At 32.9% G+C, this 120,565-nt stretch overlaps 21 protein-coding genes and 1 pseudogene across 26 annotated transcripts; 11 read left to right on the forward strand and 11 right to left on the reverse strand.

Moving 5' to 3' along the window:
• Window positions 1–6,838: 6,838 nt before the first annotated feature.
• Window positions 6,839–9,626, forward strand: LOC18008930 (probable leucine-rich repeat receptor-like protein kinase At1g68400). The gene is made up of 2 exons (XM_006391080.2): window positions 6,839–8,242; window positions 8,821–9,626. The coding sequence occupies exons 1-2, from the start codon at window positions 6,925–6,927 to the stop codon at window positions 9,492–9,494; spliced, it is 1,992 nt and encodes a 663-aa protein (XP_006391142.1). The 5' UTR covers window positions 6,839–6,924; the 3' UTR covers window positions 9,495–9,626.
• Window positions 9,627–10,305: 679 nt separating this feature from the next.
• Window positions 10,306–13,287, reverse strand: LOC18009194. Its single transcript, XM_006391081.2, has 2 exons — window positions 12,697–13,287; window positions 10,306–10,999 (listed from the first exon to the last, which is right to left on the reverse strand). Exons 1-2 carry the CDS (start codon window positions 13,285–13,287, stop codon window positions 10,343–10,345), a joined length of 1,248 nt encoding a protein of 415 aa, XP_006391143.1. The 3' UTR covers window positions 10,306–10,342.
• A 4,431-nt stretch (window positions 13,288–17,718) lies between these two features.
• On the forward strand, window positions 17,719–19,534 carry LOC18009012. The gene is made up of 2 exons (XM_006391082.2): window positions 17,719–18,454; window positions 18,746–19,534. The coding sequence occupies exons 1-2, from the start codon at window positions 17,897–17,899 to the stop codon at window positions 19,388–19,390; spliced, it is 1,203 nt and encodes a 400-aa protein (XP_006391144.1). The 5' UTR covers window positions 17,719–17,896; the 3' UTR covers window positions 19,391–19,534.
• Window positions 19,535–26,120: 6,586 nt separating this feature from the next.
• LOC18009188 (chaperone protein dnaJ 15) lies at window positions 26,121–29,292 on the forward strand. Its single transcript, XM_006391083.2, has 11 exons — window positions 26,121–26,571; window positions 26,767–26,890; window positions 27,126–27,208; window positions 27,292–27,403; window positions 27,487–27,591; window positions 27,708–27,758; window positions 27,942–28,031; window positions 28,125–28,233; window positions 28,320–28,468; window positions 28,551–28,604; window positions 28,745–29,292. The coding sequence occupies exons 1-11, from the start codon at window positions 26,444–26,446 to the stop codon at window positions 28,970–28,972; spliced, it is 1,233 nt and encodes a 410-aa protein (XP_006391145.1). The 5' UTR covers window positions 26,121–26,443; the 3' UTR covers window positions 28,973–29,292.
• A 59-nt stretch (window positions 29,293–29,351) lies between these two features.
• LOC18009187 (chaperone protein dnaJ 15) lies at window positions 29,352–32,783 on the forward strand. 2 transcript variants are annotated; one of them, XM_006391084.2, is made up of 11 exons: window positions 29,352–29,732; window positions 30,329–30,452; window positions 30,746–30,828; window positions 30,928–31,039; window positions 31,123–31,227; window positions 31,320–31,370; window positions 31,514–31,603; window positions 31,699–31,807; window positions 31,888–32,036; window positions 32,113–32,166; window positions 32,334–32,783. In XM_006391084.2, the coding sequence occupies exons 1-11, from the start codon at window positions 29,605–29,607 to the stop codon at window positions 32,559–32,561; spliced, it is 1,233 nt and encodes a 410-aa protein (XP_006391146.1). In that variant the 5' UTR covers window positions 29,352–29,604; the 3' UTR covers window positions 32,562–32,783. The 2 variants fall into 2 exon arrangements, with proteins under 2 accessions (XP_006391146.1, XP_024014682.1); XM_024158914.1 differs by having other exon boundaries at window positions 31,888–32,026.
• Window positions 32,784–41,184: 8,401 nt separating this feature from the next.
• Window positions 41,185–42,102, forward strand: LOC18009009 (zinc finger protein GIS3). The gene has a single exon (XM_006391085.2). It carries the CDS (start codon window positions 41,231–41,233, stop codon window positions 41,951–41,953), a length of 723 nt encoding a protein of 240 aa, XP_006391147.1. The 5' UTR covers window positions 41,185–41,230; the 3' UTR covers window positions 41,954–42,102.
• A 5,280-nt stretch (window positions 42,103–47,382) lies between these two features.
• Window positions 47,383–47,890, reverse strand: LOC18008998. Its single transcript, XM_006391086.2, has one exon. The coding sequence runs from the start codon at window positions 47,887–47,889 to the stop codon at window positions 47,383–47,385; it is 507 nt and encodes a 168-aa protein (XP_006391148.1). The 5' UTR covers window position 47,890.
• A 2,820-nt stretch (window positions 47,891–50,710) lies between these two features.
• LOC18009175 lies at window positions 50,711–52,257 on the forward strand. The gene is made up of 3 exons (XM_024150806.1): window positions 50,711–51,646; window positions 51,754–51,831; window positions 51,916–52,257. The coding sequence occupies exons 1-3, from the start codon at window positions 50,867–50,869 to the stop codon at window positions 51,919–51,921; spliced, it is 864 nt and encodes a 287-aa protein (XP_024006574.1). The 5' UTR covers window positions 50,711–50,866; the 3' UTR covers window positions 51,922–52,257.
• A 2,189-nt stretch (window positions 52,258–54,446) lies between these two features.
• LOC18009176 lies at window positions 54,447–55,537 on the reverse strand. Its single transcript, XM_006391088.2, has one exon. It carries the CDS (start codon window positions 55,332–55,334, stop codon window positions 54,543–54,545), a length of 792 nt encoding a protein of 263 aa, XP_006391150.1. The 5' UTR covers window positions 55,335–55,537; the 3' UTR covers window positions 54,447–54,542.
• A 10,012-nt stretch (window positions 55,538–65,549) lies between these two features.
• Window positions 65,550–66,645, reverse strand: LOC18009172 (transcription factor MYB62). The gene is made up of 3 exons (XM_006391089.2): window positions 66,495–66,645; window positions 66,262–66,391; window positions 65,550–66,148 (listed from the first exon to the last, which is right to left on the reverse strand). Exons 1-3 carry the CDS (start codon window positions 66,643–66,645, stop codon window positions 65,566–65,568), a joined length of 864 nt encoding a protein of 287 aa, XP_006391151.1. The 3' UTR covers window positions 65,550–65,565.
• Window positions 66,646–69,391: 2,746 nt separating this feature from the next.
• Window positions 69,392–71,268, reverse strand: LOC18009166 (protein AE7). 4 transcript variants are annotated; one of them, XR_002897660.1, is made up of 7 exons: window positions 71,181–71,268; window positions 70,876–71,006; window positions 70,561–70,666; window positions 70,366–70,465; window positions 70,022–70,067; window positions 69,645–69,799; window positions 69,392–69,546 (listed from the first exon to the last, which is right to left on the reverse strand). XR_002897660.1 is itself a non-coding variant. In XM_006391092.2 (7 exons), exons 2-6 carry the CDS (start codon window positions 70,997–70,999, stop codon window positions 69,699–69,701), a joined length of 477 nt encoding a protein of 158 aa, XP_006391154.1. In that variant the 5' UTR covers window positions 71,000–71,006; window positions 71,181–71,268; the 3' UTR covers window positions 69,392–69,546; window positions 69,682–69,698. The 4 variants fall into 4 exon arrangements, 3 of the variants coding, with proteins under 3 accessions (XP_006391154.1, XP_006391152.1, XP_024007341.1); XM_006391092.2 differs by having other exon boundaries at window positions 69,682–69,799; XM_006391090.2 differs by having other exon boundaries at window positions 69,392–69,799.
• A 149-nt stretch (window positions 71,269–71,417) lies between these two features.
• On the forward strand, window positions 71,418–72,516 carry LOC18009165 (universal stress protein A-like protein). Its single transcript, XM_006391094.2, has 4 exons — window positions 71,418–71,700; window positions 71,821–71,912; window positions 72,068–72,186; window positions 72,271–72,516. The coding sequence occupies exons 1-4, from the start codon at window positions 71,511–71,513 to the stop codon at window positions 72,347–72,349; spliced, it is 480 nt and encodes a 159-aa protein (XP_006391156.1). The 5' UTR covers window positions 71,418–71,510; the 3' UTR covers window positions 72,350–72,516.
• Window positions 72,517–72,583: 67 nt separating this feature from the next.
• Window positions 72,584–74,249, reverse strand: LOC18009075 (endonuclease 2). Its single transcript, XM_006391095.2, has 9 exons — window positions 74,076–74,249; window positions 73,818–73,989; window positions 73,614–73,724; window positions 73,472–73,527; window positions 73,310–73,393; window positions 73,117–73,209; window positions 72,968–73,032; window positions 72,794–72,867; window positions 72,584–72,717 (listed from the first exon to the last, which is right to left on the reverse strand). Exons 1-9 carry the CDS (start codon window positions 74,193–74,195, stop codon window positions 72,617–72,619), a joined length of 876 nt encoding a protein of 291 aa, XP_006391157.1. The 5' UTR covers window positions 74,196–74,249; the 3' UTR covers window positions 72,584–72,616.
• Window positions 74,250–74,781: 532 nt separating this feature from the next.
• LOC18007949 (acyl-acyl carrier protein thioesterase ATL3, chloroplastic) lies at window positions 74,782–76,240 on the forward strand. 2 transcript variants are annotated; one of them, XM_006391097.2, is made up of 5 exons: window positions 74,782–75,069; window positions 75,272–75,372; window positions 75,607–75,716; window positions 75,795–75,890; window positions 75,996–76,240. In XM_006391097.2, exons 1-5 carry the CDS (start codon window positions 74,894–74,896, stop codon window positions 76,116–76,118), a joined length of 606 nt encoding a protein of 201 aa, XP_006391159.1. In that variant the 5' UTR covers window positions 74,782–74,893; the 3' UTR covers window positions 76,119–76,240. The 2 variants fall into 2 exon arrangements, with proteins under 2 accessions (XP_006391159.1, XP_006391158.1); XM_006391096.2 differs by having other exon boundaries at window positions 75,999–76,240.
• Window positions 76,241–84,417: 8,177 nt separating this feature from the next.
• On the forward strand, window positions 84,418–85,065 carry LOC18009058 (transcription factor bHLH109). The gene is made up of 3 exons (XM_006391099.1): window positions 84,418–84,636; window positions 84,716–84,949; window positions 85,030–85,065. Exons 1-3 carry the CDS (start codon window positions 84,418–84,420, stop codon window positions 85,063–85,065), a joined length of 489 nt encoding a protein of 162 aa, XP_006391161.1.
• A 1,334-nt stretch (window positions 85,066–86,399) lies between these two features.
• Window positions 86,400–87,050, forward strand: LOC18008988 (putative F-box/kelch-repeat protein At3g24610). Its single transcript, XM_006391100.2, has one exon. The coding sequence runs from the start codon at window positions 86,400–86,402 to the stop codon at window positions 87,048–87,050; it is 651 nt and encodes a 216-aa protein (XP_006391162.2).
• A 2,101-nt stretch (window positions 87,051–89,151) lies between these two features.
• LOC18008727 (transcription factor bHLH109) lies at window positions 89,152–90,383 on the forward strand. The gene is made up of 5 exons (XM_006391103.2): window positions 89,152–89,406; window positions 89,495–89,560; window positions 89,644–89,709; window positions 89,962–90,126; window positions 90,198–90,383. The coding sequence occupies exons 1-5, from the start codon at window positions 89,152–89,154 to the stop codon at window positions 90,243–90,245; spliced, it is 600 nt and encodes a 199-aa protein (XP_006391165.1). The 3' UTR covers window positions 90,246–90,383.
• Window positions 90,384–90,516: 133 nt separating this feature from the next.
• On the reverse strand, window positions 90,517–91,065 carry LOC18009096. Its single transcript, XM_006391101.2, has one exon. It carries the CDS (start codon window positions 90,960–90,962, stop codon window positions 90,756–90,758), a length of 207 nt encoding a protein of 68 aa, XP_006391163.1. The 5' UTR covers window positions 90,963–91,065; the 3' UTR covers window positions 90,517–90,755.
• A 1,556-nt stretch (window positions 91,066–92,621) lies between these two features.
• On the reverse strand, window positions 92,622–94,105 carry LOC18008247 (reticulon-like protein B14). Its single transcript, XM_006391104.2, has 5 exons — window positions 93,966–94,105; window positions 93,691–93,877; window positions 93,485–93,614; window positions 93,317–93,386; window positions 92,622–92,944 (listed from the first exon to the last, which is right to left on the reverse strand). Exons 1-5 carry the CDS (start codon window positions 94,054–94,056, stop codon window positions 92,775–92,777), a joined length of 648 nt encoding a protein of 215 aa, XP_006391166.1. The 5' UTR covers window positions 94,057–94,105; the 3' UTR covers window positions 92,622–92,774.
• Window positions 94,106–94,514: 409 nt separating this feature from the next.
• LOC18008935 lies at window positions 94,515–96,166 on the reverse strand. The gene is made up of 3 exons (XM_006391105.2): window positions 95,908–96,166; window positions 95,616–95,824; window positions 94,515–94,957 (listed from the first exon to the last, which is right to left on the reverse strand). Exons 1-3 carry the CDS (start codon window positions 95,998–96,000, stop codon window positions 94,660–94,662), a joined length of 600 nt encoding a protein of 199 aa, XP_006391167.1. The 5' UTR covers window positions 96,001–96,166; the 3' UTR covers window positions 94,515–94,659.
• Window positions 96,167–101,827: 5,661 nt separating this feature from the next.
• Window positions 101,828–105,853, reverse strand: LOC18008934 (putative two-component response regulator-like APRR6). The gene is made up of 9 exons (XM_024150577.1): window positions 105,715–105,853; window positions 104,533–104,679; window positions 104,116–104,435; window positions 103,953–104,037; window positions 103,799–103,875; window positions 103,507–103,705; window positions 102,852–103,407; window positions 102,043–102,467; window positions 101,828–101,949 (listed from the first exon to the last, which is right to left on the reverse strand). Exons 1-9 carry the CDS (start codon window positions 105,851–105,853, stop codon window positions 101,828–101,830), a joined length of 2,070 nt encoding a protein of 689 aa, XP_024006345.1.
• A 5,072-nt stretch (window positions 105,854–110,925) lies between these two features.
• On the reverse strand, window positions 110,926–118,075 carry LOC18008711 (annotated as a pseudogene).
• Window positions 118,076–120,565: the final 2,490 nt, after the last annotated feature.

Genomic DNA, 120,565 nt, shown 5'->3' on the forward strand with positions numbered 1-120,565 from the left:
TGGATGGGTTGCTGAGGTCGCCCTTTTTCACGTCGGTTATTTCGGACTGGGAAATTGTTGCCTCAGTCGCGGTCTCCTCCAGCTCGGCCTCGGTGTGCACCACGGTTTCCTCGCGGCCGGACTCGGCTACTTCTGGATGAGTGATTATCCGCGTAGAATGGGTTTTCGATCTCCTGCTCGAAATTCTGGTCTCGGCGGATATGTATTGGCTCCTCGCAGTTTTGATCGTTGGCTTCCTCTTGCCTCAGCTAGACTTCAAGCCGATCCATCCTTTGGCTCATACGCTCCATGATTTCGGTAATCTGGTTAAGTTTGGTCTCCATTTCTCTGGGAGTATACCAGCGAACGTGATTTCCTTCTTTAAACGTGTAGAACTCGCACTCGTCCAACGAAAAGTCAGATGACATGCATGTACCTCGCAAAAAAAGAACAAACGCGTTAGTAAAAATCCTTACTAGTGTTTCCCTCTTTGATTCACTCACTCTCTTATTAATCTCACAAACCCACAAGAGATTTTCTTCCGGTTCTAAAGGAGTTAATCGAATCACGATGACTGCCTCTAGGTTCCTTTGGATTATCAAACGTTTGAAAGGAGAAGAATAAGGAAAGATAGGTAGAAAAGAATACGATTCACTTCTTCTTTTTTTTTTTAACTTTTGATCTTCTTTTTTATTTTTTTAAATAGACTTTTCGATTTCTCTTCTTTTTTTTTTTTTTTTTTTTAACGGAAATATCAGAAGAAAAGGGATGAGAAAAGGCGGAAGTTAAAGAGATAGATAGACACTACCGATCAAGCAAGTGAGCTCTGATACCACTTGATACGATCCTCCCAAGGATTTGCACTTGCTCGTTTGGTAGGGGTTGATAAAGTCGGCCAGATCGGTTTGATCGGAGAGATGCTAAGGGGTGAGGGTTGCCTCGAAGGTCCTTAGGCCCAACTCGCGAGAAACAGAAACTGATCAAGGGATGAAAACACCAAGTGTTGATCTCGCGGGTTAAGGATGAACAGGAGTGAGACTTGATCTCGAAAATCCTGTTGCCCCTAAACTACTTTGAACGAAATCGAAAACAAGATGTAAGGAAGGCTGCATCGAATCCTATGGATTGAATCCGATAAACCAGAAAGTAACCACCTAAGAAAGGATAAACTCAGAAATAACAAGAGAAAATCTCGATTTTTATTGATAAAAGGTGAATGATAAAATACAAGGAAGTTTGGCCTTTATATAGAGGCACATAGAAGTGCAAAAGACAAAGAAAAAATTAAATGAAAAACAATGAACGCATTGAATGACCACTCGGCTCCTTTGAATATCCTTTCGGCTTCTTTCGCGCGGGTGACCATTGATCTCCCATAACGACTAATTAACAAACTCGGATAAAGAAGATGTGGCCCCTTAACCTCATTAAAACCCCATCCGGTAAACCCAGTGGGACAAACCCGGATGCAAGGAAAAAGAGTGTCAAGGAGCTACACCGTCCGAGTAAGTCAAAAGCGTTACAGCTCGGTCGTTAAGTGTAGCAGCTCGGTACATAACCTCCAAATGACCATGGACAGCTTCTTAGCTCGGGACCGTGTAATAGGACCAGTGAGCTCGGCTAAATCCGTGCTTGGGTTGTCCACTTCGTTGGTCTTCCTGTCCTGAACTTCCACCTCGCTTAGCTCGACCACTTAGTCGTGATTTCCGGTTTGGACTTGCTCTCCGGTCTGACCCTCAGTTCGCACCTTGTCCATGCTCATATCAACTATGTTTCGCTGTCCATAATGCCTTTAATTATGATTGATATCGTATCCTTGATCGTTGATATGATACGATATGCTTTTAACCTTCATTGAGTTGCATGAAACAAAACATATATCACATAATTAGTTCTAATTAGAAGCAGTTAATAAACAAGCATGTTGAATTCTTACCTTCCCCACAAATATGGAAGATTCCATGCTGAAAATATAATATTGGACTTTGGTACAAAGATGTACTCGGGAAACAACAAGCAATCCCGAAGAAATCCCGAAGAAATCCTTCATTAGAATTCATTCAAGTCAACATATTACACGATTATTTCTTTTCGTCGAGTTTCCTTCATGCTTTGGAAAATACAAAAATATGATTTGAAAAGCTTGTGTTCATACTAAATCAAAACAGATATATGAATAGTTAGGAAAAAACAATCTTTTCTTTTCCATTCTTTAGAAAAAATATATTATTGTTTCTGTCAACAAAGCAGAGAGTTATACTATTATATTTCAGTCTCTCTCTCTCTTTATTTTTTTTTAGTGAAAATTCATCAGACTAACCTTTAAGGTTAATGAAATGACAAACTTAACTTAACATATTGAAGGGCTTACTAGACTAACCTTATAAAGTTGGTTTAAGTCCATTTTATCCAGATGTTGAATATTATTACGAAAATGCCATTACGAAAATGCCATTATGATTTAATTTCGAAAAAAAACTTTTTAAAAATCGAAATTTTTTTTGACGAAAAAAAACATTTTTTTAAAACGAAAAAAGCAAAAAAAAAAAAAACACAAAACCAAAAACTAAAAAAAAAAACCCTAATTCATCTTCTTCTCCCCCTCTTTCTCCTGCGCCGTTTTTTTTTTCCATGGAGCTGCTCTTCTTCATAACTTGGCAGCCTCCCTTTTTTCGCAGTTTTCTCTTCACAACTTTCCTTTTGTTTCACAGATCCACACAGATCTTGCCTCAATCGCCGTTCAGAAACTTGTTCAGGTTTGTTTTTTTTCTCATTTTCTTATTTTTTCTTCTTTCTTCTTCGTCTTCTACTTTCTGTTTGGCGGAGGAGGAGTTTTACTGTTGGTGTTAGAGATCTCGGAAATATTGGCACGACTCTTAAGCGGCGTTCTCGCCGCATCGCGCACAACCGCACTGGACAGGTGTTGTTTCGAAGAAATGGTGGTGTCCCGGAGGTTGACGGCGGCGTAAGTTTTTTCTGTAAAACCCGCAACCCTAATTTTTTGTTTCAGGTAAGTTTGGTAGATATATTTGGAAAACGATAAGTAGTTTGGTAGATTTATTGTATTTTTTTGTTGTAAAGTTCATAATATGTGATAATAGATTTTTTTGAAAAACGATATGTAGTTTGGTAGATTATTAGTTATTTGATGGTAAATATTTAGAAAACGAAATATGGTTTGGTAGATTTATTAGTTATTTGATGGTAAAATTATTTTAGAGTAAAAACGATGTCATTTGGTAGATTTATTAGTCATCTAATGATAGACTTATTTGTAAAACGATGTGGTTTGGTAGATTTACTAGTCATTTAATGGTAACTTATTTGAAAAATGATTTGTGTTTGGTAGATTTATTAGTTATTTATGGTAGATTTATTAGTCGTATATATTTGAATTTTATATACGAATGACAATATTTGTTTATTTTTTTCTGACAGATTATGGGCTTTGCCATGGTGAACAAATCTTTGATGGGATATCCAGCATCGATCCGACATGTTTTACTATGAATTGTAGATTTGCATTTGGTAGATTTGTTTTGAAATAATGGTAGATTTATTATTAAATTGATGGTATATCTGTATTTTGAATTTGTAAAAATGATAATTAGATTTTAAATGATAATATTGTTGTTTTCAAATTATATTTGTCGTAAAACATTGACCCAGACATTTTCATATTTTTACCACATTTGCTTGTAATGTTATTATTCAATTTAATTTATTTCTTTACTTTCACTATGATGTATATCATAACTGAATAAAATTTTAATCAAAACACATGACTAAAATCATTTGACATTGTGATGTTGTAAGAGTTTATGTAAATAGAGTTAAATGTAACAAATATTCAAAAATAAAAATAAAAAAAATCATATGTTAAGAGATGGTTATTACAGATATGACATATATGTTCAAAGTTAATATGAAAAGCAAAGTTATCTTAGAGAAAAAATATATCATAGAAAAAATATTCATGTTAGAAATTTTTGACCATTGATTATGGCATCTATATCGTAAATACCAATAATCATCTGTGATCGAATCACAGTTAACCGACATAATCTTAGCAAACTCATGCAAAAAAAAACGTCAATGGTAACAAAACCAACTCAAATATAACCATGGAACTCGGAGTATAAACAAAACCAACTCTACCATATGTACGAAACTTGTTTAACATACGACACTTCAAAACAAGTCTACCAAACGGTAGGTTTTTTCGTAGATAAAACAATTCTTTTAGGACAAAAAAGTAATTTCACTCCATAAAGTCAAATGTCTGCCAAACATTAACTACTAAGTCTACCTCAAGCATGAAAAATAACTCTACCATATAAACAAGTCTACCATAAGCATGTCATATGTCTACCAGATCAAGGTTATCTTTGTAAATACCAAACTTAATTAATCTACCACATTATTATTTTAAGAAGTCTACCATACGTTCGATAACTCTACCAGATTACATAAACTCTACCAAACATACAAACAAATCTACCAACATTTCGTAAGTCTACTTCATGTAATTATTAATCTACCACAAACCAGAATGAAATTTATTTTAAATTTAAGTCTACCACAAAACAAACATATCTACCACAAAACAAATAAATCTACCAAAAGTTTTTAAGTCTACCTCATGTAACATATAATCTACCACTCACTGGAATGAATTTTAACTGAATTAAATCTACCACAAGTCAAACATATCTACCACAAAAGCGAAAACTCTACCAACTATATGTAACTCTACCATAAAACAGATATATCTACCGCACGTATTAACAACTTTTTTCACATAAATCTACCATTAAAGAAAATAAGTCTACCAACGCAGAAAATAAATCTACTTCATTGTCAATAAATCTACCGAAAAAGTCAATTACGCGAGCAAGTCAACGCTTTTTTTAACAAGTCTACCAAAACTTTTGACAAGTCTACCATTCATAACAACAAATCTACCGAAACATAATAAATCTACCTCTCATCGTCAAAACTTTACCAAGATAAGTCTACCAACATTTAAAAACTCTACCAACTCTCGAATAAATCTACCATCGACCTAATAAATCTACCAACAAAATTTCTGCGTTGACCAAAATTTCATAAGTCTACCGTCATAGTTTGGTAGACTTACTAAATTTTGAGCGCCATAATCTGCCTACGTGGCATTAAAAAAATAATGGCATTTTCGTAATTAGGTTTTTTCAACAAAGGCGAAAAGGGTGTTTTAGATATGCTAGGTTAATTTTGTAAAAAAAATAAAAGTGCGTCTCGAACAAGTAATATAGATACTTTCTAAGGTTAGTGTAGTAATCCTTCCTTTTTTTTATTATATTTCATGAATGAGTTAAACGATTTTTTTTTCGCTCTGTTCGAGGTGTATTATTTCATCTCATAAACTTTTTCAGATTGAAATGGGCAATTGTGCTAGGGAAAAAAAAACTATTTCAAATTGAACCCAAATAGAAGATGCTTGATCTAACAAAACCGGCCGAAATGTTGTTGAATTCTCCCGTACCAGACCGATTAATGTTTTGTAATCACAAACTATATAAATGCATGCGTAATGTAAAGATGGTCGTAATGTGGAGCCAAGAAAGACACGAGATTGTTATGATCTGGGATTCCAATTCTTGTAGGACCTACGCTCAAGCCTATGCAGTTACGCTCCATTTTGTTCTGCTTTTGGCATATTTTCTTAGACCATCTCCAAATGTGGTCTTTTAAGGGATTCTCATGTTAATTTTAAATTAAAAGAAAAAGATTAAATGAGTTAATGGGAGAGAATCGGTTTTCTTGAGAGAACTTTAAGGACCTATGAGAGACCCTGACGTGGCAATATTTAATTGGTTGGAAAATTTGTTTTTATTTTTTATTTCTTTTCTTCTCATTTTATTTCTCTCTCCTGACTGAATTTCTTTTTTGAAAGACTCTGATTTAAAAACTTACCGAAGCTTAAAAACTAAAATTCTCTTTACAAATGTAGATATATGTGTAAGTAATACAAAAAATATTAAAAAATAAGATGATAACTCCATAGGTTTCTCACCATTGGAGATGGTCTTATTACCCAACCAGCTTATGTTTTTGGAAAAGGCCTAAACATTATATTCTATGTCGGATTGGTTTGAAATAATTATAAGAAAGTCATGAAATTATGGGACTTTGTATTTTCTTCATTATACAATTACTGAATTGAAAAATGAACACCACATTAGATTGGTCCGAATTTTAGTATTAGTTAATAATAGTAATAGAATTTGTAAGGTTGCGACATATATAAGACGGGGAACAGTTTTGCATGAAATAAGCAAAAGACATTGTCGAAGAAAAAGCTCAGCTTCTTCTGCTTTATTATGAAAAAAGCAAAAAAGTTCAGCTTCTGCAGCGATAAATCAACAAACAAAAGAGTCTCGAGCATCGTTGAAGGCCCCCACTTTTCGCTTAATTACAAAACTGTTCCTTCTTTGAAATTTAGACAAGAAAAATAAATTTAGAAAACCAGATGTTTTAGAATTTCTTTGACAAAGAATGTAATTATGAGCGTTAATCTTCTTCACATGGAAGAAGATCAATAGAGTTAACACGTGAGATCACAGGCACGCGTGTGGGCAGAAACAAAATCCCAAAAATTTATCATTATTACATTACCGTTACGGGGAAAATCAAAAACCGACGCTAGAATACCCTTTGACTATTTGAAACCTATTTTAAAGCTGGTCAAATTGAAACGATCGTACGGTCTACATGTAATATCAAAGAAGGGTACGTTAGTCAATTTAACACCTCTTAAGTTTTGCGTTACTTGCAGACAATAAAGCCACAAATCTTTGTCTTAATTACGGACCATACCACTTTCCTTCTTTGTCTTGGAATCCTCAACGCTTTGCTTCTCTATACTCTCTCTTTGCTTTCTCTGCGAATTTTGGAAGAGCGACAATGTCGAGACTTTCTCATTTGTGTCTCTCTCTACTCTTTCTTTCTCTCCTTCACTGTCATTTCGCTTCTTCTTCATCTTCCGTCACCGATTTAGAGTCTCTTCTCAATTTCAAATCCTCCGCTGATTCCACCGGGAAACTTAACTCGTGGAACTCAACCACCGACACTTGCAAATGGACCGGAGTCTCCTGCGTCGGAAACCGAGTCACGCGACTCGTCCTCGAGAATCTCCAACTCACCGGGTCAATCGAACAACTCGCCTCGCTCACTGAGCTCCGAGTTCTCAGCCTCAAGCGAAACCACCTCTCCGGCTCCGTCCCCGACCTCTCAAAGCTCACAGCTTTAAAACTACTCTTCTTATCGGAAAACCAATTCTCCGGTGAGTTTCCGGCGTCGGTTACTTCACTCTCTCGTCTCTACCGTCTTGATCTCTCCTTCAACAACTTCTCCGGCGAGATTCCTCCGAGTTTAACTCATTTAACCCATCTCCTCACTCTCCGGCTAGAAACAAACTCGTTTTCCGGCCAAATACCAAACATCAACCTCTCCGATCTCCAAGACTTTAACGTCTCCGGCAACAAACTCGAAGGCCAGATACCAAATTCCTTGTCCCAATTCCCAAAGTCCATTTTTTCTCAAAACCCATCTCTCTGTGGAGCTCCATTGCTGCTAAAATGCTCCATCGATCCAACGAAACCGGGTCAACCCGAAAGAGCAAGAGCTATTCCTTCCTCTCCAACATCGGTTCACTCCAATAACAACAACAAAAGCACGACGAGAATCAGCACCGTGGCACTCGTGGCAATCATCCTCGGAGACGTTTTAATACTAAGCTTGGTCTCTCTCCTTCTCTACTGCTGCTTTTGGAGACAATACGCGACGAGCAGGAAGAAAAACTCGAAGGTTCTTGAAGGAGAGAAGATTGTCTACTCGTCGAATCCGTACCCGCACAACCACCATCAGCAGCAGCAGCAACAACAAGGAGGCGGTGGTGAGAGGGGTAGAATGGTCTTTTTCGAAGGAACACGGCGGTTTGAGCTTGAAGATCTTCTCCGAGCATCGGCTGAGATGCTCGGGAAAGGAGGATTCGGGACGGCGTACAAGGCGGTTCTTGACGACGGCAATGAGGTCGCCGTGAAGCGGTTGAAAGACGCCGTGACGGTGGCTGGGAAGAAAGAGTTTGAGAATCAGATGGAGGTTTTGGGAAGGCTCCGTCACGCTAATCTCGTGAGCTTGAAAGCTTATTACTTTGCTAGAGAAGAGAAGCTTTTGGTCTATGAGTACATGCCTAATGGTAGCCTCTTCTGGCTTCTCCACGGTACGTCGTCGTTTTGACTCCTTCCCTTCCTCTAGTGTTTTCAATTGTTACTAATTCTGGAAACTTAATCACAATCAGATTAAGGATTTAGTCATTGAGGGAGGATATTATGTTACCAAAAGTTGGCATAGGTTTATGTTTCCATAGTAAGGAATCTTCTTGTGTGGGCCAAAACAGGTGATTCCCTAATTACTGGTGTTAGTGTAACGCGAAAAAGCATGAGAAAGATTAGGGTTAATTTTTGGACTTACTGAGAGATTATATTTAATTATAAACGGTTGACAAAATCACTTCCATATAGCATTTATTATTACTAGGAAATAGATAATGAGAATTTAACACTCTAGAGAGTGGATAGAGAGAGACACACCATTGGCAACAAGTTGGACAAAATAAAGTCCTGATCTGTCTCATTTAATCGCTTTTTCTTTTGTTTCTTTGCTTCGACCCACCTAACCATATACTTCATTCATTGTCTTTAGTCACTAATAAACCGACTAATTACACTTTTCGAGGTAAGTGGCAAATTCGTAATATCTTTGGTTATCTGATTTCGTTTTTGGACCCGTTTGGTGTAGGAAACCGTGGGCCGGGTCGGACTCCACTGGACTGGACCACGCGCCTAAAGATCGCAGCAGGGGCGGCGCGTGGAGTAGCTTTTATCCACAACTCATGTAAAACCCTGAAGCTCACACACGGCGACATCAAATCAAACAACGTCCTCCTCGACATCTCCGGCAACGCTCGTGTTTCCGATTTCGGACTATCTATCTTCTTGCCGTCGCAAATCACCGCTAAATCCAACGGCTACCGAGCGCCGGAGCTGATCGACGGCAGAAAATCCACACAAAAATCCGACGTTTACTCGTTCGGAGTGCTTCTCTTGGAGATACTCACCGGAAAATGTCCAAATCTTGTGGACACGTGTCACTCCGGCGAGGCGGTGGATTTGCCGAGGTGGGTCCAATCGGTGGTGAGAGAGGAGTGGACGGCGGAGGTGTTTGATTTGGAGCTGATGAGGTATAAGGATATAGAGGAGGAGATGGTGGGGCTGTTGCAGATTGCTATGGCTTGCACGGCGGCGACGGCGGATAATCGTCCGAAGATGAGTCATGTGGTGAAGATGATTGAGGATATACGTGGTGGTGGTGGCTCGGAGGCGTCACCGTGTAACGACGGGATCAATTCTGCGACGGCGGAGTCTTCGCCGTGTGTATCTGAGGACACGTGTGGTGGGATTACTAGTCGCTAGTTTAGTAGTATGATTCGTTTTTACTAGAATTTGTAAATCACGTCACTAAAATCTTACCTTTTGTCATTTTTTTCTGATATTTTACTGTCATAACACTTCCTAATGTTTTAAGCCTTTTGGTTTTCCTTTTTTTTTAAATTTGTTTTGTTGTATTGATATTTTCTGGTTAGACGTAATCTTAGAGTTATGTGAGAGTGTTTTGGATAGGAGTCAACACAAAATTCACATCCCTATACTGAAAGTGCCGTTTCATTTTCATATGGTCTCGATCGCGAATCAATGCTATAATTAATCTATTACTCCTATGTAGGATTAATATTATAATTTTGTGGAAAAAATACCGTCAATTAGACGAAAGTGGTGAGTGATTGATTACTTTAGAAAGTCTTAAAGTCCACTAGTGATGCCTTAAAGTCCGGTCCATTATTCTGATTTCTCGAACGATAGAAACTAGAAATGTCTTTTAGAGTATGGAAATGGAGTAAGTGCGCATGTTATCGCATAGTATATGTAACATTTGTCGGTTTCTAATCAGGTAGGCACTATAGAGTTACACGATAGTCAACCATAGAAACATAAAATACTTAATATATTCAGTCCTTAAAGCTTGTTTTCGTCGGCTGATATTGCGGAATAATAAACAGTTAAATGGAATTTGTAAGTAGATATATCACCCAAAATCTCTGCTCCACATACAATTACAATTATTCCATTTCATGGTGGAGAAATAAAATTTGAGGATCAACACACAAAAAAAAAAGAAAAGAAAAAAGATTTATATATGTGAAGAATAAAAAGAATTAAACATGACGGTTGAAAAAAAAAATATGTGAAGGAAGAATGAATGATCAGAAATATAAAACAGAAGGTGCAAGCCTAAGCAACCTGCCAAGAGCAGTGGGCAAGAACTTGCGAGCAAATAAATAACAATTATTCGTCTTCTCTGCATTGTAAAAACACTTCCTATTCTCATCACCACCACCTCTCAGCTTCTCCAAGAACTCTTTTGTCACCTCGTATCTAATAAACCGGTTCGGGTGAGGCCCACCTTTCGACCAATCGACCCACGTGAGAGTCCGGTTCGTGTTGCGGCTACCGAGACTCGGATTGATGTTGAGCAGCGTAGGGATGTAGTGCTCGTCTGCGTAGCAACCGTGGTGGCAATAACGGTAGAAGAGAGGCCAATAGGTTTTGTCCGATATGATCTCGAGAGCCAGTGCACGGTTTAGCTCGAACCATTGGGAGCCTTTGCGCCAGTGACGTAGCTGAACACGTGGCCTCATTTCAGGGCTGTATCGGCCACGTCCAACGCCGCCTGGTTGGTCGTAGGACTCGACGTGAGTTTGAGTTGAGTTAGTGAGGTAAGAGTAAACGGTGGTGAAGTTGAAGAGAGGGATGCATGATTCGGAGAGAAGTAGGAACCGTTCGTTTGATATGTCTAATAATGCATTTGCTAGTAATCTTTGTTCTGCTTCCACCATATTCACATATCCCCAATCCACTCTCTGCGTTATGAATAATTAATACAAAAAATGTTACAAGACCCATAAAAAAAATATTTAAACATAAAGTATGGAATTAGGCCTGGGCAAAAAACCCGGATCCGAATATCCGAACCGGAACCGAACCGAAATGGAGGTACCGAATCCGAACCGAAATTTTTAAAAATATCCGATAGATCTTAAACTTTTATACCTGAAGAATCGGAACCGAACTAGTACCGAACCGAGAACCGATTGGGTACCCGAATTATCCAAAGTATAATTATATATCCTTCTAAATATTAGTTTTTTTTGATATTTTTGATATTTGGTATATATTTCTGGTTTTACAGATATATTTTCTTTATTTTTGGGATTTTTGGGTATATTTTTAAGTTTTGATATATATATTTTTGAATTTTTGTTATTAAAAAAGTGTGAGTCGAATTAAAAATTTGTGGCAAAAGATCCGGATCCGATTATCCGAACCGGAACCGAACCGAAATAAAAATACCGAACCCAAACCGAAATTTATAAAAATATCCGATGAATCCTAACTTCCTCTACCCGAAATATTCGGAACCGATTGGTTCCGAACCGAATATCCGAATGCCCAGACCTATATGGAATTATCATAAGTTAGATACGGGTTTTTTTGAATAATTAATTCAACAAATGTTACGAGACCCACAAAAAAATATAAGATATATAAACATAATTATTCGAAACTTCCTAGTTAGATCAAGAATCGAACTATCATAGGTTTTATATGAATTTAATTTTCTCGGATACGAGTACCAGAAGTTTTTTTAAAAGTCATCCCTAAAATAAAATCAAATTCAAATGACCGCGTGTAATTATGGACCAAGAAAAAAGTGTCGCTACCAAATGAGTTAGTATAAAATTCAAAATTGTTAACTAACTTTGTAGACACATCCTTGTATTAACAAGTTCTAAAAGATGAACATTATTGCCCACCTTCAACAAAAGTCACATCACAAGTGAAGATTGATGAATCTAAATTTGAGAAACTGAAGGAAGTAATTAGTTGGGATTTGATTTTCATTTTAGACTCATGCGTTTGTGGCAACTAAGTTAATTAAGCACTAACAAGTAAGACACCTCCCTTTTTACGGGTACATGCGTTTGTGCCTCCGATTCTTGTTGGCAAAAACGTTATGTTCACTAATGAAGAAACCATGCAATAATTAACCAAAAAACAAAAATGAAAAGAGAAAAGAACCATGCAATTTATTGTATTATAATATGGTAGCATTAGCACCGACGGATAACAATTCACAAACAATTCCTTAATACAGGGTATAGTAATATAATTATATATCAAAAAGCAACCGTATTGTGCAAGATAATCTACATTCCATTCACAACTTCTTAGGAATTTTATTTTCTTTTATAGGAGTATGAGATTTTTGTGTAGTAATTACTCAATCACAGTCAGAATGTTTACACAAGAGTGCAGTTTCCGAGTAATAAGTATAATATATTAATTTAGCATTTATTTTTAGTTTGGAAATGAAAATTTGAAATTTATGATCATTTTGATAAATGTTTGAATGTTTATATTGACATTTTGATAATTGTTAGGAGTAATTCTTAGACCCTTTTTTTTTTTGTTTTTTCTCCAACGTAATTTAAACCAATCAAAAACGAAAAATCAGAAATGAAAGACCAATATTGGAATGTGTGTATAGGAAGCTGACCTTGCTTGGAATCTGCCGGCCATGGAAGACGGAGCCTTCGGGATCAGACTGGTTGTAAGAAGGATATGAATGAACGTATATAGAGAAAAGACCTTCATGCCCACGAAAGAATCTCTCCCATAAAGGAGCCAGAGGTAAATGACCCTTTGTCAAGAACATGAAAGCGACCTTTGGTGTTCGAGGGAAAGGGTAATTCGTGATCTTGGGAGCCATCGAAGCTCTCCAGAAAAGCTCTTCGTCTTCCATGTCGTGCATAATGTTCTCCGGTGGCCTCAGAAACCGTTTGAGCCCGTCGTGCTCGGGCTTAGAAGGAGGAGGAGGAGGGGGAGGAGGAGGAGGAGGAGAAGGAGGAGGAGGAGAAGGAGAGGAGACAAGAAAGAGCTGAGAGATGCTTTGTATACTGAGTGAAGATGTGGAAGAAAAGTCTTGTAGAGAGGAATGGAGAAGGATACCGATGATTATGCCACAGCAGAGAATAAGGGAATATGAAAGGAGATTGAGGAAACTGTGGTATTGGGCATTGAGAAGCTTTGCTACTAGAGATGGTGATGAAGAAGATAATGATGGGTTTTGGTCCTTTTGTTTCTTCATCTCGAGAGAGAGATAAAGAGAGAATTGTGTGTTGTTTGTTGTTTAAACTGGTTGGATCTACAAAGTTTGAATGGAGATGGAGAGACTTAAGTTCTTTGCTTTAAGGGGAAGAGATACGATACCGCTTTTACAAGTGGAGAATTCTATTTGTATTTTTTTTTTGTTGAGTCTCTTTTTTGTTTGTCAAAATAGAAATTTATTGGGTTGAGAAGATGGAATTTTCATACCGTCGAAGGAGAAAAAAGGTGTATATAGGGTGTAAAATCTGATACAAACTAATTAATTGGAAAAACGATTTTGGCAAATATTCATGGGTGATTTCATTCAATTTTCTTTAAACTATTAATTAAAAAAAATAACTGGCAAAAGATTGCGAGGAATAACCGATATTTATTGAAACAGATTTTTGACGTCATAATTGAAACAGAATCTTAATTAGTGAAAGTTTTCGAAATTTGTGAATATAAGAGACATGGCATATTTATTAATCTTACATTTAAATGGATATAACATGATCGTAAAATAAACAGAAAATATGGTCATGTGATTATCTCCTTTAAATGAAAAGCGAAAACTCATTTTTAATAGAAGAAAAAAAATAGAAACGCCAGTAAACAGAAAAATAGGATCATGTTTTTGAGGTTTTTTTTTTGTAACCGAGTTTTGACGTTGCACGAGGTTTTTTCTTACAATATCTAATGAATATAAATGCTAGGGGTTTTTTTGTTTTTTTTTAACAAAAAAAATGTAATTGCTAGGGGAAAAACGTCAAAAGAATTTTAAAGATACATTATAAATTGGTTGACGTTTATTGTTTTTTTTTGTTTTGACTTTTTCAGTAACTCTTCAGTATTTTTAGTGAAAAATGTCGTTACCTTTTAGAACCATAAATGTGTTGGACTAAAAAGGACTCAAACTGTTAAGTGGTAACTTTATTTCTGGCATAATGAGATAATTACTAAGACAAGAAACCTTCGTGGCAGAATTTCTGAGTAGTTTGAAGGTTTAGAGGTACCTCTAGGAACTAGGAAGTGATGACATCCTTGGTAGTCCGAACATCCTTGGTGGCCGTAAATTGTTCCGCTTTTATTCCATGCAAATTCCGAGTTTTTAGGTACTTGTATATTTTGGACTTTTTTAATCCACTTTGTATCCACTCTAATTTTCACCCAAATTGCGGTATAAACTGTTGTTATTAGCAATGGGATTATCGATGGCTGTTGTGTTTTTCATATTGTGAAGAAAAGTGAAGATAGTTAAAGCATGTCCATCAATGAATTTTAAAGAAGGGGTTCATCCGAATATAATAATATTTTTTTTTGTTTTGTTTTTTTATTTTTTTAAATTCAAAAATTATTTTTTTGGACCAATTAGAATGTTCAATGTGTGATGATACCGTCTCTTCAAGTTCGTCGGAAAAAACCTATGCCATGAACCTCTATATTTTTATTATTATTTTATTAGATTTCGTCTTAAAACTTATATCATCAACTCTTGAAGAATCCCTGATGAAAAGTTTATACTCTCACCACTATTTAATCTTAGAAGCATGAAATTACATATATTCATTTTTGTCCGTGGAGTTTGAGTCAGGAATGTTCAGTTTCAGCCACCATTAGTCTGTCTAATCTGACGGTTCTCAACTGACTTTATACTCAGTTTCATTTGTAGGAAAAGAAAAAAATTCTTGTGTCTCAAATTGGACGAAACTTCCAACAATAGTACTTCATGACTTGCCGTGATCGGTGCCACGAGTTGCACAATGATTGTTTCTTTACATCTTTCAAACAGTGTGCAACCAGCTTTACACGAATAAATTTGACCTATCAATTTCTCGGTACTCAAATTTTTATTCTAACATTTTCAAGAGATATTTTATAACTTCAAATATAAAATTTTATGTATTCCAAAAGATATTCTAAAACCTCAAATTTTGAAATATTGAACAGTGATACCTCAAACATAAGTATCACTGTTCAGTGTTCAATACTTCATATTTGAGGTTTTTTTTAATTTGCATTTAAGTCCTTTCAATTATATATTTTAAAATTAATCATAATAAACTTTATAATTATTATTTTAATTCTCCTAATTTTATGTTTCATTAATATTTCACATATAAATAAATATATATACATAAAATTTTTAAAAAATGTTTTATAATAGAAATAATAATAACAATCTAGCAAAAATAATACATAACATTTAAAAAAAATACATAAAATAATATTACATAAAGAAAATTTAATACAAACTAAAATAACATAAGAAAATAAATTACATAAACATATAAATATTATAAAAATAAAAATATTACAACAAAACTAATATTCAGGTAAATTAGATCATGAACCTCCAAAATCACCAAAATATTGTCCATACAAATTTGGTGTAACTGAAGGTGGTGGTTGTTGTTGTTATTCTTGAGTTCTTTTTGGATGGTTTACTTGCTCGGAATGAAGAAACTCACGAGTATTAGTATTAGTAATAGAGTCTAAATCTGTTAACAATATTTTATTTTCCTCCTACATTTTTTTAAGGCTAATTTTTTTGCTTGATTTTGCATTCGTAATTGAGCCATCTCATTATCTGTATCCCTAGTTAATGCACTTTCTTTTAAGAAATCAAGGATTTCTTCATTTGATGAAACTATAGTATTGACAGATGAATTATTACCTTCAACAATCTTCTTTTTAAGTTTTGATTTCTTTGATCCAATGAGATGTTGTGGAGAATTTGATCCACCATCATCGGCATTTAAATTGATTGAAAATGAAGACATTCCGGGAGATTGTGATGTTGGGGAGACAACAATATCACTCCCAGTATTAGGAGTGTCTGGAATACATATGTGATATTGTCTATAAACTTTGGAATATCCTTCATCAAAGTCCACACATGATCAAATTTAAAATATTTTTTTAGTTTTGGATCTTGTATCAATTAATATTGTTAATATTTTCTAATATGCGTTTTATAGTTATTTATCAAAGTATTATGATCTTAGTTAATTATTATTATTATTATTATTATTAGTGAGGACTAAAAAGTAAAGTACACTATTTTTAAGGTATCATTTGATGTATATTATTGGAGAACATCACCCTCAAACCTCAAATATAAGGTTTTCCATACCGTAAAAATACAGTATTTCTTGAAAATATTCTAAATCCCAATTGGCAATAGATAATAATGTAATATATATGAGTTAATTGGTTATTTCTAAGACCATTTCCAACCATATTTCAAAATTGAGTTTTGAGAAAAAAACATTTCTAATCCTACCTCATATATCACTCCAAAATGGAGTTACTTCAAATATGAAACAAAAAATAAAGTTACTCCATTTTTTTTATTCATAACTCTATTTTAGAGGAAAAAAGAGAATATAATTAGAGTAAAACACAACTCAATTTCAAATTACTCTAAAATAGAATAAAATATAGAATATATATTGGAGATGCCCTAACTGTTGCGATTGGAAACGAACCATTTTAGAAATTATCAATCAAAGAGATGGGTGGAAGAACCGATTGAAAAAATGGTTGGAAAGGTTGCCAACAGTCCGTTAAATTCGATATATAATTATATACTTTAAATGTCGGGTAAATGAAATTCACATTGTCGAAAAAGAAAAAAAGAAATCACATCCTTGTCAATTTTTTTTTTTCATTCTTGTAATAAACTCACTTCAATATTTAGAAGACATCCCAATTCAGGTTTTTTTTTTGGATTACTATTCAGGTTTAACTTGTACTGCCAAGATTGTTTATTATGAACTCATTTTTATTCATACAGTGAAGTTGTCGCAAGCGTGAAACAATTTAAGCTTGTACGTTTGAAGAATGTGTTGTTAACGATTACCAGAAATCAATAAACTTCGGGATATATTACTGAATCGATAAATGCCAATCATAAAATTTATGGCCAAAAAGAAGAAAGAAACCATGTAGATATTAAGATATATAATACGTAAAAGCAATATATTTAAATCACTATACAGTATTTCGATACGTGCGACAAGAAAAGAGAGGCTATATATCGAAACTACAGGTGAAACATTAAAATCACCATTAAATGTTAATATCCACTAATATCACGAAAGATGGTAGTGTATGAAAAATAGAAAACGTACTGAAAAAAATAATGAGGAATTACATAATTTAGTCAGTTCAAAGCAGATCTACAAGAGGGAGTTCACAAAGATTTGTTTGTTTGTTTGTTTGTTTTCTTTTTGGTTAAAGAGGATTATAAAAAGATTAATTAGTCTCTTTTTACCATCGCTATTCTAAAGTAAATTAATAATTTTGTAAATAATATATTTGTGAGCTGAGTATAAAGGATAGATGCAAGTGAAAGAGTTATATATAATGCTGCTTAGATAACTAATGATACTTGCTTGGATAATTCAAAAACTACCTCAAAATGTTATTACTCCATTGCGTGTGTACTTTGTGTGTACGTCTAAACTACTAACTATTCATCCACTAATATCACCATTTTTACTTGTTCTTTCTCCACTTCTTCATTAAGATGGGTGGCCATCCTCTTTGAACTCTAAACTTTAATGAAAAACAAAGGTCTTTGGCACATGTATCTCTAGTCGGAGATGCCTATCCAAAATGACAGAAACACATCATCGTTGTCATTATATATAGTAGTAAAGCTTCTCAATGTACCACTCCAACATTTTCTCAATCTCCTTTTGTATTTCCTCATTTTCTGTGTGGGCGCGATTGTTGGAATCATTGTTCATTCCTCTCTACAAGAAGTCTCTTCGCCTTACTCCTCGACAGTCCAAAGTGTCTCCCAACTCTTCCTTGTCACCTCCCCTCCTCCTGCTTCTCCTCCCCATTCTCCTTTGTCTCCAAACAACGAGCCTGGAATGTTTCTGAGGCCACCGAAGAGCATCATGCACAATATGGAAGATAAAGAGCTTTTTTGGAGAGCTTCAATGGTGCCCAAGATAAGAAATTACCCTTTCCCTCGAACGCCAAAGGTTGCTTTCATGTTCTTGACAAGGGGGCCTTTACCTTTAGCTCCTCTATGGGAAAGGTTCTTTCGAGGACATGAAGGTCTTTTCACGATCTACGTCCACACCAATCCGTTTTACAACGAATCCGTGCCCCAAGGTTCTGTGTTTCATGGCCGACGCATTCCAAGCAAGGTCAGCTTCCCACACCATGGATTATTATCTTTCGCTTATATGTCTTTTTACTTTTTCATTTTGGTGTGTCAAAACTTATAGCAAGTTTTGGTGAAATATCAAAATCCTTTAACCAATAAAACACCATAAGATATTGACCGTTTCTTCCAATATATATGTATAAGTTTATGTAATCAAATTAGTTAATATCAATGTATTATGTTTATGGTTGTGATGAATATATCAAATTAAAGAGAGAACCATAAGTGACAAGTGAGTCACAACTAACGTAATTATTATTTAGAAACGCAGAGAGTAAATTGGGGAAACGCAAACATGGTAGACGCAGAACGAAGGTTACTAGCAAACGCTCTATTAGATATCAACAACGAGCGTTTCCTTCTTCTCTCCGAGTCATGCATCCCTCTCTTCAACTTCACCACTCTCTACTCTGACCTCATCAACTCCACTCAAACCCACGTAGAGTCCTACGACCTACCCATCGGTCGCGTCCGCTACAACCATCGCATGTATCCTCACATCCACATGCACCACTGGCGCAAAGGCTCTCAGTGGTTCGAGCTAGACCGAGCCATGGCACTCGAGGCAGTCTCCGACACGTTCTACTGGCCCATCTTCAAGGCATACTCTCGATGCCCCGACGAGCACTACTTCCCGACGCTGCTGAACTTGATGCCGAGCCAGCTCGGGTCACGTAACTCGAACCGGACGCTGACGTGGACTGACTGGGGCAAGCGTAGGGCTCACCCGAGGACGTTTGGTGCGTTGGAGGTGAATGTTGGGTTCTTGGAGTGGCTTAGGAGGAGTGACAAAGAGTATTGTGAACACAATGGAGAGGTTAATAAGACGAGGCTTTGCTTTCTCTTTGCTCGCAAGTTTTCGCCGAATGCTTTGGATAAGTTGCTCCAGTTTGCATCTACCGTCATGCATTTCTGATCTCTCTCTCTCTCTTACATTTTTTATTCGTGGATATGTAAAGGTAGTAAGTTGTACTCTCAATTTGTTTTTACTTTTTATACGCTTTCTACCAAAGTTTTCTGTAAAACAAAAACCCTCCAACTATATACACTCTTTCTCATATGTACCCTCCAGGCTCAACTGCGAAAAAATACAAAAATATCATAAAAATCTCGAAATATAACCCTCCACGGCTCCACCATATATATATAAGAGCGTAACACTGCTTAGACCATGTCTTTCTCAAAAAAAAAAAAAACACTGCTTAGACCATGTTCAGCAGAGTATCTTAAGTGGGATTCTTAGCTTTTTCTAAAATAAAAATTAATTAATAACCTAAAATTCGATCTTTAATTAAGAACCGAAATCTTAAGTATTATGTGTCTATTTCTGATTGGATAAAGGTGTTAAGAAGAAAAAAAACTTGTTTTTCTACGCGATATCTTTCCTTTCTCTTTCTACGCTTCTCCTCGCTTTCTCCGTTGCCAACCTCCATCTTCGGGCTGCCGATTCAGTTCATTTTGCGGTACCTGAGAGTTTTTGTTTCTAGTTGGTTAGTCTTAGTTTTTCATAGATTTCTGAAATGAGTTTTTATTTTTAGTTGGTCATTAAATTTTTTTTTTTTTTTTGTCAACAGCCTAAATACCTAGAACGGTTCAGAAGTCCAAACCGGAGGTACCGAGTTAACATACATAACATCGTGTGGGTAGACTCGTGCACTTCGTGCTAGGTTGTCTGTCTTCATATTCTTTGCGCGCGGAATGTGTGAAATTGAAAAAAATGTAAAAGCCTCCTTACTCTTCACAACCTCCTCTAGATGTAAGTCAAAAGCTGGTCATTCTTCTGGTGTCGACACCATCTTCACCAATTCAGAATAGTCTGTTGCGAAAGCTACCTCCGTCTTCTGGTTTGCAATCATGCATAGCATAGCCCAGATAAGTGCTTCTAGTTCAGCATGTAGTGGTGATAAGCTTCGTCGTACATTCCTTGCTCCTAGTATTTTTTCCTCCATTCCATCTTTAAAATAGTACCATCCAAGGCCGGTCGCTTTGTCCGTGTCTTTCCAAGACCCATCTACATAGCACCACCCCCCCCCCCTCATAGCGAGAGGTGATAGAAGGGTTGTTTGCCATTTGCAGTTGGGGTATCGATTCGCTCTGTTGTGCTTCTTCCCAAAGTTTGGCTTCCGTTTCTGCAATCCGTAGTGTCATTTGCGGATCCTTATCGATATTTGAAAACCACTTTTCGTTTCTTGCTTTCCAAATGTACCATACTATCCATGGGAACTGTGTGTTTTGATTCTCCTTCGGGATTTTCCAAAAAAGATGATCAAAATTTGCAAAGACCGATGACATTGGAAAAACTCCTGTAGGAGAGGGTATCTGAGAGAGAGCCCATACTTGCAACGCTGGTGGGCATTCAAAAAGAGCATGATTTATTGTTTCTTCCTCTGCTCCACACCGAAAGCATTGCGTATCACATTGGAGTCCCCGATTATTTAAATTTGTAGCCATTGGCAAACATCCTGTTATAGCCTGCCAAATGAATGCCTTAGTTTAGGAGAGCATTTCAGCTTCCAGGCTTGTGCCTGTAACTTTGTAATGTCTGGTCCAACAAGCTTTCCATATTCGATCTGTGAATATTGGTTCTCCACTTGGTATCCTGATTTTACCGTATAGCGTCCTGTCCTTGTTAAAAACCAGCCGAGAGAATCCGGTCTATATGTATTGCTTATAGGCATACTCCGTATTATTTCTACATCTCGTTCATCAATAATTGCATTCAGTAAGTCCAGATTCCATGTATTTGTTGCTGGGTCAATCAAATGATTAACTTTTAGATCCGGGTAATAATTGTAACTCTTACATATGGCAGACCTCGGGCGAGAAGACGGAATCCAGGGGTCATTCCATATTAGAGCAGAGAAAACAAAAATTTCTTAATAAAATTTCTTAACATAAATTTTATAATTAAATGTTTACTAAGAATCCCATGTTAATATTCTTAAAGCTACAACATTTTGTTTGAGGTTTTTAAACAGGTTTTGGAAAAACCAATACTAGATTCGAATAGCTCTTATTGAAACATTTCCCATGGGATATCTAACACATTTAATTTGTTTGACCAATAATTCTAAATTAAAATAATTCAAGAATTTACAATTTAATGCTCGTAAGAATTTATAATATAATATTGTTAACTTTTTCGCGCCTTGCGCGGACTAATATAATTTTTATTTGATTGTTTGAAAATCTAATAGTAGTTTGGATTCATTTGTTTTTTTTTTTTTTGAGTACATTTGTTGTTAGATTTCCTTGCATTTTAATGTTGGAAAACATGATTGTGAAAACAGTATATAATAGAAGAGAATAAATAAAAACATAGCAGTATCCAAATAATTTAGTTTAAATAGTTTTTAGATATTTTGATCACTGTTCTATGTATTTTAGGCAAAATTTTTTGAAGTATCGCATGAACTTATTCTATTTTGATCAGTTTTTTATGTGTTTTAAACATCACAAATACCATCATTCCATTAGTTAGATATATATATATCCATTTTTTTTTCTTTAAAAAAAAACATTTTTATCATAGTTTTTTGTTTTTAAATTTTAGTTTTGTTTTTATTTTGAAACAACATTTCATTACTTTTTGAATAGATTCTATTTTTTTTTTTACATTTTTGTTAATTGTTTTTTAAATTTTGAAAACATAAAAATGGTAAACACTAAGATATATAGAAGATTCATTTTTTTTTTCTTTAAAAAAAACGTTTTGTTTATTTTTTTTCTAAATTTGAGTTTTATAAAATTTTAGAAACGGTTTAATTTGACAGTAAAATTAAGCATTAAACCATTATAATTTAGATCGGTTTGTTTTAAGTTATTTTTTATACATCATCAATTAAAAACCAATTAAAAAATAACACGTAATTGCAAAATGAGATTAAACGGTCTTTTGCGACCAAAACTCATTCTGGAGCTGACACGTAAGCGAAAGGCTGTGAAAGTAGAAGATTCCTTTTTTTCTTTTAAAAAAATTTTTGTTTATTTTTTTCTAAATTTTTGTTCTATAAAATTTTAGAAACGGTTTAATTTGACAGCAAAATTAAGCATTAAATTTATTATAATTTAGATCGGTTTGTTTTAAGTTACTTTTTACACATCATCAGTTAAAAACCAATTAAAAAATAACATGTAATTGCAAAAAGAGACTAAACAATCTTTTTGCGACCAAATCTCATTCTGGAGCTGATACGTAAGTAAAAGGCTGTGAAATTTACTGTGAACGCGTCAGATAAGCAAATCATTACACAAATAAGTATATAGATTGCTCGGGCTGCTTCCACGAAATATCAATGACCATAATAAGCTGAGAAAGTTGTTGTATCTATATAAGCAAACAAGATTATTTGATCTCTAGAAAAACTTTTCTATATAATTCGTGACTTTGTATAATAACAAGATCATTAAATCTTTAGATTTAGGATTTTAAAATTGATATTCCATGTAAATCTGATTTGTATATTATATTCTAAATCAAGACTCCCGTTTAGTTACTCAAAATTAATTTCATAATTCACAATTAAAAAAATCAAAATTAATCCATATTATCAACAAACAATCTCTCTAAATGAATAAGAATATCCAAAAAACAAACCTCAAATTTATATAACTTAAAAATGAATCTAATTTTAAATATTATGAATCTTATACAAATTTAGTAGTTTACATTTTTTATTATTTCTAATATCTATTTTTATTTTATTTTGTTAATTTTTATTTTTTAGACACATTTTTTGTTATTTTATCTATTTGAAAATAAACAACTAAAAATTTAAATATTATACTGACACATGTTACAACATTAATTAACAATAACATATATCAAATTAATTTATGAATTAGAATTATCTTACATATCATGTTAAATACACTCAACTTTATATAAAGACTAGCCTGTAAACTCTATTTTCTGAATAATTAATCTTCAATTATAGAGTAATACTGTTCATTTCACTATTTTTAGAATATTTCTTTTTAGTTAAAAATAAGAATTCTCAATTTTTTATATATATTTTTTTTCTTAAGAAATGAAATAACAAGCAATATTGTACTTAATTAAAAATATATTAACAATAACTAATTCTATAATCATTTATAATTATATAATAGAGTATTAGTTGTTTGTTTTTTAATAATATATAATAACAACAATGTATTAGTTGTTATAATAATATATAATAATAATAACGTATTAATTGTTTGTTTTTCAATTTCTGTGGTTAAATAAAATTTTATAATAAAATAATTAAAATTATTATTATATTAAACTATTGTTAAAAAAATAATTTAAAATTCTTAAAAGAAATGATTTTGTATGAAATTAATATTTATAAATATATATATATAATTTATTTGGAAATATAGATGTATTCATTAAAGTAAATTTCTTTTCTATTTTTCGAGTGAAATAGAGTAACAACCATTTTTACTCTATTTTTACTCTATTTTTACTATTTTTACTATTCACATTAAAGTATATATAGATGTACTCATTAAAGTAAATCTCTTTTCTATTTTTCAAGTGAAATATAGTTGTTATACTATTTTTACTCTCAAGGATCTTGTTGGATGTAGTTTCAATGGTCAACTCCCTGAATCAATTGGAGCTCTAGCTAGAACAATTTATTTATCTTATACTGTATCCTTGAGTCTCTCTAAACTCATTAGTGTTTCTTACATGCATATAGCGTCATGAATTTAAATCAATTTAGTGTAAAAATTCCAGTTTCCATAGGAGACGGTTATCGAAACTCTATTGGTTCCAAAAAAAACTTCCAGTTTCTAATGGAATTTCTTCAATTGGACTTACATGTTTCTTAAAACTAAGGACTTCAATATATAATCCCAAATCAATTTAATTAGTTTAATATAATCACTCTTTTTCAATACATACTAACTGATCTGGAACTCAACTTCAATCATTTTGCAAACACCAACATTTCGGGTGATAAGAATATATTTGATTATAGACTCCAAAATACTTTCAATAACATTTTTATTTCTACTCTCTTTTAATGAAAAGAATTTTTTCAAGAACATTCGTTATTGATTTATTTATAAATATTGTAGGTGACTGTCACTCGTTAATATGATGTTATTATATTGATATATTGTTACTGGTTAGAGGTCAAAGTCGTGAATTAGTCCCTTCATTATGCCAACAAAATCATATCTCTTTTTATCTCTCATTAGTCTCCATAAGATCGTTATCCTTAAAAAGGTCATATAGGTTATTGATTTTTTAAATATCAATTCCAATTGAACCATCACTTACAGAGAAACGATACAATGGCTATTTTCTTTTCGATACGTGATTTAAAGAAGCTAGTCAGTCAGATAATTTCACTTTGATACACATAAATGTAAATCTTACCTGAGATGTGACACCAAATACGCCAAAAGAGACTTTTAAAACGTCTAATCTAATAAAATTGTTGCCAATGAGAATTGAGAATTCTAACGATGGCATATCCTTAATCATGCTACTTTTCCCGATAACTACCATGGGCTCCCGTAGCCATCATCCTACTAATGTGGTGTCATTCTCAATGCAAGTCCCGCTTTTGCAGCATCATGTATGAGTTGGCAGGGTGATACGCCACTCTGAACCAATAATCATTGCTGCGTTATAATGCTCAACGTATTGTCCAGATATTTAGTATTGATAAGTTTACTACTCTCTTCGTCTACACAAGCCAATGCAATGTGAAAACTGTGTCACCATGGGCATCTTCTGCAGCGCCTGTGTTCCTTTAGATACAATTTATAGTAATTCGTCCTATATAGATACACTTTTACCAATTTAGGTCTACTCGAAATAACTTTCTTCTTTCGAGCAGAGAGAGTTATTCATTCTTTAGGTTTATATCTTTTAAATTAATTTTTTTAGTTATATATGTAGACCTAAATTGGTAACACTTTCTAAATTAAGACCTCTGTTTAAATTTTCAAAACTTGATATAAAAATGGTTGAAACATAAATTATGTTTTTTATTAACTAAAAAAAGCTGCTAACTTCGGTCAGAATCTAAAGTTTTTAATCCATCACCATGATAAAACAAAAATAGCGAAGAAATTTAATCGTATGCAGATTCAATAATCATACATGAGTTATCAATTTAGAATTAAAAAATGACTCTACAAGTATATAAAGTTTATAATACTAAAAACTAGAAAAAAAAATTTGTTATCATATGTTTGAAAACTTATGGTAAAGATTCATGTTTAATGTTTACACGTCTGAATTTGGTCATTGCATTCTTTATAAAAAAAAATAATAATTTGGTCATTGAATTATTATTCAATGTTGTATAATAATTCTAGTTTATTGATGATCTAGTCTAGTTTAATTTTGGAGTTTGTTAATTTTGATTTACAAAACGTAAATCCTATATAATTAAATGTGAATATTACTTTAATTATATGCATCATAATTATGGAAATATCAAATTTGGACTCTATATTTCCTAAATTATTTGCATTTTCTATATAAAATAAGATTTTTTTAATTCCTTCTTGAATTTTATTGTTTTGTTTAAAACTTTATAATATTGTTTTGTTTGTATTAGTATTTCTTTTCAAATACAATTCAGGTTGAGCATCGAACTAAAACAAAAAAATTACAGGACGGAAAAAATCGAACACCATATTTTTTTTTTTTTTGACTTCTCCTGGAAACCCTTGTTTCGCTTTCTTTCTTCTTCTCTTGTCCATCTTATTTGGTGAGCTTTAGATCCTCGTTTCTGGCTCTTCTGTTCATCGCTTCTCTCCGAAGTTATAAATTCCATAAAATTCGTGCCAATCCTCGGTCGAAGATACCTGAATTCGTATTGTTCTAGGTCCGCCGCTTGTTGGATCTGCAAATTCCCTTTGAATTTCCCTGAAATTTCTTCGAATTTGAGACGTTTTTGGTTGGAAGATTTGATCAGAGGAATTGAGAGAGAGAGGAAAATAAAAAGTTGAGAGGATGAGTTCGAAGAAGGTGGAAGGGTCGTCTTCTCCGGCGATTCGACGAGACCCTTACGAGGTGCTTTCAGTATCAAAAGATGCGAATGATCAGGAAATCAAATCAGCTTACAGAAAATTAGCTCTAAAGTAAGCTTATGCACAAACTTCGAATTATTGATTTTTCTCTTCTCAGAAAGATTTAAGCTTTTCTTGCCTTCAATCTCATGGCCTTGAATGGAATTACTTTTGATACCATATAATGCATTAGCCCTGTCAAGTGTCAACTGTTGGATGATGATTTACATTTTAATTGAGTTTTATCTGATTCAAAACAATGGATAGGTATCATCCGGACAAGAATGCCAACAATCCTGATGCTTCCGAACTTTTCAAGGAAGTTGCATATTCCTATAGCATTTTGTCTGACCCGGAAAAGAGAAGGCAATACGACAATGCAGGATTTGAGGTGATGCCTTGTTTCTTTGTTTACACTTAATGTAAACCCAAATGAGAGTGTCTGTTCTGTTCTTGTCCATTATAGAACTATGCCTGCTCATAAGTACTTCTTATTAAACTCATCCAAGAAGAGAACATGGATTATGTCTTCTATGGTTGTTTTTTTTCTTCTAGATGTGTAGTTTCCGTTTTCAAGTACTGTATCTATCTTGCAGCTTCACTAAGAGTTGTTGTATATGTATTAGGCCCTCGATGCTGATGGAATGGACATGGAAATCGACTTGTCAAACCTTGGAACTGTAAATACAATGTTTGCAGCATTATTCAGGTTAGTTATTCACCCTTTTTCCTGAATCTCTTAGTAAGCACTCTATTAACCTTTCGTTCTCCTTAAAAAATGTCAACATTCAGCAAACTAGGTGTGCCTATCAAAACTACTGTATCTGCCAACGTTCTTGAAGAGGCTATGAATGGAACGGTTACAGTTAGGCCCCTTCCTATTGGAACATCAGTTAGTGGGAAGGTGTGAACTCAGATTACACGAATTTCTTCTTACCTTATTTCCTCGTATCTTTGGAACTAAAGTTTTGTTGCATCTCATATCAGGTAGAGAAGCAATGCGCTCATTTTTTTGGAGTTACGATAAGTGAACAACAAGCTGAATCAGGTGTTGTTGTTAGAGTAACATCAACAGCACAAAGTAAATTTAAGGTATCCTGACAGTGTTTACTATACTCAGTGCATGCTTCTTGTCCTTCGCTTCTAACTTGTAAATGGTTTTCACGTAGTTAACGCTGTGACTAACTTCTAAACCTGTCTATCTGCAGTTACTTTATTTTGAGCAAGATCCAAGTGGCGGCTATGGATTGGCCTTACAGGTACACAAGAATATTGCTCTTAGTATTAATAGAATGTTGTTCTTAGTATTACACTATTGCTTAACTATCTTTTAGATGAGAAAAGATGCACCTGGGAAAATGTTCAGCTAGTTCTTTAAGGAAGGTTTCCGTTTTTCTCATGGTGCTTCCATAACAACATGAGGCTTTTATTTGTTCTTGCAGGAAGAGAGTGAGAAAACAGGCAAATTGACATCAGCTGGCATGTATTTCTTACATTTTCAAGTATACCGAATGGATTCGACAGTAAATGCGGTATGCAAGATCTGAACATTTTTCGTTCATAATTAGCTGACATCTTAGAATATGCAGAGGTATTAAAGCAATCCACATTGTGGTATTGTGCAGTTAGCTGCAGCCAAGGACCCAGAATCTGCTTTCTTCAAGCGATTGGAAGGTCTTCAACCTTGTGAGGTTTCGGAACTGAAAGCTGGCACTCATATATTTGCAGTTTATGGTATAAATTATTATTCTCTTTCTTTTTTGCGATAGCTAGAACTTTCTCTGAGACCTTAGTTTAACTGGTCTCTTGTTACTTTTTAGGTGATAACTTCTTTAAGACTGCATCCTACACGATTGAGGCACTCTGTGCCAAGACATATGAGGACACAACAGAGAAGTTGAAGGAGATTGAAGCTCAGATCTTAAGAAAGAGAAACGAGTTGCGGCAGTTTGAAACAGAGTACCGAAAAGTAATTCTTGATATTCTTGAGAGCTCTTGTCACTCTTTAGGGGAGACATCTAAGCTGATGACTTGCTATATTCTTTTGCAAGGCTTTGGCGCGCTTTCAAGAAGTAACCAACAGATATACCCAGGAGAAGCAAACTGTGCGTTGATGACTCTAATTCCTCTTCCTGCAAACTTATGCTTTGATTAGAACACAATGATTCTAAAGAAGAGATGATGTTTTGTGAACTTTCTGCATCATCTTAGTGTTTTAATTTGTGTATATTGGATGATGATGAAGGTGGATGAGCTGCTAAAGCAACGAGATACAATCCATTCATCTTTCTCTGCCGTGAAGACACCGAGCGGCAGCAACTTGAGCAATGGGAGTAGTAGTAAAGCTCAGGGAGAGGAATCAAAAGGCGATGGTGATAGTGCTGGAGAAGAAGGCGGATCAGAGAGTAGAGACAAATCGAAGAGGAAATGGTTCAACTTGAACCTAAAAGGATCTGATAAGAAGCTTGGTTAACCTGTCCAAAATGGCGGATTTGTTGTGGGTCATTGGTTTATTCGTTAGACAGAACCGACTTGGTGACTGTTCTGTCACTGGGAGGTTGTGGTCTATGTATGTTTCTGTAGGCATATATATATATATGTTCATGGGAATGGTTTGAAAGAGAGAGAGAGATGCAAAAGCTCAACTTGAGAGTGGTTTTGAAATGTATGCATATGCATCATTGATTCATTGTTTTGTTATATTAACAGAATTGTCATTGTTTCGAAAGTGAGTTGAAGGTGTATTTTTGTAGTTTTTCGTAGGTCAAGGGTCGGTTTGTGAAAACTTGAAAGTTTGAGCTTCCTTTGCAATTTCTCTAGAAAAAAAACAAAACAGAGGAAAATCGGACAATTTCCCGGAAGCCCTTGTTTCGTGTTCTTACACAATCTTCTTCCCTCTTGTTGGATGAGATCAGATCCTAGTTTCTAGTTTCATTTCTTCATCGTTTCTGAAATTAGAGCAATTCCTCGGTTGAAGATAATTGTCCTAGGTCCGGTGGTGTTTTTGATCTGCAAATTCCGTTTTGAACTTTCCTTGGAATTAAAGACAATCGGTGATTGAATTAAGTAGGCGGAGATTTGGTCGGAAAATAAAGATTTGGGAGGATGAGTTCGAAGAAGGTGGAAGGGTCGTCTTCTCCGGCGATTCGACGGGACCCGTACGAGGTGCTTTCAGTATCAAAAGATGCCAATGATCAGGAAATCAAATCCGCTTACAGAAAATTGGCTCTAAAGTAAGCTTCTACGCAGAATCGAATTATAATGATTGTTTTTGTTTATAAATCTGGAAGATAATCTGATTTCTCTTCGCAGAAGTATTTAAGCTTTTTTCGTGGCTACAATCTCATGGCCTTGAATGCCATCTCTCGTGAATTTTTAGGTTGCTATTTTGGCTATTTGTTTTTGAATTCCATGTTTTGATACTGTAGGCCTTGTGTTAAGTCTAGTGCTGGAACATTGTAATTATCCTCTGTGTGATTATTAGGAAGTGTTGAGAGATCAACAGCTATAGCTGAGTGGGTTTAGTTAGACTTAGAGAGATAACAGTTTAGGCAGAATGAGTTTGGGATTCTAGATTGGTCTAGGATCTTGATTTCGTAATTGGTAAAGAGTTAGAGAAGTTTACCCTGTCATGATCTTCGATATGATGTGCTAAGTATGTAAGAATCTACCTCGTGCGTTTTCATAGCTTGGTGAAAACTTATTCACGGCATCTTGTACTTGATCAGATTCTTCTTCTTTTCTTCTGTTCATCTGTTTTGTCCTAATGACTTTCTTTTGGATGGTGCTTTACGTGAGATTTCCTTTATTGGGTTTCAACAATGGATAGGTATCATCCAGATAAGAATGCCAACAATCCCGAAGCTTCTGATCTTTTCAAGGAAGTTGCATTTTCCTACAGCATTTTGTCTGACCCGGAAAAGAGAAGGCAATATGACAATGCGGGATTTGAGGTGATGCTTGTTTCTTGTTAGTAATTTTAAGAAAGATTAGGAAGAGTATTATCAAAAGCACACTCTCACTCCCTCGTTTCATACTTGATGTCCCCAAATTAGTGTGTCTATTCTATACTTTCGCTTTATAGAATAACGCCTTCTCTTCTCCTCTCTTAATGTGCTCTTCTACAGTCCTACTTTGTCAAAAAAAAAAATCCATTAATTGACCAATTCTTGTATAGTTATGGCTCTTTTTTCATGTTGTCCTACGCATTTTTGTGTCTATAATAAGAACTGTTTCATGATATTAGGCCATCGATGCTGATGGAATGGACATGGAAATTGACTTATCAAACCTTGGAACTGTAAATACCATGTTTGCAGCATTATTCAGGTTTGTTGTTTACCCTCTTTCCGTTTCTCTTTAGAAAGCAATCTGTTTCGAATCCAACTCTGTTAAACTTTTGTTCTCCTTAAAAATATCAAAATATAGCAAACTAGGTGTGCCTATCAAGACTACGGTATCGGCTAATGTTCTTGAAGAGGCTATGAATGGAACGGTTACAGTTAGGCCCCTTCCTATTGGAACATCAGTTAGTGGGAAGGTATGTCCTCGGATCCCATGACTTTCTGCTTACCTCACTTACTTGCGTCTTTGGAACTGAAGCTATTTAATATCTCATATCAGGTAGAGAAGCAATGCGCTCATTTTTTTGGAGTTACGATAAGTGAACAACAAGCTGAATCAGGTGTTGTTGTTAGAGTAACATCAACAGCACAAAGTAAATTCAAAGTATGCTCGCAGTGCCCATTGTTACTAAACTTCAGGGTTGTTTTTCATCTAATTAAAGCCAAGACTACTTTTTGATTCTTGTTTATCTGCAGTTACTTTATTTTGAGCAAGATTCAAGTGGCGGCTATGGATTGGCCTTACAGGTACAAGTGAATATATCTCATAGCATGACCCTGTTACTTAAGTGTCCTTAGATGAGAAAAAAGCACAGTGTTCTTTTAAACGGTTTCCATTTTTTCTCATGCTGATATCTTTAACAGCATCAGGCTTTTATATATTATTACAGGAAGAGAGTGAGAAAACAGGCAAGGTAACATCAGCTGGCATGTACTTCTTACATTTCCAAGTATACCGAATGGATTCAACAGTCAATGCGGTATGCAAGCTCTAAACATTTTTCGTTCATAAATTAGCTGACATCTTAGAATATGAAGAGGTATTAAAGCAATCCCCATTGTGGTTATTGTGCAGTTAGCTGCAGCCAAGGACCCTGAATCTGCCTTTTTCAAGAGATTGGAAGGTCTTCAACCTTGTGAGGTTTCGGAACTGAAAGCTGGCACTCATATATTTGCAGTTTATGGTATGCATAATAATTCTCTTTTTACAATAGCTTGAGCTTTTTGGAGACCTTAGTTTAACTAGTCTCTACTTACTTTTCAGGTGACAACTTCTTTAAGACTGCATCGTACACGATTGGGGCACTCTGTGCAAAGACCTATGAGGATACAACAGAGAAGTTGAAGGAGATTGAAGCTCAGATTTTAAGAAAGAGAAACGAGCTGCGGCAGTTCGAGACAGAGTACAGAAAAGTATTTTCCTACTGTTGAGATCAGTCAATATTTAGGGAGAAATGTAACCTGATGAGTTGCTATATTTTGTTTGCAGGCTTTGGCGCGTTTTCAAGAAGTTACCAACAGATACACACAGGAGAAGCAAACTGTATGTTGTTAGATCTCTTATGGTTTTATGACACTTTATTCTGCCTGTGATTAACCTTATCGATTCTACTATTATCTGGTTTGATCTTAAACAGCATCCTTGTCTCTTTAAACTCTTTGTCACCGATGCTAAAGTGTTTGATTTGTCTTCTTTGGATGCTGGTGAAGGTGGATGAACTGCTAAAGCAACGGGATTCAATCCATTCGTCCTTCTCTGTTGTGAAAACACCAAGCGGCAACAACTTGAGCAATGGGAGTAGTAGCAAAGCTCAGGGAGAGGAATCAAAAGGCGATGGTGAGAGTGCTGGAGAAGAAGGCGGATCAGAGAGTAGAGACAAATCCAAAAGGAAATGGTTCAACTTGAACATGAAAGGATCTGATAAAAAGCTTGGTTGAACCAAAAGGTGGATTTGTTTCTATATCGCCTACCTCTAAGTCTCATTCGATATTTTTTTCATTCGATTCAAGGGAACTAATCTGTGTGTCACAAGCAAATATGTTCATTAAGCTCTTTTGCTGTGGAGGCATTGTTGTGGTTATAGGAAAGCTTTTCAACTTGGGTGTTTCAGCTCATCTCTACTCTTTGGACCGCCATATATCGTAGAACAAGTTTTTGCTTTTGTTTTTGTAGTTTTCGTAGAACAAGTTAAAGATAGTTTTCATGATACTAAATTACAATTTCATACATTCGACAGATTTAAAATAAGTTTATTATTTGAATTTTTTTAGAATAATGTATTTGGTTTTTGTAGTAGTGATGGACAAATGGATTACGGAATGATTGTGAAATGTTTAATTCACTAGGAATTAACCCGCACATTGTGTAGGGTAATATTTTTTTAATTATCTTTAAATTTAATTTAATTTTTTGTTAAATTAAAATTAGTGGCAAAAATCATTAACAAAAAATATAAATAAATAAAATTGGTTGCAATTAGATAACAATACATATATAAATATCACACAACTGATACTTATTTGTATATATATCCATCAAATAGAACTTTGAACTAGTTTTATTATGCGGTTTAATTATTAGTAGTTTTTAAATGTAAAAGTGATAATGATATTAATATATAATACTTATATACATACCAACGTTGATTAGAATCTAAATATATATATATCCATAAAATAAGAATTTAACTGTAAATATTTTATTAGATCAAACTATCATTTTTAGTTAATAAATTCTATAATATGTGTTAATAATGATTTTATATAGGATTGTCAAAGTGGACAAACCCGTCTACTTAATTTATTTTGTAATTTCCTAAAATATTTTTTTGACTAATCCGTAAAAATACAATTTAAATTTTGAAAACATATTTCAGTTTTTTTTTAATAAAAATAATTGAATAATTTTTAAAAAATGATACTAATTAATTATGAAAATACAAATGAAAAATATTGCAAAAGTTTAAGTAGATTTTTTCATATATATTGACTGATTATTATTTAAAATAATTAAATATATTTTAAAACGCTAAATATACTTTTGATTTATATTCATATATATTCAAAACAAATCTGTGAGCTCTATATTTTATTATATCTTATAAAAGAATATTTAATTAAGTTTTTTTTTATTTATATAATATTTTATAAGTAAAAATTTATTTTTACAATATCTTATAAATAAAGGTTTATTTATGTAAAATATTCTGTAATATCTTACAAATAAAGATTTATTTATGTAAATGTTTACTCAAATAATAATATAGAGATTCAATAAAGAATATGGAGAAGTTAATATAATTTTAAGTCTAGTAGAGAGGAAACTCGGGGCATAAATGTTTTATATGATTCTCAGACTTTAGTCTTTATGCGTATGCATGAAGTTACTTACCTTTCTCTTAATGGAAATATTGTTTTTTAAGTGACTGTAATGTCAAATGACTAGATTTCAACTAACATCGATATGTAGAAAGGATGTCAAATTATATAAAAATCAAAGCAGATAATAAAAGATTATTGGGTTATGTTGATATTAATAAATAGGGTAGATATTAAAAGGCCGATCATTAATATTGATAAACCTTTTTTTGACTTTTGAAGCCATTGGATTAACAATATTGGATTTGATGATCAAGTTTTCTGTGGCGCAGCAGAGCTTTTTTACGAGTTTTGGAAAAAAACAGAAGCGATATAACAAAAATAACAATTCAAAAATAAGTGAAATAATAATGATAAAAAGTAAATAAACAGGCTTCTTATTCTTTGGCGGCTTTCAAAGTTCAAACCGTCTTGTTTTTCTTTGTTTTTTTTGGTGGTGATTTGTGTAAAAAAATCATACAAATTTTGTTAAACTTATACCAGTATATAAAATATAATTCCCCACCCAAAAAAAGTATATAAAATATAATTTAGACGTGTCACATGTGATATGCTTTAACGAGAAATAAAAATTTCTGATAGAAATATAATCATTTTCAGAATTCGTCTGACAAATATTTGATAATTCTTCATCTTACACAAAACCTACGAAATTCCTTTTTAAACAAAATTAGAAGCTTTCCATGGTTGCTTCCTCGATGTGAGGCAGAAAACGTGGCTGCTTATTTTAACAAAAAAAACAATTAAATATGTGGCTGCTTATAGCTGTTAATCACGGATCAATGGGCACCGTTTATTTAATGCAACTATTGATCATATTAATTATTTATATTTATTATTTAACTAAATGCCAAAGTGCGGCCAAAAAGATATGAAGGCTTTATCAGAGAACGTTGCACAAATGAGTAGTACAGTACATAAATGTTTTTTTCGACATCGATTCTAGATGTATATTCGCATACAACTTCCAAATACACATCTGTATTTTCTAAGATTTTAATAAATTTGTGTATGAGTATTTACATTGAATGTATGTATATTAATGTTGTTTAAAAGAGTTCTGCTTTTCAAGTCCGTGGAGAAGCTTCCTAGCTAGCTATTATTATAATTTTTCAACTTTTCTAGCGAATATTAAGTTGGCATTAAGAGTTTAGATGTATGTGTGCGATAGTCAGAGCCGTGCTTACCATGTAACAAAAAAAGCTTTTGCCTCAAGCCCCCAAAATATATAATTTTTTAGAGCTCTTATTTTCACAATAGGTGGTTTATCAGAGTGGTTGGCGTGTAATACGAAAAAAAAGAAAAATAGATTTTAGAAAATGATTAAGATTACATTGGGGAATAGGTTTAGGAAATTGATTAATATTTGTTTAGATTTTCTGCTTTTTGATATCTTAAAAGTCTTAAAGGTGAGTAAAAGTAATTTGGTAAAAAAGTTTATTGAGAAAGAAAGAAAAAAGATTATGTTTTAATTTCTTAGATTAATATTTTTTTTGAATATTTTTTTTGTTAAAATCTCTATTTTTTTGTTTACCTTAAACCCTTATAAACCTTCGCACGGCACTGCGACAGTGTGTGCATGTTAATATAACCACTTGACGTGTCCCACTTCGTGTAATTTGTAAGTTTGTAGCCTAAAGCCCCCCTGCTTTAAGAAAAGGTAAATTTAGTATTAATTAAAGATTTAAGTTGCTCGATTAAGTGTCACTTGGAACACATGATGGGGCTTTGTAAGGAATCATCACACCCCACCATCTTTGTTTGGCTTCAGAAAAATGCTAGCTTAGGAGATATCCCATTAGAGTAGTTTTTTGGATTTGAAAAATCAAATGTCTAATTTTGGTTTTTCTTCTTCCGTATTCTGAAATATAAAGTCTTTCTTTTGTGGAGTCTTCCTGATGTGTGGGTTAAAGACTAAATTAAACGCATTTGTGAACCAAAAGCTACATTATAGTTATATAATTATCCCTTTTGTTGGAGCGACTTTATTATAAAGGATTAGTTTATTATAAACCCCATTGGTTGAATTTCGTTGCTAATCAAAATTTGGTGGGCCATAATTTTGATCTTGAAAATCTTATAATGATAATATAAGCATCATTTCTGTTCAAATTGATGGACTTGATAAGGATACCTAAATGGTGCTAGACAAGAGCATCACTAGATAGACAGCTGGTAGTTCTATTTGTCAAATAATAGCACTTTTGCCGGGACATGTTGTATATAAATTGAAAGAAGGGATTAACTGAACTGTTGAACAACAAAAACAACGATTAACTGTATTATTCCCAAATTTGAGATAAATTGTAAAATTCAGGAGATTAAACATCACTATTATCAGATTGTCAAACTTTTTGGTTATTGGCTGTCAAAACTTTTGGTCTATAAACACCATTTCTTCATATTGGAAAATATGTTTAACCCATTATCAGCTTCGATTATGAAATCATTTTACCATTCCCTCTTTTGTCTGTTATAACCATAATGTTTTACTAATTTGAAAAGCATAGCCAAAGAAAATCAAACATACATTCCACCTGGATTACAGTTTCATCATTGGTGTGTTTTCACCAGCACGGCAGCACCTATATATATATATATATATATATGGGAAAGTGGGTGGGCAATAGGCACTTAAGGTTATCTCCACTAATGAAGGATTACACATGTGATTCTGAATCTATATTGTCTATTAGTTCAGGCAAATTATCATGAACCCAAAATATGATTTGTGATTTGGTCCAATTCATTACGAAAACTCGGGTATTTGATTCATTATATATATCATAGATAGAAAAAAGAATTTCGTCATATCACTACCAAATTTTTATAGGGAATCAGATTATGTTACGAATTATATCTCGATTCTGATCATTTGCCCAGAACTAATAGAATCACATGTGTAATCCTTCACTGAAAGATAACCTAAGTGCCTATGTCCACCCACTTTCTCACATGTCTAACCTTTCTCATAGCCTATTTTTTTCTTTCTTCTTCACTTGATTAGTTAGTTTCCACACCTTGCTCCGTCTATTAATCTGTCAGGGCCTAATAATAATTAAAAAAATAAACAAAAATCTCCTATAATCGTTAGATCCATCTTAATACATTACTGACCCTTGAACAGTCATCGAGATGTTTCATGGTTGAATTCAATAAATAAACATCTCGCTATGATCCGGTTAAAATAAAATTTTGGAACGCTCCTTTATTCCGATCGATCGTGTAACTATATTAACTTATCGAGTGTTACCAAAGGGACCGTTTATAGTCAATTATAACTACAATCTCCAATACGACAATCAACACATGGAGGCCACTAGCTAGAGAACCTTATGTAAGCTGCTAGTTTTCGTCCCAAAGACGACGTAGAGAGAGGGGAAAAAAAGGAAAAAAAGATTTGATGAAAACAAGAATGAGAACTCAACGACTATGTCAAGTGGTACATTAAGCTGGTCTGGTCCCCCCTCGCAAGAAAAAAACCTATGACTTATTTTTAAACTATTAGATTACATTTTAAAATTAATTTTAGGATAGGCCAATCCTTATTTTCCTAGTCATAGGATAGGCCAATCTTTGTATTTTTTAGTCATAGGATAGGCCAGTCTATATGCTTGTGTGTGTTTTTTAGTAAATGTGCATACACATTAATTATTTAAAGTCTTTGAGTTCCACCAGGAGACGAGGAAGGAACATAATACTCGATGCACAGCCCAAACATTGTTAACAAAAGTCAAAAACAAAGTTTCATTGGATCCGTAAAAGAAAAAAAGAAAAAAAAGCAGAAAGTGAATTGCATGTTGAAATCTTTTTGCTTTTATTTATTTCCAACAAGAAATATTTGTATAATGATTACAAGTAACCAAACAAGTAATAAAATAATCTACCCATACATAAGTTAATTGTATACATGACATGTATATCGCATAGGAGCGTCTGGTTAGGAATAAGCTCTCATCATTATCCAATATATATTAGAATTATATATGTTTTAATTTTCCCTATTTCATTTTAGAAAGTAGAAAAAAAAAATCCTTAGGTATAACTTACAAAATTAGGAGTATATATATTATTAATCGATCTATTACTAGATTTTAAACAAAATTTTACGTCGGCTATTTGTATCAAAGTGTTTCGATAACGTGAGCAAAGTCGAAGTTGGCCAATACTAGAATAAATGTTTTAGCAAACCCGATCGAGCGAACTCTATAGATTAAGATAGCTAGCCAAGTCGTTAACCCTTGTAAAAAAAAAAAGATAACAATCATGTTCTTCACTATCAGAGTGTATATAGTGACTGTATAGTAACACGTGTACATACGTATAGCTAAACTTGTATATAACACATATCTGTACAGAAAATTACAATTAATGAGAATACAGTTTATTTACTCGTCTTCTCTATTATTCACTAAACAGATATCTCTACTGGATTTCAAAAGGAAATCAAAGCAACTTCAACACACGTTTTAAATTAATATCATTATAAAATGTCATGTTACCATATGAATGCCTGGAAGAAATTCGACTAGGGATTTATTGTTAAGTGATTGTTGGTGCGAGAATAGATTAGAAGAAGATAGATACATATGGAAGCAACTAAGGAAATTAAGCGAATAATGCAGATAACTCGCGTGGAAAAAATAATTAAAAGGGCGACAAGATGGGACATTTCTCCAGCCCCTAACAAAGACTTTAGTTTATAAGGCTTTACACAATTATTACTTTTGTACAAAGAAAAGCCTTAATCAAATCTGAAAACCACCCAATTAGCTTTTCATTGAGTTAGTAAGATTCGCAGATCTCTGAGCTATGTATATGAGGTGTATTTATTAGAAAAGTATGTGGGTGTGTGTGTTTGACGTCAATTACGCAAACATACTCGTGAAACAAGGATTCGTCAGTTGGCACGTAATTTGTGGCGAACATGTTAACATCTGAGACTTTATTTTGGTCGTTCCTCTTTTCTTTTTTTGCCCTTAACAAACTCAACTTTTAATTGACCTAGTAGTGTTCACATTACTTATATCTGTCTTCAGATGCTTCTTTTCAAAAGCCATCTTACTTATTCAGCAATTAAACTCAACATTCGTTCAAATCTAGTTTCACAATTGTGATACATGTTTGACTCGGAATTATTGGTATAACAGTTGAATTTGTTTTAAATAACTTAACACAAAAAATGATGAGGTAATTAGTTTGAGAAAAAATCATGATATGATTAAAATAAAAGTCTCTAACGTGAGTTCTTTTATTTTATTTATATGATCGATAATATTAAAAATAAATATACAAAAATTAGTAAATTTTTGTAAACGTCGGTTCATAATTTATCCATTTTAACTGACAAGAAAATTAATTATGAAATTTGGTTGATGAGCACTGATTAATTTTTTTTAAAACATAAATAAAACAGAATTAAACTCAAAACTATATTAACTTAAGCTAAACTATGATTATTAACAAATTTTGCGTTATCATATTTTTTCCACAGTACTTGAATTAGAAAGTGTGGTGGCACATGTGAACATTTTTTTCTATATAGTCATAATTAAAGAGAGCGTTACTAGATGTAAGAAAATAGTTTTTGATAATATCCCATAAATCTCAAGTTATTTGACTTTGATTAACTTTGAGATCGTATCTGAATATAGATACGCACGATAATGCGACGGGGGGCACGTGGGCCACGCAGAAGTGAGATGAATGACGCTTTTGTTCCTTTTTTAATTTTCACATCTTGGCTTTAGATTCTCATGTTTCTTTCTCACACATTTCAAACTCTTCGCTTGAGAGTCAGATCAGATCACATCCCACATTATATGTAATTGCCTTTTTTTTTTTTCCAATATGCAAGATCAAGTTTATGATAATACTTGTTTGCATCTACCCCTTTTTGACATTACTGATTACTTTCCGTGTGTCGATAAATATTTTTTTTTGTTACACTATTAAAGCACTTTTATAACAAAATATTTTTCGATAAAATTGTATTTGGTGTGTAAATTTCTATCTCTCGCCAGGGAGGTCGTAGATAGAAGAGTACGGGGTCACATGTCCCCTACTTTTTTTATTAAATAAAATTTTAAAAACCTGATTTAGTATAATATTTAAATGAGTTTATAGAAAATTGTATCCAATTATAAAAAAATATGTATTTTTATTGAAAATGCCTCCAACAAAAAAAATTTCTGGATCCACCACTGATCTCTCATATAATTATAATTGAAATTTATCTTTCGAGTTTTCCGAACTAATTTAGCTGTCTCATGTGTAATCGGATTGTCTCTCTAGTTTTCAAACTAATTTAGCTGAAATCTATAGATTTTGTTTGTGAGTTTCTGAGCTAATTTAGTCAAAATCAGTGAGTTATGTATTTCACTGTAATAAATAATTTTCAGATAGCAAGATTAAAACAAAGTACCATTTGTCCCCAAATTTTGAATATTAGTTTTTATATATTTTCAAAAATATAGTTTACTCAGATTACCATAAAGAGAAAAAAAATTTGAAAACGAAATTTCACATTTAAAAATAAAAGACCGAAAACATTTTTCCGTAAGTTACCACCAGATCGTTTTACAGGATTTTTCAACTAAAGAAACACTTTGTGACCTTAATGATCGATCAAATAGAATATTTGTGTGTAGAAAATATTGTATAATTGGTGGTGGTTGTAAGTTTGAGAAAACCTGAAACAAAGTAAAAGACTTGATGGAAAAGAAAAACAAACAGAGATCTGTTAATTATAATCACACAAAAGAAAAAAAGTAGGTGGAAACATAAGATTTTACTCGAAGAGAACAAGTAAGAAAATTACACACACAGATGAAAAGTGTAGCCGAACTCGAAAATTTACAAAAACTGAAAATAAAATAAGGAGACAAATGAAATCAAAGTAGGTCCCATTATCCATGCCGTCTTGGTTCGTGTGTTCCTCAAACTCCCACTTTCACTGTTCTTTTTAACTTCTTTTTCTTTCCTCTCGGGATGTCCGAATAATAACTAAAGTTAAAAAAAAAACATATTCACAACTTTCACACACACACACACACACTTGCAGTCTTGTACAGTGTCTCCCATGTTACTGTACAAAGTCCAAATCTCATTTCCTTCCACACACCACAATTCTTGTCTATATATATATATATGCCCTTCACTCATCTAACCTTCTCTTATTATAAACCCTATTCTCTCCTCTCTCTCTCTCTCTCTCTAAAACATATTTAATGGAGGAGCTTGATTTTCACACAAAGACATCTACTTCTCGTCTAAAGCTATTTGGATTCAGCGTCGAAGGAGAAGAAGATTTCTCCGATCAATCTATCAAAACCAACCAATCATCCATATCGCCGGAGTCTGACGACTTTCCGGCGGGATCATCCGGAAGAAGTGACGGTGGTGGTGTAAGAAGCAGCAGAGGCGGTGGCGGAGGTGGAGAACGTAAGTACGAGTGTCAGTACTGTTGCAGGGAGTTTGGTAACTCGCAGGCTTTAGGCGGTCATCAAAACGCTCACAAGAAAGAGCGTCAGCAACTCAAACGCGCTCAGCTTCAAGCTTCACGAAACGCAGCAGCCGCTAATAATAGCTTTTCAACCGTTGGATCAGCGTCTCCGTTTTTACGGAATCCGATTGTCTCCGCCTTTGCTCCTCCGTCTCATCTCCTGTCATCCGCCGTCTCTCCGCCGTCGGGTGGTGGTGGTCCTTGGATGTATCTTCCACGTGTCTCTTCTTCTCAGCTCCACGTGTCACATGCGTGCGTGATTCAGGATGGTCCGGGTGGGTTCTCGTATGATTCTCCTGGATTCGGGATTAATGGGCCTCAGATGAGACATGTTCAAGCTCATGGGCCGAAACCATCTGTTAATGGGTTTTCAAGAGAAGTGGGACCCAGTTTCGATGATGGCTTAGGGTTGGATTTGCATCTGAGTCTTGCGCCAGCTGGTCGTTGACGTTGTTGTTTTTTATGTATGGCCCTTGCAAAGTATAGCAGGAGGTTTTAGCTCTTGTATATTGTTATCTTTCTACATTTTGATTAATTTTATTTATTTTTAGTGATGATTTTGAATTCCAGTAATTGTTTTGTATAGTAAAATATCTAGACTCCATTTCTATTTATACCTACAAAAAAGTACGTACGTCTCAAAATGATTAACCAATTCATGAATGCAAATTTCCAAAAATGTGATATATGTTGAAGTTCCCCTTGCTGGGACGATATGTAACCTTTGTTTGATTTGTAACACTGTTCTAAAATTAATGAAATTGACGAAAAAAAGCAATAAAACATTAGTTGTCAGGTATACTGTAATAGACATAGATTCTCTGATCTAACTTGAAAGTAAAAAAATAATTTACATTTATTTTAAATTAAACGTTATTATAGAACAAAATATGATTACCTACGGAATAAAAGAATTCTAGAAAAAAAATTCTTGAATGAAATATCAAAAGTACTTAACGAAATTCTAAGAACATAATTATTTTATTTTATTTTAATAGTAAAACTTATTTTATTTCATCCTACTAAATTTGCGGTATGGAAGATGGTTAAAAAAAGCAGAAGGTAATTTCATAGAATGTTTAACCAGTAAATAAAAACTTACAAAAGTATAAAGTTAAACTAATAATTCGACTATTCAGATCCATTAGATCTTAATCTATTTAAACCTTTTTATTTACCAATGTATATGCTGGCCACTAGAATTAAAGGGGGAGTATGAAAACTATATAACGAAAAAAAAAAAAAAACTTTTCAAGTTTGCTGCACAACTGAACTAAAACTTAGTCAAAAGAGCCACATTCAACCTTTTTGATGTGCGTTTGAAATTGATACGGCTCCAAAGTTTATTCTTCTTTGCACAATCTATTTTGTATTCGGTATTGATCCTATACAAGCATATATATCACTATCAATCATGTTATTATTATTGGTGTCTTTACTTTCAATTTTTTTTTAACTTCATGGTTCTCATTAAGTATTAAAAAAGGTTTCTTCATATTTAAAAAAATAGATTTTTTCAAAATATATCAAAATATTGCTAGGCATCTGTTTAACAACAATCAAAGTAAGAAGTTCTATATTTTCACAATCTATTTTGTATTCGGTATTGATCCTATACAAGCATATATATCACTATCAATCATGTTATTATTATTGGTGTCTTTACTTTCAATTTTTTTTAACTTCATGGTTCTCATTAAGTATTAAAAAAGGTTTCTTCATACTTTTTTAAAAAAATAGATTTTTTCAAAAATATTTCAAAATATTGCTAGGCCTCTGTTTAACAACAATCAAAGTAAGAAGTTATATATTTTCTAGAATATTGCAGATTCGGTGCAGGGTCTTCGTTAGTCGATTACCCATTAAACTAACACAATTTGGCTAGAATATTTAAGCTTTTTCATATCTGGGGATTGTAGGATCACTGAATCTTTTGTTCAATTATGAGCATAAAATGGGATATGATTCAGTTCCAACTTATCAAAGTCAATTCCTTTCTATTCCGAAGTTTTGTTCTCTTTGCGGAGCATACATGTACACACTAGAAACGGCTATAAAAGAGATGAAAACTTTGTGATTGTATATTATTTTTTGGTGAATAATATTCTAGATGAAAACCCTTTATGAATATTATATGCGAATCGAGTGTACATAGTACATACCATAAGTTATGTGTGTTGATATGTGCATGCATAAAACATAATCGAGCAGGAAGATACCGATTTTGTTATTGTGTGACTAGCTAGCTAGAGGTTGTTAAGTTTGTGCGACTTTAAGTAGTACCAAGCTCCCATAAGTCACATAAATTAAAGGCTATATGATATAAGCACGTATGTAATGGAGGAATCTTGCACTATGCTGACACCTAGAGAATAATAATAAAAAACCCTATATTGTTTCATATAATGTGGATGTGTATTACCAAAAGAAGAACACTTGTTTAATTACAAAATTGTCTTGGCGTAACATTTAGATTTTAGAAAATATTATAAGGCACAATAGGGAGAATCCCCGGGTACCGGGATTTGAAATCAAATTATTCTAATCTATAATATGGTATATATAAATATGTAGGCAGGTTGGCCAGCGCATTTTGTGTTTAAAACATGAAATGGAATCCTAGTCACCATGACCCAATAATATATGTGCATGACACAAAGTATCATTGTTTTTGGAATATTAATAATGCAATACGCACATATATAGTGTATTATATTTATATATATGTAGTATGTTATGGGTGATAGAATTTGGGGCAGCTGGGCAGTAAACTATAGTTGTAAAGTACTTTTGAACATTGATTGGTTAGAGACTTAGAGGATGTGATGATGGGATCTATTTGAAGTTTGGTACCAGAACATACCACGTGAGACACTATTCTCTACCAGTTGGGGAAATTGGCTCTTCCATAGTTGCTAAAGAGCTTCTCTGGCTATCACAAGACCATGTTGTATGGAATTTTAGTTGTTGTTGCGCGTAAAACACAATTTTTGGCCAAGTTTCTCATTTTCCTATAATAGAAAAGAAACAAACAACTCAGGCAAATTATTGGAAAAAAATGGCAAAAGCTTATTGTCAGCTTTCCAAAAGCCACTTGGTCCTCTCATATTGGACAGAGTCCACTAGCTCAATGTGTCTAGGTAATTTTCATGTGCAATAAATCCAAAACCCAAATAATTAAGTCTTTGGCAATGAATACTAACGTTTTATGAATCTATCGTATAATTATAGGGTACATGTATACATGTGCGTAGCTGTAAAGGTACACTTTTAGAGGAGGAAACTTTTTTTCAGAGTTCCAAAACGTGCTCTTTTGTTGCATCATGCATGTGTCCTCTTTAAGGAATCATCAAAGTCCCCATCACACCATCAATCATACAATGTATATACCCTAATCTAAAAGACACCCACTAAGTTATAAGTTATAACTCTCGAGAGTGCGTCTTAGTTTTGCTTTTGCTTTACCACTCTGACCACAAAACACTATACATTGCATAAACAATATCAAACCTCAACAGTCCCTACTGAACACAAAAATTAAAGCAAAGGAACAATGATTACAACTTTACTCTACACTTAGGCTGCAGTAGTCTAAACTTACCTAGCTAGTGACCAAAATCTCGAGTAACATGTGTAAAATATTAAGACATACACATATGTACGTAAGTATATCCTTTGGTATAGTCTTCATCAAACTTGGGTTCCGATATTATTGAAGTATTGCGTTTACTAAATAAAATGTTTGTTCGCATTAGAAACAAAACATAGCATCTGGTCATATATATTTGTTCCGTGTCAAAGTAAACATCCTCAATAGATATATGTGTGGAATTTATTCCATTTCGAAAGAGTTAAGAAATCCCTATCTTGTTGAAAGGTTCCATTTATTTGTCCTTAATTTCGTACACCCATTATTATTTTGCATAAGTTAAAGACCATATACCCACACAAACGGCCTGGCGCTCTCTTCCGATAATCCACTAACCAAAGATTTTTTTTTTCTAACCCGTGATACAAAAAAACCTTTTTTTTCTTTTGTTAAAAAACAACTTATTATTAGCATATGCATATACATAATATAGTTACTTAGCTATAATATCTCTGATTTTATTTAATTTTTTGCTTGTTTTGATGACCATTATGTGTAAAGTTATTATGTTAAGACATATATAAGGTTTAGTTTTTTTTTTGTGTGTCAACATCATATAATAAAAAAATACAACTGAAAGAGAAAAATTGTTTACCTGTTTGTTACCTTATGATTAGTTCAAAAATTTCATTGTACATTAATTGTATGTATGGATATAGATATATCATGGCAAAAATCATGAATATATTAACCCCAAACGTAAAAATAGGGTAATGTCAAAGTACTTGGAGGTTTTGGTAAATTAGGGACAAGCACTAAGAAACATGATAGGGCTTACGTGGAAAGTGATAGGACATGAGAAAGAAGAACAATCCCTAGGGTTTGGCTTTTGTTGACGTGAGATGTGGAAGGAGAAGAAAGATGCTGTGGGTGTTTGTCGAAGCCTAGTTGGTTCCCGGTAAGTCTATAACTTGTATGTCCGAAGAAAGTTCCTTTCTTTCTAAACCTTTTGTAATGTAGTTGCAATTATGATGTTGATGGAGGAATTCCATATAGGATAAGAATAAAGTACTAGATCTTGTCGGGATAATCTTTTTCACCTTTTATTCATGATTCTTGCTACTTAGGAAATTTGATTAACAGATGAGAAAGTTTCATTTACAATGTATTATATAGAAATTAACACAAATGAATCATGATATGATGTTTCCAATAAAACGCTTAACGTATTTTGTTTTTGGTAAACCAAGACATTCGGATCTATAGGCCCTTAATTAGTCATTCTAGACCCATAACAAGCAGGTCGATATTACTCTTTGAGTATTAACCCTCCATCCTAAATGAAGATAAAACCTAGGTCCCAAGGCACAAGCCGCACAACCAATATTTGTCGGTACTGAACTTCACCACTAAGATTTTAGTCACCTCCTAAACGTGAGATGACAATAATAATAACAATAGTACTGTATCCTGAATTACATGTATTTTTTAAATGAAAATAACTAAAACAACAAATTATTTCCCCGAAACTGAATTAAGTTGGTGACCTAGTTTAAAAACATTGATTGCTTGTATTTAGGCACAATCCAAGAAGAACTAGCTATGATGACTTTTTAACTCACATGGGGTGTATGTGTGTGCTCGTTTTAGTTCATTTCTTAAGTCGTTGGTCCACAAAAAGATATCATTTTGCAATTGAAGTGACCTGAGGACCCCAAAATAAAAACTACAAACAAAAGTGCACGTACGTCTTCGATACATACATTTTAATATACGATTTAATCATGTAGACACTCGAAGTGGAATAGCATACGAGGCTGCCCTACCAATTTCAGAACACAGTATACGAAGCAAAAATGTTTAATAGACATGTATAGCTCTTGTCGATCTCTCATTCGTTGCTTCATCACCTCTTCCTTTTTTTTTCCTCTATCGTTTGCATGTGGTAAAAATGGTTAACAGACATGTATAATATATATATATATATATATATATAGATGGGGACTCTATGCGAACATGCAACAATAGGAAGGCCCAATAAAATGGCTAAGAGTAAAATTGCCTATGCCCATAAACGAATTGTGAATGGAAAAAAACTCACTAGGGGGTCTCCGGCAAGCCCAATATTAAGTTCTTGAAAATCATTAAAAATACCCAAGTAGAGCCGAAAAATGAGTCTCCATCTCAATTATGATGTGGAGAAAACTATTCATACAAATGACGTAGAAAATGAAAATAATAAAAAACAGAAAATTACAAATTACAAAAGTAAATTATAACACACTCTATCAAGCAAATTGCCGCTCCTGCATCCTCATCTCATCGTAGAACTTTTCGATGAACCTCTCAGCCTTCAGGTCAATGGAATCATCTTCACTGAAGTAATCGATGGGCTGCAAAAGATCCCTTGATGGAGAAGCAACTCTAGGAACACAATGCAGAGGCTCGATCTCCATCTCCGTCTCCATCCAATTTTGTGTTCTTGTATCAACAGGACACTCATCATTGGACCGGCCGATGCACCGTGAAAGAAACAATAAACTGTAAACGTGTTTAAGACCTGATCTAGATATGCTAATTCGCTTCCTACGGTATCGAGTAAGGGATGTGCGTGAAGGCGAGAATTGATACTCTTGAAGAAACTTGTAGTTGTATTGTTGAAGGAGCTTGATCCTCTTGGCTGATCTTCTTTGTTTTCTGGGAAGCTTGAGTCTTGGGATGATTGGTCTTCTCAAGATCGAGACTTTCAGTATTTTCGAGACTCTCTGGAAAATGGGTCTTCTTCTTTGGAACATTTTGTTTTGAAGTTTAAAGGGTTTCTTAGAAGGGAGATTAATATGTTCAAGATTTTATAACAGATGAAAAGTTTGAGGTTTTAGATCAAGTAAGGAGCGCAAGCCAACCTGTCAAAAGTTATGGTCGGTTGTCCTTTTTACAACCTACTTTTTCAATTATATGTATGTATGTATGTATTAAGTAGCCGTTGGAGAGGAACATTTGCAATATAGTTTTATTATATTTTAAATAAATGGTACGTTAATAATACTTCAATGGTGAATTAATACTCACCTTTTCGTATGCTATAAGAAGTAATACCTTCTCTTTCTTTGTGCACATTCTCTCCTCTGATCCATATATATATATATATATATATATATATATAGTTATGTTGGCTATATTATATACTCAATTTGTTATATAGCTTTTTTTTACTCAAACATACTTGAGACTTAACAAAAAATCTCAAGTACAAATGTATAATCTCTCCTTCTCAAAATTGGATGCAACCAATTTGGAGTACTGCAATCAAAAATAGAATTACAAGCATTAATGGAGTTCTTTTTCTTGGTTAAAAGATCGGCACAACCATATTTGTTTCTTTAGACCGACAAATTTGACCTTTGGTTGAAGAAATTCTCATAGGTGTCTCAATAAAATTTGACAAGTGAATCCATTAGTGTTATTGAGATATTGTCCAATCGCATGAATCTTACCTTTGAATTACTCGAATAAGTATCTTTCTTCATCTCGTAACACACATCTTACTCCATATCCCTCAGCTTATTCAATCCCAAAACAAAAAAAATCAACAATACACTTTAAAATATACCTGGTGGAGGAAGAATGGAAGATTCCCATGGACACCATGAGCTCTCCGACCTTGATTTTGGCATACTTCTTCAGCTTTCGGTGATGTTCTTTCCATTCTGTTACAGCCTAACTTTATGCAGTTAAAATTACGTACAAAGCGAAAACCTACAGCCACATTCTTAGGCAATCATTTCCAAAGTCTCCTTGGTTACATTTTGGATTTTAAAACTGTATAATATTAAACTCCGTACATTTTAACTCTGTACATTCTAAAAGTGAATATAGCAATCAAGCTGGCAATCTAGCAACAGCCATTAAACTTGAAGTATAGTTTGTAAACATACAAGGAAAAAATCTTAAAAAACTTCATTTAAACATTTACGTCTTTTTAGCTATTCCGTTGACTAAATATTTTTCTAAAATAAGGTATCTGAGTGAGATTGAAATGAGGTCTTTAAGTGAAATTCCATTAAATAATTTTGTTCTTAATTACTTTTTCTAAAAATATTCCATTCAACTAAATAGATTTTAGAACTGCAAAATGATTTTTTTTTATTGAATCATGAGAGGTATGAAGATGACTGAACAAGTGGAATTTATGGTAGTGTGACATTGTGCACATGCAAACCAGTCACATACAAGACATTAGCAAATACGATTGAGAGATTTAGCTTGATAAAAAAATTATCACACTGTCCGCTTAAAATATAGGAGGCAAAGTCTACACCTATTTATTTTTAAGCTCGTTCTCAAAAAAACTTCATACTAGTGAAGTTGGACTTGACTTGTATATTATATCATTTTTGTCTAAACTTCCAATGTAGAATTTGGACTGATATCCCACACATAAATATACTCTAACATCTTTATCACTTCACAAGAATCCATATTCAAAAAGCACATATAAAACAATAACAAATATTGACAAGGCAGGAAAGAGATGAAAGGGAGAATGACTAATGGAGAGTACACAAGACAGAGATCTAAACCAACTTCTTTAGAATCGTTCACGAGGTAGACAACATTTTTGGAAATAAAGAAAGTGTTGTTCTTAACTTATAAGGAGATTTTCCTTGATGGTAATAAACTTGATAAAATTTCCTACTAATGTTTCATATTGTTGCATGTTTAAATACATAACTCAACCAATGATCTTCTCAAAAACTGTCAAAACATAAAGTTCCATACCTATTGAACAAAAGGTTTTCTTAGAAGACGATATATGTAATTTTACACTAATCTCTCCACGTAGATTTCTCCTTATTTAAATATTGATGAGTTCGAGATAAATAAAGAAGATTTGGAGAAAACATTTATTTTTAAAAGCTTGGTTATTATTTGTTAGTGTGATGTAGAACAGTTTTATACAATCACATCACACTAGACAAACAATAGATCATGACAATGGTCCTAAAAGTTCTTAAGCGGATCTAGATAGTCTTATGCAGTCAATACAATTCCTCTTTTTAAAATAATTTTAGTTATAAAAATTTATCATGCACTAGCTAATCCGAGGTTTCAATAAAATCTATATAGTTATGATAATGATCAAAATAATCCTATCTTTAGGCTCTAGTTGAGGCCAATAACAATATCAGTAACCCATCTTATCTAGCTAATCCTTAAAAACAGTGATATATCTATATGTCTATCCTTAAAACAAATGCGATGTATTAAAATTTCCTAACAAGCTAATAAAAAGGAAAGAGGACCGACCCCCTAAATAACTAACAGTTATTCAAGGATCCACGGTAAGGCCCAAAAAGAAAAAAGGAAAAACCTCGTCGCCTCTTGGAATGAGTTACGATTTCGTGAGATTGTACGGTCGGTTAAGATCTACGGCTACAATGAGAGGTCAAACAATCAGACGGTTGATAAGCAATCTCATCACTTATCTAGAAACGGTGCATTTTAGCAACTCGCTACTAATTCCCGGAAATACCCTTCAAACCACACCATAATTTCCAAAAGCCCTGAACTTCAAAACGGCCCCAAACACACTCTCTCGTATATATAACAAACTCTTTCTTCTCCGTTCTCTCTTTGCAGCATCCATAACAAAAATCGAAACCCGAGAAAGAGAGAGAGAGAGAAAGTAAAAAAATCGCCGATTAAATCCTCCGTTTTTGAGAAAATCTCTGCAAGTTTCAAACGATTCGAAAGAGGAGACTTCGCCGATCGATGGTATTGCCTGGTGAAGAAGAAGACTACATGGCGACGGAGCACGAGAGATCGAAGACTCGTCACAATTTCACGCTCCCGAAGTGGGGGATTCAGCGAGCCCTGAGGTGCGTGAAGGTCGAATCCGACGGCGAATCCGACGCCGCCGGTGATCGACGACCGTCACGACCACGACGCCGATCCTCGCCTTCCGAAATCGGCGGTGCGACTCCGGTCCGATTCGGCGGCGGTTTCGAAAATCGGAATCGATATTTGGAGACGGAGCCGTGGAGATTTCTGAAGTACGGCGTCGAGGAAGGATTCGAAGAGTACAGGGCGAGGCTCATGTCGCATCTTAGAACGACGACGGAATCGATTTTCAGGAAACAAGCTCCAGGCGATGAAGAGAAGACGAACGAGAGGGAGGAATTAGAACCGCCGGAGAAGGAGGAATTAGAACCGCCGGCGAAGGAGAGGGAGGTTTCTCCGCCGGAAGCGCCGGTAGTAGCGGTGGAGGTGAAGCCGTGGAATCTGAGGAAGAGAAGAGCAGCCTGCAAAGCTCCGATCACAGATACCGGAAATTCCGACGCAAATCAGTACAAAAACTACAAGGGATTAGAGATTCACGAGGATAAGCGAGTGAGTTCGTCGATTTCGGGAAACAAATCGGAGACGAAGCCCAGGAGATTACTCTCGACGCTATCGAAGAAAGAGATTGAAGAAGATTACATGGCGTTGGTAGGTCACCGACCACCGCGACGACCCAAGAAACGATCCAGAACCGTTCAGAAACAGATCGAGGTAAGTCGAAAATCCCCCAAATTCTCATCTTCTTTTTGATGCAATTTTTTCGAATTTTGTTCGCTCGATTTCTGATTTTGTTTTGCTTCTTGTTTCCATGGCTACAGTTGTTGTATCCAGCTTTGTATATTTCTGAAATTACCCCAGATATGTACAAGGTCTCAGACGCTGCCGAGAACGGAAAGGTATCATCTTTTCACAATCCTCTTAAATTTGATTCTTGACCCTATTTCATACTGTAATTAATCAAAACTCTTTGCTCATTGCAGAGATGATGATGATGATGATGATGGATGATGGATGATAAGTTTCAGTTGAAGTTTCACAGCCTAATTTTGCTGACTTGTGGAATGTCTTCAAAGTTGGAGTGTGATCAAATCAGAATGGTGGAAGCTCTTAGATACTGCTCAATTTTGTGTTTTTTTTTTTTTCATTACTTATTCTTTTTGTTAGTTTTGGTTTCTTATGTTGCAATGGCTGAATAAACCTGTGCAAATATATGGGTGAAGTAGGTTCTTCTGCTTCATAAGAACATAAGCCAATTATAATCAATAACAAGGTTTAACATTTCACCAAAATCTTGCCTTTTTGTGACTATCCAAGCTCATCACTAGATTTAAACCTTTTTGGTGTGTTAATGTCTTTCTTTGTAGCTTTAAACCAAATTTCTATCGGCTGCTCATTGATCCTTGTCTATGATCTATTTATTTACTGACACGAGAATGTTTTTGCGTCTAAAGAGAAGAATGTGTGTGTGTTTTGCCGTCACGATTCTTATTTTGGGTGCAATTCTATCTAATATTAGAAGCTGCTGCGTCTTTGCCAAGAGCGTGTACGGTCAATAATTCAAGCAGTGTGTGCTATACGAAAAGTGGACTCATTGTTCCGTGTGGGGAATTTTATTTTTTTTTGTTCTTTTTTCCCGCGTTTGATTGTTTTCGTGAGTCTAACTCGCTCTCTACACCGGTTCACCCTTCCCGGTCTGTTTCAGTACAGTCACTTTACTTTTAAAAGCTTCTGGTTTAATCCTTCACTTTCTCTTGGATATTTGCGATTGCATGAGTTTAAAAACAATTAGGCAAAAAAAGTATTATACTGTTTTATAATGTGCTATGAAACGATCTAATTTAAAGTAAAAAATGTGCTATGAACGATCTAAATATTGATTTTTATTTCTTTTCTCGCGTTTGATTGTTCCGTGAGCGGTGAGTCACTACCGGTTTACCTTTTCCGGTCTTGTAATATTCAGTTAAGCAAATGTTTATGATCGAGTTTAGTGACTTTACTTTTAAAAGCTTTTGGTTTAATCCTTTACTTTCTGTTGGATTTGCTATTGCATGTCTTTAAAATCGATTAAGAAGAAAAAGATTTTACTGTTTTATATAATGTTCTATGAAATGATATAATTTAGAACAAAAAAAGTACTATGAACGATCTAAAATTTTTCTTTTTATAGAAAAAACTCTTTTATCATTGCGTTTTTTGGTGGCGATAGAAAGTTCTATTCGTATCTACTATTAAATGATATTTTTAATAATTCGTACGTACTATTGATCAGATTAATTTTGCAAATGTCATTTCTTTAAAAACGTTAGATTTGAAATACAAAAAAAAAAGAATTATAACAAATATTTATATTTTCTTATTTATCTTCTCCATTACTCTCTTCATTATTCACTACCAAATTCGAGATTTGTACCTGAAATCTTACTCCATTTTACTTTCTTCTCTGTCCATTCTCGGTCTTTCTTCTACATTTCCATTTACACCCTAATTCGTGACATGAAGAAATGTATTTGGATATATAGCAAATGAGCCCCTTTCCATCTTGAGCTTCTTCTCCTTGTCGAAACGATTTTACGAGAAGTGTTATCGCACGACTATAGCGCGCACATGATTGATTTAGTGTCACTCCACTCTCTTTCCTCACAAGACTTAATATGAATACACTATAACAATGAAAATAGCACAAACTTTCGTTGTATTTGAACTTCATTTTTAACTAAGCCTTATATAGTTATATATATACATTAATCTGGGCTAGTACGTTCAGTCAAGTGACTAAAAGCGAAAGTCCATCTTTGATTTCATATCCGGGTTGGATTTGAGGATTTGATACGTTAAACATAATTTTTTAATACCGATCGATCTACGTCCCAAAGTGATTACAACTCTTGATTTTCCATTCTCTTTTACCAATTACTAATTATTATTTTACTGATTATTTTTCACTCTGATTTTACAAATAATTTGATACGAAACTTAAGGTCATATTGTATTAGCTGTTTAATTCAAGAAATATGTATATTGAAATTCAATAAAATATGTTATAGATTAAAAGAAACTTTATAATTTTATGATTGAAGTAAACTTTGCGTTTACAATATTATATAGATTTCCTTGAGACAACAGTAAACATAAACAATCTGAGTCTGTGGTGTTTCGAAAATTATAAAACAATCTGAGTCTGTGGGGATTGTGTCTTTACCGAACCCGAGTCTAACAAGTCTAGCTCTAGCCCAGCTCTATTACGACCTCAAAGTCAACCCACGACTATGCATGGACATATAGTATATATTTACTACGACGATCTATTTTCATTTTATATTTTTTTATAAAATATTTACACGTTGTAATTATAATACTCTAATCTTTAAACCCCAAAGATCCAATCAACGAAGCGTTCCTACTCTTCTGCTACGCCTAGTTCGTGAATTATTCCTGTTTTTTGGTTTTTGAAATTACAGACAAAACTCACATGCTGTCTAATCTTTCACATGTGTTGTCGATATTTCATCATTATACATACAACAAACAGTAAAAAAAAAAATACATTTTCGGTTTAATTTTTTTTTTCTTCCTCTCCGGCCACAAAAGACAAAAGATATTTTCATAATCATGTCTTCCTGTTTGTCTTACCATTACAGAGTGATCCAATGCTGAAGAATCCTCCGGCGACATTTGAGATAAACGCCGGCGGTGGGAAGTTTAGGACCGGACTGACTCGAATTCCACCGTTGCCGTTTCCAAAACTGTTTCTAGCGAGTGGTTTATAAGGGACTGAAGCTGAGAGCGAAGATGATCTTCTTAAAAGAGACGTGTGTTTGGGAAGATTGTGGTTCTTGTGAGGGTGATGAGTTTCCTTGGGAGGCAAGTTAGGTTTAGGGTTTGGAGCAGAGCCTGTGGAGTTGCTACGTGAGAGGAAATGAAGCGATCTGATTAGCCCTTTGCTGTTTCGGCTCTTGTCATAGTTGAGACTTATGCTCCTCTTTAACTGCAAGAACAATCCCTTTGGCTTATCTTCGAAATCTGATTCAGGATTCAACAAAAGCTCTTTGAGTCTCATGATCTTCTTTTCTGGTGCTGATCTCTGGTTGCAGAACGATGGGGAAGAAGAAGAAGAGGAAGAAGATGTTGATGATGAGAGAGAAGCTGATCTTTGAACCCGAAAGGTTACTTTCTTGATCTCTACGGGAAGAATCTTGCCATCGGAGAAGAGTTCATCAGCCGGGGACACTTCTTGAACAGAGCAACTCGAGCCAAAACAGAAATCGAACTCCGAACCTGAATCAAGAAGTGTTGAGTCTAACCTGACTTCATCCTCCGTTGAGTCAAGATCATATGAGAAAGAGTTTCTTGGGCTGATTCCAGAACCAGAAGCCTCTGAACAACAAACGTCAATAGCCATAACCTCTCTCTCTCTCTCTCTCTCTCTCTCTCTCTCTCTCTCTCTCTCTCCTTTCTTGTTGTATCATTCAAGAGCCAATGCCCGGGAAAGAATAAAGAGACAGTGATGATTTGAAAAGAGCGTTAAAGAATGCAGAATGAAGAAGTTTTTAAAGTCAAAGAAGATGAAAAAAAACTGGAAAATTCTTAAGTCAAAAATGGCAACTTTGGCTTTTCTTTTGTAGTTTGTCTAACGAAAAAAAGAATAGTGAAGAGACAATAGGAGATGGAGGGATTAATCAGCTGTTATCTATTGTATAGGTTTTCACAATAAAACAAAAAGAAAAAGAAGAAGACCAGCTAAAGAAAAGATAAAGGAGGAGGTAAAGAACAAAAATTAAACAGAAAAGCAATGTCGAGAATTTAATTTATTTGTCCAAAACCAATTAAAAAAAAAATACCCATTATTTTGTCCTCGTTCGTAAAATGATGCGATGCTTATAAACGTAGCTGGGCAGTTTATGCGAGATAAAATAATGTTGATGTGTTCAGCATAATCTATATAAAAAAAATTGATATATAAAACATTATATATATATATATATATATATATATTCAATCAAACTGTTAATGATGAGTTGAATTTAACCACCTTCATTTTATTTTATTTTTAACTGTTTTTTTATGTATTAGTTTACAATTCGAGGACTCAAAGTGATCGACGTTCAGTGTATTCGTGCGACTTGCAGCATAAGTGTGGGACTTATCCTTGAATATAATTAACTCAAACAACTTCCTGATGAAAATATTATAATAAAAAAAGTTTTTTTTTTAATTTTTGTAAACAAGTGTTAACTACTTTTTTCAGTAGTAGTAGAATTTCAAGAAAAAAGGTAATATACATAGTACTGTATCACCAAATGATTCCTTCCGTTTATCTTTTACCTTTTGGTTTGAAATGACATTGGATCATAGTGACTCTATTTGAATCTACATAGTACCACAATTATTAACAACCGAGGGTATTATTTGATTCTTGAACGTACTATTGATCATTGCCATATCACATATATTTTATATTTTTCACACATCACATAGATATCTGTAAAGGATAGTATATAATAATTATATCCACAAAGAAAATTTAACTACACCATAGAAAAGGAAAAATTATGATTGCCGACGGATGCTTTTCCTGATTAATTTGAAACATTGCAATTATAACTTCACTCAATGATGTGAAATATTTTGTATAGATCCAATACTTGCATCTGGTTTGTTTTATAATCATTTGTATTATACATTTTGTTTTATCATTGGTTGTATTATGTTTAAGTAAATAATGTTTTTATTTAGGAAAAAACAATCAAAATTTTTTTTGAACATCAACTATTTTGAAATGAAATAAATATTTTTATTTTGGTCGGCAGAAACTACAATACTGAAGGGTATATAATGACACATAAAAGTATTGAATTATGTGAAATATTTTGTATACTAGGTATTTAGCCCGCGACTTGCGCGGACCAAAAGGTTTTAAAAACAAAAAAAAATAAAAATTTATGCTATAAATTGAAAATAATTAAAGAAACTATTTAAAACATAAAAAATCAAAATAAAGTTAACTAAAAGAGTAAACAAATTTCAAAATTAATTACTTAAAAAATACTTTATAACTGAATAGTCCACAAACTAATTTAATTAAGATAATTTCTAGTTTTTCGTTTCCTATTTTTTCCTCTTCATTATTTTTTTCTTTCTCCTTCATATTTTTTCCTTATTCTTCTTTTGTCCATATTTTTTCTTGTTTTTTTTTTCATGTCTTATTCTTTATTTTTTTTTCTTCTTCCCATATTTCTTATTCAAATTTATCATTCACATCTTTTTTTTTTATTATTTAACACATTCGTTTTCTTCGACTTTTTTTTTACGGTTTATTCTTCTTCTCCTTATGATTTTTTTTCATATTACGTACTCTTCATACTTTTTATGACTATATCTTTTGAGGTTGAGAAAAAAGATAAATACACATTTCAAACTTAAAACCCTCCTTAAAAGTGTGTTATATTTATTGTTAGATAAGAAAACTGCATTAATTTTTGTAGCTTGCTCCTTTCGAACAATCAAAACTGTTTCGGGGTAATCAACTTTAAAAAAGAGCTTAGACATATACCAAAAAAAGAAATTCTCAAAATTTCTTAATTTTGCTAATAACAAAAATAACAAAAATTAAACAAATATCAAAATAAGACTTTAAGTAAAATGGAGTCTCCACAAAAGGGTTGTGACATTTTCACGGTCCCAAGATTTGCAGATTTTTGTATATAATTTATCATCGATTTCTTTCACATTGTTGTGCTAGAATATTTATTTGTTACCATATTAAATAATTTTAAAAATAAAGAAAATTCAAAATTAGATGGAATTGAATCCTTCCAACATACAAACTTAAGAAAACTTAGAGTTTTAGCTACTTAAACATAAATTTTACATCTTTTGTGAAACTTAAGCAAGAGAAGTTTTACTCTGATCCAAAAACAACATTTTATAATTAACAGTTCAAACTCAACTGGAAACACATGAGATGAAAGCACTCCACACGAAAAAAATTTCAGTCGGAGAACGTGCAAAAGATCAAAGTACAAATAGTTACCTTTTTTCTCCTGTCTTTGCCCATAAGTAAAATAAAGGAACCAGAAATCAATATCAAAAAATATCCCAACACTGGACATAAGAGACAAAACACACACAAAGCCCATTCAAATAAAGTGATGTTCGAATAAAAAATAGTAATTTTGTTCATGTATCATCATTATTATCAATAGAACTAACTTTGAGAATAAGAATATGCCAAGTAGACTAACATTTTTGCTGGAACTAAACTCTTTGTTAGCTTGTTTTCTTTTGTTCTCGGCAGCAACAAGTGGGGTCTTGGATAAAACACAAACTACCATGTTCTGCACCTTGTTCACCGAAACTTCTTTTGAAACTGTTATAAATTTAGGATTCATCAGATCAAGTAATAATCCATAATCAGATGATTAAACCTGTGTTTTTTTATGTGTTCTTTTAAAGTTTCATGTACCTTCTAAAAGTTCAATCAGCTTGGCAACCTTCACAAGAACCAGGTGAACTCACGTTCATTGCCATGAGGGATTTTGACACCGTATGTCCTATAGACCATTCTGAATCATCACCAAAAGCCTACACCACAAAACAGAATACATGATCTTTTTGTAATAATTTTTTAAAACATATAAAACGCTCTTATCTGACTCCGAGAACTGGTTCGGTTCATGACCATAATCTATGTCTTCATCACCAGCAAATGAAATCTGTTGCATCGCAAGATGAAACAATAAAACGCGAGCACCTAAGAAAGAAAAAACAAAAACAATCAAAACTTAAAACAGATAAGAATCAATAAATAAAAAAAAAGGCTCGACTCAGCCTAAACTAATAAAAAAGAAAGAAAAGTGCACCAAAACTGACTAATATATAAAACATAAATATGATAGATAATAAAAAAGTTACAAATCTAAACCTAAAGCACAAAAAAGAAAATAAATTGTTACCCTTCGGTATAGCAGTAAACTAAACAATCAACGATCAAAAAAGTCCGGCTAAAACACCACTTCCTAAACAGAAAAAAAAACATCAAACGCTATTACTAATAAGAAGAATTTATAAAATATAAATATAATCCAACTTCTAATATACATCAGAATAAAATATATTCCTGAAAGAGCTATAAAAAGGAAGACACAAGGAATGACCTAATATATATAAAACAAAATTAACAACCGAATAGAAAATTAGAAAGCACAAAAACTATTTTTTTAAGAAGTCACAAGATCACTAATGTGAAACACACGAAATATATAGTTTACATGATCACCAAACATTACAACCGTGTAAGTGAAGAAAAAAAATTGGTTGAAAAATCTTTAAAATTTATGCAAATCGGATAATTCATATATTTTTTTATTAAAAAACAATATCTAAGTATTTATCAAGACTTACTTAAAGATTAAGTGAGTAACATAACTATATATGATGATTTTTCATTTTTTAATGTTTTTTTATAATTCATATAAATATTTGTTTTTAAAAAAGAAAACAATATCTAAGTATCTATTAAGTTAGATTTACTTAAAGATTTATGGAGTAACATAATTATATATGATAATTTTCGATTTTTAATATTTTTTTATAAAAATTAATTTAAATTTGTTTTTAAAAAGAAAATAATATCTAAGTATCTATTAAGTTAGATTTACTTAAAGATTTATGGAGTAACATAATTATATATGATAATTTTCGATTTTTAATAATTTTTTATAAAAATTAATTTAAATAAAATTAATTTTGTTTTTTATTAAAAAATCGTGATTTTAGTTGTAAAATCATGTATTTTGATTTGATTTAATATTATTACAATCTATATTATAATCGTGATTTTAGTTGTAAACAATTTTTTGTTTGTTTTTAAATTAAAAATAATTTTAAGGAGGGGTAAAGGGTAATTAGCCACTCTGAGATTCAATGAGAAAGTTTGAAAAGAAATTTTTACTTCGCTTATAATATATATATATGATATAAAGGTATAGAAGTATTTAATTATAAAGAATCGTTGGATCAATAATACTTTGCATCTATGTATAAATAAATAAATATTACTTATTGCTGCGACACCATTAAAGATAATTAATGAAGACGCAGGAGATGTTTTCTGTTAAATTATTTGAAGTCATTTGCTCTAATAATGTGAAAGAGAAGATGAACATCGATCACGTATTCATGTCTATAGATTAGATATTAATCGCTAGCTTTTTTATTATATAAATGCGACTAAGGAGCATGTGTTTTGAGTTTGATCGGATCTATAGCAGAAAGATTTGAGGACATCGTACGAGATCTAAAGAAGCATGCATGCATCTTCGGTTTTGTTTTGTTTTTTTTAATTTTAAATTGATGGAGGTTTTGAATGGTTATCATGGCAGTGTTCGTGCCTCATGTGTGTACGATTGCATGCATTACGCAAATAAAATAATTGAGAGGGCAATTTATCCGTGAAAAATCTTTTCAATGGGAGGAAATTAAAACCACTTAACTATAGTGCACTCAAAATAACAAATATGTTTGGGTTACAACGAAGTTCATTTTTTGTTTGGGTTACAACAAAGTCTGTGAACATATTCACAGACTCAAACTCTAAAGAGGATCAATCTCTAAAAAAAAAACAACGAAAAAACAATACAAAATCAACGAGTTTATTAGAATTAAACAAAAGATTAAACCAGCATTTACAAGTGAACCGAAGATTAAACCAAAATTTACAAGTGAACTAGATCGGAATTTGCTCAAATTCCCCAATTCCTCTCCTCGAATTCTATTGAATTTGGGTTGCTGCGTCTTATGAGGCGACCGAACAACTGGAAATCATGCTTTACTCCATGAGTTACTCTCTCATTGATTTAAAAACCCATTTTTGATTTCGCCCGTTTGGTCTATCTTTAGTGTCCAAACACTACATTGCTTTGATGATTTGCATTACAATGGTGGCATTGATGTGTGGTAGGTTGCAATGAAGTACCCTAAAGAGGCTCTTTGTGCATCTTCCAGAGTTTCTCAATTACATCATGTCCTCTAAGGTTGGTTATGTTGTTTTTTCCTCTATAATACTTCTGAATGAATATGTAGCTTTGAGCTTGAATTGTATATCTTTATTGTTCTTGTCATGATACTTGGATCTCTGTATGTTGTTGCATTGGGTAGACTCTGAAATGATAGCCTCAATATGTTATTGGCACAGGGGTTGAAGTTTCGGTAGAAGATATTAGGAACCGTTAGTGAAATCTTTGAAGAGAACATGAATACAAAATTGGAGCTGAGTTACCAAACTAAAGATTGGTCTTTGCTGCGTTACCAAACTAAAGGTTGGTCTTTGCTGCGTTACTGTGATATTTTAATATTGGTTTATCTTGCCAGTTCAGTTCTTCATATTTTTGTCTTAAGTTTAGCAAAAGAAGGCTGCTTTGGAAAGCTGCTCCGGACTCCGGAGCCATCTGAAGATATTAGGGTAATAATTCACAGCTTTTACTATATTTCCAACATTTGTTTCTATGAAGGTTTATTTCCAATATTTTTTTCTATGAAGGTTTCTATGCACACTGTCTTCAATTTTGAATCTCTTCCTTCATACTTCTAAGTAATGAGAACATAAGAAAATGAATAGAACATACAAGATTTTGACAGAAACAGTGTACTTGTTGTACCTTGTTATTGCATGATTTATTAGTTCCATTAGTTCACATAGGTGTTTTTCATTGATGGCTCTGTGAATGAGGTTTTAGATACTTCTAATGGGTCATAATGCTGTATGCTTCGTAAGACCAATATTTTTGTGGTTATATTGTGTGTAGTCTGAACAATGCTTTTACTTTGGCAGTTGAGTTGATCCGAATAGGCCATGCATATGTTGATTACCAGGTTGAACGGAACTAATTTGATCTGATAGTTAATTTTTCATTGCTCAATAAACTCTTCAATGGATTAACATGACTCGGTAATATCAGACTGCAGAAGATATAAAATAGTACAGGGACACGAAAATGAACTGCCCCTGGAAGGATAGGCCTATTCAAGAATCTCTGAACCTTTTTGAAGAAATGATAAGAAGTGGCCATCAGCAATGTGGAGTCAGATAAGGTAAAAAGCTTGATGCAAAAAGTTGGCTTGATACCGAGAGTGCCGACTCCTCATCCTTCTACTAGGTGAAAACTCTGTTTTAAGGACTTCCTATCTACACATGATGTGGAATGCCTTTGTATTTTAATATGTTATTGTTTTGGTTCTTGATATAGAGGTTCCTTTCTCTAGAGTTATATACATTGAACGAGCAATTTGGTGCTACGCATCAGCTACAAAAGATTTTTATGGTCTCTCACTCAGGTAAATAAGTCTTTGCTAAGGTACATAGATACAGCGCACACAGAGACAACTGCAACTTTTTTTAGTAAGTAATGCGGTTCGTGTTTGCAGATTTGCTTTCCCTGTTAAATGCACTGAGGTTGTTCTTGCTGATGACAATGAAACTGTTGTTGAGATCCACACAGAGTATGATCCTGATTAGAAGACAAAACCAAAGGTTTCTTTTAACAATACTAGATCTTTACCCTTCTTAATAGTCAGTTTTGTTATTCATCTTTCTAATAGTGTTTTCTTGGGCTGGGAGTTGTACATTGGATATTAAACCCACCCCTTGAAAAGACCCAATAAAGGTCCAAATCCGACTATTTGACAAACTTGTTAACTCAGAGGTATGTGATCTCTAGGTTCTTTTCTTGGTTTCTGGATCATTGACCGGAGTTGTCACCGTCCTTGAATAGTAGTAGAACCCACCACAAGTGGAGATGACATTAACACAAACTCCAAAGTGGTAGTTGCAGATGCTTTTGCTGTACCAACTCTTAAAGAAACTACGCTTGGAGACAAACGACAGTTCGAGAGGCTAGGTAAAACATCAAACATCACAAGTATTTATTTTTTTCATTTAGTTTTGAAAATCAAGAGACAGATGAAAAAATCTGGTGTTTCGTAATTGCGGTTGACAAAGATTCTACCGCCGGAAAATCTAGTGTTCAAGCGGATAGTCACACTGAGAGATGGCTACGGTAAAGCTAGGAAGTAATAACAGTGAAAAAGTAATCTTGGCTTGATACGCACGTAACACAACAACCTTTTTTTGTTTGTTGTCTTTGATCTTGTTTCATCATCTTGATATGAAGTATGTTAAAAGTCTTTAGTCAAAAAATGTAATCTCGTCAAACATATTCGAACCATAATTATTGGATCTATTTTATCTTAATCTCTCTATTTTGCAATAGTGTTGATGTTGATACTTACTGTCCTACAAAGTGGCCGAAAGCTTTGTGGAGAGACTAAAGAGAGTTTAGTCCTTTCACGCATGTGATTTTGATTGACTCAAAACTTGAAAGAGATTGTTGTATGCTTTTGCCTTCACATCATTTAATCTTTTTTCTCCCTCTACATTGCTCAAAAAGTATAATATATAATTGGTTCGACGAATGTGGAATTTATTATATATGAATAAGCTATAGAGAACCAAAGAAGCACATGGAAATATTACTTGATTTGGGAAGGAATAAGGTGCCCTTTGCTTTTTTCAGATTTAAGGATAAATGGATAATACTGCTCACATTATTATAGTACTTCACTATATTTTGATTCTATGCTCGTAGCATGTGTTTTAGTGCATATGGCATCACTCATCAGTATCACTTATGATTTATCCTTATATATTAGTTCTTTACCTTTTTATTTATTTATTTTGAAATGGGACAGTATAGTTTTTGAAATTGTATAACATTTTTAAGGAAAATTAATATTCTCATTCACGAGTTAGTTTTATAATTGGATCTTGTAAATTCTCCACAAACGCACGTGCCAATAAACAATCGACAACAAGTCAGGTATGAGGTTGCTTAACTATTCATGTCTTAGGTTTGACTAAATTAAATTTGATTTTGAATAAAAAACTAGTTTATGGAAGTGATCAGGATTTGATTTTGTTTGAAGGATGTGAACAAGAGGAACTCGGAAACCCGTAACAATAAAATGAGACCAATATGTGTAGCGTGTGGTTGTAAAATTTGGTGCCAAAATAACACTGTTTGCTTTTGAGAGAGGATCATAGCTTTTGTTGTAAATATGTCTAATTTCATGAACCAGACCAGCTGGTTTCTTAAGTTGGTGTCTCCTTCAAACAGCTTTCTTGACTTTTGACTTCTCTCTAGTCTTCCATACTGAAAGTTGGTGTCAGTATTGATAAACTTATGTTATGACATTAGATTATGAGCCCTTCTCGCCTATATGAACTTTTCAGATCATATCATTTCATTAGGGAAAATATGATTTGTTGGGATAACAATTTCAGTGTATATAGAGGATTATAAAATTAACTTGTAAGACAGATGTAATTGATTTTAGTGAATTTTTTATTTGTAAATTAAGTTCAACGAACCTATATCCCTAATTAAATGAACATTTGACCTATACAGTAATGTTTCTGTTTAAATTGGGTCCACCTTACTCATGTCTTTTCTAAAGTTTAACCTCTACTAAAAAAAATCTATTTGAGGTTAGTTCACCAGTTTTAGATATTAACCATTCGTGCCGACATTATATTAAAGTTTATATTCATCGCACAGCATCTTCTGGATTCGATAACGATAGTAAGAGTTAAATTGTTTTTCTTTCTAAAAATACGAATTAATCTATATGCAGGAGAGTCCCTTCATTATTCCAAAATGTCACATGAAAGATATAAACATTTGTTATAGAAAAAGTTACATGTGATCTTTCGTTTATGACTTATCAAAAGTGCATCAATGTTTGTTCCAACTTTTAGTGGTACCTTTGGGTTCAAGTTCAAATCATTGTGGAGTTTCCATATACATATAAAAGGCTGAAGTGACCTCCAATAATTCGATCTCTTTAACAAGACTTCTCCAAAGCCACCTTTCTCTATCATTTTGGTTGAAGCTCTTTTGGGATAATAATTATAATATAATAACTAATGGGTCCGTTTTCTTTATTATCCTGTATTGAATCCACAAGCACATTAATCTTTTAATCTTGATTAACCCTGCAAAGTAAAATTCATCTTATAGTAATGATCTCTTGTAAACTCTTCTGAATTGTAAGAATCAGTACTTCGATTTACTTTTTCCATAATTCCAAAAAACGATACTATCTGTCAATCAAATACTCCTGTAATATCGTCAACTTTGCACTTATAAGACCTCAATTTTGTTATGTCCTTGAATTAATAATATCCTATCCGGCCCCATCATTTTAATTTCTTTAGATAGAGCCTCCCTCTCCTAGCTTTTGGGTTCTTCCACCTGTTGAGGTGAGATTAGATTCAAGACAAGAGACTACTCTTTACTATTTACCCTCAAGCTCTAGTCATGTATAAAATTAATTGACTTGATTAACTAGTACATTTATTTTGAGCAGATAGGATATCAATCTGAGTAAATAAGCTTATACAATAGACTTACAAGATTTCATGCATGAATTCAAAGACTTATATATAGCAAACTATCATTATAAGTATTTATCCCAACATCTTTTGACCATAAATTAAAATTAAAGTATAGTACTATTACAAGAATTTAATCCATGGTAATGGCTCCACACCCTCTCTCATCTCTTGACTGACTTAATTACTCCCTAAACTGCCAAATGTCCTCCACGTTCCACATGGGATCTTGTGTGACAATATCCTCGTACGCTTCTGCCACGTGGCATTCCGTTGATATGTATGAATTTCCCATGTAATATTCCTCCATGCCAGGAATATATCCGCCTAGTTCTTGACCATCGCCTTCATGGAAACACATCGAACCGTCGATGGTGTTGTGATCCATGGATTGTGGAACTGTCATGAGATCAGACATGAAAGTGGAATTTGAAGTAGAACCTTCCATGTAGCTCAAATCCGAGTTTTGACCTGAGTATTCAGTGTATGTTTGTGTACTCATGGAGTCTTGAGATTGAGAAGGAAGGAGAAGAGAGTTGTTGTTGTTGTTGTTGTTGTTTTGGGGACAACAATAAGTACTAGTAGATGAGTTTTGCTCCATCTTCTCCATCAATCTAGGGACCCAAAAACTACGAACAGCGTCAAAGAACTTGTCGCTGTTAGATTCGATGTTGAGCTGTCGAGCTTGTTTCTGAACTCTTGTTCTCCAATAGTTCTTGATCTCGTTGTCTGTTCTTCCTGGTAAGTACTGTGCAATCTTGGACCACCTTCAAAAACACATATTTAGTCGATTATGGACAAAGGTCCGGAACTTCTTGGTAACTAGTAATAATGATAAAATAAAATCTAATGATGAGATTGAGAGTGAAATTCTTGGTACCTATTACCCCATTTTGAGTGGAGTTCGAGGATCAAAAGCTGTTCTTGAGGAGTTAGATTCCCTCGTCTGATATCAGGTTTCAAGTAATTCAGCCATCTCAGTCTACAACTCTTCCCAGTTCTCTTGAGCCCTGTTTTCATTTTTTTTTTTTTTATCAAAGAGGATAAGGATATTTATTATAGTAAAGCGAGAAAATCTAATAAGTCATCAAGATCACGTTACAAATTACTTACCAGCACATTTGGCTACGAGATTCCAACGACCTTCACCGTTATGGAGAATGTAATTAGTGAGAAGAGTGTCTTCCTCCAGAGTCCAAGGCCCTCTTCTCAGTTCTGACTCTTCACCTTCTTTGAAGCTCTTCTTAATCATCGAATTTTCCATCCTTACTTGATATTTTTTAAAAGTAGTTAATGTTATTTGTTTTGGTTTCTCCTAAGCGCTATGCATGGATGACTGTTTAGAAAGAAATAGAGATAGAGAGGCTTTTAGTGCTTTGAGAAGTGAAAGTGAATCCACAGGTTCTTGGGAATTTATAGACTCGTGGTTTTGGAAAATGTTCATACTTTAGCCATCAGCTTGCTTTTTCCCAATGAAACACTAACAATCACACGTCTTTATATTTAATTAAATAGTTGTATATTCCAGTTAGCTAGTGTAACTCATATTCTGTTTCACATAAAAATAGTACTCCATTCTACATATTAAAAGATTATTAAAAGTTGTATACATTTTATCCCTTAGCACACTAAAAAAAGTGTACTGAAAATAAAAAGTTGTATACCTTTTATCCCTCTCCAATTAATACTAAAGTATAGGATTAAGTTTGGAAATTTGTTCAACATCTTGTATTGAAAATAAAAAGTGATAGACCTAAAATCTTGCGGGTGGATTTAAACATATTTCTCGAGCTGCTATAAATTGGAAAAACAATAATTCCTTAGTTCTAAAATATAAGTCGTTTTAAGATTTATTTTTCTTTAAAAAAATACAAATGTTTTGATAATTATTTCCATTTTATCTATATTTATATAGGTTAGTAATTAGTGTGAACATAATATATAATACAATAATAAAGGGTAAAACAGAAAATTAAATTGTTTTTATAGTATGTGTAAAAAAAACAAAAACGATTATATTTCGAAATGGAGGGAATATATAAGAAAATCTTTTTTTTATAATTTGTCTGGTTTTGGTTTCAATTATATATTACATATGATTTTTTTTATTGAAAAAACATTATTATGAAGAATCTGTTTAGAATAATTAGATATAGTTTTGATAATATTTTTTTTGTGATATTGAAACGGAATATAATTTCGTGACTTAAGACATTAAAAAAAAAGTCGTGCTTAAATAGTTAAATATGATGAGATGTTCACGTGGAAAGAATATAATATTGAACACAATTTTGGAAGAGCAAGTACAGTTTAGATTCTTAAATATATTAACTTTACTGGAAAAATTAAAACATAATAGTGCCAAAGAATTATCCACCAAAAAACTAAATTCAGATTTGAACAGAACAAATTTGGTAAGAAATCAAAGCTCAAAAATAAAAATAAAAACTGAACCGAAACACTTCAAAACTCGGAATAAGCACCCGAATGCTTTCACCTATCAAAGATCATTGTGAGGTTAATCCATCGATTCGAGATTGTTATTGTGGAAAGACCATGTCATCGACGACATATATTGGATTTACACATATTTTTAGAATTATTTAACTGTAACTTTGATGTAAATATATTGTAAATCTAGAAGACAGCTAATATTTGTTACTCCAATTTCTAGAAGCCAGCTAATTATCCTGACTTCGAATAGCATATATCTTTCAAACTTTGAATATTCAAAGAGTCTTCTTAGGTTTTCATTTGTCAGTAAAATTTCAAACTCATATTATATTTTAATACTTCCTCTGTTCAGAATTATTTGATGTTTAAGGTTTTTGCATACAGTTTAAGAATTCATTTAATTTTTATTTTCCCTATACTAAAAATATTATTTAAAATCCATTTAAATATCATTCAGCCAATAAGAAGACAATCTGCAAAATATAAAAGGTCAAAAACTATAAAAAATCATTAAATTTTGCATTGAAAAGTGAAAACATCAAATAATTCTGAACAAAAAAAACCTTCTAAAACATCAAATAATTCTGAACAGAGGAAGTACTATTTTATCAAACAAATAATAAATTTGAAAATAAAAAAATAAGGAAGGGTCGTGTTGCTTTATACCTACAAGTCAAAAATGTCTATGTGCATGTATTATGGTATTGCTAATACCTCTTACTCACTGTTTAAACCAATCTTCTGAAGATGATAACTCAAAAAAATTGTAAATAAAGCCTAAAGACCAGGAATAAAGAAGCTAAAGTCGATTTTGACACATGTATCCTCTTTATTATTTTTTTGTATATACTTTTTAATAAGTTGTTAGTATAGTATCAACATTCAACATACTCATTTGTGTTAATAGAAATTATAGAATAGATGTATAGGATAAAATTCACCCATTTTAAACATTATCAATATACAGAATTAGAGTAACAAAAATAATTTTAATTCTAATTTTCCTGTTTGCTATTTGTTAATTACAACTTACACATGCACAATTTTAAATTTGAACATGAATTATCCGTTTTAAATTGTCGTTTAAAAACTGTTTTTTCGTTGCACATTAAGCACCGTCTTAAGTTTTTAATGTAAAATTTGGTAAAGTGTAAAACTTATAAGTTATGTTATAACTCGGCACAAGATGAATTTAAGGATGAGACTAGAGAATTGCATTCATTCCAGTTAGCAGAGTGACACTTGGAGGAGAACGTAAAGGATGATTTGACTGAAGCCGATTTACAAGTCTAAAGATTTTACAGGACGAGTGTCATATCCAATGAAAAATCCCATTCACCAGACCCACCCATAAAACATTTATTAGGAGAAAAGATGATTGCAAGATTCTATTGGATCATTACAGATTGTGCATTTAGGTTGATCTTGAGACCAAGTTGCTATACAAATTCGGAAACTCCTGTTACGGTACTATTTCTTCTACATATTTTGGAAATCAAAGAGCTAAAGATATACAAACTGTTAGTTTTAATTAAGACCGAAGCAAATGGAAGAAATTAAGTGTGTAACAAAGTTCATTGGTGAAAAAGAATGCGATTCAACATAAAAAGAAATGAAACAAATGTGTAACAAGTTCAGTAGTGAAAAGGAATGCGAATCAAGAAAATATCCCTCTCGTTCTCGTAGTTTCCTTTCTGAGACAGCATAGGCCCTAAGAAGAGGATCAAATCAATATCGTATTCCATAAAATAAATTCTCACTCATTGAACCAAGAAACTGAACACAAATTAAATCCTAGTCGATCAAAACCTTTGCAGACAAAGCAGACACATAGATAACAGTGTACCCTGAGAGCATCAAGTATCACTCAAATGATGGAAGCAGACACTCATCAACCATCTCCACGAGGTTTGGATTCTCTAGTGCAGCCGCCACACGTTCTTTGTCGTTTAGTTGTTTGTTGACTGCAATTTTCAGAGCAAGAAACGATAAGTCTAGAAACAACCGCACATATACTAGTTCAAACAAAATATACTCTTTTGCGCATAAATTGCAGTTTTTCTGTTACTTTGCTATTTCGAGAATCAACTGAAACTTGCTCAGTCACTCTACTATTTCATTGGCAACAAGGTCGATCGATCAAAATCCAAACACGCATAGCAAGTATATCGAAAAATATGACTTACGTGCAGCCTCTGTTGCATGAGTACCAGGTGCCACCCTTATGTCAATCTGAAAAACGAAGTCTCTTATAAGAACTGAGACACAACCTACAACATTCTAGTGTGTAGTTTTTAACATATAGTAGAGGCTCAAGCTATATCAACTTAAAAATCATCTAAACAATTGGCACTAGCTTAACAATGAACCCAAAAAGGTTTCTTTGCCCCATATATCACAAGGAGAATATGTGTTGGTGCCAAATTATGTTCAAACCACTCTCAGACGAACATCTTGACACAGCCCAAAACTACTCAGGAAAACTGAGAACAGGAGAATCTAAGAAAACAAAAGATTGAAAAGCTTGTACCTTGTATCGAGCGGGAAGGCTACGCAGAAGCTTCACACGGACACAAAGACCAATAATGGTTGCCATGCTACAATGTTCAACAGTTGGAGTGAATGTAACCCTGCAAATAAAAATGGCAGAGCTCAGCAAGATTTGCTTCAGTTAAAACTAAAAGCCAAACACAAAAAAGGTTTAATCCCAACTTTGTTCTTTTACCTGACATAACTATTCTCATCATCCAATTCAACTGAGTCTTCTGTAAGTACTTTGAGCTCTTCCAGAGAATAAGGATGCTCTGGATCTTTGATATCTCTTATATGATGTGTGAATGTTAAGGAGAACTAAATGATCCAATATCCTTCTCTATCAACAAACAGATGAATACTTTTCTACCGATTATACTAGAAAATAAAAGAAAGACCATTTCCCCAATTTCCCAACTAAAGCTTGCAATTAAGTAATTCCAAAGAAATTTCTGTAACGCTTAAAGTGAATTGATGAAAGAGTGTAAGTGCAATTGAAAAAGGATATCAAAAATCTCAAGCTGATCTATTGGTTCTGCAGAGTGCTCATCGGTATTGCTCGAATCAGTTCGAACACGACGCTCTTTTTTCTCGTAAACAGTTGGGTTCTCGTTAATTAACCCAGAAACCATTTATCCCCTGCCAGAGCATAAAAAAAACGATCCATTAGTACACGCACAGAGAAAGAAAAAAAAACAATTTTATTCAATTGAGAGTCGAAAACCCTAACGGGCTAACACAGAAAAGGCAACCCTAAAACCCCAGAGAGAGACAGTCAGCGAATAAAACCTAAAGAAGTAGACGAATCGGAACCTGAAATCGATCAAGCACTTTGGCGCAAAACTTAAATCCGATTAGAGAGAGGAGCGAGGAAGAAGACGATGATGGTATGTTTATCTCTTTTTTTTTTTTATCGAACTTATGCAAGCAAAAATAAAAGTTAATATGGGCCTGTTTTCGAAGTTAGATTAGGCCCATGTATCTGAAGTCTCCAGAAGAGCCTCGTGGGCTTTTTTATGGATCAACACGTCATCAGCACGTGCTTCCACGCTCCGTCGTCTTCTTCCTCAGAAGATATTTATAAGTAAACGATTACTTGTTCGATTTCTTCACTTTTGGTCATCGAACGATCACGAAGAAACCATGGCAGAAGAGAAAAGCGGGAAAAAGAAAGTGATGGTGGCGATTGATGATAGTGATTGCAGTAAACACGCTCTGAAATGGACGCTGGTGTATCTCAAGGATAGCCTCGACGATTCCGATATCATCCTCTTCACCGCTCAGCCTCCACTTGATCTCAGCTGCGTCTATGCTTCCTCTTATGGTGCCGCTCGTTAGTATCTGTTTCTCCTTCACTTTCTTCTAGTTTTTTTTTGTGGGTTTTTTTCTTAGGCTCTTAGCAATCGACTTCCGGCGATTTCATTTGTTGAATATGTTTTCTTCTGTTTTGTAGCGATGGAGCTGATAAACTCAATGCAAGAGAATCATAAGAACGCAGGATTGAATCGGCTTGAGGAAGGGGCCAAAATTTGTGCTGAGAGTGGGGTTTGTGTTGTTTTACGATCTTCTCAGTTTTAGTCAGATAAATGGTCTTCCTTTATAGCAAGAAGACTCTGTGTTAGAGCTTGGAGAAAAAAGGAAAAAGCATTGTTATTGGGTCAAATTTTGCGTTGAACTATATTGGTTTGGTTGTGTAACAGGTTACCCCAAGAAAGGCGATGGAAATTGGGAATCCTAAAGAAGCGATATGTGATGCTGTTAAGAAGCTTGGTGTTGATTTGCTTATAGTTGGGAGCAATGGTAAAGGGGCACTTGAAAGGTTTGTGTTTTAACTTTGATTCTTCAGCTCTGGGTGAGTTAAGCTTTCGAAGATGATAATGTGTTTCTTGTATTGTGTGGACAGGACTTTCCTTGGAAGTGTTAGCAATTACTGTGTCAACAAAGCTAAGTGCCCAGTTCTTGTGGTGAGGGCAAAGGCTTGAAGACCCCTTTATATCGCTAGAGTTTGAGAAGAACCCTGGCTTGTTTGTTATATGTGTTGTAAACATCTTGATAATAATGCTTTGCTTGTTTATTACTGTTTAAAGAAACTTTGTGAGTGCACATAATCTATTTTGTTTAATAAAGGAACGAACTTTAGCGTGCTCTTCTCTGGGTTTGCAAACTGCAGTCTCGTTGTTCCAATGTGTAGTTTTATAATCTGATTCGAAGACAGAAATTCGTGCTTGGAACAATCAGATGCTAGAAACTCAGCTTCGACCAAAAATCCTGTTTAGGGTAGCTGCTAGTCTCACTCCTCCCTGTGCTAAGCGCTGATACACTATCGGTAGACGTGAATAGAAGTATTCATCTGCAAAGAAGACATTATGTTCTTGTTAGCTTCTTTCTGTTGTGTGAATAATCATAGGTCTTGGGTGAATTATTACCTTCTAGAGTGTCTCCTTCAGTTACCCCCTTGTATGCCCAGTCACAGGCTGCTTGAATTCCTTCAGATGCATAGCTGCAGAAGAAAGCAAGTAGAAGTTAAATCTGGTTTCTTGCTGGCTTGAAGAACAATCACTTCTACTTAAAGGTACTATACTCTTGTATATCTGACTTACATGTCTGGGCATGCTGTCTTCTTTGTGCAAATCTCCCATCTCTGGACTTGATCTGCCCATTCTGTCTGCATTTTATTAAAAATATGTCAACGAGTCAGAAACGCCTTGTACTTTACAGGTAAAGAATGATGTTTTCCTTTGATAAGTACCGTGATATTCCTGTTTATTGCATCCACCATTCCTTCTACCTCGGAGTTGTATAGATCTTCTTCAGCGGTCTCAATAATGTTGGAATCCCAAATCTGTATCAATTCTGAAGCTTTAGAAATCTTTAATATGATATCTGATTTTCAATTTATATATGCGTTTGTGAGAACTCTGTTTTTGTTTGTCTTTTCTTACATGGTGAAGGTTAGCTTTTCTCCTGTACCAATGAACTTCGATGGTGTTCCCTCCTTTGTCCGAAGCAAAACCCACATGTAGAGGCTGCAATTTTACAACTATGCTATTCAGACATACCGAGATAAGAAACTGGTGACCTCGACCATATAGAATTATTTATACCTGATGGATATCACCCATAAAATGAGACAGAAAGAGCAGAGCTTCTGTTAAGTTGTCTGATAAAAAGAAGAAACAGATAAGAAGAGAACATGTGAGGAAGATAGAAGATGAGGGAACTGGTGTGGATAAGTTTTGGGGATACATTGTGACTGAGAAGAAGCTGCAGTGTTGTAGGTAAGAAGCTGTGTGGTGTAATTGTAAATTGCTCCTGCAACGCATCTTCCTTTCACTCCATCTTCGTCCTTGCAGTCCCCTTTGAACCACAAACGAAAAGAACCAAATAAGCAAATATGGTTGGAATATTCTCACTTCACGTTTGGATGATAAATGGAATAAAAGCTCTCACTATTGTATTGGTAGGAACATGCATCAGGAGTGTTGATGTAATGAAGAGGAGAAGACCAGTGGTATCTAAACTTTACACGATCAGCCCAATCACACAAGCTTGAAAGGTCTCCTTCTGCAGATTCAGGTAACAGCTCTTTCACCGCCTTTGCTGCAGTTTCATCCAACCTAGCCTGTTCTTCTCTTTAGTAACTAGTTATTTACAGATATTTTGGTTTATACCCGAATTCTGAAGAAGAAGAAGATGAAAATCAAAGACCTGAGCGATTTTACAGACGATGGTATGACCTTCTATTCCCCAGCCATGGATCTTTGGTGCTGCATAAAGAAACCAAGCAGTGATTATCATCACTACATGTAACCCTCTCTGGTTTGCCATTTAAGAGTATTTGAAATGTTAATGTACTTTTGTTTCTTAGGAGATAATAGTAGAGTTTTCCATTTGGCTCTTGTATATAAGGTGATGAAGAATGGATACGTATAAGGAAGTAAATCCGGAGATATATCTACGAAGATGTGTATTGGTGTGAAAGCTTTTTAAGGTCAAAAGATGGAAATGGGCATGTTATGATTTGGTAGATACGGAATCTTTTTCTGTTTAGGAAACGAATCGTGTGTGAAACCAAAATGTGTTCACTTGTGAGTTGAGACAAATGTTACATACTTGTATCCTCGTTTTCTTCAGTTTCATCTGTTGTGATCTTTGTGTATTAAAGGCCATTTATAGGTTAATTGAAAAGCAAAATATATCATTCATTTATCTTGACATCTTTTACTTACTAAATTGTTTTCTTTCTTTGTTGTGTGGGTTCTCTTCATGAAAACAAAACATTCGAGTTTAATTTTGTTTGCCTTGAATCCATCGCTCTGTAAAAGAAGCATATACACTATTGGTATATGTAGTTAACCAACTTCATTATTTTGATGCATTGATTTATCATTGATTAGTTTAGCTTCTCAAACTAATGATAACAGAAACCAAATTCTCCTAAACACTTTTTCCTGAACTAAAAAAAAGCTCTCACCTTTACACCTACCCATCACAATTCTGACCCATCGTCACTCAACAAAAGTCGAATGCTTCACGTTACCGGCACGGCGGCTCCGGCTATGCCGATGAAGGCGTCTTACCACAATCTACCTCTTTTTCCGGCGTTGTTCCCTTATCCACGGAGGCGACAGCTTAATCTGCCTCTCCGGAGCGCAAAACCCATCAAGAGTCTCGCATTTCTCGATCTCAAAGGAGGCAAAGGGTACATACATCAATCCAATTTCATTTTCGCTTTTCTTATGTGAAATCGGTTGCGTATTTTCTCGAAATTGTGTATCTGTTGGTAGCGATTTACAAAGATCGGATTTTTGTGATTCTAAAGCCACATTGTTGCTCAGTAAAATGTAGATTACTTTCTGATACCAAAAAGAAAAAACTTTATCGAAATTTCGATTTTTTGGCAGAATGAGTGGGTTTCATGAGGTTGAGCTCAAAGTTCGAGATTATGAATTGGATCAATTTGGTGTTGTGAACAATGCTGTTTACGCAAACTACTGCCAACACGGTTAGTTAGTTTAATTCTATTTCTCTGTTTCAGATTTGTTTGAACATTTCTCTTGTCAAAGAAGTGTTTCAGATCGTATATAAGCTTGACAGAATCTGGACATGTTATGATCAAAGTTTTCTCCTTTTTTGAGTATTAGTTGGAAGTTGGAACGCTTTGTGGATATATAGTTTGAAAGATCTTGCTAGTAAGTTTTTAAAGTCATATACATCTTTCACATCTTCTCTACTAAAGGTAGACACGAGTTTCTGGAGAGTATCGGTATCAACTGTGATGAAGTAGCCCGTTCTGGTGAAGCCTTGGCGATTTCTGAGCTAACAATGAAGTTCCTCGCTCCTTTACGTGTAATGTCTCTTCTCCTCTTCTCTCAAAACATTGCTTAGTCACATTATATCATCATCTCCAATATGTGCTTTGAGCAGAGCGGAGACAAGTTTGTGGTGAAGGCGAGGATATCAGGGACATCTGCTGCGCGTATTTACTTTGATCATTTCATCTTTAAACTTCCAAATCAAGAGGTTAATGAACTTCTTATTAAGCCCTTTTTGTGTTTGGTTGATTGGTTTTTCTAAAACTTGTTTTACTGATTTGAAATGTTTTGATATGTGTGTATATAAACAAAGCAGCCTGTTTTGGAAGCAAAAGGAATAGCTGTGTGGCTTGACAACAAGTATCGTCCTGTTCGCATCCCATCTCACATACGCTCTAAATTTGTTCAGTTCCAACGCCAAGACGACACCGTTTGAATCTTGCCCCATATTCTCATGATTTTACTGTATTTAATGAGCCTCATAAGCCCAGTTAATGGGCCTGTTATATGTCTCTATATATATATATGAAAAGAAAATATAACTATATTTTGGATGTAGTTGACGAAAAAAAAAATGCAACCTTGGATATCTCCCGCCGTTAGAGGCCAACGAACTGCGCGTAAGCAGCTGAGGAAGCGGCACATGAGAAAACAAAATAATTTTTCACAAAAATAAAGCCTACATTTAGCACAAAAATAAAGATATACATCTAATATATTTTACTTATTTATCTTGAATTTATACACATTACATTTTTAAATTCAAATTATTTAAAATTAATGGAGCGGTGAGTTATGACACATGAGGCTCGCAAGTTCATAATCTTATATCCTGTTCGTTTCCTATACTCCAAAATATATCATAGATTTGAAGCTTAATACAAGTTATTAACTATAAGAAAATTATCAAAATAAAAGACACGTAATGTTTCATGGCTAAATCTAGAACCTTAGATGTCGAGCACTTTTTTTTTTTAGATGTCGAACACTGACACCTTCATAAAAATGTCGTAACCAAAAGAGTAGATTCGATGATTCTATAACAAAAGAAAAAAAAAACATATGGATTAGAATGCGTCACCCTTCCAAATTCGAGAAAAAAAAAAAGTGTCACCATTTGTCGTCTTTAGGTGTTTCGGTGTTTGGATGATCAAGCGGAATAAATAATAATAGGAAACAAATATTGGAACTTGAAACATTTCAGGTTTGTGGTTTCATCAGGCGAAACTCAGCTACTATTCGCGATTTGTCTCTACACAAACCAATATTAGAATTATATATAGACCATACAATTTTACCAACTAAAATATATTTTTACTCGTTACTCCATGGGTTTCAAAGCCTTCAATAGTCGTTTCGAATAGTTTTACTGAAATTTTCTTGACCATGAACTACCATGAAACAATATGTTAGTAATGGAAAAATGTTTTAAAAAAAAAAATAATAATTCTAAACCAAGTTTGGAAAAATATAGAATTCGATCTATAAATATAAACTATATCGGTACTTTTTCTTTTTTTTTTATGAAATTTTGTGAATGTTTCGTAAGCTGTTTTTTTATACTTGTTTTTTTTCTTAAACAATTTAGTAAGTTTGTTTTCAAGTTTCGTAGATTGTTTAACTATAAAATATGAGGATAAATGATCAAACTATTATTAATAGTTTGTACAGCTAAAAATAAGGAACATAATATATATATATATATATATCTATAAAAAATATGAGGATAAAGAGTAGATTCGATGATTCTATAACTGTGAATTTTTAATTAAAATAAAAACAAATATAATAATTCTCCATATATCTAGGATCAAATCAAGTGACAAGACTCTCCATATATATTGGATTACGTATTTTTAAATATATTTTTGGCTTTTTTCTCCTAAATTTAAGGGATATCCAGTTTTTTACTGGTTAAAATATCTCAAAATAGCTATATATCTATAATATATTAACATATATGAACTTCAAAGCCCTATTTTTGTTTGATTTTTCTTCGAGAACTTGTGCTAATCATATTTATTTTTATTTTGTTTTTATTTTTAATTTTTAAATAAGCAGGTATTTTGAGTTTTTATAGTTTTCTGAAATGGTTTTTTTCTAATATTAGTGTAAACTGTTCGAAGAAAAAGATCATGTGTGATATATTATTTTTTATTAAATATTTTCATATCAATTATTTTTTTTCGCATAATATGTATCCTATATGTAAATGTTTTATATAAATATAGAATACCTGAATTGTTTTTACTGTTCCGTAAGTTTTTTTTATAACTTTCTTAGTAAGCAAATTTTCTTAAGTTTTTTTGCTTTTTTGTAAACAAATTTAGTAAACAACTTGATATGAAATTTATCTTAAATCATCATCAGTAAAAGAAAAAGAACGCATGATATAAAAAATATTACTTTCGATGATAGTTTTAATCGAGCATGGTAGAACCACCAAATATCAGGTTGTTTTCAAATTAAAATGAGGAATATAGTAAAATATTTTTGTTAATACGTCTAAATGATAACAAATGATAACAAAAAAAAACAAATCTCCTCATATCTAGGATCAAATCAATTGATAGGACTCTCCATATATATTGGATTACGTTTTTTTTTTATATTTTTTAATCAAATATCTATATTTTTTATATTTTACTGATAATTTTGTAAGGTAAAAATTATTTTTCACTTAAAACACATCTCTTGTTTGATTTGTCTTTTTCTATATCATTTAAAATTCTCGCCATATATATCTATGAGAATTGATTATTATTTTATAGATCTAATCCGAATTTCTCAGTGAAGCAATTCTAAATTTTAGATGCTGAGAATCGAAATAGTAAAATATGCATGTTTATTATCCTCGTAGCATTTTTTGAGTAGTTTATCCAATTTAGTATATATTTTTGAGAAGCTCTATTTATAAGTCTAACATGGTTTTCTTTGCATTACGTCTAAAAGAAATGAATAATACATGAACAAATGAAGTTGATGATTACTTAAAACTCCAATAAACAGAAGTTAGATTTAAAATCTTAAGAAAAGATTCACTATTTTAGATTACTATTGTTATCTCCTTTTTTGCATAAGCATACTTATCCATATATATGACAACCAAATTAAAGGTATGAGAAACAAGAACCACAAAAAGAAAAATCAAAATCTTGGTTTGTCAAGCATTCGATTGTAGAACCAAGACAGTCCTTCAAGTGTGAATGTGGGATGTAAGATTCAAAACACCCTTCCTTACTTAATAACAACAACACTCTTCGATATTGCTCGACCGAATTCACTCACGCACTAGTGGAAAATATTCATTTCAAACTATTCCCCTTATATATACCTTAAATAATATTAAATATTATATTTTTTTGACGTAAGTATTAAATATTTAAATTTGTACTATCGTTGATGATCGCTTTTTAAATTAAACAATCATTTATAAATACGTTTTTCTCATTATAATTTGGTGATAACTGATAAGTAATTTTGGATCCGATTTCATTGATAGTTTCCGAATTGGTATAGTATTAATTTAAAGAGTGAATAACTGAGGGAAAGCTTGTTATAACGAAATTACGAAAACACTGCAAGTGTAAAAATATATTAAGGAAATTAACACACACCAAAAAAACAAAAGATGGATAAATAATATCCTTAATTCTTTCCCGCTCTTGTTGCCTTACTCCAACATCTCCTCCTATAAAGACCTCTTCCTACTCCAACAATCTCTTCATCACTCTTTAATTAGTAAACTATCATGAGTATGGACAAGCACAACGATCAAGAAAGCCATAATGATCAGTTTTGGTCCTCACTTATCCAATCTTTTGCTGATTCCGATCCTAGAGATAATCTTTTTCCTAAGATCAGCAGCCCGATGTTGGTGAGGCCTACGTCGATGGCTATAGACGTTTGGCCTGAGCATTGGAACGCTCTTGGAGATGGAAATAAGAACATTAATGAGGATGGATGGAAATCTAATAAGGAGATAGAGAAGGTATATATATCTAGTTCGTTTTTTTATATATATGTATAATTTTTTATACCAACTTTGTCTTATTTTATGTTTCTTATTGTATGCAAGGAAAATGAAAATGGTGCCAAAGATGAAATTATGAAGAATGTTGGTAAGAGACCACGTAGTAATGAAGCTCGTAATATAGCCGAGAAGGTGAGTACATTCCTTTGTTTGTTTGAATTATGCGTGCTTGTCTCCCAAGAAAAAACAATTTGTTTAATCTTTTTGTATATTCAAAACGCAGAGAAGACGCACCGATATAAGAAACACAATTGAGGATCTGAAGCAGTTGACACTTAATTGCAAAAATAAGGTGCACATCATTTGTTTTTCCCTCTTTCTTTTTTATCCGCGCTTAGTAGTTAACCCTAAAATGTTTAGTTTACATATTAAAAGGTAGAAAATGCTCTTTTCTCGTTTCCGTTTAAAATTTACATTATAAGTTCTAATTATAAAACTAAAATATGGTGTTGTCTCTTTTTGAAACACAACAAATTAACATGTAAATCTAAAACCCGACACTAATGAAAAAGACAATATTGAGTTGATGTTTTTTTTTTTTTTTTTTTACTGAGTTGATGTTACTTGTCCCAGTTGTTCTGTTTTTAATTTTATTATCTATATGAATCTGCAGGGAGACTTGGTCTCGACACTTGAGTGTATCGTCGAAAACATACGCTCGATGAAGCTTTGTGTAGAAGTAAGTAATTTCAGTCATTACCTTGTTATTATAAAAAGACATGTATATACCTATAGAGTTTATCCCGGATTTTCTATTTAAAAATATTAATTCAAAGATAACCAAATTTGGTATGTAATGATTCTATACATATTTTGTTTTTTGGTTTTCAATAAATTTACAATTGAAAAATTACATCTCATTTCAATTCGATTGATTTTTCTCGTACAATACACTATTATAACAATATTAAATTTTGATCTTTATTTTCTCATTTACGTTGGTTTCGTTGATCATATGTATATTGTATATATTTTTATGTGTTTAGCACAAAATAGAAGATCATAGGTGTATATTTTACACGTATAAGTGAATGCTATGTTCACATTAAGGTTCAAGAAAAAAAAGTGAATGTTATGTTTTCAACGTTGCATGAGACACAAGACACAAACAACGAAACATGCCATGACCAAACTACAAAATGTAACGATGCAGAGTCAGAGTATGGGTCCCATGTTGCCACTTGGAATGAACATGGATTTTCCGGCACCATGGTTCCCTTTTTACCATCCCAACTTCTACATGCCGCCACCTTTCAATTATAATTATACCCGAGGAGAAACTAGTGGCCACAATATTCAACAAATTGTACCCGTTACTCCTCAGGTCCATTTTTTTCCTTCTTCATGCTTTATATTTTTGTAGTTGATATTGATTTATTTTTAATCACTTCAGATTTTTAAATTAAATAATTTGCAGGGGTTCAACAATCAGCCGCAATCGTCAAAACCTATGTAATTAATTAAGAGCTAGTGGTGTTTTAGTATATATGTTAGTTCATCGCAGAGTATTCATGTTGTAATGTTATATATTGTTCGCCGTAACATTTACAATATATGTTGGTTGTTTAAGTGCAAAGTTTTTGGTTTCAATTTTAGTAAACAACTTCATATTTAATTCAAATTAATCACTAAGAAACATGTTTTATGAGGTTGAGATTACTGTTCCGGATACATATGAAAATGTATTAAAATATAAAATAAAATATATATATATATATATATTTAAAATATTATAGAGAATTTTAATAAATTTTCAATTCTTTTAGAGATTTTAACACTTTATATTTAATCTTTAAATACACATTTTATAGCTTATGTTGTGTCGATAAATTTAATCTTTTTAACATTATAAAGAATTTTAGTACTTATATAAAAAAAATTAGTTATTGATTTCATAAGTTAAAATTTTATACAAAGTATGATTAAGATATTAAATTGAATGATATTGCATATTGGAATTAAATTGTTACTTATCATATTAAATGTATCTTGGTATTATATTGGTTTTATGGACGTAAATGTAAATATAATACCAAATTCCTCCAAGCATTTAAGAAACGTCCTTTCACATTTAAAGGACTTAGACGACTGTCTTTTCATTTTGGGTAGTGATACTGATAGCGAAGCTTTTCGAAAAGCCAAAGATCTATATATTATATATATATATCAATGAATTATTTTTGGTAGCTAAAATACGGAATACCTATATGAGTCTTGAAGTGGGCACGGAAGTCGATGGATATATTCATGTAACAAGGCCGTGTCTATGTCTAATTAAAAAACTTTTTTTAAGCTTCCATATAATACCTTTACGGGTTTCCAAAAGTTTTTTTTAGTGTATATTCAGACTGAACTGGATTTTTTTTTTAGGATGAGATATTCATCAATGATTTTTTTTTTTACAACAAAGAAAGAGATTTTACAACAAAGAAAGAGATATTCATCAATGGTACTAATTATTTTCACTTATAATGATGTCTATATACAGCCCTCTTTGCATATACATTTTACGAATATATTAGATAAGAAAAATTTACAAAACGACACTTCCGATTGCAGAAGCCAGAAGGTACAAGTTAAGTATATCCGAGCTGAGCGGTGAGGGAATGCACAATGTGGATGTGAAATCCACCACTAAATATATAATTATTATATAGCAAGAACACGTAACACAATCTTTTTCTTCATATTTTAGATTAAGATGGATAGCGTATTTTAATTAATCAACAGTGTTTATTTTTGTTTCCTAGCTACTACTATATCTTGAAAATGCTTGTGCAGATTCAGATAATCTGGACAAGACTTGGAAACGCCGCTTCTAGGAAGGGTAAAAATGGGACATCCTATTTTAACTACACCAAAGACATATCTTAAAGGATTCTGAAATCACACTGAAACAATAATTTGAACATTGAAATTACGTCACTCTCATATCTATTTGTACGTTTGATAGCAATATGAATACTATTAAGATAAAACAAGGCGGACAAAAACTCCTTACGTGATAATGTTTTCGCGTTTTATCAGATGTAAACGGCCAAAATTGAAGAAATGTCGGAACTTGAAACACAATATTAATCCGGAAAAAGGAAAAGATATGAATAATAAAGGCTATAAAGCAAAAAAAAAAATGAAACAATCCCGAGAAATGTAGAATTAGGAAGACGTTTCTAGTTCTGGAGATGAAGATCGAAGAGTAAAACCATATAGACTTTCGTGAATCGTGATTTTCATCTAATCACACAAATTAACAGTTAACATCGTAAATCTCCACAAAGTATCCTACTACATACTCCCTTCGTTTTACAAAGAGTGTCATTCTAACATTCTTACACAAATTAAGAAATAAGATAAAATGTCTTTTATACCCTTATTAATTTGCAGAAAATAACTATTGGAATTATATTTATAATTAATTTTCTGAATTTATTGAGGTTAAAAATGGTATTTTATGTTAAAAATTACATTGGAATTCTAAAACGATATTTTTTTTGAAACAAAAAAAGAGTGTCAAAACGACACTCTTTGTAAAATGGAGAGAGTATATCTAAAACGTTATTAACTCTTTTTTTTTTTAATTCTTTTTTTCAAACCCGATAACCTTATCCTAACTCTATTAATTCATACTCTCTCCGTTTCATAAAGAGTGTCATTCTGACATTCTTCACACAAATTAAGAAATAAGATAAAAGGTCTTTTATACCCTTATTAATTTGCAGAAAATGACTCTTAGAATTATATTTATAATTAATTTTCTGAATTTATTGAAGTTAAAAATGATATTTTATATTAAAAATTACATTGGAATTCTAAAACGACATTCTTTTTTAAACAAAAAAATAGTGTCAGAACGACGACACTCTTTGTGAAACGGAGGGAGTATTATTTACCGCATTTTAGTTAATTGAAACTGTTAAAATTTCACGGCACATTTAATTCATACAGGATTTTGGTATGCGGTTATTCTTGTTTTTTTTTTATTAGCAACCTTTTCCTTTAGTTTAATTTTTTTTGTCAACAAAAAAAATTATAAGCTAAAGGAAAAGGTTAATTTTTTTTTGTTGACAAAAAAAATAAGCTAAAGGAAAAGGTTGCTAATTAATATGTGTTAAATTTCAAATCAATTTTATGTGTTAAATTTAGTTTTCAAATCGTTTTAATATGGCATATATTCACCAAGTTCCCTTGCTGACAGCTATATATCCTTGTGTATTTACATCGAATATAAGGTCCATGATTCCGAATTAATTTCCAACAGAAATTAATATTCCGAATACTCAATAAAGTTTCATTATATAAATAAGGACTGCCGTTTACGAACAAGGATGAGACTATTTGTTTCTCTAATGTCTTCAAATTTGTGCTTATAATTCCAAGAAAGAGTGAGAACGCATATGGAACAAAAAAACAACAAACATATGTTTTCTTCTGCATGTTTTTGTATAAAATAGTAAAATACAAAAATATACCTATAATACAATAAAAGAAGTATATAATTTGTAATTTCACGTGGATAACCTTTGTTCGGAAACCAAGGGATGAAGAAGAATCATGTTTTCTCTTCCCGCTCAATTGATGCGACTTTCAAAAATAGCTTCTTATATCTCTCCCCCTATTTATAGTTTTGGGATCCATCAGTTTCCTCTTGAGTCACTCCACTTTCACAAACTCAAAAATCTCAATTTAGCTGAGCATCAACTTAATGGAGGATACTGAAGGAGAGCTAAGTAAAATAACTGACATACTTTCTACGTTCTCTTCAGAAGATCAAAATGAATTAAACCCTTTGCAAGAGATCTTCGGTGCGCACTCGAGCTCGTCAACGCTTGTCTCTCCTGAGCCTGAGGATTCAGAGAACGATGATCAGAGAGACACAAGTGATGATCATTACAACAAGAGTAAGCGTACGTTGATGGAGAAGGTTTGGGATCTATTTCTTGCGTACTTCCCAAGCTAGGTCATATGTTTATTTTCTTGATTTGTTTATCTAAACTCTGCAGAAAAGACGACAGATTATTAAAGATAAAGTAGATAGGTTGCTGGCTTTGACGCCTTATTCCGAAAAGGTTAATATACTTCATACATATATAGGAGAGTCGAATACAATATCACCATTTTATGCAGCTCAAGCACCATGTATGGCTCCTCCATACACTACTCCTTGGTGCTATTATGTGCCAGGAATCCCAATGATGCCTCACCACAACATTCCCTTTAACCCGCAATCTCATCAGGTTTGGATCCAATTCCTACTTTAATTTAACCCTATTTTATTCAATAAGTTCTGATTTTCTGCTATCAATTTACATCACAGGCACATGACACGGCGCCGCCTGATAAAACTCAATAACCTTTTAGCTTTGTGGCTTTTTAAGACCCTCTGGCTTTGGACTCGTTTCTTTTGCTTGTGGAGACTGTTCTTGTAAAATTAGATATATACAAAGATGTATGTAGTTTTGATGCCCCAATCTGTGACAACACTTACTTCCTCTGTTTTGTTCTGTTTTGCTCTTCTCTGTGGTGTATGCAGATGTAATAAACAAAGCAAAGATATTCTACAATCATGTTTCCCATTTTTTTCCCTTGAATTTCTTGGAGAAATTAGATCAGTAGTAGATCATTAAATTAAAGAAGCAGGACATATTTTCTGTAAGGAATGTGTTTTCTATATTCACAAATAGACGACACAAAGATATATATACTATATATATTTATACAAGAGAAGAGAATGCTCTTAAATAATCTACTTACAGAATGTTTCTAAAACAGAGCAGTTAAATATTAAGACAATAATGAGAATCAAAATTATATCTCTAACACGCCCCCTTAAGAAGGAGGGATTGAGTCACTCCAATCCTATCTTTTAGTTCAATGAAGCGAGACAGTGGTTTCGTCAATGCATCTACCAGTTGATCTTTGATGTGGACATGAGCAACTCGAAGAGCATTTTGTTGGATGTTCCACGAACGAAATGGTAGTCAAGAACAATGTGCTTCATCCATAAGTGAAATACGGGATTGGCACTGAGGAACGTGGCACCTACATTGTCACAGTATATAGATGGGAAGTAAAGGATAATTTTTTAAAAAAAAAGAACATCTAATTCAACTATGAACTGATCCACATTCATCACAAATAGTAATCTCACCTAAATCAGTCTTCTCTTCGAAGCATGCTTTATTCTATAGTAGCGTATTTTAGAACATTTGAAAATTCGCTCTTAGGATCTAAATGGTAACGACTGAATCTTGTGATCCACATCTTGATCACTCGGTATTATAGTTTTAATACATTTTAGTTCTACACTTAGTACACTATCCCCACAAGCATGTCAACACTAGGACCTAGACAGCCATGTTACTTATGTATGTAAACTGTTCGACGACTAATTAAAAAAAAAAAAAAAAACACAACGACGACAAATATACATCAGTATCAATATATTCATTCAAATATGCCGTGTCGGCAAAGTAATCTAGAAATTAACAGGAATGGAAATTCCAATCCTATTAGTTTTGGAGAAAGGAGATTACCTTTTTACTAATCCTATTAAAAAGGAGATACTACGTTTTCACTAATCCTATTAGTTCGGGAAAAATAAGCAAATTCTATAAATATAGTTTCTGGCTTCTCCGTCCTCACAAACTTGAAAATTGAAAATTAGGCTAGGAGAATAATTTGTCAATGAAAGGAAGATGTGCGATTCGGGAATGTTGTAAATTGGGATGGTGTAAATTGGGATGGCCGAGCACTGAAGTGCCATCTCACAATAAAAGGAGGAAGAAGAAGAAGAAGAAAAATAAGAACAAGAAGGTTTACGCCTTGGATGACAAGGCTCAAAGCTTCTACTTCGTGCCAAGTGAATATATGTTTTGGAACAAGGGAACAAGAGATTCTAAGCCAGGAACCAGAACCCATTGGTGTGCCGTAGGGAAATTGTTATACTGCGTTGGTGCACATGGAAGCATATTGTGGTGTGAGCCAGATGTGTTGGATTGGAAAGAGGTGAAAGGTTTGGAAAATTTGAAAAAATCTTTCTCTGGTTCTAGAGATGTCCTCTTTAATCCAGGCCCGAGGCTCTACTGTCCACCAAGGATGGTCAAATCTGAAATTAGCAGACTCGGTAGCAACTCTAGTGGGAACATTGTCATCTTCTGGAACGCACGGCTTAAAAATCCTGATGGTTTGGAGCTTTGCTCTGCCGAGATATCTGTGGAGAGACGAGAGGGAGGCGACATTTGGGGGAAGATTGAGTGGTCTGGTGCTCTCTTCAAACTTGGTCCTCTATCACACTCATATGGCGAGGTCTTATATTCTGCTTCTGTCTTTGTTTAAATATTTTTTATATCATATGCAGAATGAATCACATTGCGGGATATAAGTTATTTTTAGGTTTTATGAATATCTTTTATTTGTGATATTTAAATTCTTCTAATTGCAGTGTGCTTGGAGTTCAGTTTTTTTGTTTTGTAAAAAAAAATACAATCAGTTATATCTATTGGCAAGCTAAAGCCAAACAAAGGAGCCATCTTGTCGGAACCCTAAAAGCTGGTCACCAGCATCTCTATCCAAATTTCACAGCGAATTCCTATCTAATTACCTAAAGGTAACATGTTCCGATATCTTGCAGCTTTTTTAAATCTATCAGGATACTTATTTCTTTGACTTGGTCTTATTGAGCTCTGTTCTCTTGTTTGTGTGTTCATCTTCTTTCTAGGTACTTAAACAGGAGAAGCGGCCTGATATTTCCCGTCAAAAAAAAGAATGCTAAGTTGGTCGATCAAAAGATTCCATCTTTTAATTTTGGTGGACATGTTTGGTTTCTCATTGTTTGGTATCAAGTGTAATTGTTTAATTTTGGACGCAAGCCGTTTTTTAGGTCGCCATTTTGCTTGATCAGTGTCTGAAATTAAGTTTTGTTGACTTTTCAGGAAACTGATCACTATAACAAGGCGAGGGAAGTCGTAGGTAAAGTTAAGTATTGATTTCCATGCATTTTGAGAAGCATTGTGGATGTTATTATGGCATCAATTTATTTGTACAGGGCCAAAGACAAGTGGAAATTGTACTTGCTGCACGTATAAATCCTTAAATACACACATATGTATATTTACAGGAAGCTAAGCTTAGCAGTCATGAAACCAAAAGTTGAAGTTATGCAGATTTAAGTGTCGAGGTACTTTACATAAAACTCTTGTGCCTAGCTGCTGTCTTTAATGCAACTCGGATTTGGAATGCAGAGAACATTTGTTCTTTTTATTGTACCAATCACTCTCTCCTCCGTTGGATATTTAGATGATATATTTTTTTTTTTGTTTCTTAGCTACTGATAAATCTTGAAAATGCTTGTGGAGATTCAGAAAGCCTGGACAAGACAAGTCTTGCCGCCTCTAGGGAGGGTAAATATGAGACATCCGGGACATCCTTTCTTTTTTTAGTTTAACTACACCAAAGGCATATATTACGTCACTCTTCATATCTATTTGTACGTGAACATGTTTTGGCGTTTTATCAGATGTAAACGGCCAAAATTGTAAATGTCGGAAGTTTAAACATTATATTAATGAAGCTACACTAGAGTCAAGAGTGTATAATAAAGCAAAACAGAAATGAAACAAGTCCGAGAAATGTAGAAATATGAACACGTTTCTAGTTTTGGAGGCCGAAAGTTTGTTTGGTTTTATATGCCGTTAACCTTGTTATTTTTAGCAACATTATCCTCTTAGTATTTATATCGTTTTTGTTTGTTTGTTAAGTTTAGTTTTCAAATCGGTTCAAAGTATATTTAAATGAAACTATATGCCCTATACAGTATTCATCAAGTTCACTAGCTAAAAAGCTATATCATTGTGAATTTACTTCGAATATAAGGTCCATGATTCCGAATTAATTTTTTCGAACAAAAATTAATATCCCCAATAACTAAATTAATATTCCCAATAACTAAATTAATATCCCCAATAATAAATAAAAATTGTCTGTTGGAAATTAATATACCGAATAATAAAAAAAATTCATTATCTAAATATGGACAGCCGTTTAAGAACGAGGATGACACTACTTGTTTCTCTGTTGTCTTCAAATTGGTGCTTAGAATTCCAAGAAAGAGTGAGAACCCATAGGCAACAAAAAACAACAAATATATGTTTTCTTCTGTATGTTTTGATATAAAATACCAGAAAATATATATAAAATATAATAAAGAGAGGCCCTTTAACAAAAAAAAAAAAAAACAGTTTAATGTTAAGGAAACCGTGGGACGAAGCAAAATCATGTGTTCTCTTCCCGCTCAATTGATGCGACTTTCAAAAGCAGCTTCTTATATATACCTCTCTCCCCCTATTTATAGTTTTGGGCTCCATTAGTTTTCCTATTGAGTCTCTCTAGTTTCACAAACTCAAAAAATCTCAATATTAGTTGAGCATCAATTTAGTTAATGGAGATAAACAACAGTAAGGAGGATATTTCTCAAAAAGAGATATGTTCATTGTCTCACCTAATTTCTTCGTTATCTTCAGAAGATCAAAATGAATTAAACCCTTTGCAAGAGATCTTCCGTTCCCACTCTTCTGAGCCTAAGGATGATGTCACCAAGAACATTGATCAGAGAGACAAAAGGGATCATTGCAACAAGAGTAACCGTGCGACTAAACGATACCGTTCCATGGAGTATCGTGTGATGATGGAGAAGGTTAGGGATCTTTTTCCTTCTATTCTTGCGTGCTTCCCAAGCTAAGTCAATGTTTATTTTTCTTGATTTGTTTTTCTTAACTCTGCAGAAAAGACGGCAGCTTATAAGAGATAAAGTAGATATATTGCAGGCGATGACGCCTTATTGCGCAAAGGTTTATTTCATATTTATATAGTAGAGTTGAATACAATATCAAGTTTTTAACGCTTCTTCTTTTGTGCGTATATATATATATAGTCGGACCTTGCAACCAAGCTTGAAGGCATCGTAGAATACATGAAAAGTTTGAAACATCAGAGAGATGTAAGCTATCTTTTTTTTTTTTTTTTTTTTTTTTGATTATCACCCTAACCCCGAAACCACTGTAATATTAGTTTTGTCCCAAAAACAATTTGAACCTGCAACCTCTTGAATCTTTACCAATTGAGCTACTGGCTCTTGGTATATTTTTTGTATTTGTTTGTTCTCGTCTATAACTCACAAACGTACATTCCCAAAACAGCAATAGCCATTTACAATACGAATTAATGAAGCCGTATGTGTTATGTGGTCCAGATTATGTCCAAGGCATACACAGAGTCTGCGGGTTACATGTCACCATTTTATGCAGCTCAAGCACCATGTATGGCTCCTCCATACACTACTCCTTGGTGCTATTATGCGCCAGGAATCCCAATGATGCCTCACCAAAACATTCCCTTTAACCCGCTATTTCGTCAGGTTTGGATCCAATTCCCACTTCAATATAACCTTATCTTATTCAGCACATACATTCTGATTTCTGTTATCAGTTTACATCACAGACACATGACAAGGCGCCGCCTGATCTAACTCAATAAGCTCTTATCTTCGTAGCTTCTTAAGACCCTGCGGCTTTGGATTCGTTTCTTTTTTCTACAAGAGACTGTTCTTGTAAAATTAGATATATGTAGTTTGTGACAACACTTACTTCCTCTGTTTTGTTCTGTTTTGCTCAACCTTTCTCTGTGCCGTATGCAAATTTTAATAAACAAAACAAATATATTCTACAATCACGTTTTCCATTTTTATTTTTACCTTGAATTTTATGGAGTAATATAGGATAATATTTGGAGCCTTCACATTATCATCAGTACACGCTTTTTAACTCCATATTAATTCAAGAAACCACATATGATTTGTAGTTAAATTCCTTTATTCTAAACACAAAACTGCCTCTATAAGACCCGTTAAACGACAATAACCTCCTCGTTTGTACTACTAGCTGTGTCACCACCCGGTTCAAACCCGATAAAATGCATGCTTTTTTGAGAAAAACGTTAAAAATGTTGCAATACGTGGACCAAAAAAAAAAAAAAATTGCCAACCGTTTAACCTCCACAACCTCCACCACAGCCTGCGGCGCACGCGGAGGCATGGACGTTGTTAGTATCAGATTTAGAAGCACCGTCGCTACAGGAGAAAGTCACGGCGACTATGACGGAGATAGCCACAAGAGCTGCCCAAATGTAGAGTAAGATAACGGCGCCTTCAGATCCTCCGGCGTTACTTGCCACCGCAAGTTCTCCTCTCACCATTGAAGAAGTTTTTTTGTATGCATTGCACTGACAATAGTTGACTAGTTGATAAAAAGGGTGAGAGAAATTGGCATATCTTTTGAAATGTGTGGTTTTGGTTTTTTGAGTCAGAAGTCACCAAAGGTGCGACGACTCTTTCTTTTCTTTTACCCTGCCCTTTGGTTCAACTCTAGGGTCAAACTAGTTTACTAATCTTGTGTGTGTGGCCATTCGTCATATCTCACCACTGAATTGTCTGACTGTTAACAACAACAACAAAAAATACAAAATTCTTATTGTTATCTAAACCCAATTCTTTAAGAGTGACTTTATGAACTAATGGCCAAAAAGTAGAACAAAATTTTTTTTTTTAATATACAATAACACCATTAGTGACATAACATATTAGAGATGGCTATTTTGGTGTATGAATGGTAATACTTACTTTTAGGGACCACTGATAAGAACTCATAAAATTGATTTGAATGAAGTAGATGTGCTCTACTCCTACAGTTCGAGGACCTTAGATTTGGCTCATAGTCATAACTCATAACTCAAGACTCTAGATAGAACAACATATAGAGTATTTGTTTTTTTTTGTTCTTTCTTATTTTTGGCAAATAGATAGAGTAATTGATTTAATGGTTACTTTATTACTTTTAACAGAGAGTAGGAAGGAATGTATTTGAACATTGTCTCAAATGGTTATTTTATTGGTTTATTTGAAATTTTGAATTGATGGTCATTGTCTTACTTACCATTTTATGCTGACTTCACCCAATTTTTAATAGTTACTGAGAAGTGAGAACCAACAAAAATAAGAATTGTCTCAATAAACTTGGTTTACCGAAGAAAAAAAAAACAAGAGAGAGCATAGATAAACGTAAATTTCAAGTTAAATATATATCCTTTGATAACTAGAAGATAATTCAAAATTTTATTATCAGACTAATCATTCAAGTGTAGTCGTTAACACTATTCACTAAATTTTCTAATACTATTTTAGCTGATCAAATGAGAGTAATTACTAATTCGATAACTCTGCATTCGAAAAGAATTAATCATCAACAAAACAAAGTTGATAGAAACTACTATTTCACCACTTGGTTTTCGAATTGAATATTGGTTGCTCAAACTAACATACATAAAAATTAAGTATTTTAAAATATTTTAGAATCGAGACAAGGCAAATGGATAAGCATCGAGGAGTGCTTTGTCATTATTCTGAAAATATCAAGAGTTGATCAATTGTGAAGCAATATTTTGCGACCTTGAAGAAGCCAAATATAGTATTTGCGTTTTTTCTTTGTAACGGAAAATCAGAGATATATAAACATTAATTAATTTTGATCACAAAAAATTAACATCAATTAAAATATCAAATAGATACAAGCAAACATGTTTATTATTTTTTTGTTCGATCATCATTTTTGTAAGATTATGATATTTCTATGGAGTGAGTTTTGAGTATTCAAAACAGAATTAGAGATCAAAACTAAAGTACACAAAAGTGAGAGAACAAAGAGAGAGAAAATGCAAAAAGAAAAAAAAACGATTACAGCTAAATATCCTCCACTTTAGTTTCTTGGGTAAGAAGGTACTAGCATTAAGCCATATAATAAACTTATTAAAAAGGTCATCCTGATCCTACATAAATAAGTATAAATATTAAAGCTTTTCTCATATCAACAACTGTTTTTAGTTACAACGAAATATAATTATTGTATACCCATTGAATCTTGAACTCCTGATGAGCATTTATGATTACATGAACAAAGACCTATTACTTTAATATGAAGCATGTGCAGATCCAGAAGCTTGATATACATAATTTTACATATGCTTCCTAGTTTTAGCATTGGCTTTAGGGATTTTGTTAATGACTTTAGAGTTGATGTTCTTAAAGAGCTTCTTCATGTCCCTCCCGCTTTTACTTGCTGCATAATTTAGCTCTTCTTCGTATTGCTCATACAACATTGGTATCGTCTCCAGACCCACAAATACTTCACCAAAAAATCACACAAATTAAAATTTTTTAAATAAAGGCTTTAACCAAAAATCTTTGTATAAAAAAACACCTTAGTAAATGTTTATCTCTTAACCGCTACATGTTATCAATCAAGTCCTCAAATGTAGAGTGTGTTAGATAAACTAGTAAGTACAGTAAATGATCATATGCAAAAACAACGGATTAATCTCGTGTTGTTTTGAAAAAAAAGGCATGAACTATGCTCACGTTTTTATCCGATGACATGTTATTCTACATGATAAATTGATATATCACACAATTTGTATATTTTTTTTATAAAAAAAAATCACACACTATTTGTCAAAATTATTCAAATCTTGACTATAGTATGTTCATAAAGACTCACCGATGTATAACAGAGTTAGAGAGCTGAAATAGTTTCCGACCACTGATAATATCCATAGTGCAACAACAGCCTGAAACATAATGAGACACAACAAGTTTTCAATACAAACAATCTCTAGATGAAATAGAATAATTCCTAAAACTAAGGTGTATATATATTGATTGTTACCAAAAACAGGAGTTTGAAGTCTTTGCCACTCGAAATATCATACAATTTGATGATGAACCAGTTGATCTTGGCAAAGAGGATTCTCCAAGTCGATTCCGAGATCCTTAGATCATTGATACTCGGTGGTTTCCTTCACGAAATGGTGTGTTCTTTGAGTGTTAAACTTTCATAAAAAGAAAGAGGCAATATAGTGTTATGGTTTTTACCGCTGGATTAGTTGTGAAGAGCCAATGTAAGACCAAATGAGGAAGATGAATATGCAGATTAAGAGGGTTTGGCAGAGGAAAGTGATGAAAGGATATTCAACTACTTCGAATAAGAACCATATCAATGTGAATACCGCCAAGATTGTTCCTGATTCTTTCTTGTTCTTCCAGAACATTAAATCAGCAACTAGCAAGATTTCAAAACAGATATTCTTCAGATTAGAAGACTAAAGAAGAAAAATGAATATAAATAGATAAAGGAAGATATATGTTACAGTGTCCTCCTCCTAGATTGTGATATATAGATCTTCGTCTTCTCGATGAAGAAGCTCTATGTTCATCCATTTCGTATCCGTGAATCGCCATGATTGTTTTGGTTTAATGGTTTTATAAATACAACTGTAGCCTTTTTGTTAGCTAAAACTCTATGATTCACGGTATATATAGTTTTTCTTTTTGTTCTTGGATTCATAAAGAAGAAAGCGATTTGAGAAAAGGGAAAGGAATGGCTTTAGCATGTTGCAAAACTCACCTATTTATTATAAAGTTATAATATGAGTAAACATTTTTATATCTTCTGGAGAATCCTTCATTACTTGTACTGATGATCGAAAATGTATTCCAAAAAGTTATCAACATTTTGATCTTAGGTCTTTGTAAACCCTTTCTCATGCAAGTATATTCGTTGAGGCTAGGAATGTTAGTTTTGGGCCTAAAAATGGGCCTATCGGATTAATTCAGCCTGTAAATGAGCCCTGATTGTTAACATCCCTATTCCTTAGTTGAGGTCAAATGGGAAGCTGATAATGATGAGACAAACCAAATTTCTCTCATAGACGCACATAAATAAGCCAACATTACATCAGAGAATTACAAAGTTTATATGAACAATTATATCAAACAACAGTTTATAGTTTATAGACCCTGTCTTTAAAAACCATAGCCATCATAAGACCAAACAGAAGTGTGTTATACCTTGTTGAACTCGGTGTTCTGTTGCTTTGGAGCATCTTCAGGACTAGTCATGCCGATGCCATCGTTCTGATGCTTCTCCCATCCACCAGTGTCAGCCTTAGAATGAGCCAAGTAGTAAAGAATGGTTGAAATCAAAGACATTAGAGTCAGAGCAGCTCCAGCAGCAAAGACCCCAACGGGTAATACGGCACAAGAAAGCTCCTTTTCTTTGTAGATGCCTTGACTTTTTGTGTGGTACACGTTCCTAGCTGATCCAGCCAACAAGCACGCCTCAGCACCTAGAAAACTTACCCTGAAGTAGTTTTTCCATCCACAAGGATTCTGTTAATAAACACAACTTCCACAACAATTAAGACAAAACTATTCAAACATAGACATGAACTAACTAACTAGTCAATAGTCATAAGTGTTGTAAGGCGTTTCTTATAGAAGCAACATAGTTTTGTTAGATCAAAATTGTGTCATCAAATAATCAATAGTTGTTTTAGATGACAAGCCAGTTCGAGATATTAACAACTCAAGAATAAGAGTTTAGGACATAAAAGCTGTGACTTTTAAATCATGATCACTGAACAATCACATCACAAAACTTAAATACCTTCTGGAAATGCTTACTCCAAGTTCACAATACCTTTATCCAAACAAGCTGTGGAATCAAGGGGAAAAAAGCATTCCTTTTTGGTTCGAAGTTGAAAACCCATAAATAAACAATCAAAATCACAAATTTTTTCTTAGCTCAGATTCAAACAAAGAAGAAAAATCAGTTCAAGTTTCTATTCTTTAAGCTATCTTCATAACTTGAAATGGAAAATCAAACTTGAAAAGCCCTAAACAGGAATTTAATTTAAACCACAAATTCTCATTTCTATTTCACCCAATTTCAAATCTTGGTTGCTAAATAAAGACTGAATCTACTTAAATTCAACACCAGGAAAGGGTTTAAATCTTACCAAGAGACGACGAAGAAGACAATAGCCCAGACTGTGTAAGAAGTACCAGTAACGAGACCCTTCCCAAAGCAAAGACACTTCGTAACGCCGTTAACCACCGTCTGGCTCACAAGCAGCAACCCAAACGCCGACATACCGTACACCGTCGCCGCCTCTGTTCCGTATTTGCAGAAGGTCTTCTCATCGTACATGTCCGGCATCGCCACAGCCTTCAAAAAAAAAAAAAAAAAAAAGATAAATCGAAAGTAACCAAACAAAAATAGAAAGAGAGAGAGAGAAGAGAGAGCAGTACGGTGCTACGGCGACGCTCGGCGCCGAAGGCGAAGACGAAAGCAAGGAGGTGAAGGGAAATGACGACGGCGAGGATGGAAACGGAAACCGCCATTGATTTCGGTCTCAAGTTCTCTTCTTTTCTTCTGTCTTTACTCTTTTGTCTTTTTCTTAAGAAGCTTTTTTGGTCAAGAAGTGAAGAGAAATGACGTTAAAGTGTCTCAATACGACGATATTTTCTTAACACTAATATTTGGACTTAAATGTCAAAGTGTCTCCATCATTGTTTGCTTCTTTTTTTTTTTTTTTCTCTTTTTAATGTGGTTACCATGTAATTTTAGGAGAGATAAGTAACCATCAAAAGACTCCATTTGTTGTTATTAATCTTGGGTTTGTAGTATAATGATCGATTAAAAAGAAAAGCAACACGAAGAAAAAAATATATATTTTGCAGATCGTTTTAACTCTGTCGGCTCCACCGCTTGTCTTTTTACCGGCGAATCTCGGTCGCCAATACCACCGCTAATTATATTTCCCACCGAATATATATATATATATATATAATGTCACAATATTGGTACACATTAAATTTAGCCCAAGCGAATACAGGCCCATTTGATATAGGTTTCCAAGACTCGTTGCTCATTATTTTCCTCAATAATTTTGTTTTCTGTTTTTCGTTTTTTTGGGGTAGTGTTACTTTTAGAGCTTACGAGATTCTCGCTTGAGTTAGGCCAAATCAAAATTTGGCGGGTAGAAAGAAGTTTCTTATATTATTAGTTGATAATTGATGGGAGAGAAAACGATTGATGTAGGCAAAATATTCCAGATCCCATATGATTTGTTTTGAAATTAAAATGTGGTACATGCAGTTTTTGAATTTGAATGTAGGTATTTTGATATAATAAAATTGCGTCGAGAGTAGGTAATTTGATTTAAAACTACCCGGATCCGAGTTTGATTATGATTTGATATATAATTTTCATGTGTAATATTAATCTATTATGTGAGAATATAAAAATAGCAAATCATGAAAAAGAAATTATCCACAACATTTTCCTTTGAACTGTCATTTTGTTAAAGGTCGTCTTATTTTTTCAAGCAATGAATAACTCTTGATTTTTGAAAATATACAATGAATATATAACATGTAGTTGTCGACGAAAAAAATAATATATATAACATAGTATGATGATAGGGAAACTTCAAGTATACAATAGCCTGTAATTTTAGGTGGATTTTCAAATTAATTAAAATCCATACTTTCACTTAAGAAATTCTCCTTCAAAATTCTCTATCTAAAAAACAACATAATACTATCGAACTACTACAAGAGAAAATAATGTGCAACGACTTATGTTTTGTCTTGTGTGAAATGTATTAAACTGATAATCTTTTTGCGAAATGGAAAGAGTATTATTTAAAAATCCATAAGAGAGAAAATGATGATAATGATATGCGATGCTGAAAACAAAAACAGATATGTGGATGTGTAATGCTTACAAAAGTCAAAAATATCGATGCGTCATTCTACATAAATTTTGATAAGTTTTTCCCGTAATTGATTATACTAATTTCTAACATGATATTGGGAGCATTCTAACCCAAAATATATATTATAACATCCATTCTATTTTTTTTTCATAAATAATAACCAATTATCCTTATCACGATACTAGAATAATTCCAACTGATAATATTTTATAAAAAAGTAGTAAACAATTTGATGGTTCAAGTTTAGTGTTTCCAAAAGTATATAATGCTCACATAGTGTTTGATGATGTTATAATTTAGCATCTTTGAGAATTTTGCACGTAATGTTTAGCGGTGGGAATCCTTGTTACAAAAAAAAAAATGTTTAGCGGTGGGAAGCTAAACGTTTTCACAACTCAGCTCAAATGGAGTAAGGCATCCCTCGACACACTCATTGATGGTAAGACCATGTACAATAAGACCAGATTATTGAGATCATGAATATATTTTTGTAGATTAAAGCTATCCATAATCTTCTCTCGATTTAATAAGATCATGAATAGATTTTGTAGATTAGAAACTCTGTAAAAAAAAATATATATTTCAGATTAGGAAATCTGTAAATTTTTTTTATCGGATTATAATTCCAAAATTCTTCAGGACTGTTGTTGTAGAAATATTTAATTTCATCACTATTTTCACATGATGTGCATATAGGATAAAGTGTAAGAGATGCTTTGTTATCATAAATGTATATACTTTCCAAAAACCAGCAACGAAATATAATGATGTAATCTAGGTCAAGACTGTAAAATATATGAGATAATAGAGGTACACAGTTTTGTGAACATATGCATTTGTAATTTGCAAGAAATGATATAAGAATTCGTATGGAGAATAACATAGTCTAGAAACTTCAGAAAAGATACTAACTACACACAATCTCTAACGGATAACATCTTCAATTTTCTTCTTTAATTTTATCGAAAAATGTGAAATAAAACGTATATAGAACGAGAACCATCTCTATGAAAACAGTAGATTTGTTTTATGAAGATATATATGATGTCCAATATAATTTGTTGTTATAATGTGGTATCTAGATATCAAGTTTTTTGTTTTCAAAATAAATGTTCATATGAGAATGTTGTAAATTAAATTCTTGTCGTGATATTTTGAATAGCATATGAATTTGATTGAAATTGATTAAAATCATTAAAATGAATACTATAAAATTTTGATAAGAATTTTAAAATTAGTTATCTAATGATACATAATTTTAGTTGAATTTTCAAACCTCTTAAAATACATAAACTAACAGTATCCAACTTAATATATCTAAGTGAAAAGGTTCTTATGTAAAAGTCTAATAATATAAAAAATTATAGTAAGAAAAAAGAATGTGCAATGATCAATCTTATCTTCCCTTTAAATAGTATAAGTACTGTCACATTTGAGTTTACGTTCTGTCTTCCTTATTTTTATATTTTACAATATCTAATCTTTAGGTTTTTACTAAAAAAAATTTCCACATCGAGATTTATCAGGTGGATCCTATCCATTTCTCAACTTGATAAATAATATTTCTTAAAACATTTCTTGTCTTACTACTATACTCTCAACATTTTGTAAGAATAACAATTTAAAATGCATTAGTTATATATTTTTGGACTTTACATTGATATATAATATGTTTTCTTTGTATATGTAAAGGTATATAATTTAATGTATTAGTATTATTGCTATAAGAAATAGTGGCTAACCTCTTAGATATATATATACATATATACACTTTCTAATATTATTAAGTTAGATATACAATTTATAACCAGAGAGGAATTTGCATAGTAAATGAAATGATATTATCATATTTTAGTAATTATATTAGACTAATCTACATTTTATATGTGTTAAGCTCATATTTTTGGTTTTGCCATTCTTAATGAAAATTTTTTTATAAAAATAATATAATTATATCATGGAAGAAAAACTAATTATTTAAAATAAATGATATCAATATTGTGCACTAAAATATTTATGGTCCCGGCATTGACCAAGACTGTCTACCTCTCATATATTTACCATTAATCCAATGTACTTATTTTAACACTTTTGTAGAAATTTTTATTCAACATTTGATATTTATGGGAAAACCTAAAAGGAAATAAAATATATACTTTATCAATAATATAATTATTAAGGGTCGTTTGATATATATATATATTACAATATTATAATATTTAATATATATATGATATTTAAAATTTACCAAATACTCAAGTTTTTATAAATTTGTTAGTCTACTTTGAGATTAAATATTAATTTTAAGATCACTAGTTTTATAATGTATTTTATTTTTAGTTTATGCTAAATTTATGATCAACTAGGAGAGAACCCGCGCATATATGCGCAGATCTTGTTTTAATTTATATTTTAAATAATATATTTTTATAATTTGTATTGAATTTTATGTTTATAATCAACGTTTGTGTTTAAAATATTATATTTTCTTCGTTTTTTTCTTGATGATATATTATTTGTAATCTTTTTTACACCTAATTGTGCTAAGTAGTATAATTTTTCTTACAAGATAATAAGAAATTAAAAAGCTACTATTTTAATTTTTGTATAAAAACGTAATCGTTCACTTAAAAATATACGTTGAATATCAGAGATAAATATTTATTTGTTATTCGATTCTCATATATTTTATTTTTGTAAATCTTACTAATATAATATTTGTTAACTTTCTTAATTTTATATTTTGAATTTTTTGGTTATCTATATTATTGATTCCAACTTTTTTTAATTTAAAAAAACATGTATGATATTTTTATGTAGACGCCCTTCTTTTTACTATTATTTTTAATAACTTTTTAATCATTTGTTTAATATTCTTTGTGTTTAATATTCTTTGTGTTTTCTAATTTTATTAGTTGGAGTTTTATAAAAGATTATTTTAAACTTCAAACTTATTAAGTTTTATTATTTTTTGCATTAAAATTTCAATTATATTTTTAATTTGAAAATGAAGTTTAAATCGCTTAAAAAAGAAAATAGAATGGTGCATTTAAAAAGTTTTGTATTATATAATGTTTATAAATTTTGTATATTGAAAATCAATTTGAATTCATTGTAATATATATATATATATATGTTTATTTATATGTTCTTTAATGTATTTGCTTTAAATTTATTTAATTATTTATTTATTAATATTTTAAATTGACAGATGTCAATATCTCCATTGCTGATGTGTCATTCAGCTGGAGAGAGTTGATTGTCTTTTATATATAAGATATTAGAGCATTTATTATTTGATCATAGGTTTTACTAGAGTTGAATTCAATAAAAATATTAAATTTGGTCAAACTAAAAGCATTTGACTTATTTTAATATGTAAAGTAATGAGCCAAAAATGTTAAATATATACTAGTGGTACTTTTCAAATATAAATTAAATTCTCAAGCGCATGGTACATTAATCAACGATCTGAATAACTTTTAGAACTGCCAACATTATTGTATATGTATGTATAAAATATATATGTTTTCTTGGTAGTGAATGAGAGGAGGGAAAAATTGTTTTTTTTTTCTTTTTTCCTACCTCTCACACACCACCAAGAAAAAATATATATATATATATACCACCAACAAAATGATAAAAATTATATTTAATGCATTTTTTAAGATTACATACCAAGAGATAGTATGGAAGTATATAGAAGTTGATGGTCGAAGTTTACAAAAATATTTAAACTTTAACTCGGAATAAAATTCTGTGAAAGAAAATTCAGATATGATTCCAGAATTATTCAGGTGAAAATTTTCATCTCTATTTTTGCATGATATAAATGATAGGTTAAAGTGTAAAAGACATTTTGTTATTATTATATCTCAAAAAACGTGGAGATGCTACATAAACCTCTAACATTTTTTTTTTAAAACTATATACAAAATATTAAAATATTTTTTAAAAACATAAATTATATATATATATATATATGATATTTAAACTCTATAAAATAAGAGTTTGATATTTCTAGTCCAGATAATGTAACATTATACTGCTGATCCAAAACTAATATTACAAATAATTATTTTATATCAAATTTACATTAGAGCATTTTTTACTTGGTCATAGGTTTTAATACAGATGAATTTAATGGAAAGATTTATTTTGGTCAAATCAAAAGTATTTTTTTTTTGTATAATATGTAAACTTTTGATCCAAAATAAGATAAAACATAAAGAAAATCTCAAACCACATGATACAAACAAAAATCCGAAAAACCTTTTGGGATCTCCAATATGACATACATTTGCATTATTAAAGAAAAAAAACACTGAAAAAAACACTGAAAAACGACACTAAATAAATAGACACTCCTCGTTTTTCCTCATACTTTTTTTTCTCTCATTTACCAACAAGAAAACACAAACACATATACATATACACACATATATATGTCATGCATTATCGTTTATCATCTCATCGATCCAACTCATGTCCTCAGGATCATCATCAAAATGAACTCCTCCCTCCATAGCCTCTCTTGGATTTTCGGCTCCCATATTCTGATATCCGCAGGGCTCCATCATATTATGTTGCTGACTTGATGACTTTAGATTCATAGCAAGTGATTGATCATGGTCTTCCATCGTGGTGTGAGGGGTTGAATCCATCAGGGTATTAAAGGCAGAGTCATGTCTAGTATACCTCGTCGACAAAGGAATATTTTCCTCAGAAGAGCCATAATTTCCCAACCAATAGTCAATATCCATCTCATTGACATCAATGTCAAAAGAAATCAGCTCTTCGATCGGAACATCATTATCTTCCATATAAGGAACCAAACCCATATCTTCCATATTAATTTCAAGGGATTGAGTTGTATTGGTTTCAAAAGAAGGCATATCTTCAAGAAGAAGAAAACTTTCTTCAGAAAACAACCAATCCATCTGGTCTGTATTGGTTTCGAGAATGGTGGTCGTATTGGTTTGAGAAGGGTTTTCATAACTTGTCTGACCAGAAGCAAAACTGACACTGGAAATGATATCTTGAGGAAGAACATGATTTTCTCCAGAAGAAACCCTACCCATCTGGTTACTGATTTCAGAAGGAATCATATTTTCTGAAGCAACATAACCTTCTCCTGAAGAAACCCAACCCATATGGGTTGTATTGGTTTCAGGAACATTTATGTTCATATCAGTTTGAGGAAGAACATATTTTTCTATAGTAGGAATCCAATCCATCTGGTTCATATTGGTTTCAGGAAGACTAATGTTTTCTGTTGATGGAGCCCAACCCATTTGGTTCATATTGGTTTCATGATCGCTAATATTATCGGTTGATGGAATCCAATCTATCATGTCCATATTGGTTTCTAAAGGGTTCATGGTAACGTCTAGATCTGGAAGAAAATAACTTTCTCCCATAGTGAACAGATCAGCTTGAGGAACGTAAGCCTCTGGTATATAAATGGAGTCTAGATCTAGTTGGTTCCAATCGAATTCAAGAACAGATGAGCTAGGTTGAAATGGGTTTGGTTCAGAATGAGGAGTACAAATCTGTAATGCATCTGTGTTAGATGCACTAACACTTGATGGCAAACCAGAAATAATGAGAGAGTTATCACTTAAGCCACTATGGTTAGATGCGCCAACACTTGATGGCAAACCAGAAAGGACAGGAGGGTTATCACTACTTAAGCCACTATGGTTAGATGCACTAACAATTGATGGTAAACCAGCAAGGACAAGAGGGTTATCACTTAAGCCACTATAGTTAGATGCACCAACACTTGATGGCAAACCAGAAAGGACAGGAGGATTATCACTACTTAAGACACTATTGTTAACATAATTGGTAGAAGAAATATGGGAAGGTGGGTTGTTACTTGTGGCTGAAGGTGACTTGGCTTCCATGGGTGACTTGTTTAACATGTTATCAAAAAATGAGTGCTTACTCAGATCCAATTTTCCACCTAGATGAAATTTAGGCATCATCCTCGCTTTCTCTTTGCCAGCAGATTTTTTAAATGAATCTGCATACAAGAAAAACAAAAGACAATATTGACACAAAGATGATACATAATTATGTAGAATTGTGAAAAGTATTTATATAGTAAAAAAACATGACTTACATTGGTCGATAGATGATGAGGACGCTTCCTTCTTTTTCAGGGAATACCACTTTGTGTTACTTTTAACGATATTCTTTGCTAAGTTGGATGCATTGAAAGGATATTCATAGTCTGAAGGGTAGTTGAATGTCTTATCTGTTGACCTCCATTCATTCTTTGACAATGAATCGTTCATTAGCTCAACTTGAGCTTTGTATTTCTGAAACAATTAATCATAGAATAAAATAAGGTTTCATAAGGCTAGCAAAATTATGTTTTGAAGAAAACTGTATATAAGTGTATATATATGAACCTGAAGGTGGCTACCGACTTGGCGAAGATTCAAGTCTGAGTCATTCATAATGCTCAATATGGATTTGGGACGAGAATCTGCATGATAAAGAACTGTAATCAAATGGTAGAAACAAAGAAGAATTGGTCCCAAAAAAATGAAATAGAAATCTTACCTTTTTCACCCAATATGGAGATAGCTGTTAAAAATTTCATTTGACGGTCCTGAGTCCATACATTGCATCGTCTTCCAACATTACTCTCCATTTTTATTCCTTCCCCTCTCTTTTTTGCAGCCTCAGTGGGGTAAACCGGTTTAGTTTTCCCTTCATTAATTGCTTTGCCATTTCTCTTTTGGTATGTTTCAGGGGTTGTAAATGTTTTGACGAAGGGTCGTCTTCCTAACAAAGATGATTGACTTGTTCTCTGCCTCTTTATGGTTTCTCTAAAAGATTCAATCTGATTTAGTATACTTTTCTCCACAACTTTCTCTTGTTGTTCAGTGATGTTGATTTTCTCTAACTCTTGGCTCTTCTTAGGTACCACATGCTGCCACAGGTTTTTGATGTCGTTTTCAGAAATCGGCTTCTTTAGACAAAAATGTGCACTTTTTGTTAAAAGATCCGATGCTTCCTTGTTGTCCATTTCGGGACTTATCACTTTAACATCGAAAAAAATAGATTATTTAACTTGTGGAAGAAACTAACAAACAGTGTAAAGATTAAACGAAAGAAAGATGTGTAAATGTTTACTTACGTATAAGAGGAATTTCTTTGTGAAGCAAAGCAGTGAGGAAGGAATGTGAGTCGATGTGAGGCATTTCAATGTTGGCTATGACAAGTCCAATATCCTTTTGTTTTTCGATCATCGATAAAGCCTCACTTGCCATGTTCACGCTCACCACTAGTACATCAATTTATATATTAGATATTTACAAAATCCAAAAAAAAACATTGTTGAAAACAATAACGTTTTTTTTTATTAGTTTTTAGTTATATAAAAAATTGAAAAAATAATACATTAACACACATATTTTCGGTTATATTTGATGATTGGCTAACCTAGTACATTATATATATATATATATATATATATAATAATAATAATAATAATAATAATAATATTTGAAAGCACTTTTTGGACTAGAACCAGATATATGACAATCTGATTATCCGATAAAAATATAGAGTATATGTATTAAAACTCAACAATTATTTTCCTAATAACACCGAATATCTAGGGTACTCAATAAAAAATTATAAGAAGTTAAAGTTCAAATATTTTATTGAATTTTTTCTTATCGATTTTTATTTATTTACAAAAAATATTTAAAAAGAGAAATTTACATGCGTATTGTCAATTATATTTGATGATCGACTAATCTAAAACATAATACATGATACAATATATATATATACATATATATATATATATATGAATATTTGAAAACTTTTTTTGGCTAATACCAAACATTCGAAATCATGTTAAAAAAAATCATTTCTAAATAACGTCAGATATCAAAATCTCATATTTATTCCGAAAAATATAGATTATACTAAAATTCAATGGTTTTTACAAAATTGTATCCAATATATAAGATAGATTATTATCCAAACTAATAAACATAGGTGATTAGGATTTCCAACAAAAAAGTTTGTAAGAAAATCATCTTCAAAACTGAGATCCAAGACCAATCAGTAGCCTATAGCTTTAATATTCTGTAAATAAAATTATAAGTTATTATTATCTATGCGATTTTGCTTTTTTCAAATTAGTTCAGAGATCTTGATTTATACAATAAAAATCACAAGATCTAGAGCTTTTGAATGTAACATAACAAATGAAAATGTTTAGAACAATATAGTTGATATGTAAATTGAAAAACGATCAACATCAATATAAATGGTAAAAGAAAAGAAAATAATAGTTTTTTTTAACCTTTATACGAAAATTGCTTAAGCATTGAAGTGAGAGATCCAATTGATATAGTGTCATTATCGATTAGCAGAACTGAAATATCACCAATGCGTTCAGGAACTGTGTTTCCGGCCAAATTTACGGATAACTTTTCAGTCATTTTCTCAAAAATATATGATATGAAGGTTTGAGAAAATAACCGAGTTGGGGAAAAACAAGCTATTGCATGAACATATATAAAAAGAAGAATTGAAATTGTGGATCCAACAAAGTCATAAATTGCAAACAACACCAGAGAAAGAAAAATATATTAGTTTCTATCATAATATATTTTATTTCATCATTTGACCCTACTTATAGTATAGTTTTTAACTCTAAAAAAATACTTAGTCTAAAATATAATTTATTAGTTTACATAATTCAAAATCTTATCAAACACATGGTAATTGATATTATAGCATTGATATTAATAAATACAATTATTTTGGGAATATTATAGTTTTTCTTGACCGATATAATTTGAGAATTTGCGATAATCACGACTGACAGAAGAATCTATATATAGTTAGTTGTTATTTCATTTATAAATTTTGACCAGAATTGTATCAGTCGTTCGTTTTTTATACAATGTTTTAGAAAATGATTAATTAATTTACAAAAAAGTAAACATAGAACAATTTTGTATATGCATAAAAGATTTTTAATAGAAATTTTTTGTGGAATTATATTTTCTCTTTTTTTCTTAGAATTAAATAATATTTTTCTTTCAGTCAGGGAAAAATGTAACTACAGATTTGTTTTAGATTTATGGAAGCATAAAACAATCTTAATATGTAAACTAAATTTAAGTTATCTGTATATTACACAATATATAATTCAAGATTTGTTAATAGTTTTGATATCAAAAGCTATTCATGCCTTTTACAATTCGATCATTGCCTTATTTCGATAGATACAATAGGCATGCGACTGGTCAAGTTTTAAACCGTTAAGTAACTTCCATAACTACGTAGAAACTCAAAAAAAAATTCAAGAATAGAATAAGGTTCATCTTTTTATATATGTTAATTTGATACGTATACTAACACTTTAAAATAAAGTATTGATAATTGAATGTTGTGATGTTATGTAATGTATAACTAATGCTCGTTTAGTAGTGAACTCGTGATTAATGATGGACTCCAGCCACAAGTTTGTTTTCCTTCCGTTCTCGTTTACTACAAAGATTCAAAAATAATGAAGCTGATTTTGTTTTATCAGCAAAGACTTAGACAATCTTCATATTTCAGTTTTTGTATGGTTTAGTTTTCAAAATTTTAAACGTTAAAGGCTTTCTCGAGCCTTATGTATACCCATGTAAACAAAAAATAAATTTATTTTTTATTCCGTAGAGTTTTTCATGAAAGTAGAAAATATAATAAATTACGTTAAAAATTAATTTATTTCTCAATTTCTCGAGGTAGATGACTGAAAAAAGAATATTGATTTCAAATATAAAATAAATAAATAAAAAGTGAAAACTGTTTTGGTTTTCAAAATTTATGGCCCATTAGGGTCGAGTCATAACGGTTTCGCGTAGGGATATAAATTGGAGAGCTTTTTCAGTTCATATTTGTAAAAATGATTATGGACATTTTTAATTAGTTATACAACATAACATCGAGTGGTGTGATTAATTATGGATCGCGCTATTCTAACAATACAATATCAACAAATACTTCGGAGGTTTAATTAAATTTTAGCTACATTATGTTTTGATCAATAATAAAATCAAATTTTTATTGTACTATATGCTTTAGGTGAAAGTATACATAAATCTAAACACGTTGCATATTTACATTGATTATCGAAAACCTTTCATTTAAAAATTTCCACAAAAAAGAAAAAAAAATATAAAGCAAATGCATTTATACAAACCATTGAAATCCTGCGCACATTGATGTGAGACATATATAATCCCTTTGTGATAAATCTCTCTACGGTTGGCCTCTATTTAAGCCCTCGTTCAAAAGATTTAAGCTTACTCTGTTTTTGCGCACATTGGTGAAGCTATTTCAGTATTACATACACTAGGGTTTCAAACTATTTGTTGCTTTAAACATGGGCTACAGATTTAACAGGCCAAAAAATTCAATTAACTCACTAAATAGCATCAATATTAGGTTGAAGAGAACAAATTAGGAGAATAGCATTAAAAAGCGGTCAATTCACTAAATAGCACAAGTCAACCTGAAAAAGTATGTAGAAATTACCCCCTAACCCTTGCTCTCTGATTTTAGACACAACTTTTTATGGCAGACATTGGGACCACATCAACTTGGTATATTAAAACGATATCATCTTTTTTATAAGATAACAGCTACAACTTTAATGTTTTTTCTTTTATTTTACAGAAAAATTAGTATTTGTTGTCTCTTTCTCTCTCCGCCATACTTATTTTCTTCTTCGACATTCTTCTTTTCTTCTTCGTCATTTTTCTCATCCTTTTCTTCTCTGATTCTTTTGTTGAACACAATGTTAAACTTCAGGTGATGCAGCATTGATTTAATTAATCTAATTTTGCGATTTGGCTTTCCAGTTCGTATTTCTCAAAAAATTATACACGGTGTCCATTAAACCTAAGTTCATTTGAAATCTGAGATAACTTTATGACCATAGTTGACTATTTTTATAAAAAATAATTATCTGTTCAAAGTATGCGGTTATGTTGTAGACGACTATTTTCATAAAAAGCTACATCCTCTTAAGACGAGTATCATCTGACTGCGAAAGTGTGAGACATTATGGGCAATGATTTCTATGGTTGCACCAAGTTCAAGGTAAATAAACATATATCAACTAGTTGCCTATCACTTCAATATAGACGTCCTTTTAAATTCTCATTTATTTGTTTGTTGTGTTCATACATTTATAGTAGACGACTACTAATATATGATTATGTTTAAATGTAGATGGCTGTTTTCGGGCACGATGAGTATGAAGTTTACAACAGGAAAATGGAAAGTATCATTTGCGCAGAGTATGCGATTATCTAGTAAATGACCATTTGTATAAAAAAAACTGCATCTGCTTAAGACGAATATCATCTCACTGCGAAAGTGTGAGACATTATGGACGATACTTTCTGTGGTTGCACCAAGTTCAAGAAAAATTGACATATACCAACTAGTCGCCTATCACTTCAGTATAGGCGTCCTTTTAAATTCTCATTCATTTGTTTTGTTGTGTTCATTTATTTATAGTAGACGACTACTAGTAGATGATTATGTTTAAATGTAGGTGGCTGTTTTCGGGCACGATGAGTATGAAGTTTACAACAGGAAAATGGAAAGTATTATTTGCACAGATTAAACAGTTATCTAGTAGATGACTATTTTTATAAAAAAGTTGCATCTGCCTCAAACGAACATCCTCTCACTCTAAAAGTGTAAGATGTTATGGAAGATATTTTCTATAATTGCATATTAAACCAAACATAATCATCTATTACATAACCGCATATTCTGATAAATTAATCATAGACATTAATAGTCGACTATTAACTAAGAAAAATGTTGACTTTCTCCCCACTGCAAAATCATGCAAGACTTCATTGTTCCCCTCAGATTCATCATCACCTTTGTCAAAGTTCATCTCTTCACCAGCCAGACAGATTACATCCAACTTATCCAGCTTCTCACATCCATCTTTACCACACGGTCATGTAAATCAGAGAAATAAATATTATTTCAAAAAATAGACAACTAAATCTTTCTAGTCTACTATTGCAATAACAATCTACTACCACTAGTAGACTACTACATGTTAAACAAGTTATTGTCTAGTATTACGGAGTAGTTAATTATCAAATAAAAAGGAAAAATAATTGAATACATATTAAACCAAATATAGACGTCTACTACATGGTTAAATCAGAAAATAGTCAACAATGGCGACAAAAGTGGTTTCAGGTATAACCAAATAAGATAGTTGACTATATTAATAGGTACCTACTCTAATAAGTAGACAACTACTTTATAACAAAATGCCATTTGTTTATGAGTATGTCCTAGCTATTTATTGGTTACATGAACATAGTAATTAAGTAGACTAACTGAAAATGTTGTAGTTATTTATTGTATCGGTTGTCATTGTTAAGAGTAGACAATTACTAACAATGATACTCAATGTAATTACTATATACTTGTAATGCATAAAAAAAATAGTTAGCTACTTAGATCTACAAAATCAAGAAACCCAAATATCGATAATAACAAATCTCTTCAAAACATAGCAGACACTTAGTTAACTACCGATAAAGAAAACTCTATTGTTCTCGTAAATAACTACTCAGGTGAAAAGTAATAGGAGACTATGTATTTCAAGTAGTTAACTATTATAAAGTGGACTACTTGTGATACATAGATCGTTGATAGACAGTCTCGGTAGGCGAGATCTACGAAACGTATATCCAAACCGGTTTGCGGATAAAGAAGACAAAGGAGGTGGAATGTAATTTCATCCATTTCATAATGAGCAGAAACGATTTCTACGGACTAACTAGAGGTAATTTATTGGCGAACATATTAAATCTAGATCTGCAAAATTAAAGAGACAGTACGCGCGTGTTGGGAGTAAAATCAGAGTTCAGTACAACCACAGCACCATTTACGACCATTTTTGCCCATCAACAAACGGAGAAACCCAGAAAAAGTAGTAGACGTACCTTTCGGTCTTGGTCGCGGAAGCAGGCTCCGTGCGTGTGAAAGACTTGTCGACCATTTTCGGATATCGAGGCTCGCCGATAAAACTGAAGAGGCTCGACAATAAAACTGAAGACGCTCGCCGATAAAGCTGAAGAGGCTCGCAGATAGAGTTGAAGCAAAGATGTAACCGGACAATAACTCGCCGTACACCAAGGTTAGAAGTCGTCGGAAATCAGAGATGAGAACAATATTGATGGTGCAGATGTATTTTGAAATTCAAAATGAATTTCAAGGACCAAATCATAGCTATAAAGGCGTGCAAAAACAGATTTGAAATAAAGGTAAAACTGGATGAAAGAGAAAGTTGTCAGATAAAAAGAAAAGTGTAAAGATGTCTACGTTATAAGACATATACCGTGTTAGAGTCCAATGAAGCTGAGGGGGTATTAGGTACTTTCCACACCCTGTGAAAATTAGTTTCCACACATGCAAATACCTCTTGTCTTCTAGCTATGACACCAAATTTCCCTAAAATCTAATATTCAACTTCATCAGCAGACAAACTCATTATGAAGTGCTTAAAACATTATTGAATCCAAGTGAAATATGTTTCTCCAACCAAAAGAAGAAAATAGTGATCTCATATAGTCACATACACAAAGGTCTATATAGATAGAGGAGACATTGTCATCTTCCCGCTTTGATCTTGACTCCATGCATTGGCTTAACTTCGCCGTCTTTGGGCGTCACAAAGCTCGTGGAGTAGGACGCAGAGGCCCCTGTGTCTTTAGTTTGAGTTTAGATGTGTCTTCGAAACTCAAGTCGGTTAGGTAGCCTGGCTTAGAGGTCACGTCACTGACCTCAAGGTCTCCTGAAAGCATGGCCACCACTTTTGACATCGGTGGTCTCAAGGCATGAGATGCCTGAATGCACAACAGAGCAATGCCTATCATGCGTTTCACTTCTTCCATGTTGAATTCAGTCAGCTTATGATCGATTAGTTCGACTTCACGGCTTTTCTCGTGTAGATTCCATGCCTATATACACCACAATTATATCGGCTTATACCATTTACGATAAATTGTATATAACTAACTACAAGAACATACCCATTCAAGAAGATACTTTTTTTCATCATCCAGGCTCATATCAAAGTTTGGCCTTCCACTCACTAGCTCAAGAACCACAACACCAAAAGCATATACATCTGTTTTCTCTGTTAGATGTCCACGCATGGCATACTCTGGCGCAAGATATCCACTGCATTGGTACAGCATCATGTGTTATAATAAACCCATAGTATTGTTACAAAGAATAAAATTTTGATGGTTTGGACACACATACATGGTCCCTGCCACTCTAGTACTTATGTGAGTTTTCTTGTCATCGTATAGCTTTGCAAGCCCAAAATCAGAAACTATTGGGAGCAGCTTAGAGTCAAGCAAAATGTTGATGGCCTTCACATCCCTGTGTACTATGCGAACACTCACCTCCTCGTGAAGGTAGGCTAGACCTCTGGCTACTCCCAGACATATCTCAAAACGGGTTGGCCAATCAAGATGTAAAGCCTTTTTACCTCCTGCAACATCCAAATTAGTTTGGCAAAGAATCAACGATAAAATAAGTCATCTTTTTGTTCATTACCAAATAGTGCGTGATCAAGACTTCCATTTGGGAGGTACTCGTATACGAGCAAACGATGATCTCCTTCATAGCAGCACCCGTAAAGCTTTACTAGGTTGCGATGCAGAACTGAGGAAATTGTTATGATTTCTGCAACAAATTGTCCTTTCCCGTGTCGAGATCCAACCGACAACACTTTCACTGTTGTTATTTATACCTTCATCATCTGTGTAACGATTTCTGCTTTTTCGGATTATGAAGATAACCACGCCCGCAAAGATGCTCAAAAGTCCTAGGCCAACAATAGCACCCGCAATAGCACCAGTCCTATACTTTTCCTTTGACGGTAGCCTGTTAGCTACAGTTGGTTTAAAATCTGAATAGCACACAGTACATAAGACTTGGGCATCAGGAGATAGAAAAAAGAACCAGGCAAAAAAGACAAACTTTAGATATAACAGAATTTGCCAGTTCTTGTAATACCTGGTTTTGCACTGACGGCCGATATTAATGGCCCATAAGTACCTAGAACAGGAATACTAAATGATCCTTTGCCAGCCCACAAAAGATGAATTTCAAGGTAATTCTCTGATACATTTGTTTTATATTCTCTCTGAACTGCTTGGACAGTAGTGTCACAAGCTGTTTTGCGTATATCAAAATCCTTTTCAACAAGTTTTCCCTGGAAACACGGAGCTAGGTCTCAGATTGATCGGTAAAAAAAATATTACACGAAAAAGTTAACTTGTAAAGCGGAATAGAGAAGACCTGGACATAAATGTCAAAACGTCGTCTTCCTAAACCTCTCCAAGAGTTAGTACCAAGAATATCTATTTCAGCAAACTGAAGTGTTACAGTATAGCCTCCATTTTCTAGGCCCAACCCGTAATACCTTCGGGAAGATGAAGACTGTCTTGCTGACTGAAAAATCTCTGAGTCCAAAGTGTTGACTACCCATATATTATTGCTACTTCCTGCAAAATATCCTACACTACTGGCTGCCCATCTCTGAACATCACTCACGACAAAAGAAGCTGATCCTAGATCCTCGTCATCCCTCTCAAATATTGCTCCTGTAGCAGACCGTATTTGTGGACCTCCGCAGTTGATCGAAAAGTCAGAATCTAGACACCGGTTAATAGAGAAAACCTTAAGCTTTTTTTTTTTTTGGACAACCAAAGAAAACCTTAAGCAAATCTTCTTTTTTGAAACAGAAACATACATGCATCATTGAGAACATATTCCTTTACTGATTAATTACGATGATATGTTTCTGTCACACTTACAGATTCCTTTGCCTCTATTGCAGGGGAAGTTCTTCTGCAGGCACTTCAGTCCTGGTAACACCCTTTTAACAAAATGAAAACAGATTTAAAAAGAAGAAAAAATGAAATTGGAATTTCAGGCATCAACGAGAACATACTAAATAAAATCACCTCTTGTCCAGACCTTCCAAGGTGAAGTTATTAGCAACAAGGTTGCTGCACAAATAACATACAGTTTTGTTATGATTCTAATAATTATTTCATATAAGAAAAAAGGATGCAAATAAATTCTGAAATATAAGTAGAGATATAGTGTTTTGTTTACTTACAGTTTCAAGTTTGGTAAGCTGACCCATGAAGGAAGACTACCAGACAAATCATTGTACGAAACATCTCTGAAAGAATAAAAGAAGAATGATTATTAGGATCTACAGAATACGTTATATAATCCAAAACAGTTTCCTAATAATCTTGTACAAAACTTGAGTCTTTTTTTTTTTCATATCTATTGACGAACAAACCAGTGGTACTGAATTTACATAATTAATATTATAAGGATAGACTCAAGCACTTTTTGCTATGTTGATTTCCTTCAAATTCTTTGCACGTGAGATATACGATATCGAGAAAAAGTTGAATCTATTCTTCATCTTCACAATCTCCTCCAAGTGTAGATTAAAAGCTAGCTATTCTTCAGGTTTAAACACCATTTTCACCACGTCCAAACAGTCTGTTACAAAAGCTATGAATGTCTTTTGATTCTCTAACATACAGTGCATAGTCCATATAAGGGCTTCAAACTCTGCATATAGAGAAGTAAGACTATGCCTTACATTTTATGCTCCCATTGTAATTTCCATAGTTCCGTCTTTAAAAAAATACTACCCTAAACCTGCTACTAAAATCATATCCTTCCAAGAGTCATCAATATAACACCACCATCCATCATACTCTGATGGTACCGACAATTCCGTTGTATGACCAGAATTCGTGGGTGTTAATTCCTGTTCGGATATTTGAGCCTTCTCCCATAATTCTGTGCTCGGTTTCTGCTATTTTTAATGTTATTTGTGGATCTATATCAATGTTCGAAAACACTTTCTCATTTCTTGCATTCCAAATGTACCAAGCAATTCATGGAAATTGTGTATTTTTTTATCTCTTTTGGGAGTCGCCAAAATAGATGATCAAAATTTGAATAAAACGATGTCATTGGAAAACCTCCAGAAGGGGGGGGGGAGAGGTGTTGGTATCTGCGATAATGTCCAGGTTTGTAAAGCAGGTGGACATTCAAAAAGAGCGTGGTTAATCGTTTCTTCCTTCGCTCTACACCGCGTACAGTGTGTATCACACTGTACTCCTCGAGAAAGTAGCCTTGCCGATACTGAGATAAATCCAGATTTTGTCTGCCATATAAAATATCGTAACTTCGGGGAGCATTTTAATTTCCAAGTGTGAGCCTGTAGTGTTTCTATGCCTGGCCCATATACCTCTTTGGAATCTCTTTCTCGTACATTATGTTAGATTTTGTAGCCTGATTTTATCGAATATTTTCTGGTTTTTGTGAAATGCCATCCCAATAAATCTGGCTTATAGGTTGTACAAAACTTGAGTCTATATCAGGATTTTATACTGTTAGAATTTCACATCGAAAGTTTAAAGGGACTAACACTAGTGTATAAGAAATTTGGGTTAGTCAACTTATTGTCAATTAATTTTGAATTGGAAGTCAAGGAAACCTAACAATGTATCAGAGCTTTGTTTGTTGACCCAATAAAAGTCATCATCGCAAAGGGGCTAATTAGAATTCCACATCGGAAGTTTAAAGGGATTAACATTATTATATAAGAAATTTGGACTAATCTGTTCATTGTCAATTGGTTTTGAGTTGGAAGTTCAGAAAACTTAAGTTTGATTTTAAAAAATGATCAATAATAAAGTACTTTGTAACTCACATATTGCGCAACGTCTGGCTCTTTTGAGTGGGCAAAGAACCGTCCAACGTGTTATTTCCTAGAAACCTAATATGAAGACAACAAAGTTTTTTCCACAGTTATCAGTGGTAGATACTATCATAAAGAACCGAAAGAAGTAAAAAACTTACAAGTGAGTAAGTTGGTTTAAGTTTAAAAGTGAAGCCGGAATTGGTCCATGTAGTTTGTTGAAGCTTAAATCACTGGAAAACAGACACAAATTACACGGTAACACATTAAGTTCAATGAATGGGGAAAAGGAGAAATAATATTATCAGCAATGTAAAGATAACTTCGTATTCTCGCAGTGACTTTTTTTTTTGTTATCCGGAGGTAAATCTCAGGCTCTTCGGACCCAGACTAATTCACCTTAGGTCTAGCATTTTTTCATGTAAGCCCAGTAGCAGCCCACATGTTGGGTGGCCAAGAGTTAATAATATGACAATTCCGCATTTAGGGAGACTCGATTCCTGGTCTAGACTCACAAAATCAAATATTCCACTAGAAAAGAACCACCCCACCACAACTTCTTGGTTAACGCAGTGACTTTCACAAATCATCTCCCTCGTTTTACAGAAAAGACTGAAAAACGCGGAAGTATGTTCTACTTACACTTGTTGCAAATTTGAGTTTTTCCCAATATTAGAGGGTATTGTCCCAGTGAGATTGCTGTTCCTCAATACTCTGCGACACATTTCATCAGTTTCAAATACACGTAAGAAGGGAGGAGGAAACAGTTCATGAATTAGAGTAGAATTGTTGCCTTACAATATACTTAGAGATTTCATGCCTTTGATGAATTCAAGAGAAGAGCTTCCAATATTGGATATATCACCAAGACTCCTACATTTTGGATAGGATTATGAGGAGGAGAGAGGAAAGAAAGGGATATAGTAAACAAGAACGATTCTGACACCAATGCGACAACACATACAGTTCTCTCAAAGAAGTTAAATTGGAAAATGACAACGGTATCGGACCACTCAAGCCAGTTCCGAGAATTTTCCTGCATTAAATCATGGTAGCAATCGCTGAATCCCAAAGTTTAAATGCCATGAAGAACTTTCCACTAAAAGTAAACATTAAGATAAAAGATATAAAAACAAGAGTAATGTAACAAATACATTAGATATATATATATATATATATAAATATAATTATATGTGTATAAGTATATGACAGTGAGATCATTCTTACAAGATAGTAAGTTTGGTCCATTTGCCTATAAATTCCGGTATCGGACCAGAAACGTCCATATCGTGAATCCAACTGGTACAAACATGAAGGAAACAATCACCCCACGGCAAAACTAAAAAAAATAAAATAATGTAAAGTAGTATAAATAAATTACAAAAATGTAGAAATCCAACAATAAAACTTAATTATATGCGAATTTAATAAGAATAAAATCTTACGCGTCTTCCAGATCTACAAGATTAGCAAATGATGAAGGTATTTCCCCTCTAAGTCCAGAAATTCCCAAGTATCTGCAATAAAATGTAAGAAATGCTTACAACACTAGATGATTTTGAAAGGTTATATCATTAAGTTTTCATATCTGAATTAAAAATGTAAGAAATGCTTACAACACTAGATGATTTTGAAAGGTTATTTTGAAATGAATACATAAAAGTAGTTTGTACATTCTCACATTTTCAGTAGTTTTGTACAATTCCCAATCTCAGCTGGTATAGAACCGGAAAAATTATTTAAACCAATACCACTGCATGTAGAAAATATATACAAGATAGGTTTAATATTTAGGAAGCATCAAAACCTGGCATTTGTGATATTAAATAATAAGGAAGCTTACAGCGATCTCAATTCTGTAAGCAAACCAATTTCCTTGGGAATGGGGCCAGACAAGGCATTGACCCCAAAAAGTTCTAGAAACAGTTGAAGCGTGAGAGACAAGAAAGAGAGATTAAAAGAAGAGGAAGAATAAGGTTTCATTTACTCAACAGCCTTACATCCATTCCATTCGAGTCAAATTTCCAATTGCAGGAGAAATGGAGCCTGTAAGAAAATTTTGACCCAGGTTCCTGAAAGAAAGAGGCATGTGATTTTTGATGTACATACAATATGAATGCATTTACAGGCTCTATTTTTCTTTTTCAAGATGATGATAAGAAAAAGAAAAAGTTAAGTCCATACAGATTGGTGAGGTAGGTCAAAGTCCAGAGCTGTGGAGGTATAGGTCCTATAACATCTATCGCAAAAACCTTGCTGTGGAAGTGAAACAAACAACATGGCAATAATATTCAGTGAGTGAATGCACAAATTAAGACAGAAACAAAAATAGAAAGAGAGGCTGTAGTGTACAGGGCGGTGATACGACAGATTGTGGAGTTGTGGAAAATGCATCGGCATTTGATGAAAGGGTTGTAGGCTTTGTCGTCGATGGTGATGCTCTCGTCAATGGCGGCGCCGGAGCAAAGTTCGCCGCTGATGTTCCATTCCTTCGTTGCCCTGATCTTCCATGCAGCGAAGATTAAGTTCAAAGCTTGCGCTGTAATCGTTTTTATCCCACAACAACTGTCAGTTTATTTATATTAATATCATTTATTTCAAAGTGTTCAACGACAGAGTAGAGACCTTCGTCGGGATCAGTAATGGCTCCGACAGTACCGTGCTTAGATCTGTGGTGGCTTTAGGCGAACTAAAAAAATATGGCATTTATAAAAGATTAATATAAAATATTGTCTAAAACATACACAACAATAATAATAATAATTGAAACTATAAAAATATCGTCTTTGGCCGATATCAATGAGTTTAGCCGACAACTTTGTGAAGTGTAATCGAGAATCGATTGACAAGCCAATCTGGATTAGCTATTAAAACCGCATTTTTAAAAACTTAGGTAAAATTAGAAAAAAAAACTAATTAAAATTTTGTAAATATCTATGGTTAAAACCGGTAGTTCTGATCAAACCCAAACTTTGTTTTGAATGTAGGTTTTAAGCTCAAAAAAATTCTTAATGATGTTGCTATTTATTGAAGAAAAATTATATACCTCTTCTTTTAGAATATCAATGTGGGATAACTTTTTTAATTATGTTTATTTGAATTAGTTAAATTTTTTTTTATGTATCTCTTATTTATGATAATAATATTAATAACAATAATAATAGAATATGAACTTTTCTCTAAAAAAGAACCCAACAATATTTATCTCATTAATTAACTATATATATATATATATGAATTTGGTTAATAAAATTGTGGCTTTAATTTTTTTTTAATTTTTGGTGGCATTAGGCTAATGCCTAACTCCCATCATATAAGGCACGACTCTGGGCTCCGGTTTGGTTTTGAGCTCGAACAAGGTGAACCGAACCGAGAATACACAAGACGAACCAGACGGTGAGGAGCAGACACGTGTGCATCGTCGTCAACTTACAGAGGTTTTACTGTCTTCTTTTTTTTGGGTTCACAAGAACTGTTGTCTCTGTCTATCTTACTACATAAGCTATGTGTGGATCGTCACCTTAAATATTGTCTTAAATTTATTCTTTTTTTTTAAATTGGCTTAAACCAATTGTCTTTCTTGACTTATATTCATTGACTTAAAGACTTATGTACCAACCAAAACATGAGAAGTGGACCACCAGTCCATTATCCACTTACAATTGACTTAAATCTGAAATTTTCTGGCGGGTATTATTTCTTTGATTTTGTCGTTTTCCGTCGGCTACTATTTCTTTGATTTTGTCACTTGCCGTGGCTCTTAGGTATCTTCATTTTGTCATTTGCCGTGGCTCATACGTACCTTCACCTGATGATATTTGGAAATATCCACTTAATTATCTAAAGAAACTTGTGAATATGCACATCTTTTGTAGAAGTAAAGACTTTTGACAACTTGTTGTTTTCTCCTAAGGGGGAGGGGAGAAGAGGGTATTGAACTAAGCATTTAAAATTCTTTGAATTAAATTGACAAATCTTCTGTTATTCAAACATAGATTTTAAAAAGTATTCTAAAATCCAGTGTTATTGGATATAGAACTTGTAAATGTCTTTTCAAATTTACTGTTATTCAAACTATTTTAAGTATTGAAATTTTAATGATTTCATAAGATTTTGAAGAGTTTCTTAGTTAAAAATATAAAAGCTCAATTTTCATGGTTTTATGTGAACTTGCAGAGAATTTTAAAGAAAATCATGCCAACTTTCTTAAAATCATCAAAATCTTTTTAAAACTTAAATCACTTCCATTGTTTAGGCTAATACACCTTTTCTGATTATCCCATGTTTCTAATTTATTCTGATAAAAATTAAAAGGTTAGTCAGTGGTTGTAAGTTTCTACTTACGACTTCTAAAGCTGGCGAAAGCGAGGATTTTTTTATATATGAAGGTTCACAAAAAGAAAAAACCTGAGCAATATAAAAAAAAATCATTTTATACCACTTTACAAAAGTACAACTGCTTGATGTCCATTTTCAAAAATATAACTTTTTAAAAATATCATAGTATTTTTTTTTTATAAAAATTCAAGTCTATAAAGGTTATATATAAAACCATATTTAGAAGAGTTTATAAAACACGTTTCATGAAGCTTTATAAAATTTTATAAGAATATTGTAAGATTTGAAAAGGTTACTATATGTTTTATAAATCTTTATAAACATAAACTTTTATAAACTGAGTTGTTATAAACAGATATAAAAATAGTATTTTTGAAAATAGACATCATACAGTTGTACTTTACAAAAGTAGTATCACAAAAATAATATTTCTTTAAATTTTGTATGTTAAAAAATACAAATCAATCTTCTTACTTTGAAAGTCACCAAAAATAGCCCACAATTGTGGTAATAGTTATAACTTTTGTGAAAAAACAAACAGAGAATTACACATCGTTCTATTAGTGAAAATAACTGCAATTACTGTTTAAATCTATGCAGTTATTACAACTAAAAACTGCAGACAAAATTTTTCTTGTCATTTTTTGGGTTTGGCATAATTCGATTAAAGAAAATAGATAAAATTAGGGTTCTTGAAACATAATCTACCTATGGGGAAAAAAAATATTGTGTAGTTTATAGTGTCAATGTTATTTTTTATAAAATGACAACAAAATGCAGTGTTTTAAAACCCCTTACCCATGTAACGTCCACTTGACGACGGGTTGTCTTGTGGTTGACTTAGGTAAAAGGATTGATTTGCATTTTCCAAAAGTGAGGGTAGATCATGCAAAAAAAAAAAGTGACGAGATTTTTTTTCAGAAAACCTTTACATATAATGTAGGCTTTATTTAGACAAATAGTTATGTATGATATTGATCGGCAAAAGATATGGAAATAAGTGAAAGTCCTATTAAAA

The sequence above is a fragment of the Eutrema salsugineum genome, unplaced genomic scaffold, assembly GCF_000478725.1.
Source record: "Eutrema salsugineum unplaced genomic scaffold, Eutsalg1_0 scaffold_9, whole genome shotgun sequence".
In the NCBI taxonomy this organism is placed as follows: domain Eukaryota; kingdom Viridiplantae; phylum Streptophyta; class Magnoliopsida; order Brassicales; family Brassicaceae; genus Eutrema; species Eutrema salsugineum.

Coding starts and splice junctions, on each gene's coding strand:
- LOC18008930 (XM_006391080.2), top strand. CDS start 6,925: ATGTCGAGACTTTCTCATTTGTGTCTCTCTCTACTCTTTCTTTCTCTC. Junction 8,243..8,820: donor CCTCTTCTGGCTTCTCCACG/GTACGTCGTCGT, acceptor CGTTTGGTGTAG/GAAACCGTGGGCCGGGTCGG.
- LOC18009194 (XM_006391081.2), bottom strand. CDS start 13,287: ATGAAGAAACAAAAGGACCAAAACCCATCATTATCTTCTTCATCACCA. Junction 11,000..12,696: donor GCCGGCAGATTCCAAGCAAG/GTCAGCTTCCTA, acceptor TTCATAACGCAG/AGAGTGGATTGGGGATATGT.
- LOC18009012 (XM_006391082.2), top strand. CDS start 17,897: ATGCCTATCCAAAATGACAGAAACACATCATCGTTGTCATTATATATA. Junction 18,455..18,745: donor GCCGACGCATTCCAAGCAAG/GTCAGCTTCCCA, acceptor TTAGAAACGCAG/AGAGTAAATTGGGGAAACGC.
- LOC18009188 (XM_006391083.2), top strand. CDS start 26,444: ATGAGTTCGAAGAAGGTGGAAGGGTCGTCTTCTCCGGCGATTCGACGA. Junction 27,592..27,707: donor CAGCACAAAGTAAATTTAAG/GTATCCTGACAG, acceptor GTCTATCTGCAG/TTACTTTATTTTGAGCAAGA. Junction 27,759..27,941: donor GCTATGGATTGGCCTTACAG/GTACACAAGAAT, acceptor TTGTTCTTGCAG/GAAGAGAGTGAGAAAACAGG.
- LOC18009187 (XM_006391084.2), top strand. CDS start 29,605: ATGAGTTCGAAGAAGGTGGAAGGGTCGTCTTCTCCGGCGATTCGACGG. Junction 30,829..30,927: donor ATGTTTGCAGCATTATTCAG/GTTTGTTGTTTA, acceptor ATCAAAATATAG/CAAACTAGGTGTGCCTATCA. Junction 31,808..31,887: donor TCATATATTTGCAGTTTATG/GTATGCATAATA, acceptor CTTACTTTTCAG/GTGACAACTTCTTTAAGACT.
- LOC18009009 (XM_006391085.2), top strand. CDS start 41,231: ATGGAGGAGCTTGATTTTCACACAAAGACATCTACTTCTCGTCTAAAG.
- LOC18008998 (XM_006391086.2), bottom strand. CDS start 47,889: ATGTTCCAAAGAAGAAGACCCATTTTCCAGAGAGTCTCGAAAATACTG.
- LOC18009175 (XM_024150806.1), top strand. CDS start 50,867: ATGGTATTGCCTGGTGAAGAAGAAGACTACATGGCGACGGAGCACGAG. Junction 51,647..51,753: donor CCGTTCAGAAACAGATCGAG/GTAAGTCGAAAA, acceptor CCATGGCTACAG/TTGTTGTATCCAGCTTTGTA.
- LOC18009176 (XM_006391088.2), bottom strand. CDS start 55,334: ATGGCTATTGACGTTTGTTGTTCAGAGGCTTCTGGTTCTGGAATCAGC.
- LOC18009172 (XM_006391089.2), bottom strand. CDS start 66,645: ATGGAAAATTCGATGATTAAGAAGAGCTTCAAAGAAGGTGAAGAGTCA. Junction 66,392..66,494: donor TCTCGTAGCCAAATGTGCTG/GTAAGTAATTTG, acceptor AAATGAAAACAG/GGCTCAAGAGAACTGGGAAG. Junction 66,149..66,261: donor CACTCAAAATGGGGTAATAG/GTACCAAGAATT, acceptor GTGTTTTTGAAG/GTGGTCCAAGATTGCACAGT.
- LOC18009166 (XM_006391092.2), bottom strand. CDS start 70,999: ATGGTTTCTGGGTTAATTAACGAGAACCCAACTGTTTACGAGAAAAAA. Junction 70,667..70,875: donor AGATCAGCTTGAGATTTTTG/ATATCCTTTTTC, acceptor TAACATTCACAC/ATCATATAAGAGATATCAAA. Junction 70,068..70,365: donor GCCTTCCCGCTCGATACAAG/GTACAAGCTTTT, acceptor TTCGTTTTTCAG/ATTGACATAAGGGTGGCACC.
- LOC18009165 (XM_006391094.2), top strand. CDS start 71,511: ATGGCAGAAGAGAAAAGCGGGAAAAAGAAAGTGATGGTGGCGATTGAT. Junction 71,701..71,820: donor TTCCTCTTATGGTGCCGCTC/GTTAGTATCTGT, acceptor TCTGTTTTGTAG/CGATGGAGCTGATAAACTCA. Junction 71,913..72,067: donor AAATTTGTGCTGAGAGTGGG/GTTTGTGTTGTT, acceptor GTTGTGTAACAG/GTTACCCCAAGAAAGGCGAT.
- LOC18009075 (XM_006391095.2), bottom strand. CDS start 74,195: ATGGCAAACCAGAGAGGGTTACATGTAGTGATGATAATCACTGCTTGG. Junction 73,990..74,075: donor TCGTCTGTAAAATCGCTCAG/GTCTTTGATTTT, acceptor AGAGAAGAACAG/GCTAGGTTGGATGAAACTGC. Junction 73,033..73,116: donor CAATAAACAGGAATATCACG/GTACTTATCAAA, acceptor AATAAAATGCAG/ACAGAATGGGCAGATCAAGT.
- LOC18007949 (XM_006391097.2), top strand. CDS start 74,894: ATGCTTCACGTTACCGGCACGGCGGCTCCGGCTATGCCGATGAAGGCG. Junction 75,070..75,271: donor GATCTCAAAGGAGGCAAAGG/GTACATACATCA, acceptor ATTTTTTGGCAG/AATGAGTGGGTTTCATGAGG. Junction 75,373..75,606: donor CGCAAACTACTGCCAACACG/GTTAGTTAGTTT, acceptor TCTCTACTAAAG/GTAGACACGAGTTTCTGGAG.
- LOC18009058 (XM_006391099.1), top strand. CDS start 84,418: ATGGAGGATACTGAAGGAGAGCTAAGTAAAATAACTGACATACTTTCT. Junction 84,637..84,715: donor AGCGTACGTTGATGGAGAAG/GTTTGGGATCTA, acceptor TAAACTCTGCAG/AAAAGACGACAGATTATTAA. Junction 84,950..85,029: donor TTAACCCGCAATCTCATCAG/GTTTGGATCCAA, acceptor TTTACATCACAG/GCACATGACACGGCGCCGCC.
- LOC18008988 (XM_006391100.2), top strand. CDS start 86,400: ATGAAAGGAAGATGTGCGATTCGGGAATGTTGTAAATTGGGATGGTGT.
- LOC18008727 (XM_006391103.2), top strand. CDS start 89,152: ATGGAGATAAACAACAGTAAGGAGGATATTTCTCAAAAAGAGATATGT. Junction 89,561..89,643: donor TGACGCCTTATTGCGCAAAG/GTTTATTTCATA, acceptor ATATATATATAG/TCGGACCTTGCAACCAAGCT. Junction 89,710..89,961: donor GTTTGAAACATCAGAGAGAT/GTAAGCTATCTT, acceptor TATGTGGTCCAG/ATTATGTCCAAGGCATACAC.
- LOC18009096 (XM_006391101.2), bottom strand. CDS start 90,962: ATGGTGAGAGGAGAACTTGCGGTGGCAAGTAACGCCGGAGGATCTGAA.
- LOC18008247 (XM_006391104.2), bottom strand. CDS start 94,056: ATGGCGATTCACGGATACGAAATGGATGAACATAGAGCTTCTTCATCG. Junction 93,615..93,690: donor TCTTCACAACTAATCCAGCG/GTAAAAACCATA, acceptor CATTTCGTGAAG/GAAACCACCGAGTATCAATG. Junction 92,945..93,316: donor TCTAACTCTGTTATACATCG/GTGAGTCTTTAT, acceptor TTTTTGGTGAAG/TATTTGTGGGTCTGGAGACG.
- LOC18008935 (XM_006391105.2), bottom strand. CDS start 96,000: ATGGCGGTTTCCGTTTCCATCCTCGCCGTCGTCATTTCCCTTCACCTC. Junction 95,825..95,907: donor CCGAGCGTCGCCGTAGCACC/GTACTGCTCTCT, acceptor TTTTTTTTGAAG/GCTGTGGCGATGCCGGACAT. Junction 94,958..95,615: donor GTCTTCTTCGTCGTCTCTTG/GTAAGATTTAAA, acceptor AAACTACTTCAG/GGTAAGTTTTCTAGGTGCTG.
- LOC18008934 (XM_024150577.1), bottom strand. CDS start 105,853: ATGACTGAAAAGTTATCCGTAAATTTGGCCGGAAACACAGTTCCTGAA. Junction 104,436..104,532: donor CAAAGAAATTCCTCTTATAC/GTAAGTAAACAT, acceptor TCGATGTTAAAG/TGATAAGTCCCGAAATGGAC. Junction 103,408..103,506: donor CTCATCATCTATCGACCAAT/GTAAGTCATGTT, acceptor TCTTGTATGCAG/ATTCATTTAAAAAATCTGCT.